The sequence below is a fragment of the Juglans microcarpa x Juglans regia genome, chromosome 2S (assembly GCF_004785595.1).
Source record: "Juglans microcarpa x Juglans regia isolate MS1-56 chromosome 2S, Jm3101_v1.0, whole genome shotgun sequence".
Lineage (NCBI taxonomy): Eukaryota > Viridiplantae > Streptophyta > Magnoliopsida > Fagales > Juglandaceae > Juglans > Juglans microcarpa x Juglans regia.
In genome coordinates, this window is record NC_054597.1 from 30,626,156 (window position 1) to 30,741,561 (window position 115,406).

The 115,406-nt window shown below is 36.9% G+C and overlaps 7 protein-coding genes, 1 non-coding gene and 1 pseudogene across 14 annotated transcripts; 6 read left to right on the forward strand and 3 right to left on the reverse strand.

Moving 5' to 3' along the window:
* Positions 1 to 26,866: 26,866 nt before the first annotated feature.
* On the forward strand, positions 26,867 to 29,988 carry LOC121251994 (chaperone protein dnaJ 49-like). Of its 3 annotated transcripts, none has more exons than XM_041151435.1 (3): positions 26,867 to 27,007; positions 27,227 to 28,374; positions 29,713 to 29,988. In XM_041151435.1, the coding sequence occupies exon 2, from the start codon at positions 27,247 to 27,249 to the stop codon at positions 28,357 to 28,359; it is 1,113 nt and encodes a 370-aa protein (XP_041007369.1). In that variant the 5' UTR covers positions 26,867 to 27,007; positions 27,227 to 27,246; the 3' UTR covers positions 28,360 to 28,374; positions 29,713 to 29,988. The 3 variants fall into 3 exon arrangements, with proteins under 3 accessions (XP_041007369.1, XP_041007367.1, XP_041007368.1); XM_041151433.1 differs by having other exon boundaries at positions 26,869 to 27,007; positions 27,149 to 28,374; XM_041151434.1 differs by having other exon boundaries at positions 26,870 to 27,007; positions 27,190 to 28,374.
* Positions 26,904 to 63,028, forward strand: LOC121251995 (chaperone protein dnaJ 49-like). 3 transcript variants are annotated; one of them, XM_041151437.1, is made up of 2 exons: positions 26,904 to 27,007; positions 61,584 to 63,028. In XM_041151437.1, exon 2 carries the CDS (start codon positions 61,683 to 61,685, stop codon positions 62,793 to 62,795), a length of 1,113 nt encoding a protein of 370 aa, XP_041007371.1. In that variant the 5' UTR covers positions 26,904 to 27,007; positions 61,584 to 61,682; the 3' UTR covers positions 62,796 to 63,028. The 3 variants fall into 3 exon arrangements, with proteins under 3 accessions (XP_041007371.1, XP_041007370.1, XP_041007372.1); XM_041151436.1 differs by lacking the exon at positions 26,904 to 27,007 and adding an exon at positions 61,212 to 61,441; XM_041151438.1 differs by lacking the exon at positions 26,904 to 27,007 and adding an exon at positions 61,281 to 61,441 and having other exon boundaries at positions 61,626 to 63,028.
* On the forward strand, positions 46,774 to 49,300 carry LOC121251996 (uncharacterized protein At2g34160-like). Of its 2 annotated transcripts, XM_041151440.1 has the most exons (6): positions 46,774 to 47,041; positions 47,239 to 47,287; positions 47,911 to 47,973; positions 48,058 to 48,122; positions 48,502 to 48,601; positions 49,111 to 49,300. In XM_041151440.1, exons 1-5 carry the CDS (start codon positions 46,922 to 46,924, stop codon positions 48,595 to 48,597), a joined length of 393 nt encoding a protein of 130 aa, XP_041007374.1. In that variant the 5' UTR covers positions 46,774 to 46,921; the 3' UTR covers positions 48,598 to 48,601; positions 49,111 to 49,300. The 2 variants fall into 2 exon arrangements, with proteins under 2 accessions (XP_041007374.1, XP_041007373.1); XM_041151439.1 differs by having other exon boundaries at positions 46,775 to 47,041; positions 48,502 to 49,300.
* LOC121253562 lies at positions 54,395 to 56,994 on the reverse strand (annotated as a pseudogene).
* A 5,624-nt stretch (positions 63,029 to 68,652) lies between the features above and the next one.
* On the forward strand, positions 68,653 to 90,079 carry LOC121251992 (GPI ethanolamine phosphate transferase 3). Of its 2 annotated transcripts, XM_041151430.1 has the most exons (20): positions 68,653 to 68,986; positions 69,057 to 69,091; positions 69,208 to 69,329; positions 72,953 to 73,042; positions 73,161 to 73,280; positions 73,432 to 73,515; positions 81,537 to 81,614; positions 82,066 to 82,191; positions 82,278 to 82,367; positions 82,683 to 82,718; positions 82,826 to 82,881; positions 84,482 to 84,629; positions 86,564 to 87,005; positions 87,113 to 87,204; positions 87,632 to 88,181; positions 88,428 to 88,548; positions 88,742 to 88,783; positions 89,043 to 89,196; positions 89,443 to 89,526; positions 89,743 to 90,079. In XM_041151430.1, exons 1-20 carry the CDS (start codon positions 68,697 to 68,699, stop codon positions 89,881 to 89,883), a joined length of 2,901 nt encoding a protein of 966 aa, XP_041007364.1. In that variant the 5' UTR covers positions 68,653 to 68,696; the 3' UTR covers positions 89,884 to 90,079. The 2 variants fall into 2 exon arrangements, with proteins under 2 accessions (XP_041007364.1, XP_041007365.1); XM_041151431.1 differs by lacking the exon at positions 82,683 to 82,718.
* Positions 90,080 to 98,724: 8,645 nt separating this feature from the next.
* LOC121251993 lies at positions 98,725 to 100,568 on the reverse strand. Its single transcript, XM_041151432.1, has 2 exons — positions 99,054 to 100,568; positions 98,725 to 98,955 (listed from the first exon to the last, which is right to left on the reverse strand). Exon 1 carries the CDS (start codon positions 100,480 to 100,482, stop codon positions 99,355 to 99,357), a length of 1,128 nt encoding a protein of 375 aa, XP_041007366.1. The 5' UTR covers positions 100,483 to 100,568; the 3' UTR covers positions 98,725 to 98,955; positions 99,054 to 99,354.
* Positions 100,569 to 106,362: 5,794 nt separating this feature from the next.
* On the forward strand, positions 106,363 to 109,284 carry LOC121251694 (NHP2-like protein 1). Its single transcript, XM_041151013.1, has 5 exons — positions 106,363 to 106,539; positions 106,624 to 106,744; positions 106,964 to 107,067; positions 108,667 to 108,798; positions 108,910 to 109,284. The coding sequence occupies exons 1-5, from the start codon at positions 106,537 to 106,539 to the stop codon at positions 108,934 to 108,936; spliced, it is 387 nt and encodes a 128-aa protein (XP_041006947.1). The 5' UTR covers positions 106,363 to 106,536; the 3' UTR covers positions 108,937 to 109,284.
* Positions 109,285 to 110,015: 731 nt separating this feature from the next.
* Positions 110,016 to 110,097, forward strand: TRNAS-AGA. The gene has a single exon. It is a non-coding gene; the product is annotated as a tRNA-Ser (tRNA).
* Positions 110,098 to 113,301: 3,204 nt separating this feature from the next.
* LOC121251693 (probable sugar phosphate/phosphate translocator At4g32390) lies at positions 113,302 to 114,811 on the reverse strand. Its single transcript, XM_041151012.1, has one exon. It carries the CDS (start codon positions 114,580 to 114,582, stop codon positions 113,542 to 113,544), a length of 1,041 nt encoding a protein of 346 aa, XP_041006946.1. The 5' UTR covers positions 114,583 to 114,811; the 3' UTR covers positions 113,302 to 113,541.
* Positions 114,812 to 115,406: the final 595 nt, after the last annotated feature.

A 115,406-nucleotide genomic window follows, 5' to 3' on the forward strand; every position in this document is an offset into this window, starting at 1 on the left:
TCAGAATGCAGGATAAAACATTTTCATTTTCAGAGTATGGAAGCAGAACATGTTATCAAAAAATCAGAGCAGAGATTTAGAAATAATTTCATCCAAAAATATCCTTTGGCATAGCAGAAATGACCATCATCATCATCAAAACATCATATCAGAACAGAGGCCATGTGTAACCCCCGTGGTAGGGCTGTGCATCTGCGGATTGCCAAGTAGAACATAAATCACTTTGTCACCAAGGTGTGCACTCAAAACAGAGACCATTACTATAACCCATTGCAGGGCCATATCTAGTATTATAACTCGTGGTTGGGCCGTATCCACTATTATTATCCGTGGTTGGGCCGTATCCACTATTGTAACCCCGTGGTTGGGCTGTATGCCACTATTATCACCCGTAGTATGGCCGTAACTGAACAGAGCAAAAATATAATCAAATTCAGAATCAGAATCATGCCAAAGATTTTCAGAAATCACATCTTATCCAAACAAAGTACTAAACAAAATCATATCATCTTTGTAATCAAAGCAGATCCAAAGCATATTTACATAATTATGCACAATTTTTCATATTCACTCTTTTTTCATAGGTCAAAAATAGAATGTCAAAAATAAGCTCATGTATACACCAGTCATGACAAAAATGATTTCTCTTTCATCAGAGTTCAATGAGTAATGAAGAATAAATAACTGAGGTTATTTTCACATTTCTTTTCAAAACATATGATGCACATTTTCGTAGATCAACCTCAATTCATTTTTTTATTTTATGCAAAGTCTAGCATAGGAATCCCGCTTACCTGAACTTCCTAACTTTTTCAAAATTTCCTCAAAAAATGTCGAACAAATATTAATTGTCACCTATAACACAATCACGTAATTTTCATAAATTTCCGATCGAACACGTATTTCAATATTTAAGCCTAAAATGCTAAAATAACCTATTTTAATTCCTCAAAAACCTAAATTCACGTAATCCTCAAATATCGTCACATTTCTCAATTCATCAATGTCCGATTAATTAGTCCGACTAAAACACAAAATCTAACTTATTTACTAATGAAATTGAATTATAAAATTTAATACTAGCTAATATATTTATACCAAAATATTTTAAAATTAAACAACTACAACTTAAATTCATTTTGAAAATTAACTTAATCATATTTAAAACTCATATATTTAGTAATTTAATTTCTATTCATAAATATAAATTCTTATACTACAAATAAAATCTCACGCATAGCAGATGATAAAAACATTATCAATATATACTCATTCAAGGGCAATATTGTAATTTCATATCTAAATAATATGTAAAACTAAATTTACATAGCCTCTTAAGAAAGCCTTTTCATGCGTTTTTCGTGGTGCAAAGGTCGGCGAGGCAGGGGCGCGAGATACTCACCGAGAAAGGAGCGTATGATGGCGCAGAGAGCTGGCTGAGGTCGACGACGGTGAGGCCGGTTCCTGGGTCAACGAACGAGACTGGCGGCTTGTGGTGGCGTGGCCGTGTAAGTGGGTTGATGTGGTTTATGGAAGGGGCGTGGGCAATGCTAAGTGGGAGTGTTATGGTGCACACGCTGGACGTGGCTTCCTCTCAGTCCGTAAGTTAAAGTGTAGTGGTTGACGGCTGAATGGGTCAAGGCAACTTATGGAGGTGCAGACCAGGTTCGTTGGGAATGCGACTGCGATGGTTGAGCAGTGGCTAACACGGTGGTGGTGCAAGGATGGCACTGTGAGGGGTTGGACGGCAAACAGGGGTGCAAAAAAAAATTGACTTCGTGTGTGGCTGTGCTGCACACGTGGGAGATGGAAAAAATGAGACAGCAACACTATGTTGGGTTTTCATCATGTACGAAGGATGTGAATATATAGGCCAAAAATAAAACCCTACAAATGAGAGGAAGATGCGTGCATGAAGAGGAAAAAAAAAAGGGACATGAAACCAGATAGTACGTGGAAAAAAATAAGGTAACACGGGCTTGGGCTTCTTCTGTAAATTATAGGCCCTGACTCAAACTCAAAAAAAGAAAAAAGATACTACAACTTTTCTTATAAATATTTTCAACCCATAAAAAAGAAAAAAAAATCGGGCTCGAGGCCCTTATAAAAAAAACACTTGTTAACCCAAAGTGGGTTTTTCTTACCTATAAATTCAAAAATTTTGTAAAGCGGGCTTGGCTAGGCCTGAGTGTTACATCTTTCTCTCCTTAAAAAAATTTCGTCCTTGAAATTTGCTACACCTAAAGCAAAGTCAAAAATATTTAATCATTCTCACTTTTTTGCGCACTTCGTATTGCACTTCGAAAGATCATATCTAAACTATAACCCTCAACAATATAATTAACAACCTAAAACAATTCTGAACTCTCCCCATAATCCATGAACCTTATACAAATAGCGAAAATAGACTCCCAAATTATCACATCACCAAAGCTACGCTTCCGCCATGCACTCTAACAAACTTATAGTCCTAAGAAAAACATTGAATCTCAAACACATACATCAAAAGAGAAAAAAAACTAACCTCCACATTTAACCAGTCCATACATTTTTTTTTTTTTTTTTAGCTAAACCTCACAAATGACTAAAAGTGAACTCCCAAAAAAAAAAAATTCAAAATCTCCAAAATAAAGAACAATCAAAAGTTCCAAACTTAAGTCCTAAGAAACTTCAATTCACAATTTTCTGAATCCTCATAAAATCTACTTTCAACCATAAATTTTCCTAAACTTCTCACTTCCAAACACATACTAACTCATCAAACACCAAAGTAGAGCCTTGTAGATATAAACTATTGGGTTTAATCCCTTTGAAAAACTTCTTCAACTAAAATTCAATATTCTAAACTGTACAACTAGAAAAGTTTCATGCAAGCATGTTTAATCCCAACTCAGCTTAAAAAAAAAAAAAAACTTTCAAGGAGAAAAAGAGTGGGGTACCCATAATCGCATTGTTATCGTCCTCAACATCTTCAGCTGTCAAGGCAAACACTCGAGCCAGTCTCATTCTACGTTGATTGGTTCCCTATGTCGCCTGTCGGGGACCTGGATGTGTGTTGGACTTATTCTTGTCGTCTAGCAGTAATGGACATTCTCTGATGAAATGGCCAGTCTTTCTACATCGAAAACATGCCCCGTTTTCCTTTCTACACTCCCCAGTGTGTACGTGGTTACAAAACTTGCGGGGGTTATACGATTGATATCCCTGCATCTGTCTCTAACCTGAGTTGCTACCTTCATTTCTCTTCTTTCATGGCCCTTGATCCATACTAGAGGATCCATGTGGAGTAGCTCTCTTTCTTTGTTCCTGCAACTCAGTGCTTCTTTTAAGATTCTGCTCCACTAGCATCGCTTTATGTACCAAGTCTGAAAAGTTTTGAATTTGTAGAACCATAATCCGTTTGTAGATCCTGTGATTTAAACCCTCTTCAAACCTCCGAGTCTTCTTCTCTTCATCGGGAATCAAATATAAGGTGAAGCATGACAACTCTACAAATTTTGCAGCATACTGGCGTACCGTCATGAACCCTTGCACCAAGTTAGTAAACTCTCGGGCTCTAGCTTCTCGGTCTGCTTTTGGAAAGAAGCGGTCGAAGAAGTTTTGCTTAAAATGAGGCCAGCTCACTTCTCCAGTTCCACCAGCTTCTTTGATGGCTTTCTTAGAGTTCCACCATCTATTCGCTTCTCCGATCAATTTAAAAGCTGCGAAACGAACCTTTTATTGATCAGTACACTCCAAAACACTGAATATCTCTTCGATGTTCTGAATCCAATCCTCAGCTGCATTGGAATCGCCTCTTCCATCAAATGTGGGAGGATGAGTGCGATTAAATTGCTTGAATGTGCAACCCCTCTCATTGTTGTTTTCGTTCAAATCTTCAAGGCTTCGTACTTGACAACGAGCAACCATCCTGAGATCTTAAACTCGGTTAAACATTCTAAGGAAAGAAACAAAATATGTATAAACAAAATATAAATACCAGTTAAAATATTTAAAACAAGTTAAAGATAAATAAATGAATCAATAAAACTTGAACTTGTTTTACCCATTCTTAGCCATTTCTTTAACCAACTCATATAGTCCTTCCTACTATCTATAATTGTAAACCCGACATCGCTCGAAACTCCCTTACGTCTTTAGAATCTAAACCTCAAAAATATAAACCTTAAATTAATCTTTATAAAGATTATCTCCTATATTCAACAAAGTAAGCTTGTCGGATCTAAAATCCCTAAACCTCAAAATCTCAAAACTCAATCATAAAGTCTGCAAAATCCAAAACCTTAAATATCCACATAATCATCTCTTATTCTTTAAAATTCTACACCTCAAAACTGAAGTCTCTTCCTAAACCCACAGATATCCAAACCTCAAATATTTATAGTCTGCAGAACCTCAAACATGTCTCTGCTACTAACTGTAACGTCTCGATCCCGTAGGGGTCCGAAGAGTTAGCTCTTATAATTCAATATCAACTCAAAAGTCACAAGTATAAATAATCTAGAAACTCCATAAAATATTCATTTACTCAAATCAAATATCTATGTTCCTTTAAAAAAATTCTCAATAAAATAAATTGAAACTCTCCAAAAGACTAGAAATATCCTTAACTCATTAAATAAAAATTAACTGAAAATAACCAATTTACTAACTAAGACTCTCAAATAAATACTTGTACCTTCGGGCACTTATTCCTTTGCGAACATCAAACCTCTCTAATACTGCCTACTCTTGCTCTCCAGCAGAACCATCAAAATTATTTAAAAAATGTTTAGAGATATGGGATGAGTTATCAACAACTCAGTAAGCAGAGAACATATACTAGTGTATAAACATGAGCATTTACAGAGATCAGAATGCATCACAAAATATTTTTATTTTCAGAGTGCGAAAGCAGAACATGTTATCAAAATATCAGAGCGAAGATTCAGAAATAATTTCATTCAAAAATATCCTTTGGCATAGTATAAATGATGATCATCATCATCAGAACATCATATTACAACAGAGGCCATGTATAACCCCCGTGGTAGGGTTGTGTATCTGCGGATTGCCAAGCAGAACATAAATCACTCTGTCACCAAGGTGTGCACTCAAAATAGAGACCACTACTATAACCCGCGGCAGGGTTGTATCTACTATTATAACTCGTGGTTGTGCTATATCCACTATTATTACCCGTGGTTGGGCCGTATCCACTATTATAACCCTTGGTTGGGCCGTATCCACTATTATTACCAGTGGTTGGGTCGTATCCACTATTATAACCTGTGGTTGGGTCGTATGCCACTATTATCACCCGTGGTAGAGCCGTAACTGAACAGGGCAGAAATAGAATCAAATTCAAAATTAGAGAGTCATGCCAAATGTTTTCAAAAATCATAGTTTATCCAAACAAAGTACTGAACAAAATCATATCATCTTCGTAATCAAAGCAAATCCAAAGCATATTTGCATAATTATGCATAATTTTTCATATTCGCTCTTCTTGCATAGGTCAGAAATAGAATGTCAAAAATAAGCTCATATCTACACCAGTCATGACAAAAATGTTTTATCTTTCATCAGAGTTTAATGAGTAATGAAGAATAAATAACTGATGTTATTTTCACATTTCTTTTCAAAACATATGATGCACATTTTCGTAGATCAACCTCAGTTCATTTTTTTATTTTATGCAAAGTCTAGCATAGGAACCCCGCTTATCTGAACTTCTTAACTTTTATGAAATTTTCTCAAAAAATGCCCAACAAATATTAATCGTCACTTATAATACAATCACGTAATTTTCATAAATTTTCAATCGAATACGTATTTCAATATTTAAGCCTAAAATGCTAAAATAACCTATTTTAATTCCTCAAAAACCTAAATTCACGTAATCCTCAAATATCGTCACATTTATCAATTCATCAATGTCCAATTAATTAGTCCGACTAAAACACAAAATCTAACTTATTTACTAATGAAATCGAATTATAAAATTTAACACTAGCTAATATATTTATACCAAAATATTTTAAAATTAAACAACTACAACTTAAATTCATTTTGAAAATTAACTTAATCATATTTAAAACTCATATATTTAGTAATTTAACTTCTATTCGTAAATATAAATTCTTGCACTATAAATAAAATTCCACATAGCAGATGATAAAAACATGATCAATATATACTCATTCAAGGGCAATATTGTAATTTCATATCTAAATAGGGTGCGGCTACTATGCCGCCCCATGTTGACCAGTGGGCGTACCGCTTAGTGTAATTTTTTTTTTTCCTTTTTTCTTTACACATTTTTTTAATACATTTAAATATTTTTAAAAAATAAAAAAAATATCAGTACACTTAAAATCACTTCCTTAATCACTAAGTAAAAAAGTATATATATATTTTTTGCCAAGCGGTCAAATGGAGCGGTCACAATGGGTGAGCAAAGTAGTGTTTCTCATCTAAATAATATGTAAAACTAAATTTACATAGCCTCTTAAGAAAACGTTTTCATGCGTTTTTCGTGGTGCAACGATCAGCGAGGCAGGGGCGATAGATGCTCATCGAGAAAGGAGCGTGTGACGGTGCAGGGAGCTGGCTGAGGTCAACGGCGGTGAGGGCGGCACCTGGGCAGTTGAAAATGATAGAAAGGGAGAGAGAGAGATGAATGAGAGAAGCACACGGTGAGAGAGTGAGGGAGAGGAGAGAAAAGAGAAAAAAATAAAAAGAAACGGTGTGAGCTTACCGAGGCCTGAGGCAGCATTCGGCGGACTGGGGTGACGGGAAGTCTTCGCCAGCAGTTTCTATATACACTTGCCATGGTTGATGGCAGTGAGAAAGAGCTGGGGATGGCTGTAAGTGGTGGCTCTGTTTTGGGAAGCAAAAACAGAGGTCCTTCGACGTTGGTGAGGCTGCGCTTGTGTTGAACGGCTGAGGGATATGGGTCAATGTACGGGACTGGAGGCTTGTGGTGGCATGGCCGTGTAAGTGGGTTGTTGTGGTTTATGGAAGGGGCGTGGGCAATGCTAAGTGGGAGTGTTACGGTGCACACACTGGACATGGCTTCCTCTCGGTCCGTACGTCAAAGTGCAGTGGCTGACGACTGAATGGGTTAAGGTAGCTTATGGAGGTGCAGACCAGGTTCGTTGGGAAGGCGACTGTGATGGCTGAGCAGTGGCTAACACTTTGGTGGTGCAGGGACGGCGCTGTGGGGGGTTGGACAGCAAACGGGGGTGCAAAAAAAAAAAAAAAAAAAAAAGGCTTCGTGTGTGGCTCTGCTGCGCACGAGGGAGATGAGAAAAAGGAGACGGCAACACTATGTTGGGTTTTCATCATGTATGAAGGATGTGAATATATAGGCCAAAAATAAAACCCTAGAGATGAGAGGAAGATGCATGCATGAAGGGGGGGAAAAATGGACGTGAAAATGGATAGTACGTGGAAAAAAAATAAGGTAACACGGGCTTGGGCTTCTTCCGTAAATTATAGGCCCCAACTCAAACTAAAAAAATACTACAACTTTTCTTATAAATTTTCTCAGCCCATAAAAAAAAAAAAAAAAAAAAAAAAAAAAAAAAAAAAAAAAATCCGAGCTCGAGGCCCTTATAAAAAAATACTTGTTAACCCAAAGTGGGCTTTTCTTACCTATAAATTCAAAAATTTTGTAAAGCAGGCTTGGCTAGGCCCGGGTGTTACATCTCACTTCTACAATCTACGAAGAAGAAATGCATTTTAAGAAAGATGCATTCATTTAAAAACGTAAAAACTATGGAAATCGAAAGTTATATTCCCAAAAATGTAAATGGGACATGAATATTGTTAGAAATACTATATCAAAATACACGACGGAAGCGATATTACCTCGTTAGCGATATCTTGAATCTAGTGTGGTTGTTCCACGGATTCTCCATCGTCATTGATTTTCATCCGAAATCTCTCATATCGATGGTGGAGTGTATTACGTGGTAAGACAAGATCAACACTCACAAATTCTACATCATAGATGTCGAGACTAGAGAGAACCATACTTGAGAGAGAGTGTGTCACTTTGGTTGTTACAAGTTCATTATCCAAAGGGGAGAGGGCTATGTAAATAGTCCTTCTAAATGTAACCCTCGACTGGGGATTAAGGGCAATCCACCAAGACTCATGAAATGGCTTGATGGCCACTTCATAACCTTCAAGAAAAGGGGAAGGGGTGCCCACTATGGGTGCCCCTTTATTACATCTCTCACACGCACATAATGGGTAAGACTCAGGTCTGCATCTCTCAATATATTCCCAACCTTGTTCATACTGGCAAAAGGGTTGTGTGACCATCGAGAACAACTGTAAAAGAAAAATAGGAGCAATATATCAAATCTCTCTAAGAGAAGACCAACATAGCAACAACCTTAAAACTTTATCGTTATGCCCGACTCATGTAGTCACATCAGACTAAGCATCCTTAATCCCTCTCGAGTCTGAATGACTCAGAGCAATGCTCAATTTCCATAAAACATTATGTACTCACAGCTATGTCGCAACTCCTAAGAAGCAACATAAGTTGCACAAGTATAATTATCTATGATAAAGCTATCATTGAATTGCACCAAAACTAACCTCTCATCTTAATGAAAAAATGGCTGCGGAGAAGAAATATCAAAGTTCATTAGTAAAAGAAGGAATAACACTAAGGCCCCCTTTGTATACAAGAAGTGTTCCATCTCATCTTTACAACTTTTCCAAATTACCATGCCAAAGACAATAAATATTTCAAAATTTTCAAATCTTAAAATAATAATAATAATATTAAAAAATAATATTCTAACAATATTTTATTCAATTTTTAATTTTAACAAAAAATCATCTCATCTCACTATCCAAACCGTACCTAAGAGAGATAAGAGAAAGCGCAAACATGTGGGCATGGTTTTGGACTAATGTTTTGACTATTGAGATAGTGAGAGAATAAGAAGCGAACGGCTCTTCTAAGCCACTCTCAAATTTAAGGAGAAATTTCCTTTGAAGTTTCATACCTCTCCAAGTTCTGGCCTCTCGGTCTGTCCAAAAACTATCTAATTTTACATATTGGAAGTCTAACAAGTTTAGTCCAAAAACCTAACCCGCCTCTATGAGATTCTTGTTAGTGGCATCACATATTGTCTAGAGTACCTGAAAGCTTTTCAAATTTATCTTCTTTGAGAACTCTAATGCTTCAAGATTAAGGATTGTGCAAGGAGTTCCGAATTCAAATATTCCAGCTACCACAACTATGACATCTTTCGATATCATACAATATAGATTTCATTGGTCACTTGCCCGAATTTCATTCTAGCACTCTCCTTCAAACTTTAAGGCCTCGTAAAAGTCAGGGTAGGAGGAAGGAAGAATTTGAAAAGAGCAGCAGAGGAAGAGATGTTCAATCTCCATGATGGTCAAACCATCACGCAAGTGCTTTCTCTTCGAGGTTTTATTCTAAATTTATAAAAATGTCATCCAAACTAAAATTAAAAAATTTTCAAATTCGGAATTGGCCAAAACAGATCGAAATTAAAATAAAACGATGCCTTAGAACCGCAGTGGGAGTTCAACTTGACCTCCAATTTTAATCAGAATCGAACATCGAAATTGGATATTCGACTCTGTTGGTTAGAGCCCAGCCCCAGATACAACAAGAGATTTTCTTTGAATTTTCACTTAAAAAAAGTCTTTGGCAGCCGGATGCGGATGCATTTTTTTTTTTCTTTTTGACAACCAGACATTCATTCTTTGAAATTAAATGGAGTCCTTACAAATATTGATCTTATCAAGCCAAATAGCTTGACTTACAAAAGAAGGACAAAAATCCCACCACATCTTTATATCATTGACACCCCATATATGTCTTGCCAACTAATGAGCAGCCATATTACCCAGTTGATTCACATGCAAGACGTGAACTTCCTGGAAACCCCTCATCATCCTTCGAATATCTTGAAGTAGAAATTTAAAATCTGTTAGAAACTGAGATAGATTATTCAAAGCATTAACAAGTATCAAAAAATCTATTTCTAACAATAATTTTGGAACTCCCCATTATGAACATAATTGAAGACCCCTTAACAAAGTTGTTGCCTCAATAAATTCTGCAGAAGAAACTTCCTTCTCCACTTTGCTACAAGACACTAAGACATCTCCTTTATGATCTCTAAGAATCACCTCAATCCCAGCTGATTGTTGATCAAAAAAGGTAGCCCCATCCATATTCAACTTCAGAAATCAGTAAGAGGTGGTTTCCAGCATACAACTTTGTTTATATCCTTATGAGAAACATCAAAAATTTGTAAATTTTTATACTCTAACTGTAAAAAAAAAAAAAAAAAAAAAAAAAAAAAAAAAAAAAAAAAAGCTTAATTAACCACTTCTCGGTTTTACAAAAAAACCTGCTCATAAATGAACTTATTCCTTCTATACCAAAGAATCCAATCAATACATATAAATCTGCTCATAAATGGATGCGGATGCTCTTACGCTCTGTAAAAATCATGCACGCCCAGACCCTTTTTCTCTATCGCTTGGCTTTCTCCTTAACGCTCTCTCTCACTGTCTTTGCACCACTGCCAAAGATCAACTTCATCTTTCACACCATCCCTACACCTAAAAGCCAGCTCTTCTCCTCTCTACCTCTCGCTCAGTCCTTCCTGCCGAAAGTCAACTCCCGTTATCTCCCTATCTCGCACGGCCCGAACCAACGATATGACTATTGTGAAGTGTCGAACAAAGGGATCTTTAATCCGTTATTCTCTTTTGACCCTTTGGTTAATGGTGTTCATCTGATGGAACCAATCCCAAGTTTGTTGAAGCAGATTTTGTTAGTTAAGGAGATTCAATAATAGGAGTTGGTTAAAGAGGTTAACGGAGATTCTGGAGTTTCACCTTAGGAGCTTTATGGTGGTTTGCAAGTGGTTAGTTGATGTATCGATGGAAACTAATTTACAGATGGTGTTAATTAAAGGAGATTGTGCTAAGGAAGAGATGGGCAGTCTGACTCCTTTACGTACTCTTCCACCTCAGTCCGCAACCAAATTAGCTTTGGATTGGGTTTGAAAAAAAGTGGAGGAATTAGAGGCTTGCGTGGGGATATCTTGTGAAGGGTATGAAGAGCAATTTAAGGCTCTTCTTGTTTCAATTGAAGCTAGATGGTCTACGGCCTTGAAGTTAGCTGCGAAGAAGGATAGGGAGTTAAAACGATTAAAATGCTCGATTAACTATGATATTAAGGAGGGAAGTGTAGGGAGGGACAGATTGAAAAGGCGTTTTATTCATCACATGAAGCCTAAAATCCTCTCTTAGAATGTAAGGGGGATTAATGATGTAAATAAGTGTTTTCGCATTAGATCTCTCCTTAGTAGTTGGAAAATTGATATCATATGCTTTCAAGAAACAAAACTGACTTTATTGATAGAAGTATTATCTGTAGTTTGTGGGGATGTTCTTTTGTAGGTTGGAATTATTTAATTTCTTTGGTAGCTTCAAGAGGTGTTTTGTTGATGTGGGACAAGAGAGTGGTGAGGTTTGGGGAGGAATGTATTGGAAATTTTTCTGTGGCATGGTCTTTTAAAAATATTGAGGATGGGTGATAGTGAGCTTTTGCAAGAGTTTATGTGCCAAATGTGGATAGGGATAGAAGTTTCTTGTGGGAGGAATTGGCGGGTTTGTATTACTTGTGGGATTTGCCTTGCTTTATGTGTGAGGACTTCAACATAATTCAATTTCTTAGTGAGAGGGCATGAGTATCTACTTTGTCTTCAGCTATAGAGGACTTTTCAGAGCTGATTTTTGACCTGGATCTTTTGGATCTTCCTCTGGTTGGGAGAGGATTTACTTGGTCCAATAGTTGAGCGTGGTCAAGACTGGATATATTTCTAGTCTCTTCATCTTGGGAGACTCATTACCCGGAATTATGTAAGAAGCGATTGTCTTGTGTTTGCTCTGATCACTTTCCCATCTTGCTCGATTGTGGTGGTATAGAAGGGGTATGTATTATTTTAAGTTTGAAAACACGTAGCTTGAAGCTGATTGGTTTGTTGATAAGGTGAGGAATTGGTGGTCTTTTTATCAGTTCATGGGAAATCCTAGCTCTAAACTAGTAGGTAAACAACTTTGAAGGCTGACTCAAAGAAGTGGAATAGTAAAGTTTTTGGGAATATAGATGTGCAAAAAAAAATCTCTTTAGAAGGAGTTGCATGCTTTGGAGGTTGGGGAGGAGAATGAGGCTATGAATGAGGAGTTTTTGTCAAGGAAGAAAGAAGTGGTGTCCGAGCTTGAGAATGTATTATTGATGGAAGAAATATCTTGGAGGCAAAAATCGAGAGTCCTTTAGTTAAAAGAGGGGGACAAGTGCACTAAGTTTTTTTATAAAATGGCTAACTCACATAGGTGTAATAATACTATTGAGTTACTCCATTATGAAAATAGTGTTATTTCATCCCCTAATGAGATACAAGATCACGTTGTGCATTTTTATGGAGCTCTACTAACTGAGACAACGAATTGGAGACCTAAGCTTGATGGCTTGAATTTTGACTATCTAGATCCCTATGCAGCAAGCTAGTTGGAGAGACCGTTTGAGTATATTGAGGTTTATAAGTTGGTATGAGTGATGAGTAAAGATAAAGCCCCTAGTCCTAATGGCTTTTCTATGGCTTTTTCCAACTGTGTTGGGACATTGTGAAAGAAGATGTAATGCAGATTTTTCAAGAATTTTATTCTTTTCACAAGTTTAAGAAGTCTCGTGCCACATTTATTTCCCTCATTCCTAAGATCTTTAGAGCCTCTGAGTGGAAGGATTTCCACCCCATTAGCCTGTTAAGTGGGATCTATAAGATAATCTCTAAGGTGTTAGCAAATCACATGAGTACGATGATGGATAAGATTATTTCTAAGAATCAAAATGCTTTTGTTCGAGGTCTACAAATACTTGATTCAGTGTTGATTGCTAATGAATGCTTACATAGTTGGCTGAAGGAGGGTGCCCTGGGAGTTCTTTGCAAGCTTGATATGGAAAAGACGTATGATCATGTGAGTTGGGATTTCCTTTTCTACATGCTCAGGATATGTGGTTTCGGGGATAGGTGGTGTGGGTGGACTAGACACTGTGTATCAACTGCTTAGTTTTTAGTGTTAGTCAATGGAAAGCCTTGTGGGTTTTTTTAGTGCTTGAGGGGTTTGAGATAAAGGAATCCGTTATCTCCTTTTCTCTTTGTTATTGTTATGGAGGCATTGAGTCGTATGGTAGAAGCTGCTATAGGGGGATTTTCTTTCCGAATTTTCGGTGGAAAATGCTAATGATGGAACTATCTCAATTTTTCGTTTACTCTTTGCAAATGACGCTCCGATTTTGTGATGCTAATTGTGGGCGGATTCAAGCTTTAATGGTTGTGTTATTATATTTTGAAGCTGTCTCGGGCCTTAAGGTGAATTTGGAAAAGTCGGAGATGGTTCTGGTGGAGGATGTGCAGAATATCAACTACTGGCGGAACTTTTGGGCTATAAAGTCGCTTCTCTTCCAAAGAAACATCTAGGTCTTCCATTGGGGGAGACTTTCAAGGCTAAGAATATTTGGGACGGGGTTGTAGAGAAGATTGAGAAAAGTTTGGCAGGTTGGAAGCGGCTATACTTATCAAAAGCGGGTATAATCACTCTTATCAAAAGCACCATTTCCAACCTTTTGACTTATTTTCTTTCTTTATTCCTATTACCTATTGTAACACCCCAACTAAAAAGCTCCTTAGGCCTTGACCTTAGTAACCTTAATCTTAGTTAATTAGGAGTTGAGCTATTCTAGAATAAGAATAATTTTGGATATTTGAGTTGGCAAGAGAACCGTATACTTTGGGTTTAGTAGAATTATTAGAAGATCCTGATGCAATATTGATTTTTGAAGAAAATAAAGATTTTTATCTTGATTGGTTTAGTAGTATTATTTTAGAGAATTTTTAGAACTTAATTAATTTTGAAGAATGGTGCCAAGAGGCCAATGTCAGAATGACAAGTAGCGTATTGGAGATTTTGCCACCTTATTGGGCTAAGTAATTTTTATAAAATTTTTTATGGACTTAGGAAGGCCTAAGAGATTGGTTTATTAAGGGCCCAAACTTTTTGGATATGAAGGCTTAGGAGAGGCAATAAGACTTTAGGGCTCTAATGCATTAAGGATGTGATGGGCTAAGGTTAAGATGTTAAAAAAACTTATGCTCAACTTGGGAAATATAAAGTTTTAAGCCTTTCTTGGAGGACACTAGAAAATAGGCCCAATGAAAAGGACGTAATGCCATTGGACCTAACTTAGTAAGAGTAAAGGCATTAAGCCCAACTTGATGGATATAAGACTTTAGGCCTCTAATTCTCTAAGGATGTGGTGGGCTAAGAATAGATACCATAAGCCCTAGACCAATTAGAGAGTTATAAGGATATATGTCTTTCTTGTAGAACCTTAGAAGTTAAGCCGTAGGTATAGAAGGCTTAAGGCCTTTGGGCCAAACTTGGTGCAGAATGGACCCATGGCCCAATTGGCCAAGTCAAACCTTTTCAAGACCATCTTAGTGGATCTTGAGGTTTCTTTTCAACCCTAAAAATCTGAAAATGAGATCCCTCTCATTCAAGCCCAAGAGCCCATAAGCCATGAACCCATACACTTGGCCCTTTTAAGTCCACGAGGCCCAAATCCATGTTTGGGTTTATTTTACTATTCAACTTGAAAGCCCAATACACCATACTATTGATTTTTTTAAGCCCAAATCATATCCTAAGTACCCAAATTAAATTTTGAAAGTTGGCTAAGACCATTAACTATCATACTTGAGGTTAGTGAACTTTAAGCCATGTTCTGAAACTTAATTTCATTTCATATTTTCTTAACCTTCTAATTCAAATTTTTCTTGATTGATCATTTCATTTCATCACCCTAGATAAACCTCCACACATGTCTTTAGAGGAAATGACCAATTAAACCCCAAAACTACACCAATTGGCACACATGTGTGCCCTTAGTGCATGGACTGTTTTGCCCTTAAGCCCAATCTTTTTGTGCCTTTTTTTCAAGAGAACTATGGTCCTTAAACACCTCATGAGAGCCCTTTGAACCCAGACAAAGCCTCGGACGAGTTTGGTTTCAAGAACCAAACCAAAACACCAAACCGATTGCACCTAGGAAGCTGGGATGGGAACCGAATTGGTTGAGTTTCTATCACCCTTCTACCCATGGCTGAGCCACCCTCCCCATGCCACAACTCATGCCTCTTTACCCACCTGAGAAAGGCACTCAATGATGGTAATTATGCCCACAAACCAGACCAAGAGGATGAGACAAAGGAGGGATCAAAATCTAGACAGCTTTGAAGGAAACCCAAAACCTTTGGCTATGGCTTGCTTGTCTTGTGAATTTTTGTTTCAAAAATCTGAATCAAGCAAACCTGCACCTATGGACATCTTCTATCACTTTTCCATGATGAAATGATGACACTTTAGGTCACTATTCAACTGACCAAGCCATGAAAAATCTAGAAAATGCAATCAACACTCCACCTCCCACCTCCACCACTCACATTCATTTCCTTGGAGCCAAAACCAACGTCCCTCTCCCCTCTTGAAGCCTATAAATACGTCCCTCACTTCCTCATTTCTCCACGCCTCTCCTCCAAGCCCTATCTTGAGTCTTGAGAGCATTTCTCCCCCTTAGTGAGCAATAGAGTGAAATGAGTCAAGTTCTTGAGTGTTCTTGAAGTTCTTGGTGTTCTTGTGTTGGAAGCTTGAGTGGGCTACGAAATTTGTAAGTTTTCTTACACTTGATCTTAGTTTACATGTCATGTTGAGGTTTTAAGTGTTGGAGTAATTTTTTGATGAATTTAGAATAGGTTACCATGCTTCATTCAAAACCGAGTTCATTAAGGATGGTTTAAGTGTTTAAATTTTTTTTAAGTAAAAAATTAGCTATGGCATGTCTTAAGCATGATTTGATATGATTTATTATTGTCTTATAATGATTATGGAAGGTTTTATTTGTGATTAAAAGCATGCCATGATCAGTTTTAAATCTATCTTGTTTTGATCATCAAGTATGAATCGATTTTGAATAAATTGGAGATTAAGGATATCTTAGCCATGATTAAGTATTGGGATGAACTTGATTATCCAATAATTAGCCTTAATTATGTTATTAAAGATGTTAGTGATCATTTGTGATTAAAAAAAATCTCATATGCATGCATTCATAGGGATCAATAGTTGAAAACACACTTACGCATCAACTAGAGAGCATGCCACGGGTTGAGACTATTTGAGCAAGTTCCACTCATTTTTGAAAATTCAAGGGTATAGGTTGTTTTAGAATCCCAAAAATATGAAGTCCATGAATTTTGGTTAAATTTGGAGTCTATTTGCAATTAATGAAAATTTAGGGCCTTAACAACAATTTTTTAAAGTCTAGGGAGTATTTTTGTAAATATCCATTTTTGAAACCTTTTATTTTGAACCTCATCCATAGTAGTATTAATCCTAACTTAGTACTTACTTGATTTCAGCAGCTACGACATTTTTTCAATTACTCAGGAAGTTTGTAAGTTAGCGTCTAACTTACACCTTGATAGATTATTTATGAATTATTAATAAATGTTTCATTCATATTTCAATTAACATTTTGAGCATAAAATATCATGTTATATGATACATTGAGTGCATACTCACATGACATGTGATATTTTTCACCATTTTTGCATAATGCATCTATAAACGTCATTTTTGCATAAAAGCTTGCTACATATGCACATGTCATAAAAACATATTTTAAGCATAGCATGAAAATAATTTTTGTCACGACCCCCAAAGGCTAGGATGGAAAATTATCCTAGTGGAACTCCTCTGTCCACTCTGAAGTGTGTAATAATGGAGTGGTAACCCCTGGGTTAACGAAGAGCAGTCAATAAGTTTTGAATGGGTTCTTTTTAAAGAACGCCGGAGCAAAGTCAACATGTTATGACACCTAATACTGGTGGGTATACACGTTATGAGTTTTATGATGTTATGTTAAATTATCAATGCATTAAGAACGAGTCTATAAACAACGTAGTTTCAACATGAGTTGTACTACCAATGCATTGTGTTACATGTCTTGACGCTCTAAGTCTCCCTTCCATCCTAAGCGGAGATTGGGGGCGTCACACCTGTAAGTGTGGCAAAGCGGGTTGAGAAGTTTTTTCGAGCTTTTCTGTGGGGTGGAGAGGGAGAGAAGAATAAATTTAATCTTGTGAGTAGGAATAAAGTTTGATGTCCTATTGTTAATGGAGGTTTAGGGGTTTGAAATTTGAGTAGTGATAATGCTTTATTGGAAAAGTGGTTGTGGTGCTATCAAATGGAAGGGGAATCGATGTGGAGGGAGGTTATTGATCGAAAATATAGGAGTGATTTGGGGGGGGGGGGGGGGGGGGGGGGGGGGGGGGGGGGGGGGGGGGGGGGGGGGGGGGGGATGTTCTAAGGAGATTGGGACACTTATGGTGTGTGTCTTTGAAAATTTATTAGAAAGGGGTATGAGGATTTTGTTAAACATATTAAGTTTGATGTTGGTGAGGGTTTAAAGATTCATTTCTGGTTTGGTGTTTAGTGTGGTGAGCATACACCTTTTAGATTGTTTCCAGCTATTTTTCAAATGGTTGCTAATCGACAGGCATCGTTTTCAGATTTGTTGATTCGTTCTAGGGCTGTGCAAATACTCTGCTAGCTCTTACTTTTTCCGACCTCCACTCCTATTCTGACTCCAACAGAGTCGGAGTCGGAGTCGGAATTCCTTCGAGAATGCAGTCGGAGTTGGAGTTTGGAGGCTTCAGCACCTCCGAACTCCGACGTCGTTTTCTTTTCCCCCTCACTCTTCTGCGACTGTCCTCTCTGTTTCTCCAGTTTTTTTTGTCACATGTCTAGGCCCACTATAGAATACATCCCGTCAGTATCAATTGGTTTATTACCACCTCCTCTCCTTCTCATTTGATTCGCAATTAGTGTTTGTTTTTTATGATTTTCGAATTTAGGGTTTTCAATTTTAGGGATTTTGTTACCATGGAAAATTCAACAAGCATACATACTATTATGGTTCTTAATTTTGGAGTGTGTAGAAATATGTGTATTCAGGAAATGGTTGTAATCAACTTTAGCTCACAAAAGCATAAATAAGATAGTGAACAAAAGGTGCTTGTGGAAATGTAACTGAGAAAAATTATGTTGTATTACTCAGAGTTAATACTTCATCTTCACTTCTACTCTTCGACAAAACAATTATGTAGTTGATGGTGTGAGTTTAGACTAGTTTAAGTTTTCAATTTGTAGAATCGTATTCCTTTTGACTGCACTTATTTTAGTGTAATCTCATGTATTGACGTGTACTGTTGGGTTAGCTGGTTCACAACCATATAATGTCATAGGTAATAATAAATTGATATTTCTTTCTGATATACAAATCAGTAATTTTCTTTTTCAAATTGGTAATAATTAAGATCTTCTTCGTTTACATTTTGTTTGGCTGAACATGGCATATTTGGTCCAGGTATACATGACATAATTTCACTAGCCCTCTCCCTTATTGTTTTTAATCTCTTTGTATTGTGTGGCTGCAATAGTCTTTGTTGGAACTCTCCATTGGCTCTTATCCTCTTGCTTTTAATTTAATACAATCAAGATTAGGAAACAAAGTCATCTATGGATTAAGTAAAATCGACATTCCCAACATTTTTATTATACATAGGGAATCTGATTCCCAAACAGTAATATAATTAGTAAATATTACAATCAGCTAAATAATTTTTTTTAATTTTCAGATCATAAGTATAATTTACATTTCAATAAAACTATCTATTTATGTATAAGAGTATTATAAGATATTTTTGTTAGACTCTCTCCAACCGAAAGCTCTTACATTGCCTCACCCAGAAGCCTCCTCCGTTCAAAGTGGGGAGAGGGGTTGGAGCTTTAGCTCCACCCACCTCCTCCCCTCGCCAGCTTCTGTTTAGCTTTGTTTCTTCCCTTTTGTCTTTTAGTTTTAACCCATTAGCACTGAAACATGCTGATTTGCTGCTTTTTAGCGATCTAGGACATACACGTGCCCCGCCATCAGTCTCTCTAGATGCCGATCTACCAGAAGACGAAAGAAATCCGTCTAATATTACAGCACATATTGGATAGTGTTTCCGGTTGCCACTCTATGTTCCCGCTTTTCCTAACCAATAATCAAGTAAAATTGGGTGTAAAAGTCTCTTCCAACCAATCCAGACCAACAAGATGCAGCGCATAACCCTTCACTACAGGTTTTACCCGCTGTTTTATAGTCTGTTTATTAGATTATATTAAAACCGCTTCCGGTCTCCCCTGGTGGGAGATGGATGTGAGCCAAACTTTTAACTCTAGATCCCTCTTTTCTTTTCCTTTTTTTTGTGATGTATCTGTTGGCTTTGGGAGGACTATAGGGGACCCCATCCCATTAGAACTTGTATCCTATAATCCACTAGTTTATCTATGAATATTTTACTTACTGAGAGAAGAAAAAGAAGAAGAGTATTATAAGATATTTTGATATTTTATTTATCGATATAATCTCTATTCTTAAAACACAATGACCAATTAAATATATATTTGATCTGAGATATGCTATTATATCTTCATCATAATTGATTTGGCCAAATACAATAATTGTACTCTACATACCAGTAATAAGCTTTTGATCTATCCATAATTAAATATTACATTTAGTAAATATTATATCTACCCATAATTCTAAATACAACTAGTAAATTACAACTAATGTCGAGTTAGAGAAAAAAAAATATATGAACATACGAGATTAAGCATCATGATTTATGGGTATATACAAGAAAGATCGATATACAAGGAGTACTCCTTCACAAATAAACCCATCTCTCTCTCGAACCCGTCTCCCTCTAAACCCTCATTACAGTTCTGTCTCGAGGGGGTGGGAGCTTCGGCTCCTTCCCCCTCCCTCCCTCCTCCACCGTCCCCTCTGTGTAGTGATCCGTGTTTGTTGTGTTTGCAAGCTAAATAAGGGAGAATCGCAAATCTTGGATGTCCAGCGACTATAGATCAGCACACGCCTCACCATGGCGTTGCCCAGTCGCCGATCTTCAAGACTTCAGAAGCCAATCGAAGCGGCGAGTTGCTCGCACGCGCGGCCAAAAGATATCGGAGACGTTCGGCGAGTGGCTCTCTCGTGACGCCAGGAGGCCCTCTGTCATCATCACGCGTGGCGGTTTCTCCCAGGGTGCCACTGCAGCTGCGTGGAGCATTGTACTTTTCTGTTGTTACAGTGGTTTTTCCATTGTATTTTATTTCGTGTCTTGTTTTTCTTTTGTTGAAAAAATAAAAAAATCCAAAAATTTTGTCCTTTCGAACCTTGGTCAGAACGGTGTGATGTCCCCTCTCTGCTTAGGCGGTGTATGGGGTTGGTGCACCCTACTCCGTGTAGTTGGGGTATGGGTTTTGTCACTTTGTTACTATTACTCTATCGGGGACAGAGATGTGCACAACGGATCCTTTAGACTTAAGTCTTTAGAGATCTGTCATCTAGACTAGACCATGTCAGCCACGGAAGTATGCTGGGGAGCTATTAACGTATGTAACTGATTTTTTTAAGTCAAATTTGTATGTTCTCTTTTATGAATGAAATGTGATCCCTTTTACCAAAAAAAGAAATATCGATCAAGGCATCAGGATTTATGAGTACTCGGTATTGACCTTATATTATGATTCGATTTAGTTATTGATCTATTAATTGGATTGCCTCAAAATTTCAAACTGATCATCATTTAGTATTTGGGTGAAGGAAATGAGTTCAATATTTATGTTAATTAAATGATAAATAAATAAGATGATAAATTATACTTTTCATTCATAAATTATCTTCTTCTTTTTTATTATAAAATCGAGTACATGCAGTGTATCATATACATATACATAACATGATGTAATTGTTTTCTAATTTATTTGCTTCTAATTTATTTTTTCAACACAATTGAGATAGATATGGATGCTACACCTAGTGGGGACGATCATCCACCAAATGATGACACAGTTCCTACCCCAACAGTTACTTCCACTCCTAAACCCACATCTAGAGCAGCTACTTCCTATGCAAGTAGTCCAATCCCAATAGATGTAGAAGATGTGGATATGTTTAATGAGAAGAAGGAGATGCATATTGAGTACGATCGACCACCACGGCCTACTAAAAAAAATCGTGGACATGAGAACATTTCGCCAAAATTTATGGTGATCGTATAAACCCGCAGGCGAGATGCCACCACTGTGGGCAATTGTGTGGATGTCATTCAAAGAAGTAAGGCACCTCTATATTAATAGTACATCTTAATGGTTGCAAGCGGTATAAGATAAACAAGAGATTGGTGGCCACTCATCAGACCGAGCTCAGTTACGAAAACCACTGATAGTACGCAGATTAAGAATCTGTCAATTGTATTGAGAAGATGTTGAGGGAATTACTTGCAAAGATGATCATCTGTGATGAGATGCCTTTTACCACAGTTGACAAAAAAGGCTTCCATAAATTTTTCCACACTCCTGAGCCATGATTTCCCATGCCATCACGATATATGGTGATGCGAGATTGTTTGAAGAGGCATGTGAAGAAGAAGGTAGAGATGAAGGAGATGTTTCTTACCACTGGCCATAAAGTGTCATTTACGACTAATATATGGACGTCCATACAGAATGTTAGCTACATTTGTATCTCAACACAATTTATTGACAATCAGTGGACGTTGCAAAAGCAGATTATTGGCTTCAAACAAATTCTTGATCACAAGAGTTCATCCATTAGGGCAGAGATGAATGATTGTATAAAGGATTGGAGAATTAGAAAAGTGATATGTATCACAGTTAACAATGCCAGCACTAATGACACTGCAATTGATTGGTTTAGGCAGAATACGACGATAAAAGATTATCATTCGTCAGCACAAGTTTATCCATGTTCAATGTTGTGCTCATTTCATCAACCTCATAATTACTGAGGTGTTAAAAGAGGTTGATTCCATTACCAAAGTCCGCAACCTTGTGAGATATGTGAAGGCTTCCCCCAAAAAACTTGGCAAGTTTAAATCAATAGTTGAATAGCTCGAAATTGAATGTTTTAATATGTTGTACTTGGACGTTCCGACTCGATGGAACTCTACATACATTATGTTGAATGTGGCACAGAAGTACCAAAAAGCGTTCGAGCGAGTGGAGGTTGAGGCTGGGGCTTGAGGTATGCTTTGCTGGAGTAAGTAGGGGGAGAAGGGGGCTAGGTGCACCGGACACAATGATTGGGCCAATGTGAAGTAGTTTGTTCAATTTTTAAAATTATTTTATGACATAACTCTGCGGATATCTGGATCTAAAGATACGACTACGAACTTGTACTTCGATGAGCTCTCGATGCTTCATGACCACTTACAACAAAGTTGTGCTGACAATGTGGGATTGTTATTTGGTATGGCTACGAGGATAAAATCCAAATATGATAAATATTGTAGAAATGTTGAGAAGATAAATAGATTACCATTTGTAGCTACGATCCTTGACCCATGATATAAGTTGGTCATTATAGAATTTTGGATTAGGGACGTCCTTGGGAAAAGAAGGCCAGAGAGTTTATTAGAGAGCTGAAAAGTGATATTCATGACTTATTTAGCCAGTACAGCAACAATGGTTAGTCTTCAACCGCAGGTGGTAGCTCCTCACACCTGACCAGCTCAACATCTTCCTTAGATGACATACATGCACAGGTTCATCTGCTTTGGTGAGGCTGTATCATCAAAACCGTGCATCAAGGAATATTATGCAATGTAGGTCTTAGGCTGAGCAATACTTTATGGAAAATGTTGAGGCACCTAGTAATGCATTTCATTTATTAACTTGATGGAAGGTTAATTCGACCAAGTTTCCAGTCCTTTCCTGAATAGCTCAATATGTGCTAGTCATTCTTGTCACTACAGTTACTTCTGAGTCAGCGTTTAGCACTAAAGGTTGCATGTTGGATGCTTATCGAAGATCATTGGCACCGTCAATCATGGAGGCCTCATTTGCACACAGAACTGGCCAAGTGAAACACTCATTGGACTAGATACCGTTGATGCCGAGAGTTATAAGTTTGAATTAAGTAACTTTATATGCATTTAAATGATTATTTAAATATTTTTAATATTTTAATATTTAACTTATAATTTTTATGATTTTTAGACCTAATTGTGAACCATAACATAGTTGCGGATGACTGAGATAGACGCACCATGGGATGGAGAACCCTTTTTATCGGTGAGAAATGAATTCTACTACTAATCTTGATTGCCTCCGTCCTACTAATAATCTAACTTTTTATTTTGCAATGAGTAATTTTGAATTTCAAGAGGCTCCTGATTTTTCATTACTAAAACAATGGAATGCATGGAACTGGGTGGTACTGATAAGTTCTTTTAATTTCTTTCACTTAATTTACAATTTTATCAAAACATGCGATAAAGCCTGAGGAGTGTTTAGAGATCATCATTGTTGGATCCACTTATTCACATTTACTGTGTCTTTGTGGTTTTTAATTTAGAATTTTATTTTATGTTTAGTCTATACAATAGCTCTTGATGGGTTATTGTCATAAGGGGGCGGCTACTATGCCGCCCCATTTTGACCGTTGGGCATACCGCCCAGTGTAAAAATTTTTTTTTTTTTTTTTTCTTTTCACATTTTTTTAACATATTTAAATATATTTAAAAAATAAAAAAAAATATATCAATACACTTAAAATCACTTCCTTAACCACTAAGTAAAAAAAAAAAAAAAATTGACTAGCAGTCAAATAGAGGTGTCAAATTGGGGAGGCAAAATAGACTTTCTCATTGTCATAATGTTGTCTATATAGTTGCAAACTTTTATCAAATATCTGGGTTCATTTCTTTGCCTTTTCTGGTACAAGAAACATAGAAAAAAGGACAAAGAGTGGGAAAGAAAAAAAATCGACTCAATAGAAATTATCTTTCGACTTTCAATCTATACACCATATCTATCTTTCATTCAAACTTCGTAATTCTTGGCTAATGAAATTTGTTCACATGTGTCTTCTGTGACTATATTCCTTATTTTTTATAGCCCTGTTTTACATTTGAATTTGATAGCATTCTTATGGTTTACTACAGTGCAGAGTCATTTGCTTTTCTCCGCTCCATGAACACAGGATGAAAAGTGCATAGTTATTAACTGGCCCATGACCACAACAATAGTGATTTTCAGACTAAATGGTTGAATGGGATTTAGACACTTAGAGTTTGAATGGCTGTTAGTGATGAATCATGAAAGATTGGAAATTATTGTCAAATTATAATTACTAATTTGTAATTTGTTGTTTTATTCTGATATATTATTACATTGTACAATGTAAATTGGTTGAAGACTCTGGTTGTTAAGTTAATGTTTGGTTGTGATTGTACTGGTTGTTTGTGGGCTCCTTTACATTTTTTATTTATATTGTGTTTGTCATTATGCATTTACTTCTCTTTAATTTTATAATATATGTAATTTAATCATCGTATACAAGCCCCTGTTTTTGTCATACCAAGTGCATGCACAAATTAAGTTGCGCAAGTTAAAAAAGAGATCATAGGAGTTGGGACCACTAATGGAAGACTCCCACAAATTAGATGCTAAAACACAAAGCCCAACATACAAACATGTCGATTAAAACATTTAACTTGCATGATAGTGATGATAATGGGCTAAGCCAGCAGAGTTTCAATCCAATTTCTAACGTCGTGTGCAAAATCGCAACTTCCTAAATTAATAACTATTTTTTAAATTCATATAATTTGATTTGAAAGATAAATTTTAAATTTTAAATTTTAAAAATTAAATTATATCATGTAGATAGTATTTAGTGTAGAGGTTTTAAAATAACATTTCTCAATTATAAATAATGTAAAAATAATGATATTGTTCTTTTTTAAATAATGAAGGTATTTAAAATCAAAACCATCCATATCATAAATAGATCGTGATTTAAATCATCATGATAAATCACAGACGCAAGCAGAAAGGAAAAACCAAAAAAAAAAAAAAAACAAAAGCATACATTTTTCTCATACTGAACAAAGTACTATGATCTCCTTAAGAGCATTCTCATCCGGAGCCTTATAACCCATTTTTTCCTATAATTTGAGGATCAGTTTACGATTTTGACTAAAATCGTCCCTACATCCGAATTCTTATTTTAGGGAAAAGATTTAGGGGATAAACAGTAGTTTCTCAAATATAGGAAACTACTATGCATCTCCTAAATCACTTTTATCACTACACTTTCTCTCATACTCATATTTGATATAATTTTAAATAATAGTTTTAAAAATAATCTAAATAACTACAAAAATATAAAAAAATTAATTTTAAAAATATTATCATACCTGCAAAAAAATTAAATTTTTGTTTAAAATATTCACTAGAGTAATAGTTCAAAACTTAAGAAAAAATATTGAGTAGTTAAGTTTGTAAATGGAAGTGAGAGAAAAAAGTAATAAAAAAATAATAGAAAAATATTATTTTAATAGAATAGAAAAATGATAGAGAATGAGATGTATGAGATTTTTGAAAGATAAGTAAAATTAAGAAAAAAATTTTATAAAATATAATTTTTAGTTAAATTATAGAAAAATTTTTAAGGAGAAAGTTCTAAATAAAGCAAAACTAAAGGAAATCCCTTAATTATTGGACCGAAATGACAACCAGATGTTGCTGGACTGGAGCGGAGTGGATAAGCTAGCTATTTGAATTCAAAGCCCATATTTAAATTCAAAAGGCCCATATTTGAAATTTGAAACCCATTATCTTGTTAACCATCTAGAATCCCACCGGACCCACCCCACCAAAGTGCCTTCCAGCTCATTCCCCTCTAACTAGCTACATATCACAACTTCATTCATTAAATCTTGGCCGTCCACTTCAACATCACACTCCAGATTGTCTCCACGACATCGAACTCCCTCCGATTTCTTTCCTTCTTTTACCCGAATAAGAGCATGACTGGGTCAAAGTATAATGATAATTAAACTTTAGTCAATATGTATTAAAATATCACTACATTAAATTGGATATTTCTATAAAATTTTAGACTTTTATTATAGAAATTTTTTAAATTGAGTTGAGTTGAGTTGAAGTGAGTTGAGTTGAGTTGAATTGAGTTGAGATGATAAAATATTATTAGAATATTATTTTTTAATATTATTATTATTTTGAAATTTGAAAAAGTTGAATTGTTTATTATATTTTATGTTGAGATTTGAAAAAGTTATAATGATGAATTGAGATGAGTTGAGAGTAGTTCATGATCCAAACGAAGCCTAAATATTTAATTTTTACTCTTCTTACAAAATATGTAGGTATTTTTTATAATTAAAAAATTTGATTCGATTTATTATTATTAAATATAAAATGTGATAAAAATGAATTAATTAGTTAATATTAATTACAATATTAATTATTAAGTTAATTATAATATAATTATTATTAATTTAATATTTAATAAATGTGATAAATATTAATTTAATTTAATTAAAATATAATTATTATTAATATTAAATTGATAGAATTATAAAATGTAATATAAATAAATTAAATTAATAATTAATATAAATAAATTAAATAAAAAAATTATTAAATTAATAATATTTTATTATTATATAAAAAAATAATTAATTAATTTAACGTGGACATTAATTTTAAATAGAATAGACAGATAAGAAAAAATATGATATTCACTAAATTTTGAACATGAATTTGGCAGGACGATCTAAGCTCCCTTTATCCGAATTTCATTCATCGCCCTGGTCGAGGACTGAGCTCGGTTCATTACAGAAAATCTCCCAAACATGAACAACGGCGAGTGTCTCCAATAATATCTCGGGATGAAACCCTAGTCACAAAGCGAAATTCCTCCACGCCTTGCTCAGATCCCCCATCTGTTGTGAGGCTTCATTCATCCCAATTTCCTTTTCTTTTCCATTGTTTCTAATCATTCGAGGTTTTTCTTTTTTAATTTGATTTTGTTTTCAGATGCAAAACCAATTTCTTTCGACTCTAATAATTACCTCTTGATAATTTGCAGAGTCGAAATTTTTTCTTTCCCTTCTGCCCTTAATTTTCTAGGGTTTTCCTCCATTTCCATTTTCTGTTATTCTTGAAGATTTTGGGAGGCAATTCAAAATGGACGGGAACAAAGATGACGCTTTAAAGTGCTTGAGAATCGGGAAAGAAGCGTTGGAGGGTGGGGATCGAACACGAGCCCTCAAATTCGTCACCAAAGCCCGCCGTCTAGATCCCTCGCTACCCGTGGACGATCTCCTGTCGGCGATAGAGAAAGACTCCAATGGAACCGCCGATCGACCGGCCCAAGACTCTGATGGCCCCGTTAATGGCCCATCCGAACCGGCGCCACCTCCATCGAGGTCGTCCGATCAGCCCTCTCTCCGCCATCGGGTTCCATCGGCAGGGCCGTCTTCGTCTTCAGCATCTTCATCAGCCTCGTTCACGGAAGAGCAAATCGCAATGGTGAGACAGATCAAGATGAAGAAGGACTACTACGATATTCTGGGGCTTGAGAGGACTAGTACAGTTGAAGATGTTCGAAAGTCCTACAGGAAACTCTCTTTGAAGGTCCACCCAGATAAGAACAAGGCCCCTGGTGCCGAGGAAGCCTTTAAGGCAGTGTCGAAGGCGTTTCAGTGTCTGAGCAACGAGGAAAGTAGGCGCAAGTATGATATTTCCGGGTCGGACGAGCCGGTTTACGAGCGGCGGGCGGCTCGGCGTGGCGCTTCGCAAGGGTACAATGGGTTTTACGATGCCGATTTTGATGCGGAGGAAATCTTTAGGAACTTCTTCTATGGAGGAATGGCTCCGGCGACAACTCAGTTTCGCGGATTTAGCTTTGGGCCAGGAATGGGGCCTACCGGGGCTGATACCGGGTCTGCTGGTGGGTTCAATGTTAGGATGCTAATTCAGTTGCTGCCGGTGCTGCTTATTCTGCTTCTCAGCTTTTTCCCATCGTCGGAGCCCATCTACGCCCTATCTCGTTCGTATCCATACGAGTACAGGTTTACTACGCAAAAGGGTGTCAATTATTATGTTAAGTCGACAAAGTTTGAGCAGGATTACCCATCGGGTACTGCGGAACGTACGGCCCTTGAAGGGAGGGTTGAGAGGGACTATTTTTCTATACTGTCGCAGAATTGTCGGCTTGAGATGCAGCGTCGCCAGTGGGGATTTATCCGTGAGACACCTCATTGTGACATGCTGCAGCGGTTTGAGTCCGTGGCTTGATTAATTGTAGCAAAGGTTATTAATTGTTCTTCCTATGTTTTGTTTTGGATTTACCGTACAATACAGGTTTTGGATCACTCTAAAGGAATATTATTTTAGCAAATGCCAAATAAGTTGTTCCTCGTCTTGCTAGCCAGAATATAAGCAGGAAAATCTGGAATATATATTTCGCTAGACATGTTTTTGTATGACGAAGTAATAATTCGATATATCTTTTTTTTATATATATATAAGAGCTAATTCTAATGTTCTACCATTAATGTTGCACGCATGTTGAGTTGTTTGATTTTGTTATTGAAAGGGGCTTTACACTTTAGTTATATTTTTACTTATCAAAAAAAGTTATACATGATTTTTTTCTTCATAAGCAAGGACCTGAACTAGGGCATGCCACATTGGCAAATTTATTTGTTGAGATGGATGAACTAGGTGTCCTTGATCTTTGCTCCTTTGATAATCATGTCCTTAATTAGATAGTTTTCAGTAGCTAAACTTGTGGGAAATTCAAAGAGAGATTCAATTGTTAAATTCTTATGAAGGAATATTTAGACTTGGAGAGTTCTGCCATGAGGCTGGTAAAAAGGTTCTGGTGAATTCAAGGGTTGTTCATGAAATTTGCGAGTAGGTTAGTATTGTTTTTTACCTTGCCTTCCCATGACCGTGCTTTGGCAAGTTTAACAGCTGCATGATTTGACAGAGATTCTAAGATGTGCTTTACTTTCAAGGTGAGTTGGGCGATCTAGTCCAACTTTGAAAGGTTAGAGGGGTTTGTTAATAGGCATGATGGTTATAATAATGCAGTTCCTAAACCTGCTATAGTTGGTAGTTAATTTTGGTTGAATTTGAGAACATTGTGGATCCCAAAATCGGGCTTCACTGATTGTAATGGTATGGATATTTCAAGTCCTAGATAAGCTCTTAAAATATATTAGGGGTGGGCAACAGTGCATGCATATACCATAGCTTTATAAGTTCAAGATGGATTCTTCATTTCTGAATTATAATGGCAGCTACTATAATGGCAGATCTATAATCTCTGCCATTAGATGAGACATTAAAATTATATTAGCTATAAGATGAGCATAGGCTTTCTAAAAGATAGGTTACAGACCATCCTTGTGCCCGTCTTCGGGTTTAGTTTCCTGCTACCAATGCATATGAAAGCATATGGTTTATGGAATCAGTCGCTGAAGCTGCCATAGATGTGTGATTGTTACCCTTTGGTTTACCCTTTGGGGTTCTTCTCGTGTATTTTATTTTCTGTTTTGATGAATATCTTTTAAATTTGCTTTATTATGATCAGTTCCTAAAAGAAAGAAATTTTGTTTAGAGTCGTATGTTTTTCTTTTGCAGATCGGTACTGATTTAGCATTGCTTATTTAAGGAATGCATGGAGACTAGATTCTGCAGAAGGGATGAAGGGTTATAGTTGTGGCATTCCACTTGCACGTTTAAGCTCGTATATCTAATACCACAGAATTATGGTTTATTTCGCATGCACAATTTTGTATACTTTGTCTTCAACCATGTCTTTAAATGCTTGCTGCAGTATTCAAGAATGGATGCTAACTTTGAAACATTACCCGCTTTAAAGGTTATATACTATGCTGAATATCGTATTCTTTATAGGACTCTTTCTCTCTCTCTCACACACATTATAATCTCTTAATGAGTTCAAGATGGATTCTTCATGCCATCTACCACAGCTTTATAAGTTCAAGATGGATTCTTCATATCTTAACCATAATGGCAGAACGATATGCTCTACCATTAGCTGAGATATTAAAAATACATTGTAGCTACAAGATGAGCATAGGCTTTCTAAGGCTCCGTTTGGATTCAGAGATGAGATGAGTTGAGATGATTTATAAATAATAGTAAGATTGTTGAGATGAGTTGAGATAAGATGGTTTATAAAAATTTTATGTTTAGATTGAAAGTGAGATTAGATGATTTTAACTTTTTAGAAATGAGATAGATGTGAGTCTCACAAATTATTGCATAGTATTTGTAATGTTTTTGTTTTATTTATAAATATATTTATAAATAAGTAATAAATTACCTACCTAATTTTTATTTTTTATAATATATTTCATAATAATATTATAAGATGACAATATTTTTTTCTAATCAAATTATTTTGTAAAATATCAAATAAAAATTTAATTATTTCCAAAATCGTTAAATAATTATTTTTTATATATATAAAATAATTTTTTATAAATAAATTGTGAGCTTTTGACTGTTTCGATTATTATTAATGATAATAAATTAGATGAAACATCATTAACAAATCACTTTATTTTATAATTTTATTATTATAAAAATTATGTATGGACCAATCATTTATTAAAATAAATTTACATACAAACCTTATAAAATTAGTGACACTAATTTGTAAAGAAATTTGCTACGAACTTTCCTGTATATGTAAATAAGTAATCTATCATGACACCCATGCTAAAATCAAATTTTTAGTGTGATATATCATCAAAATTTTAAAACAAATCTTACATAAATCACAAATAAATTCAAAATTTACTTACAAATTTGTAATAAGTTTGAATAAGCTAACTACACCCTTACAATCCCAATATTTGTCATATACATGTTAATCACCACCCATGTCTTCCCACATGGCAATGGCATTGTCATCCCTAATTGTAGCCATAGCTCGGGTTAATTCCACAATCATGTCAAAATGACGTGCTGAAGATGTGGCATCACCAACCGCACGACCACTTGGACAAAGCTACACGATTCTCCAACACTCGAACAACCAATTGTTCGGCATTGTCATTCTAATAAAATTGTGTAACATACAACATGCAGTGATCAAGAGCCATTGCCTCCCAACTGAATACGCAAGCATGAGTCTTAAAATTCTAAACTGTGATTTCAAGACCCCAAATATACGTTCTATTACGTTACGAATGGTTGAATGACGATGATTAGAATAATCATTATACCCTCTAAATCTCCGCTGACCTTGACGGTCACTTCTATGATATCTTTCTTTGGGATAGGGGGCATAAATCTCCAAGTACATGGGAACGCCAAACTGACTAGATAATAATAATCTGTTACCCATTACCAACAAAAAAAACAGTTACTTACCAACCATTCTCAAAGATGTAACAAAATACATATAGAGACAAATAATTTAATAACAAAAACAATTAAATAATATTAAATGTTTACCATCCAGAGGCCACGGAAATTGGTTGCGGGCCTGACTCAATGCATCGATGAATATGCATGCATCATGCGCAGTTCCCTCTCAACCAGTGTACAGAAATGTGAACTTTATATCTAAGTCATACACACACAAGACGTTTTGGGCAACTCACCCATGCCGGTTGCGAAATGTCTCATGTACCTCTTCAGGTACAATGGCGTCAATCATGGTCCTATCAATCGCACCAATGCATCGCTGCAAACGAAGAACCCATCTTATTATGCTTGTGTATGTTCAAATAATTAATTTAAGCAAAACTACTGCATAATCAGAATTATAATTTATTATGTACGATAAAGTACTTACCTATATCACTCCACCAACATCCTAAAAGCCAGTCATTGATAAACTATCTATTTTATGAGTCAAAATCAACCACTTTCCAATGCCAAAAGATATCTTGTATCCTTTGTCTTATAGCCTCCTAGATGATTTCCTAGACAGCTGAACCTACCAATACATTCTCCTAGATGATTTATGATTGTCTTTATACAGAGAAATGCACATGGTTCTACTGCTTTGATAATATATATCATCATCTTGCTACATGAAAAAAGTCATTATTTCACAATTGATGTTCTGATCGAACTTCTTGTGAGTTGACATATATATGTAAATTTATGTAATGATAGTGTATTATGGATGCTTCAGGTAGCTAAGATGGCACAAGTTGCTCCTACTGATATGCTTTAGAAAAGATGGAGCTTCTTTTGTCAAATAGTTAAATATATTCGTCAATTAGAACCAAGACACTCAACCACACAAGATGAGTTTGAAATAATTTTTTCAGAGAGAACATGGATGTCAACTAGTGCTTGAATTCTAGTAGTAGAAGGGTGCGTGAATGTCCAAACCTACTTCCACTGGTCATGAACAGAGGGGTGCTCAAGATGGATACTTATTTTCTAACTTAAATATGATGAACCTTCAAACATTATATACAATAACTTGGCATGGCAGTCAGATCTAATATCAATTAGCAAGTCATACAAAAAAATAAAGAACTACTCAAACAATGACCACCTAAGGCCACCAGCAGTAAGTAATAAAAACTTTAAACTTGCTAAAAGGGAAAAAATGTAATATCAATTAACAAGTAGGCATGGCAGTCAGATCTATAATATCAATTAGCAAGTCATACAAAATGAAGAAACTACTCAAACAATGACCACCTAAGGCCACCGGCAGTAAGTAAAAAAACTTAAACTTGCTAAAAGGAAAAAAAAATGTAAAACATGGAGTGCAATCTACAACATGATATTTGTTTTCTTCAGCCAGTCTAACCATGATATTTTTAGGGCATCACATGAAAATAGAGTTTCTGCAACCTATGATTTTCGACTATACTTTGTTTCTATTAATTCCATGAAACACAATGATCAGCAAATGCACGCGTGAAAACAAATACACAACATTAATGCAAATAGAAAACATTCACATACAGAGAAGGCGAGCGTCCTTGGAGCCGTCGCGGTCACAGTATGAGACCAACGGCCTCTGTGTTGTGAAATGCTATGCAAAACACACACACCAGTGATGGCAAATAAAGTAAAAGTAACACAATCAAGAACACGACGTACAATATACGTAATTTGGCAAATTGCCTACGTCCACAGAACTGCAAAAATCTTATTAACCAAAAGTGATTACAATCACTCAATCTCAACTCATACTCTCTAGGGCTTTTTGCTCTCTCACACAATATACACTCACAAGACAGTTGTTCTCTCTCAAAATATGCTTGAGTTCGTCCAACACAAGTCTAATATGATATATTTATAGTAAGTGGCGCTGGAAACCTAATTTGGCAAAAAACTGCGTATTTCGCTCGAGCGCTACTCGAGCGAACAACCAAATGAACATTGGCTCGAGCGGAATGTCGAGCGAACAGTAGGGTTTGTGCCTCGCTCGAGCGAAGTGTCGAGCGGTAGTCGAGCGAACTCTCGGACTTGATATTCGCTCGAGCGGTATGTCGAGCTACGTCGAGCGAACTTGGCTTGAGCCAACGGTCGAGCCAATTTTCAACAAACACTTTTTCAACTCCAAAACCAGTCTCCACATATGCTCCAACACTCTATGCTTATATCTGGGGATTGGGCTATAGTAAAGGTGCTAGGGAATTTGAGTGGTGGGTTTGAGGGCTTTCAGCATGATGTATTTGTAGTTGAAAGTGCCATATAAGGTGCCAAATTTGACCACTGTTTATGAGATTTTGAAAATCTCCACTCCCTACACAAGGGTTCCCTACAGACATTAACTTTAGGGCAGGGGCAGGGGAATCTCGGAATCAATTTCTACCCAAACTGAGAAGACAGAGTACTGATGCTTGGAGACAGTAGAGTATACAAAGGGACTTACCATGCACGCGTAAGCAGAGCTGGTTCAGCGATGTGAATACCTTTGCAGGACCCGTGGCCTTCCCAACCACCAAGATGAATGCTGTGTATGGTCAATTTCTAAGCGGCAATCGCAGACATCTTAGATCATGGCTATTCTTCCTTTTGGACAATTTGGACGTACGATCTCTTTGCTTTCCTCCATCCTTGGACTAGACGGGCACTATGAAGCACGTAGGGAGGTAGAGAAATTTGAGGTTTGGGTGCGGAGGGATGCGAGGTGAGGTGCGAATTTGAGGAGATCGTGAGGGGAAGGGGAAAGAAATTACCAGTCATTGGAGGTCGTCACGGTTCTCCCGTTGTCCTTTCCTCTGCAAAAGCTGAGTCTGATAAAAAAAAGTAATAGAAAGCAAAATCTAATATAAAATAAAGTAAAGGCCATTTGTCGTTAGTGAAAACAATTAAAAGAATCTCCTCGAGATTTTTTTTTTTTTTTAAGCAAGCTTGCATATTATAAATAAAAATAAAATTATTACAAACTACTAAGGAGGGTCTTTTTCACTGTTGATATATAAAATAGTAGAAGGAATAATATCTAATGGAATGCTACCAAACAAAGAGTTTGTAGCTGCCCATTGTGCAACCGAGTGCGCAAATTGATTTTGGGATCGATCAATCTTGTGAAAGCTCTAGCTTATGTGGGATTTCAAAGAGTTTGCAATATCTTCTGAAATTTATGCTATTTTCCAGATCTGTTCTTCTTTATAAATAGAAAAAATCACCAACTAAGAGTCTCCAACTAGAGAGATAAAAGGATGGTTGAGATGTTCCACCATTTTAAAAGCTAACTTTGCCGCAAGTGCCTCTGCAATTACCGAGATCGTAGTAAAATTTATCTCAGTCCAGATTTCGATGATTTCTCCTATTGAGTTTCTACTTACAGCTGAAGCCAAAGAGAAAGAATTCCTGATTGCTGCATCAAAGGAAATGCATATTTGATTTGTGAGAGGTTTTTGTCATTCCTTCTCCACTTTGGATTCAAGCTTTTCTTTCCATGCATGAAGATTTTCTTGATAAGAGAGATTTAGTTGTTGTGAAAGATTGTGAAGAGAGAGTTTCTTGTGATTATGGACTTGGTCATTTCGAAGCCTCTAGATAAAGTCTAGAATCAGACTAACAAAAACTTTGAAAGGGTGTTCTTCCTGGTAAGTAAGACCGAGTTTTTTCTGGGGGTATAAAATAAACTAGAACCAATCCTTCATTGAATTTACCGCCAGGGAAGATAGATTTAAAGGCCATCTACTACAACTCCAGAGAATTCTGGTTATGGGGCATTCGATGAATAGGTGCAGGAGAGTCTCTTCTTTTTCATCACAAAGCAGACAGTTTATGGAAGGAATGCTTGGAATGAACCTTTTAAGGCGCTCTCTTGTTTGTAAAATATCCCAAAGTATCTTCCATAAGAGGAACTCGTGTCGGTCATGGATCCTGAGTTTCAAAATTTTTCCCCATGATATATCCAGGATAGCTTCTCTGGAGCAGTTGGCGGTAATTGATGCAAGATGGTGGGCACTTTTAACTGAGAATATACTTTGGGATTTGCTTTGGAAGTAGTTGGCAGTAGTTGGTGGTAGTTGACGGTAGTTGATGCAAGATGTAGATAGAGGATTTGCTTTGATTGATGCGCTGGCCAGACCAAGCTTGATATTTATCTAGAATATTATTGATCGCCTGAATCGATCTTCTTTTTTATTTTGCAAAGATAATTAAATTATCTGCAAAAAGAAGCTGAGATATTGGGGGACTATTTCTACTGATTTTAATACCTTCTAATTTTTTCAATTCTTCTGATCTAGCCAATAGCCTTGAAAGTACCTCCGTACATAGGATGAATAGAAAGGGCGAGATGGGGTCGCCTTGCCGAAGACCCCTTTGTGCCTTGAAGAGACCTTTTGGGGATCCATTGATGAGGATAGAGAATGAAGCAGTACAAATCAGTGTTTTAAATTTCGTACCGTACCGGCCGGTACAAGTACTATACACGTTTCTTACCGGCCAAAATACCGGCCGTACCGGCCTCAATTTTGACCTGTACCGGCCTAGATTTCGGCCTGTGTTTTTTTTTTTTCATTTTTTCAAACTATAAGCATATGTTATAACCCCCAATTCAGACTAGACTATTTATAATTTATATATATATATATATATATATATTTATATATAATTTATTTTTATATAGACTATTATTTTGGAATATAATTTATATATATATAATTTATTTATCTATCAATTATCCCGAAACGTTATCCCGAAACGATATTCCGAAACGATACCGGTACCGAAATATTTCGTTCCAATACCTTGACCGATACGGCGTCCGGTACGGTATTCAAAACATTGGTAGAAATGCATTCTTTAATGAGATTTAGCCAAGTAGAGTTGAAACCCAAAGCTCCCATAATAGCATAAAGAAAATTCCATTCAATAAAGTCGAAAGCCTTTTCCATGTCTAGCTTTAAAGCTATCTAATCTTTCTACTCCTTGCGATGCTTTAGGTGATGAAACATCTCATGGGCTATTTAGAATTTTCCTTGATATTGCGACCAGGAACAAAGGCCGTTTGGAAAGGTGAAATTATGGATGGAAGGAATTTTTTCAACTAATTTGCCAAAATTTTTGTGATGATTTTATAAATGACATTTGTCAGGCTTATTGGCCAGAAATGTTGAGGGGAAACGGTGTTTACTATTTTTGGGTTGAGGGCTATGTGGGTGTGGTATATTTGTTTCAGAAGTTTCCCGCTTCTAAAGAAATTTTGAACCGCCGTGACCACATTTTTTTTTATAATATGCCAGTAATGTTTGTAGAAAAGAGTTGTCATCCCATCTGGTCCTAGTGCTTTATGATTTGGAATTTGTTTGAGACAAAAATTTCCAATTCCGAAGGCATAGCTATTAAGAGTTTATTTTCATCCTCTGAAATTTGTCTTTCGAAAAGGTTTTCTAGATGCTCCGGGAAGATAGGATTTGTAGAGGTATAAATGGATTTAAAATAATCTATGAAAGTAGATTCAATGATATCTTGATCCATTGTCCAAATACCTGGGCTTAGCTTGATTGAGTCGATCTCATTTCTTCTTCGATGGATAGTCGTGTACAGATGATAAAACTTTATGTTTAGGTCAATTGTGGCGAGCCAGTTGATTCTTGATTTTTATCGCCAAAGAGTTTCTTCATTTTTTAGTTATTCTTGAAGCTTGTAGTGGAGAAACTTCTCCCTCTGTAAGCTCCATTGGTTTGGCGGATTACTCTGGAGATTGCTTATCTCTGACTTGAGATGCAGGATGTTGGTCTGGATCTTCCCGAAGTGGATTTTATTTCAATGCTTGAATGCCTTTTTTGTTTCCTTGATTTTATTGCACAGAATAAAAGCTGAGATCCCATAGAATTGATGGTTCCATACCTCTTGAATTATAACATTGCTGAGTGGCTCTCAAGTCCAGAATTCCTCAAATTTAAAAGGAGAAATATTCTTCCTTATCTTCATAGTGTTAAGCAAGAGGGGATTATGATTAGAGGTTGAAGAAACAATGTGTTGGACTGTGGCATCTGAAAAAAATAGGTGCCAATTTGCATTGGCTATACCATGGTCCAATCGTTCTCTAATCATTGCCTTTCCCATTCAATTATTTGTCCATGTGAAAATAGGTCCCAAGAAGCCAATATCGATGAGGCCATGAGAATACATTAAACTTTGTAGGCCGCCTATGGATGAGGACGTTACTGGTCTGCCACCATATTTATCTTGTTGGCCTAATAAGTCGTTGAAGTCACCTATGCAGAGCCATGGACCATTAAAGGAACCGTGAGTTGAATCCAAATGAGTCCAGAATTTTGCTTTTTGTTGCCATTGTGCTGGGGCATAAACAAAAGTTGCTAACCAAGAATTATTGAGAGGATCAGAATAAACCAAAATAGAAATAACATTAGCATTAATATGAACCGGTTCAATATCCATACCCGGTCTCTATAATAACAAAAGGCCTCATTTTTTTCCCCGATGCAGGGACATGTACAAAAAGGTGGAAACCCAATCTATTTACAATAGTAGAGGTACTATCATTAGACACCATGGTTTCCGACAAAAAGATAATATCTGGATTAAACTTATTTATAAAATTAAACTTCTAATTGCTTTTGGGCGGGCTAGACCCCTGCAATTCCAAACCAGAGACTTCATGGAAAAGCTAGAGGCATGGTAGAGCCCGCCTCGTCAGCTTTCTTGGATTTTCTGGGTAGTGATGCCTTGGATGAAGTTCTAATGCATGGCTTTGATCTTGCAGCTTCCTTCATTATTTTAACCTTGCCAGATGATGCTCCTTTTGATTTAATAGAAAGTAACAAACTAGTTGCTTCTTTTTCCTTATCTCCAGCATTTTTGAAAATGCTGTCTGTTTATGGGTTATCAACCTCAAGTATCTTTTGCACTTTTGTTCTTGGTGGATTAGAGCCTTGGTCAGAGAGAGGTGCTGCCCTTTTGATAGGGATTAGTGAAGTTGAGTTGTCCTGAGTGCCTGCTTGAGAACCAACTTGTAGTGAAGACTCAACAAAACGTCTGTTGGGCCTTGAGTCTGCCGAGTGAGCGCTTAGTATAACTGGATGATAAGTAATAGAAGGCACAAAATTTAATTGTTTTGGTTTTGGATCCAACAAGCTTGAGGCATTGAAAGGGGACCAGACTTCCATTTTTTATTTGGGGCCATACCTTCCAGTGGGCTTTTCAAGCTCTCTGTTGTCTCTCATGGGCCCTGTAGAGAAAGATCAGTCAAAATCTGCTGTGAATTAATGCTTCCCACCAATGAGAAACCAGTCAGTTTAGTATGCATAAAGACTTCCACATTTGTCTTCAACCAACTGGAGACCCATTCTTCAGTGTTTATAGAGGGATAAAGGATAAAATTCTTCGAGTCCGTCCCCGTGAGGTTACTGCAGAGGACTGTTGAGAGATTGATTGAGAACCCTGTGTCTCTTGAGTGATTGATGGAGCGAAGTTTGGTGGAGGAGAGTTAACACCTGGAGTGAATGAGAGAGTTTCAGTTGTTGGAGGGCCATTTATTACAGTTAGAGGGCTACTGTAGACTATAGTCGACGGGGCCATCCTCACCATCCAATCCAGAGGGCGTTCACAAGCTGGAACACCGCTGTGAACGTCACTCAAGACGCCGTTGTGATGGCCACCAAGAACGCCGCTGCAAGGGCTGGGAACATCTTTGGAGACATCAGTTTTGGCTCGGATTCCTTCTGCCTTGTCGAAATCTGGGAGGTGAGTTGATTTTTCGTTGGGTTTTCTGCTAGATTGCCTTTAGAAATTCCACTGAATTTGCTGCTTGCATCTGCATGAGATTTGAAATGATACTCATTTAGGTTTTTGTTGGAAATAAGCTCATAGGGAGAATTAACTCTAATCGGAGGTTTGAATGAGTAATCTTTGTGAAAGGTCCGATAATCAGCTTGTTGAAAACCCAGTTTTTTCCCAATTTCCCTTTAACGAACGAATTTCCTCTTACAGAGAGGTCTTCTTCTGTTATAACAGCTTTTCATTTCCCCTTTAAGTCATCTGTTGTTGGTTCGTTTAAAAGAAACATTGGTAGAATAAGGGTTGACGAACCAAAGCCCCTATTTTCCAGCATTTCAATGTCTGGAAGGTTCCCTCTTTCTTGAGTCCTTTCTTCTTCTGGAGAAAAAATCTATGGAGATTCTAAGGACACTTTCTTGACCTCGATGAATAGGATTAACTGACATGAAAATAGAGGATTCTGCACGTAGCCAAGGCCCAAATGGCATTTGTTTTGTGTTAGACTTTAGAGAATTGCAGAAAATTTGAGAGTGCCCGATCCTTCCACAGGCATAACAAAAATCAGAAAGACGTTTGTATTTAAACGAGACCCATGTGTTAAAATTATTTTATCTTGGTTCCCATAGTCCTTGCTTAAGAGGTTTGGTGATGTCTAAATCCACATTTATTCTGATAAATTTCTTACAAGCTAATCCAAAAAGAGGATCAACATCCACACCTAGGAAAGTTCCTAGTGCCTTCCCTATTTTGTAAGGATTTTTCTCTGTCATATAGTTTCTGGTAAGCCTATGGATTTGAATATGGAATGGTGATGTGTTGAGACGAATCTCTTTCCATGTAGTTTCTGCAGGACAGTTTTTGAGGATGAGGAGATGCTCTTGAAGTTCTAAGGGATTTGGTTTATAATTCTCTTTTTGTCAGCATCATTTTGAAAAGTAAAGAGGAAGGTGTTTACATCAAGATCTTCAATGTGGAACTTACTAAGGAAGCTCCATGTGGCTCTGAAGGAAGCATGTAGGGAGATTCTGTTCAGCGAATGAGTTGCAACTATTCTACCTATGAGAGCTAATTCAGGGTCACCATTAGCAGGTTCATTTTCAGGGGATAGATTTAAACCTTCCCAAGAGAGAGCTTCTATTTGGTGAATCAATTGCTCCATATCCATAAAGGGAGAGACAAGAAACTATGAGAATGTGTAAAAAGTTGTCGAGGATCACAACTGAGAGAGGCAGAGAGAACTCTAGGAGAGAGAGCGGGTTTTGAAATACTATATATGTTTAGTTGACTAGCTAGCTCGCCTGTCCTTCCACAATCACTTAGCAAATCCCAAAAATGAAAAATGCATCTCATAGAATTGGATAGGAGTAATAATGTATATATTCGTGTGTAATTGTCGTACAGTTATTTTGAAAAAAAATAAAATTTATTATTAAAAAAATTAATTTTTTTTATGTGGATCTTATATTTATTTATTTTTTTCAAAATGATTATACGGCGTTTGCACACTCACGATTACAATTATTATTTTTCATTGGATAAATGTGTATTTGGATTAGAGCATTCTCATTGAGTTCTCCATAAATTCTCCATAATTTAACTAAAAATCACATTCTATAAAAGTTTTTCCTAAATTTTATTCATATTTTAAAAACCTTTTACATCTCATTCCCTATCTCTATTCTATTAAATAATATTTCTCTATTCTTTTTTTATTACTTTTTTCTCTCACTTCAATTTACAATCTTAACTACTAACTTTTTTGTCTTATTATTTTCTTTTCAAATATCACATTCCACAGATTCCATAACCACAAACTCCACCAAATTCTCCTCAAAATCAATAACCCCACAAATTCCATAACCACAAACTCTACCAAATTCTCCTCAAAACCAAAAACCCACAAAACGGTTGGAAAACAATGAGAGAAATAGATTAAAATAAATAAATCTGCGTGATAGCATCATCAAATTCTCGGCAGCCAAACAGTCAACACAGCCAACCACATTCACATACAGAAACCCACCGTAGAGTATCCTCAAAAAGCCACAATCGCAAACCACGAACAATCGATCAACAAAATTGGTTGGACAGCAACGAGAGAAACATATTCTAAAAAAAAAAAATTCATGTGAAATTGATCATCACTTTTGTAACACCCCGTATTTTAGTGTATTTTTACTGAATGATTATTTTTTATTGTTCAAAAATTTATCCTCTTATTTTAAAATTGGTTGGATTTTTAGTAAGTTTATTTCTATGATTTTAATTTGGTGAAAATTATTTTTATGTGCTTTCCAAATATTTATTTATTGTTATGCATTTAAATTGCTTTTAATATTTAAATTAATTACTGTGGGATTTAATTATTTCAATTTGACTTTACCATTACGTTTAAATTATTTTATTGAACTTATGGTTTTAAAATCATCTCCGTTGGATCATTTTTGTGACCCAAGTTATGAGGATTGGACCTCATTTCTTTTCCCTCCATTTTTCTTTCCTCTCATTTTCTTTTCTTTCTTTTCTTTTTTCTTCATTATTTTCCTTCTCTCCCGCGCACGACCCAACCTCTCCCTCTCTCCCGTGCTTCCGTCGGCTTCAACGCCAGCGCCGCCATGAGCCAGCGGTGGCCTTCACCGCCCACCCCATTGTGTTCACCTGCCGCCGGCGACCTTACCCCACCAACCCCACCTCCATTCGCGCCGCCGTTAACCACCACCAGCTCTTCAAAGCCGCAGGCCACTTTCACGCCAGCGCCGCCGTGAGCCAGCGGTGGCCTTCACCGCCCACCCCATTGTGTTCCCCTGCCGCCGGCGACCTCACCCCACCAACCTCACCTCCATTCGCGCCGCTGTTAACCACCAGTAGCCCTTCAAGCCGCGGCGTCACTTTCGTTCCAGCGCCGCCGTCGCGCCACCTTCGGCCACCATCTTCACACCACTTCATCCCCAACCTCTTGGCAACCCATTGGACCCAACCCCAGCTCCGATCCGCCACCGGTGAAGCTCCACCATCTACATTTTCGATTTGGGTATTTTGGTCTTCTACCGCCCATTCCGCCGCCACCCACGGCAAACCACCACCACCATTGGCTTCACCGACCTCCCTAGGCCCTACCCTATCAATCTTGGGTCTTCGTTTGCCTCTGTTTGAAAGTTGGTATTTGTGACCCACGGCCACAGTGTATTTTACACTGTGGTGTTGCTCAAACGTCGCCTTTTTCAACTTCGTGATCCTTCAGAAATTGTTATATTGCACTGTAAGTATTTTCCTTAAAGAACTTTCGTGATTTAAATATATTTTTGCACTAACACATATTATCTATGAATTGGTTTGTTTTGCCGGACTGAGTCCGAGGAGTTTCGGGGGTCGGATGGATTGTGGAAGGAGTTGTTGTGTGTTTGTTTACATTGTGAATTGTGGTTGTTGGTTGTTGGTTATGGCTTGTTCATGTACATCGCATATTGCACGCATGATCATGTTTGTAAAGAAAACTGGGTTTTCGCATGATTGCATATATGTTCATGTGTTTATTGAAAATTGGATTCTCATGTGAGTAAAAGGAAAAGAGACTGTAGGGATGGTGGTAAGCAGGGACGGTGGTAGAGTCCCGCCTACAGTGCTCTGTTAAGTATTCATTGTGTGTAAAGGAACTGTAGGGATGGTGATAAGCAGGGATGGTAGTAGAGTCCCGCCTGCGATTCCCGCCTACGGTGCACACGATAGGGATGGTGGTAAGCAGGGATGGTGGTTGTGTCCCACCTGTGATTCCCGCCTACGGTGCACGCGGTAGGGATGGTGGTAAGCAGGGACGGTGGTAGAGTCCAGCCTGCGATTCCCGCCTACAGTGTCCGATAAATGGGTTGCTTGTGTGAATCATTTTCTGGGAAAATGACAAACTATATTTTTGGGCCAAAATGGGATTTTTGGCGTGTGTTGGAAATAATCATTTTTCAGGGAAAAATGGTATTTTATGACTAAATGTATTTTGTCATATTGTTGGTAGCATTAATGTATTTTTATCCCGAGAGTTGTTTGGTTTATACTTACTTGTGGTACCATTTTATGGTATCGCAGATTTTGATGCAGATGATGATGACGAGCCTTAGCTTGGCTCCGTTGGTGGAGTGATCTAGGATTGCTCCTGTTTAGTGAGTTATGTTTTTATCAATTTATATATTACCTTTGTAATATATTTGAGATAACTGTATAACTTTTAAACATAAATTATTTTGGATACCTGTATTTAAATTTCTGGTACTTAGTTGACTTATTTATATTATCCGCTGGGACTTTTATTGTGCACATTTGCATGTTACACACACACTTAAGCACATTTCGTTGGGATGCGTGACTGTGTTGTCACCATCCTGACGTCACGATTCCCTTGTTTTTGTAAGTGGGAGTCGGGGCGTCACAACTTTCTCGGCAGCCAAACAGTGAACACAGCCAAAAACCCAACGCAGATCATCCTTAAAAATCCACAATGCCAAGCCTAAATGAATGTTTAGATCAAGAAAAACAGTTGGTTTCGCAATGAAAGAAACAGAGTAATTAAAAAAATAAAGATAATGCATCATCACTTTTTTGGTAGCCAAATACTCAAAACAGCCAAAATAATACAGAGAAATCAATGGCACCGCAAGAATAAAAATGAGAAGCGGTTTCCTCAAACAAAACCCAAAATCATAAATCTAAATGAGAATAAAAAAAATACAAATTGGTGAAAGCATTGCAAGCTTTCTTGGCAGCCAAATAGCGAAGACATTGCCGACGTAAAGAGAGAGTTGAAGACCTTCTTTCGCATACTTACCTTGATCATGGAGTCAGGAGGAAGAAAAAGGGTAAGAGAAACATAGAAGGAGAGAGATATTCCAAGAAAATGAGGAAAGAGAGAAACAGTTTTGATTTTGAAGAAACCGAAATCAAACTTACAAAAATTGCTAATGGTGAGGGTTACAATCGTTGGTGTTGCGGGAGAACGACTACACACACCGTAAACACAAATCGCAAAATGGGGATTGGGATGAAGAGGATTTTTCTCCAAAACCTTAAAAAAAAATTTAAATTATGGGGATGGGGGAGAGATGAGGAACCCAATAAGAATGCTCAATTAGAGGGTGTTTTACCGTACAAGATGAGTTCTCTCTTAATCCAAATGGAGGATAAAAGATTGGTTACCCTTGCACAAGTAGCTGTGCCATAGATGTGTGATTGTGACCCTTTCTCTTACCCATAGGGCCACTTAACATGTATTTTAATTTCTGCTTTTATGAAAATTACTTTAAAATTTGCATTATTATGGTGAATTGGTAAAATACAGAAATTTGCATTGAGTTGGCCTTTCAATTCCTGTTCCATTTTCACCTGGATAATCGTCAATAGCCTTCATCCATGATCATTAGCTCACTTTCCTGAAGCCTCGTATGGTTTCCCACCACCAAGACCTATTTTAAGGTGAAAATATTAAACTAATAATGCAAGATATTGCAACTTAAAGTCTGGATGTGATTTTACTAAAATCCTGAAGGCATCCAGATTATTTGGTAAAATATGACAAAATTTTCTTTTCATTCGATTTCAGTTGTGAAGATTTACCATATTGATGTACAATACAGTAAATTCTCTTCACCAAGTTAATTTGAAAATAGCATATTTAACTGTGCATTATCTAGACTTAATTGCTTTTCCTGCATCTGTTTAACATCAAAGCAGGAAAGTTGAGCTTCTCAAAAGGTTACATCTTGTTATTTAGTTAGCAAGGTCAGGAAAATATGGTAGATAATGGAAGTTCTAGGTTTGTGTCTGAGAAATCAAGGGCTAAATTGACCCATTGATTTTTAAACAAGTCTGCAAATCTCGTATAAGCTCATTGAAAAAAAGAAAAGGTTCAATATTTTTATGATGAACCTTTCTTTTTTCAAAGCATTTGCACGAGACTTTTACCCTCTAAGTTTGCACAATCTAATTTCCTTAAAACATATTTTCTACTGAAAATAATCTAACTAAGATGGGTTCAATCTTAGGGTTTTTTTTTTTTTTTAATCCAAATTCCAAATAGAAGTTTATAGAGCAATCAAGCTAGTGTATTGTGTATGAAAAATACTTGGTCTATACAGACTTACGTAAATAAACTTACAAACTGACATGACTTGATGTGATACATCAAATTATAAAATATTTTTTATTATAAAGTAGATCTTACGTATCACATGAAACCATATTATTTTGTAACTTTATTTTTGTAAAATGTTCATGTAGATCTATCACTTCTCATTATATTATACAGAGGACAAATAAATACAATATGTTATTGTGATTATTTAGTATGCTACTTTAATATTTAATATTAACCAAATAGATACTGAAGATTCACTTTTGTGATTTTTGTTCTAATTTATCACTAGCAGTAGACACCAAATTAAAAGCAAACGAAAAAAGTAACAAAAAATATTCTTTATCCCTAAATTATATAAGTGTTTATATTTTATATCCAAATTATTAAAATCGATCTATTATACTTTAAATTAGCACATACTATAGCACCATCCATTAGAAAATAATATATAAGATAATAAAAGATAAGTGGTCCACATAATATTGACATTTAAATCTTAATAAAAAGATTTGATAATCGATGGTAATTGTACCTATTAAGCTCTCGTTTAAATTCAAAACACATATCAACTCATTTCATCTTATCATTACAATTTTTTCAAATTCTTACACAAAATATTATAAACAATTCAACTTTTTCAAATGTAAAAATAATTTTCTCAAATTCTTATATAAAATATAATAAATTTTAAAACAACTTTCTCAAATTCCTATAGGGACGGAATCACTCGACTGATAAGGCTATCACATATCCTATTGGGGTAGGGAGAGGGCAAGACCTTTATGGTATTAATCCGCGGACAAGGTGGAGAATTTCATTCATATGGAACTCAGGCTCAGAGGTGGTGATGTACGCAAGACCTCCATAGTCCTAGCTACCCTTTTAATTATTTTACTGTTCACAAATTATTTCAACTCATTTTTAAATTCAAACCACTCCTTAATATCGGTTTTATTATTTGAAATATAAATTAGTATATTAAAGAAAATAAAAATTATATTCACCATTATTTTATTTATTATTTTTTTATCCTAACGTAATATTAAATAATTGAATAATAAATAATAAATGGTAAATAATATTGTATTAGAAATAGAGATGACCGTAAAAAAATAATGAATAGTACTTTACAAAGAAAAAAAAATAGAAGCTAAAATAAAATTAGTTTGGGTTCGACTAAAATAGGACAGTTGCTTGGGATTTAGCTTAAAGTTTTTTTTATGAAAAAATAATATTTATAATTGTAAGGTATGTAAATATTAGATAATTTCTTTTAAAAATAATAAGTAAAAATAATTATTTTTTAATATATATATATATATATTTTTAATATTTGCGAGGGTTGCGGATTTTATATATAGAGCATTTTCTTTCTAATGTATTCCACACCTTCATCTTTGAGGTTGTCTTTCATTTGAGGTTGTCTTCTTCTCTTTTCCCACCGATACCATTCTCAGATCTCATTGGACAGGGGCAGTGCGCGTTAGGGTTAGGCTCTTAGCTCACCCCAGTTCAATGGAAGAGATTACAGATGGAGTGAACGCAATAAACCTGGCCGGAGAATCCCACAAGAAGAACCGGATCCAAGTCTCCAACACCAAGAAACCCTTATTCTTCTACGTTAATCTCGCCAAGGTCCTTCTCTCTCTCTCTCTCTGAGTACATGCACTTTTTCTTTTGATCTGGGTTTAGGATATTTGATGTGGTGACAAAATCTGCGTAGCTGAGTGCTTTTTTAATTTTATTTCTAGGGATTATTGTAATGTTGATTATGATTTGCTTTGGTATTTGGTTGGTGATGGGTTAATTTTGTCATCAATTTTTTGTTACAGAGGTATATGCAACAGCATAACGAGGTTGAGCTTTCCGCCCTTGGAATGGGTAATGATTCATAACCATTTTTAGCTATACTTGTCTATTAATTTCAAGATTTTCTTTTCTTTTACCTAATTACATATTTGTACGGGTATGCGTATAGAACCGGGGCTCAATTGCCTAAATGTGAATGCTACCACAATCCCGATTCATCTGTTTACTGTGGGTGTCCTCTCGACCTTTACATTGCTGCATGAAATAGTAATATAATTAAGTGCCATAAATTAGAGAAAATCTTCTGAGATGCCTCAGTGGTTCTCTTAATCTTCTCTGCTTTTGGTTCATGGGAGCTTAGGATTTTCTGCTTTATTCTTGTGATCTTTTATTGCTCCTACTGCATTGGTAAAAGTTACCAGATATATGTCCAAGGGACTGCTTTGTTACTTCTTTGTGCATTTGGTTTGTCTTTTGCATTATACAGTTATCTTGTAATCATAAACAGATTGAATGAGCTGAGGAAATGTGCTTGCCTCAGATTAAGTTCTTGGGATTCTTCCCACGTGGATCATTTGCATTTTCCTTGGCGGACATTTGTTAGGATTGGTTGCTCCCTCTGCTTTGAACTGACTAATTTCAGTGCTTCACGGTGGCATTGCATGTATTAATTGTGTTCCCTGTTATATTTTCAGCTATTGCCACAGTTGTTACCATAGCAGAAATTCTGAAAAATAATGGACTGGCTGTGGAGAAGAGTAAGATTTCTGTCTTCCGTATTCTAATATTAAGTATACCAGTAACTTTTGATTCTCATAGGAAATGAAATTCACTTTCTGCAGAGATCATGACCTCGACTGTCGATATTAAGGATGACTCAAGGGGGAGACCCATCCAAAAAGCAAAGGTAAAGTTACTGGCAATATGTTTTTATGATGATTCCTTTTTGTATTACTGTACCCATCATGCATATCACATGTGACTTTGCAGAACAAGGTCCCTTTTATGCATTCTCCTTAACCACAACGGAATCATATTGGGTATTTTTAGTTATTCTATGGTACTTCTATTACATTTGTTACATTAAACTGGTGATGCAGGAGGTGGGTATTTCATCACACACCCCCTCCCCCCAATCCCCCCCAAAAAAATGTGTTCTCTATATTGATATGGACCATGTTCAATTTTCCATTATCAGTAGTCGTAATAGACTAAAATAGCATTTTCTTGTTTGAATCTGCATTTGAGAGGTTGATAACAGATGGTTAATTTCTTTCTGCCTTCAGATTGAAATATTGCTGGGGAAGACTGAAAACTTTGATGAATTGATGGCAGCTGCTGCAGAGGAAAGGGATGCTGGAGATGTTGAAGAGCAAAGTTAAAAGGGTGTTGTTTTGTAGTGTCTGGTTTGGTTTGTTTTCATATTTTATTTCTGGAAGCTGCACTAAATCAGTTGATTTTATTTACTGGAGAATTTGTAGGAATCTAAGAGTGCTAAGAGTGTGGTCCTAATGATCTTGTAACAATGAAAATTTTGTGTTAAGAGTGTAGAAACTAAATCTAATTGCTACTGAAATTTTTTGCCTATCTGAAATTTCTAATTTCTAATTGGTAATGATCATTTGATTTTCCTATTAGAAATTGTGGCTTCTATTTTGCTAAACATATACAATGTGATGTTGTTTGGAATAGGCATAATAGTTGAATGATATTGTTGTTGATTTTTTGTTTAGAATAGGCGTCGTAGTTGAAGGATTGCTGTTGAATTTTTCTTTACTTTGCGAGCTCTACATAAAGATATGGACGTATGGCATTGTAAATACATGTGTGGAGGTAAATGAGAAAGCACGAAGACTTTGCTTTTTGCTCCTATATTCTGTATGCTTTCATCTCAGGCTTTTACATGCCACTGTAAACCAAATTTCACATTTGGCTGGTAAGGCGAGGAAAGCAGAGAGGATGTCAGATCAACTAGCGTATTCCAGACCGGAGTTTGATTTATTTATTTATTTTCGTCAATTTGCTAGTGCTTGTAATGATAAGATGATCTTGTAGATCAGTATAGAATTTGATTTTTATGGCGTACTTATTTCCATTTACCAAGAGAAAAATTTACATTCCGGCAGCTCTTTAGCACTCACATTGGCATATACAAATGCCAATATTAACTAAAATTTAACTAATCTAAACATAAAAGTCCCCACAACCCCTCGGTGTTAGTTCAAGTGGTAAATGCATTGAGCTTAAGGGTATGCTCTCCAAGATCTAAGATTTAAATCTCCTTAGGTGCAAACAATTCTAGAGGCCATCGGATTGAAATTTTTTCTTTTGAATTATCCAAGGTGCACTTGCAAAAAACTTCTTGCCAAGAGCTTGTGCATCAGAATTAGTCGGGACAGTTTTCCTGGACACTCGATGCAAATTAAAAAAAAAAAAAGTTTCCACATTAAATTAGGCATTGTTGTCTAAGTTTAGTTATGAGTTTCAAACTCCTTACCTGTGCACTCTTGGGATTAGTCAGGGCATTTTTCCTGGGCATTCGGTGCCAATTAAAAAAAAAAAAAAAAACCTCCACATTGAATTAGGCATTATTGTCTAAATTTAGTTGAGCTTCAATCTCCTCACCTCTATATAAAATATATATATATATATATATATATATATATATATTTGTCCCTAAACATGATCTTAGCCATCACTATATTATATTATTTCTCCCCTCAAATCTATCTCTCTTGCTTACGAAACCTGCTCGCAAAAAACCTCTTCCCCTCGCTTCCTACAAGTTTCTCTCCCAAAATCCTTCCCCTAACCCTTGTCCCTATGAAAGCCCCTTTCTCGAAACACTATGACCTCGTGAAAGCCCCTCTCCTTCCCTCTCGTTCACTCCAGCATTCATCAACAAAGTGAATCTTAATAGCTCCTCGTCTTCACAAATAAGGCTCTCCCCCTCGACACTAGCTCCTCATCTTTCCAAAACGGCCTCATTTGATAGCATCTCTTCTGTCGGCATTTGGAATTATTCTAGTTTAAGCTTTGATTTTCGTTTAATCTCAACCATCTTTCATTAAATTTTAAGATAATCTATACACTTACAACTCTTTATTACAATTTTGATATAATCATGTGTTAAATTGAGGACATTTATGTAAAGTGATGTTACCCACTCTTCCAAGGGTTGGAAGAGATTGCTTCCCTTCGAAGAACATTTGGAGGAGCAATGTTCCCCTCAAAGTTGCCTTCTTTGGCTGGTTGACATCCGATTGAAAGGGCTATCATCCACCAATTTTAGGGTTATCATCCCCAAATTAAATCTTAATGTTATGATCGTCACTTTGGTCTAAGCTTGTGTGAGAAGTTTGAATGGTTCTGACATTGCTAATGATCTATTTGGCTATTTATATTTTTGGTGAACTAGAGTATTTCAAATGACAACCTAATGTATATTTTGCATTAAGTTCTATGGTTGTTGTTTTGAAACTTTAAGTTCTATGAAGTTTGAAGTTTGAAACCTTCAATTAAGGGTGTCAAATCGTGTTAACGGATCGTGTTCGTGTTGTGTCAAGGCATATATATTATATACTATATGGGTCAACCCAAATACAACTCATTAAGCTTATCATACTAAAATCTCCAACCCTAACATGACCCATTAATATAATGGATTGACACAACATGACCCATTTTCACCCGTTAGTGAATACTATGAAATAGGTTAACACGATCCGATTCGTTTCAACCAGTTTATGTAAATGGATTGAATAGACTCGAAATTAACCCATTGACTTGATTAAGTTTAGCATAATTTTATATAAATGTTAAAATCACAATATCTATCAAAAAATATGAAAATAACTACAAGTCTAAAATTACAATCCAAACAATAAAAATATCGAAATTAAAATCCAAACAATTTTACTTTTAGGTATAAGGGTATAATTGTAACTTTAACTTTCTTAACGAGTCATAACGGGTCAAAGGGGTTGACCCGAACTCGTTTTGACCTGAACTCATTAAGACTAAACTCAAACCTGCTATTATCGTGTCGTGTTCGTATTGGATTAATAGGTCGTATCACATATTGCCACCCCTACTTTCAATTCTATGATTTTGCTTTAAGTTCTATGGTCGCTATTTTGAGGCCTATGTTTTTTAGTTCTATGAAGTTTAAAGTTTGAAACTTTGAGTTCTATGATTTTGCCTTAAGTTCTATAATTGTTGTTTTGAAACTTTGAGTTCTATGATTTTGAGTTCTACAAAATTTGAAGTTTGAAACTTTGAGTTCTATGATTTTGCCTTAAGTTCTATGATTGTTATTTTGAGTGCTATATTAGAAAATATAAACTTTGAGTGTAATGCTGAGTGATATATCTAAAACTTTGAGTGTAATGTGTAATTGCTATAGCTATGGGAAATCATATCTGAAAATTCAGCAAACATTGAGTGTTATGGGAAAGCATATATGAAACTGCTACTCTATTACTTTTATAGTAGAAGTCTACTTGTTCTTTGATTTGTCATGCATGATTTTTAATAATATTTTGTGGGGGTTTGTGACTTTGTATAATGTTATTTTGTTAAATGATTGACTCACAAATTGATGCAGACATTTATGACCACTCTTGCAAAGTGGGGAGTGTCTTACATGACATTTACTCATATGGCCAGTGTCTTACATGATAATGTTGAGGTCAAGGTTAAGGTCGAAGTGACATAACTCGAAAGGAAAGTAAAGGGTATAAAATAAGAAATTCCAATGGGATGTGTCCTTCACTATAATGGAAGACAACCTCCTCATATCAACTTGGCTTAACATTAACATAGATTCTGTCAAGGAGATTGACCAAAAGTCTATACAATTGTGGACAAAAATCTATGATTACTTCAAGAATTTTAAAAAACCTAACTGACTTGAATGTTCTGTAGTCTCATTGGCTAATCAATGTCAACTATCCAAAAATGTACAAACAAGTTTTGTGCTTACTTGGTGCAGGTTGAATCAATGCATCCAAGCGATACCATTGAATAAATCAATGTATGATTGTAATTATTACAAATTTGCAATGAATTACGTATTTATATTTTTATGATTGCTGACTAGATTGAAAAGACAAATACAATGTACCGATCGACAGAAAAAGATACATTTAATTTGGACCATTGTTGGAACCTATTGAGATACAACCAAAATGATAAGTGCATATTGATCATTTCTCAACAAAGAAAGGGGGAGGTTACTTTGCCATTCCAAAATCTATACAGATAGAGGGTGATAACATTTTTTAGAGCGTATTTGTCAATGCCAAGATACCACTAGCCAAGAAAGTTGAAAAAGCTAAGAAAAAAAAAAAAAAAACGTAAAGAAGCATCACTTATTGATTTTATTGATGTGTTAAGTAACATGAAAAGTGATAGGAAGATATTGATGATTGAGAGACAGGAAGCAATAAGTTGGGCTAAGAGGGACACGCTTGAATTGATATACCTCAAGAAGAAGAAGATGGAGGTGGAAATCATAAGTTTGGATATTAATAACATGAATATGGTGCAGCGATAATACTTCAATACTCTTTAAATGAAAATCATTGAGAAGCAAAAGAATAGATCTCCATATCCATCTCAATATATTTGGTATTTGTTTTTGTACATTGTAGTGGCTAGGGTAACTTCAACTTTAATGTATGGTAACTTGATCTTTTGTTATATATGCTGAGCACAGTGGCTGGACAGATGTGTAGTTTTTTCTTTATATATATGCTGAGCGTAATGGTTGGACAAATGTGTAGTTTATATATATATATATATATATATATATATATGTTGAGCATAGCGATTGGACATATGTATATTGATATTTTGATGCATATTAGTTGGACAAAAGTGTAGTTTCTTTTTTATGTATATTCTGAGCATAATGGTTGCACATATTGGTAAGTTTTTTTTTTCTTTTTATGCATATGTTGAGCATTGTGGCTAGATAGATGTATATACTGATCTTTTAATATTTATGATGAGAATGTTATATTGTTTTTTTGGTTGGTTGATGTATGGTTTATTTTGTAGTATAGTTTGATGCATAGTTTGAAATTAAATGTATTGTTGCAATTATTTGGGGCAACAAATTATTTGGTTGCAATTAAATATTTTTACATATGTTGATTTCTGGGTTGTTGGATATGAAGGTTTCAAGTTGATTGTGTACATATTTTGATACTTAGTGTTTGAAAATGAAATTAATTATGATTGTTGGATATGTTTTATGTATTTTTATGTGTAGATTATTGGAAATTATGAAAATTAAAATAAAAAACTATTTCAAAAAAGATATACATTAAAGAGTAGATAAGAGATTTAAAAAAATGAAAAATGAAAAATATTTTATTATTTTAAAAAGTGATATGGCTAATCCAACGTGGGATTAAATATTGTTATAGGTAGACAAAAGGTAAAACATGGCATTTTATCCAATACTTGCCAAAAACTTTAGCTATACTAATGTTTATGTTCTTACGGCATGAAATCTTTAAACCAATATCATCTTAACAGATCAATCATTTGATCTAAAATTTTAAGAGGAAAATATTTAGCTACATGATATGTGTGAATTATAAACTCACTTGTTCTGCTCTGATGCCACGATAATCTTTTCATTGGCATAATTTGTAAAATTCAATAAACTCTTAGATGTAATGAAAATTGTAATGAGAGATCCTATTATTATTTAAAATATGTCATATTAACAAATTAGATATGATTGTATATGACAAAATCTTTCATAAAAAGTAGCATGTAGAGGACAAAAATCTAAAATGAAGAGTCTATCATAATTAAGCAAAAGTTGGATTGTTAGGAGCCATTTCTCTTGAGTTTCATTTTTCAACCATCTCTCCCTGACCAAAATACAACACCAAAAAAGGAACCAACTCCTATTTTTGTAAATAACAAAGAAACCATTCTAAAGGCATATTTATGGCCAACAATTCAATCTAATTATGATACAAAATAGAGATCCTCATCACTAAATCCTTATCATTAAAAAGACAAGCAAAATGTTGTAGCATGTAAGCAAATTCGCTAACAATAAACCTTGTTTTTCCTTTATCTAGAAGTGTAAGAACCCAAAATTATCTATCACTGCTTCAAGAATGCGACTATAAATTATGCCCCTTACCAAGGTGACTAATCATCTTCTTCTTTCTCGATCAACAACCTTTTGTACTCCTCACAACACATAAAAGATATCCCAGTAGCATAGACGAATCCCATACAACTTGGGGGTCCAACCCTCTATACAAACCCAAGAGACCTTCATTTTCTAGAATCCTCACAAGAGCATGAAGAATGCTTTGGTACTGCCTCCCCTTGTTAGCTCAATTAGCTTGCATATGCTTCCGAGAAACCTCAAGTTGGAAAGTTGCATTAGTGGACATCGCACTGGTGGTTGATTCAATTAAAAGAGTTATAATAATCAAATTTCCTCCTTCTTGAAAGCTTTCTTATAGGCTTTTTCGTAGTATATCATAAGTAAAATAACTAGTAGCAGCGTATGTAATTACTCCAATTATGCTAGAGATGAGGCCTTTATACAATTATGCAGACCCCTCATCCTTAACAATCTTTAGCAATGCATCCAAGAGATTTTTGTATACTCCCCTCTACAATTAATCAAAATAAGAAAAACAATTATGTAATGATTTTAAAAGAAACTCATACTGAAAAAGATGGCATTTTACTACGTTCCCTAATCCTTCTTAAGGCTTGAGTTGAGTTACCTATACAGTTATTCAGATTTTGAGTAACTGAAGAGGGTATGTAGTCAAGGTAGAGGTAACTCTAACTACAACACTCGCAATTAATGAAGCAGAAATTGGAACTTTGGGCTTTATCCTAGGTTTAGGAGTTAAGTGCTTCTTAACTGTATGAAAAGCAAATAACTGTAGATTTTTACATCGTAATATACCAATGTGTGTCAATATGATGAAAAGTTTGTGAAAATTAGCAATAACAAATCATGATATTTTCGAGAATAACTCATGAGATATGCAATTAGAGATTTGTGGCAAAAACAATTCTTCACCAGCAAAGCAATGCTCAAATTTTTTAAGGCAAGAGATATACAAGAACCCAAATTTTTGAAGAAAAAATTATGTTGAAGTTTTCAAATCACAACCAGAATACTAGCTAGCCAGCAAAGTAATGCTATAAATTTAGTAACCAAAATATCATAAGAATATACCATATAACATTTGAAAGTATCATACTATCCTTCATTATCAAAATAATGAAAAATTAGAATTATTAACTGCACATCTCAATAGCCTTGCTTGGAGCAACCCAGATTACGTTAACCATCTTACTCCTAAACAAGCCTTTCCATCCATCAGCTTTCATGTTATTTTGAAACACTTCGATAGTCAAGTGTCCCATGAAACCACAGTCCTTGTTACTGTACATGCGATTGCACCACTAATTAATGTCCTCATCGAAGGATTACTGATCTTTGTTTTCAATTCAAGGCTATCCTTCTTCTTCTTCTCCTTCTTCTCCTCCTTCTCCTCCTTCCTTCTGCTTTTGCTTCTTCTTCTCCTTCTCCTTCTCCTTCTTCTTCTTCTTCTCCTTCTTCTTCACTAGTCATTCCCCTTCAACCTCCATTGCCCCATCAGTCACCGATTTTGGAAGCCCACAAAATTGAAACATTGATTTAGGCATTGATAAATACATCATGTGTGAAGTACCATACAAGAGTTTAGTGCCCTTGTCTTTAGGATTCTGAGGATTTGACTAAATCCCAAACCCCATTCTTGCTTAACCAAGGCTTGCAAATATGCCACCAGAACAAGAACTACCCTCTTGAGGATTTGATGGAATCTTAATTCTAGAATTGACAAAATCAGCATCCATGTTACTACGCACAACATTTTGCAATCGTTTTCTACTCGTGAATACCAAACAAAGTTATTTTACTCAGATTCTCAATATACCTAAAACCAATTTTACTTATAGAATTACAAAATCTTAGATTCAAAGAAGGGAAAAACAAATGAGCCCTAAGAAGCTACAGCTTTTTAGCTTTATGTAGTGGGTGGATGTACATGGTCTTCTCAGAAAATAATATTTGGGAGAAGAGACAAAGCATTGAAACAACGTGAAAAAAAGAGAATGAATAAAGGTGACAATAATATACGAGTTAAAGGGATTGCAAAATGGTTTTGGAGAATAAAAAGCCAAAGAGCAACTCTCTATCTCTTGTTGTTTCTGTAAATAAAACAAAGAATTGGGGTGGTGACTTCTTCTAAAGAAAGGCTTTATATGTATAGTGCTCTATTGTTCAAAAGTTGTCCTTCTAGATATAAAAAGTCAAGTATCCTTAGTTTAGACCTCGAAACCAAATTTGGAGGCGTGCTTGATGACAATTTCACTTAAACCAGCATAATATTTGAAACAGAACAACTTTGGAATGGATGTGCCTTTTTTGAGGTTTAATACTTTCCAACAAACGCCGGACATCTCAGCATTCTATAAGCTAAGTGTATGAGTTTCATCACATGTGATAAAAATTAGTGAGCTACATAAAGAAAAATAACCGAGTCTATGTCCTTCTTTAGAAACACTTTGGGTATTGTGTGAGCTCGTAAACACCCTCCAAACTGCCACACGACACCACAACAGATTGGCCATCAAGTCTCATCACCGCTGCAACCTCTCCATGGTGCACGACACCACACCAGTCGTGCCTTCATTGCCCACACAACGTTGTCCACCATGTCTATCGTCGTCATCCTTTCAACCACTTACATGGTTTGATTTTACATTTACAATTTCATATGGAGATCTTTATAGAGTGCCCTAATTCTTAAGGTTGTACTCATATGCAAGTGTTCTTGAAGAATTTTCAGAATACCTTAAACTTTTATGTACATATTGTGTTTCTTGAAAATGATCTATAAATGATATATTTTGAGTCTGTTAATGCTTCATTCAAAATGTTCAAATGTTAAGTTGTTAATGAATTTGTAGTTTAGTACAAGTGAGTTGCGTTTATAAATTTAGTATATAGTGGTATATGCTTGTTTGGACGTATTGTAATTCTGATTGAAGTTGTGAAAGAACCTTAGTTGACGGGTCGGTATTTCTTGTTTGAAGAACTTGTGGAAGAATCTTATTTGAACCTTAGTTGTTTGGAAATTTAGACCAGGATGTGTTGCCTGCCAGTTGTTGCGTGTGAAAATATGACTCATAATCTATCATACCTTGTAGTTTTTTTTAGAATGATGTTGGTTTTTTGTGGGTCTCTTATTGATATTTCTTGATTGATTTGACATTGTTGAAGGATCTTATTTTGTATTTCTTAATTGATTTGTAAATTGCTTATGTATTATTTTTGTAATGTGATTATTTTGTATCAAATGATCTTAATTTGAGTTTGGCTAGTGATGGAGTTGAGATAAAGATGCGTAGAAACTGTCTAGAAGTTGAAGATGCAAGTCTTAAGGCTAAAATTGTGAAAGAACAATATGATGTGAATGTCGAAGATAGAGTGAATGTGAATTCTTCTTCCCATAGTGGTCTTTTGAAGCCATTCCCTGGTATGATATTTGATGACGTAGAAGACGTTCTGGTATTTTACAAGGCATATGTAAGATTGAAAGGTTTTGCATTTCGGACCAATCATACTTGATTATCAACAGAGGAGAGAAAACTAATTGGAATAGAGTATCTTTACTCAAGGGAAGGATTTTGACGTGAAAGTCGCAAACAAAAAAAATGAACAATTCCTAAACCTGCTAAGAGAAATATTGGATGTAAAGCACTGATGACAATAAAAAAGATGGTGAAAAGTGAATGGTATACAAGTTTATACCTGAACATGACCATGAGTTATTTACAACGAGAAGTACTAATTTACTCCGTGCACATAAATGAGTCACGTGTCTAAAGAATTTTATTCTCATTTTGAATGAATTCGATGTATTGACAAGGAAGATAATATCGGTGTTGAGTAAAGAATTATATGATGACTTTAATATTAGTTGTATTGAAAAAGAATATGAAAAATTACTTGGGAAACAAAAGATGAAAAATGTTTGAAGAGGGAGATGCACAATGTAAAGAACCTGAATTTGTATACTCTTTGCAATTTGATGAAAATGGGTGTATGAGAAGTTGTTTTTAAGCAAATGCAAGATCAATGGTTGAACACTAATATTTTGAAACTATTGTCACATTTGAAGTGACATGCTTGAAAAATATTTATAAGATATCATTTGTGTCGTTTTCTGAAGTTAATCATCATCACCAAACTATAATATTTGGTTGTACTTTAATAGTTAATAAAACAACTGAATCGTATACATGGTTATTAAGAACATGGTAAGAAGCAATGATTGGGCATGCTCCTTCAACTATAATTACCAATGACAAGAAGGCGATGAAGAAGGTAGTTGTAGAGAATACGACTCATAGATTGTGCTTATGACACATTTTTACAAAAAATTTCAGAACATTTGGCCCAAGTATGTAACATATTTCGGACTTCCAAAAAGATTTTCGTTATTGTATTCATGAGACAATAACAACTGATGAGTTCGAGCATGAATGAAGTTCGCTAATGGTTAAGTATGGGCTAGTAGATAATACTTAACTGCAAAATCTTTACATCCAACATGATAAGTGAGTTTCAACTTACTTGCAAATCACGTTTTGTGCCAATATGTCAACAACTCAAATGAGTGAAAGTATGAATAATTTTTTCAAGGATTATGTTGTTTAAACACTATAGTTGGTGACTTTGTGCATCAATATGAGAAATCCTTAGAGGTACATCATTTTAAAGAGAAAGAAAATGATATGCGAACAAAATCTACACGGGCAATAATGAAACACATGTCACAAAGTTGAAGAAGAGGCTGCCTTAGTCTATACAAGAAAGTATTTTATGATTTTTCAAGATGAGCTTTTCAATAGGCAATAATACAAATCAACCAAATATCACAAAGATGGTGAAAACATGATATATAAAGGGACACCTTATGACAAAGAAACCTCTAATTATTATGTGACCTTGAAGAGTGAGAAGTATATTTCCTGACTTAGGTATCAGAGGCACTCCCACGCACTCCAAGCCTTTTCTCTCTTTGGTTGCAGGTGATTGCATGTGTGGCAGTGTGGAACACATCCATAACACTGACATTCCTCTATGTTCAAGCTTGAGGCATTGTAAAAGGGGCTTGCCAGTAGCTTCAAAAGTAAGAGAGTTTCATCCCATCAAGACAGTACAACCCATCCTTGCTGGCAGCTTCCTCTCGAAAACAATACCTTCTATCCAAAAAAATTGAGTTTTCCAACGATTTGCAATTTTGCAAAGAGAGAGAAAGCGCGATCGATAAGAGAAACAAAAGCTAAACTAAGTAAATAGTGCAAAGGATTTTTTCTTTGCAAAGAGAGAGTGTGATCGATAACCAACAAAAGTAACAAAAGCACTATCTGAGGAATCGTTGTCTCAAAAGGCCCCCAACGTCCTCTATCCTAAACTCCGCACCCACTGGTCCAGTGACACTAAATGGTGCAAATGATTTTTTTCTTTAAGAAAACACAATATGGAGGGCATACCCAATAAATAACGAAGTTGAAATTTTTTTAACACTGTAAAGCTCAAAAAATTGTAATATGGAAGCATACCCAATGTCTTCATCAACGAAAATACTATAGAAGTTGGAAATACTATGAGATGATGGTGGATCAAAGCAACAGTGAATCCTAGCTTGGGTCCTCATACAGTGTCTTCCTCCCAAAGTAATGCTAGGAACAAACCCTAAATAAGGAAGTCTCATGCAAGTCATTTGTAAAAAAATGGATCTCAAATTAAGAATAGTTTTTTTAAAACTTTTTTAAAGTATGATCCATTTTTTTACAAGAGCTTGTATGTGGCTTGTTTATTTAGGATTTGTACATATCATTTTTCTTCCTCATATTCCTTATATCTAGCTCCCTCCTATTTTAATTAAGACTTATACACTCTATGATTGCATATAATATTACTTGCGAAACAGAATTTTAACTCCTTATCATATATATAGTATATATATACATATATATATATATATTTATATATGTAAGGCCATGTTTGGGAAGTAAGATGAGTTGAAAACATCTCATTTCATCTCAAAATTTCTTATAATTTTATTCTCAAACACCACTCAAATACAAAACATTTCCAATTTCAAAATTTTAATTTTTGCATTCAATCATTACTTAATTATTACAACTTTTCTAAATTTTTAAACAAAAAATAAAAAAATAATACAATTTTTTCAAATTTGAAAACAAAAATAATATTCAAACTATTTTTTTAATTTTATAATATTTTTATTCAAATATTTATTTTTTAGTTTTCAAAACTCAATAAAATATCTTAACTCAAATAACTTTACTATTATTTACAAATAATTTCACTATTATTTACAGAATTCTCATCTCATCTTATTATTCTTAGGCATTGTTTGGTTATACAAATGAGATGATATGAGAAATTTGTGAATATTAGTGAAATGATTTAAGTTAAGATATATATATTATGAGTTTTGAAAAATGTGAGAGAAAAAATTGAATAAAAATATTATAAAATTAAAATATTGTTAAAATATAATTTTTATTTTTGAATTTGAAAAAATTGAATTATTTTTTGTGTTTTATTTGAAAGTTTGCAAAAATTATAATAATTAGATAAAAAAGTTGAAAACTTGAAATTGAAATTTTTTGTATACGAATGATACTTATTTGTTGAAATAAAATGAGTTGAGACAAACAAATCGTTGTTCTTATATTAAAGAATAAATATAGATAGAAGTCACTGTTGGGTGCAAGCATTTTGTACACATGATGTGACATCATTTAAACCACACATTTCTCAAGTCTAAAATAAAAAAAACAGAGAATTAAAAGCAGCTATATAGTGAGTGTAAAGTGTGCGCTGCTATAGTGGCCTCTATATAGCATTACTCTTATGTTAAAACCTTGTAAAATCTAATCCAAACACGACCTTAAAAGATCACATCACCAACCTAATAACCTCTATTTCCCCCAAATCTCTAGTTTCACCCTTTTCCCCGAGAATCTCCTAACAGCGAGAATCTCCAATAACCTCTCGGCGATGAAACCCTAGTCGGTCGATGTTCTCGGCCCCGACAGCGAAATTCCTCCACGCCTTGTTCAGATCCCCCATCTGTTGTGAGGCTCCATTCATCCCAAGTTCCTCCTTCTTTACTGTTGTTTCTAATCATTCGAGAATGTTTTTATTTTAATTCGATTTTGTTTTCAGATGCAAACCGATTCCTTTCGATTCTAATGATTACCTGTTGATAATTTGCAGAGTCGTAATTTTCTTCTTTCCCTTCTGCTCTTAATTTGCTAGGGTTGTCCTCCATTTCCATTTTCTGTTATTCTTGAATATTTTGGGAGGCAATTTAAAATGGACGGGAACAAAGATGAAGCTTTAAAGTGCTTGAGAATCGGAAAAGAAGCGTTGGTGGGTGGGGATCGAGCCCGAGCCCTCAAATTCGTCAACAAAGCCCGCCGTCTCGATCCCTCGCTACCCGTGGACGATCTCTTATCGACGATAGAGAAAGACTCCAATGGAACGGCCGATCGACCGGGCCAAAACTCTGATCAGCCCGTTAATGGCCCATCCGAGCCAAGGCCACCTCCATCGAGGTCGTCCGATCAGCCCTCTCTCCGCCATCGCGTTCCATCGGCAGGGCCGTCTTCGTCTTCAGCATCTTCATCAGCCTCGTTCACGGAAGAGCAAATCGCAATGGTGAGACAGATCAAGAAGAAGAAGGACTACTACGATATTCTGGGGCTTGAGAGGACTTGTACAGTTGAAGATGTGCGAAAATCCTACAGGAAACTCTCTTTGAAGGTCCACCCAGATAAGAACAAGGCCCCTGGTGCCGAGGAAGCTTTCAAGGCTGTGTCGAAGGCGTTTCAGTGTCTGAGCAATGAGGAAAGTAAGCGAAAGTATGATATTTCCGGGTCGGATGAGCCGGTTTACGAGCGGCGAGCGGCTCGGCGTGGCGCTCCGCAAGGGTTCAATGGGTTTTACGATGCCGATTTTGATGCGGAGGAAATCTTTAGGAACTTCTTCTATGGAGGAATGGCTCCGGCGACAACTCAATTTCGCGGATTTAGCTTTGGAGCGGGAATGGAGCCTACCGGCGCTGATACCGGGTCTGCTGGTGGGTTCAATGTTAGGGTGCTAATTCAATTGCTGCCCGTTTTGCTTATTCTGCTTCTCAGCTTTTTCCCATCGTCGGACCCCATCTACGCCCTATCTCGTTCGTATCCATATGAGTACAGATTTACCACGCAAAAGGGTGTCAATTATTATGTTAAGTCAACAAAGTTTGAGCAGGATTACCCATCGGGTACTGCGGAACTTGCGGCCCTTGAAGGGAGCGTTGAGAGGGAATATTTTAGTATACTGTCGCAGAATTGTCGGCTTGAGATGCAGCGTCGCCAGTGGGGATTTATCCGAGAGACACCTCATTGCGACATGCTGCAGCGGTTTGAGTCCGTGGCTTGATTAATTGTAGCAAGGTTATTAATTGTTCTTCCTTTGTTTTGTTTTGGATTTACTGTATTATACAGGTTTTGGATCACTCTGAAGGAATATTATTTTAGCAAATGCCAATAAGTTGTTCCTCGTCTTGCTAGCTAGACTATTAAGCACGAAAATCTGGAATAGATATTTCGCTAGAGATGCTTTTGTATGACTGAAATATTAAATTTTATACATACAAAGATTATTGTTTCTGATATTTTTTTTATATTGGAGTTATTTCTAATATTCTGCGATGAATGTTGCACGCATATTGAGTTATTTGATTTTATTATTGAAGGTGGGTGGCCTTACACTCAAGTTATACATGTTTTTCCGTCATAAGCTAGGACCTTAACTAGGGTATGCCACATTGGCAAATTTATTGGTCAAGATGGATGCACTACGTAGTACGTGTCCTTGATCTTTCCTCTGTTGATAATCATGACCTTAACTTTATTAGATAGTTTTCTATTGCTAGACTTGTGGGCCTATGAAGGAAGATTTTGAATTGGAGATTTCCACCATGAGGCTGGTAAAAAGGTTCTGGTGATTTCAAGGGTGGTTGATGAAATTTGCGAGTAGGTTAGTATTACTTTTTACCATGTATTATTCCCATATGACCGTGCTTTGGTAAGTTCGCCAGCTGTAGGATTGGACTGATATCCGAAGATGTGCTTTACTTTCAAGACGAGTTGGGCCATCCAGTCGAACTTTGAAAGTTTAGAGGGGTTTGTTAATAGGCATGATGGTATAATAATAACAAATGCATTTCCTAAACCTGCTATAGTTGGTAGTTAATTTTGGATGAAGTTGAGAACATTGTGCTGCCCAAAATGGGGCCTCAATGATTGTAATGGTATGAATATTTACTCGCAGGCAGATTATCCTATAGAAATTGGGGATCCGGGACGTTTTGGGGGATGAGGCAATGCATGCATCTACAATGCTTTATAAGTTCAGGTTAGATTCTTCAGGTCTCTCACCTATCATGGCAAAACTATAAGCTCTGCCATTAGACGAGACGTATTAAAATTATAGTATAGCTATAAGATGAGCATAGGCTTTCTGAAACATAGGTTACAGACCATCCTTGTGCCTTGTGCCTTGGGTTTGAGTTTCCCATTACCCTTCTACATAATGCATATAAAAGTCATATGGTTTACGGGATCAGTCACTGAAGCTGCCATAGATGTGTGATTGTTACCCTTTGGCTTATCCTTAGGGGCACTTGTCATGTACTTTATTTTCTGTTTTGCTGAATTACTTTTAAATTTGCATTATCATGGTAATGCATAAAATACAGAAATTTTGGTTAGAGTCATTTGTTTTTCTTTTGCGGATTGGTACTGGTTTAGCATTGCTTATTCTGAAGAATGCGTGTTAGACTAGATTCTGCAGAACAGATGAAGTTTTTTAGTTGTCGCATTCCACTTGCACGTTTAACCTCGTATATCCAATGGCACAATGCCACAGAATTATGGTCCATTTCACATGCACAATTTTGTAAACTTGCCGTCTTCAACCATGTCTTTGAATGCTTGCTGCAGTCTTCAAGAATGGATGCAACTTTGAAACCTTACCCGCTTTTATGGTTATATATACTATGATGAATAGAGTACTCTTTATAAGATCTCTCTCTCTCTCTCTCTCCCACTCTCGTGAACTGCTGAGCCCTGACCTTAACATATCTGGATCCCTGCCGATGTTGAGAGCATTGACTTGTGAGTTACATATGCATGGTTAATCTCGGTTTGCCAAATACAAAGTTTGCTCTTAAAAAATACACTTTTAAAGGGTGGCTCAGATAGAATTTAAGATGACAATAATTGCAGATATACGAGGCATGAATTGAAGTTTTGTACTCGAATTATAGGTTGACCTGCCATCCTTTTCTTTCTTGGTTTTGAGTTTGGTTGTCAAGGCTGTGGATGAAGCATTTTTTCCTTGACGGTGGAACATCTGGGAAGTTGGAGTCGGGCTCAAAGCTATCCATGTTAAGCTTGGCAGTTTGCGTCTTTTCTTGCGATGATGATCTTTTGATTTCAAATCCAAAATAAAATGGTCCCTAAGATTGTTGTTATATTGGTTTAAGAGAAATGTTAAGATGAATGTGGTTTTTTGGGCACTCTGTTAGATCACTGTTTAGGAGAATATATTACAGCCCTCAGGAGTCTTGACGGCCATGGTAGGAAATGGTATAGATCAGATCTGATTGGATTCAAGTGACCGGTAAAGTTCGCCACTTCCATCTCTTCGGTCGGGAGAACTTCTAATTGATAAATATCTCCACTCTCGTATACTTGAATGAAGAAGTTCTGGCATTTTGTTTGGAGCAACGGTAGGCTACACATGCCGAAGAATGAGAGGTCGATGAGGGAGTGCGCCGATGGGTGTCTGCACAACCACACCAATCGACGGGCGATTAATGACTTCACATTCCTCTTTTGAAAGAAAGAAAAATAAGAAAACAAAAATCTAGAGGAAAATGAGAGGGGCAACTTTTATTCACCACATAAACACAAAAGAAAGCAACTCTCTCAAAACCCACCCCTTCTATCTTTAAAACCACCACCTCCCTATCTACATAAGGTGCCGATTTGAGTCGATCCCTCCTTCTCCCCTTCCCTTCTCCTTCTATTCCTAGGGCTTGAAATTCAAGCTATTCTTGTAGAAGTATTTATGGTTTATCTCATTTAACGGAAAATGTCTGATCTATCACCTATCGGTCACCTTCCAACGATACGCGTTGTAGCACACTAGCTTCTCAGGTAGTCGATCTACCAAGTCCAATGAGCCATGCTTTGAACTAATGGGTGCATTTACCACCCAAAATGGTGCATGGCCCTATGCGCCACTTCATTAGAATCCTCAACCTCAGATAAGATCCGACCACCCACTCCCCTCCATAGCTGAAACATAGGCCCCACTTGTTAGTACAGTTCTTTATGTTTTTCAGACGCTTACAAGATTATAATCAGGTTAACCTTATGTTCCTGTCTGTTTTATAGCTTTTCATCAATGCACTCTCATATATATAGAGATGAGTTAAAAAGTTCGAATCATTGCTGCTGCTGCTTTTTTATTACCATCACCCTCAAGACCAATTGTCGATTCCTACCAGCCATAACCCACTAGCGAAACATTTTTTTATCCAAATTTTACCCTTGGCATAAGAACTACACCAATCTTCTTGTAAGAGTGGGAGAACTTAGCGGTGACGCATTGCACCATGAAGCTTGGCAATTCGACTAGCTTTCCTATCCTAGACTGTTGAGCAAAAGACTTTCCTCAGCTGATGCAAACCTATTTACTGTATATTTCATAAATGTAGAAAGAAATGACAGTTATAAAGTGTACAAACACCGTATACTCATTATTTTTAAAAAAAAATATGAGTAAATATGAGACCTACATAAAAAATTAATTTTTTAATTATAAATATCACTCTTTTTCAAAAAAAATGTGTGTCACTTACATAACTCATAACTATATCTAGTATTACTCATAGTAAAAACTTTGGACAGGTCTTTTTGAGGACTACCAACAAAACCATCTCTATGGTGGGTTGCCAAAATCTTTTGGATCAATTGGCAACATCTTGATTTCTTACTAAGAGAATCAAAGATCGAATCCTCCCTCCCCATATTAAAAAAAAAAAAAAAATCTCTATGGTGGGTTTTCTCTTGGACCATATGGAAGCCTTTTGGCTAAGAAAACATGCATGGGACCCTAGGCTACTTTGTTAGTCCAAACTTCTATTGCTTATGTTTTTTTGTCTACATTTATTTGACAGTTTAGCATCTTATTATATTATATTATATTATTATATTAGGATTGTTGAAAAATAATTTTCATCTCATTTTTTTTCTAAACATCACTTATATACAAATACTTTTAAACTAATAATTACAACTTTTTCAAACTAATTATTACAACTTTATCAAATTTCTAAACAAAACACAAGAAATAATTCTAACTTTTTCAAATTAAAAAAAAAATAATATTAAAAAATAATATTATAATAATATTATAATTTTATAATATTTTTATTCAATTTTTTCTATTTCCTTTCCCTAAACTCAATAAATACTTAACTTAAACTATTTTACTATTATTCACAAGAGTAATTCTACATATAACTGTGAGCTGCGTAAACACTGAGTAATCACATTGAAAAAGAGTGAGATCTACTATTAAAAAATTAATTTTTTTTTCATATGGATCCCATATTTTATTCACTTTTTTCAAATCAATTACGTAGTAATTGCACAATTTACAATTACACAATTCACAATTATAAATATATTTTCTCTATTCACAAACCATCTTATTAACATTCACAAAATTTCCATCACATCTCCTTTCCCAATTATCGCCTAAAATCATTTGCATATAAAGGAAATTCTCATTCACCGAGGAGTTGGGGTGATGCCTCTGAGGGAGATATTTAATTAGTCACATGTATTTAGCAATAGAAATCATAATAATACCTATGGCTTTTTTTTTTAATAAATTAATTCTTATATTTCAATTTTAAAATTTTCAATTCGTGCTTTTATTTCGATCAAAGGAATCATTCGCGAATCTCTCATTAGTGAAGCATTAGAGATATTGATGTGGCGCGTTGTAATTACACGTTAGAAGAAAATAAACAAACTTCAAAAAAAATTATAAAATAAAAATATCATTTTAAAAGTCAAAAACCTTATAAAATAAAAAAGTAAAAAAAAAAACCAAAAATTTAAAACTAAAAATAAATTCTATAATTTTCAAAAATAAAAAATAATTAAAAAAAATTGGGAGAAGGGCAACCCTTACCCATAGTTAAACCACATTAACATGGATAGTTAAAGGATCACCCAATTGAATAATGATAGTCTTATTACTTTTCTACTATTTTTTTACTATTCTTTTTAATTTTTTTTACTTAATAGTTAAAAAAGTGATTAGTAAAATTATATATTTTTTAAATTTTTTTTTAATGATTAATGATATTAAAAATACTTAAAAAAAATACACTAAAAATAATAAAATAATGATAAAAAAATTGTAAGGCCAAAGTTCAAACACACCACAAGGGAATGCAAGGCTACCTCAAGAACGGCCTAGGGATCGCTGCTCTTGGGGTATCCAATAGGTAAATAAATGATTTTATATTTTTACATTGTATTGAAAAATTATAATTGAGGGCGCATAAGAGAGTAGCCATTGGGTTTTATAACAGAAGATTTTCTGTTATTTTTGCTAGAGGAGGCAAGCCAGATCCACCCTTATTTATTTTATATTTATTTTATTTTATTTATTATTTATTATTAGATATAATAATTAAAAAATTAACGTGACTATAAAATATAAAATGCTGCTACACTCACCGCTCCTAACTACCACCGGGAGGTACCGTTAGTTATAAAGTTTTATTTTATTTTTTTTGTCTTTTCATACATGTATTTTTTACACTTTTAAATACTTTTTAAAAAAATAAAAAAAATTATAAGATTATTAAAAGATAATTTCTTAATCATTAAATAAAAAAATTAAAAAAAAAGTTAAAAAACAAAGCGGTAGAGTTGAGCAGTAAAATGGAGAGGAAGAATAGTATTATCCTAAAATATATGATTTACACCTACTAAAGTTATTTTTTTTTTTAACTTTTTTATTGAACACTTGAAATGAATATTGTGAAATAGATAATATCCCTTTAATGTAAAATATAAGTTATTTTAATTATTTTATTTATTAATATAATATGAAAGGACTAAAATATACCATAATCAACTAGTATATTTCAAGTGTACGACACTGCGACATTTCGAGTGTTTGTACTTTGTACGTTTCCCTTAAAAATACTCTTTAATATGTCGTTGATTAAGATTTGAATACCAGATGCTCCAGACAAAGGCAGAGGAGGAGATGGAGGTTTGGTGGCGGAGTCGGAAATGGGAGCAGATACGGGTATTCTTCTTGATATTGCTTCTTCACGGTGTGGCCATTCTTATCTTCACTCGAGGTTTCCTTCTCACCCGGACCGAGCTCCCCTTTTACAGCCATTGCTCCGATCTTTCCCAATCGCCTTGCTTTTCTTCTTCGTCGTCGTCTTCTTCTCCTAACTCTTCCCATTGTTGGACCAAGCCGGTTGTTGATCGCGTCGTCATCATTGTCCTCGACGCCCTCAGGTACTACCAATCCTTTTTTGTTTTTCTTTTCCTTTAGATATATTTTTATTTATATTTTTTTTCCTTTTAGGTTTGACTTTGTTGCTCCCAGTACGTTTTTCGAAGGTCAGATTTTTTTACTGTTTCGGTTTATCTTAATTTCTGCAAGATTTTTTTTTTTTAACTGGCTTAACTTAAAATTGTGAGTGATTGATATTGATTTGAGTGCGTGCAAATGTCAGTGTCGAAACCATGGATGGACAAATTACGAGTGATTCAGAAGCTGGCTTCTGAGCGAGGATCTTCGGCTAGGATTTTCAAAGCTATAGCAGATCCACCAACCACGAGTTTGCAGCGTTTGAAAGTGATTTTTTTTCCGTGTACTTCTTGTTATGGTTTCATGTGCGTTATTCAATTTCGTTTTGTGCATTTCCTTTTTTATTGATAAGTAAGAAAAATTTATTAATCCTCATAATTATGCAATGCCTAAGTACACAAGTAGTATACAAGAGAAATATACCTAATTAGAGCCTTTTTTTTTATAGGTAATAAGAGATTTTATTCCAAGTAAATAGGCATAGCCCAAGTACATAGGGAGTATATATGAGAAATCACCTAAATACAAACTAAAGCAAAATATAATTAAAATAAAGCATTACAAGATATTCATGTCCCTCACTAGATTGTTCATCCAAAAATTTAAAGTGCTAAAGAAAAAATTCCTAAATTCCCCCATTGAACATTCACAATCTTCGAAGCACCTCCCATTTCTCTACAGCCATAAGCACCAGAACAAACACAAAGGAATCATCCTCCATTCAGCTTTATTGCCTCCACATCCCACAGTGCCTTGCCAACTAGCCAAGAAATCCACCACTTGAAAAGGCATCACCCAAGCAACGCCTACCCTTGCAAATAACTCATTCCATAAAGCAGTCACCATTTCGCTATAAAGAAACAGGTGATTAACTGATTCATCATCTTTTTTGCACAAGAAGCACCAATCCGTGACATATAAACCCATTTTCCTCAAATTATCAGTTGTTAAAACTTTCTCCAGTGACACCAACCAGCAGAAAAATGCAACTTTACTGGGCACTCTAGCTTTCCAAATGCATTTCCAGGGGAATGTATTATTATAATGTCTATTTAACACCTTGTAATTGGAATTCACCGAGAATCTGGACTTATTATCATGAACCCACTGCATCCTGTCCTCCCTGATCAGATCAATCTTCTAATCATAAATTTTTACAAAGAAATCAGCAGCTTCACTCACTTCCTAGTCCTGTAAATCTCTAGTAAATTCCACATTCCAATTCAGCATGTTATTAGAGAATAAATATGAATCAGCCACAACAGCCCTTTTGTTTTTAGCAATCCTGAAAAGATTAGGAAATGCTAATTTAAGAGGTAAATGAATAAACCAAACATCGTGCCAAAAGAGAATATTAATCCCGCTCTCCACTTTGAAATTAATATTTTTAACAAAATCCCCCCATCCCAACCAAATGGACTTCCATAAACCCACCCCAAATACCCCTTTTATATCATTAGAACACCAATTCCCCCACATCCTTCCATATTTAGCATCTACAATCTGTCTCCACAATGCATTTCTCTCATTGTTGTATCTCCAAAGCCACTTCCCAATAAGAGCTTTATTAAAAAGCTTTAGATTCCGCACACCTAAACCTCCACAAGACACCGAAGTACAAACCTTATTCCAATTCACCAAATGAAATTTTCGTTCCTCCCCAATGCCATCCCATAAGAAATTTCTAAAAAACCTCTCAATTTTTTTAACCACCCCTGCTGGAATAGGGAAAAGAGAGGGGTAATAAGTGGATAAATTAGACAAGGTGCTTTTAATTAATGTAACTCTTCCCCTTTTGGACAAATATAGCTTTTCCAACCAGCTTGTCTCCTTTCAATTTTCTCAATCACCCCATCCAAAACAGCCATAGATTTATGAGGAGCCCCCAAAGGTAACCCAAGATATTTCATGGGAAGAGAAGATACTTTACAATCCAGAATATTAGCAAAATCATAAATATTGCTGACTGAACCCACTGGAACAATTTCAGACTTATTTAAATTGATTCTAAGTCCAGAGACAGCTTCAAAGCATAACAATAAAGCTCTTAAAGCACGAAGATGATCCTTGTTAGCATCACTGAAAATTAGAGTATCATTCGCAAAGAGAAGGTGAGAAACTGTGATGCATCCCCTAGAGACGTCTCCCACCTTGAAGCCCGACATAAAACCTCCTACAACTGCCATATCAATCATACGACTCAAGGCATCCATGATTAAGATAAAAAGGAAAGGAGATAATGGGTCTCTTTGCCTTAATCCACTGGAGCTATTGAAAAAACCAGCCGGAGAGCCATTCACCAAAATAGAGAACTTTGCCGTCGAAATGCAATGTCTTATCCACGAGCACCATTTCTCTCCAAATCCAAATCTCCCAAGCAAGTAGAGAAGGAAATCCCAATTGACATGATCCAAAACCTTTTCCATATCCAAGTTGACTAAAATTCCAGATTGTCCCATCCTTTTCCTACTTTCCAAACACTCATCAGCAATTAATACCGAGTCAAGGATTTGTCTTCCCTTCACGAATGCATTTTGAGGCTTTGTTATAATCTTGTCTAAAACCACGCAAAGGTGGTTAGCTAGCAACTTAGAGATGATCGTGTAAACCTCATTAACCAATCTAATAGGGCGAAAATCCCTCATATCAACAGCACCCACCTTTTTAGGAATAAGAGTTATGAAAGTTGTTTAAAGCTTTTTTCAAATTTTCTGAAGGAATGAAATTCATCAAAAACTTTCATAATATCATCCTTCACAATATCCTAGCAAGCTTGAAAAAATGCCATAGAAAAGCCATTGGGACCCGGAGTCTTATCCTTGGACATGCCCAGAACTTCATCTTCCTCAAAAGGCCTCTCTAACCAAACTGCAGTAGGAGGATCAATGGAGTCAAAATCCAGCCCATCTAACTTAGGCTTCCATGAAAATTCTTCCCGAAAAAGTTTCTCATAGAAATTCACAATATGATCTTCAATCTCTTCCTTGTCACCAATTCAATATGAGCTGACTGATACTTTAGAGCTTTGGCATGTTGGGAAATGCTGGGGTGATGAAAATTGGCCATATAATCTGTGTACTTGGGCTATACCTATTCTTATTAATATAATATGTTACTTATAAAAAAAATATATAATATGTTACTTGTAAAAAAAAATCGGCCATATAATGCAGCTACCTCAGAGACATTTTTCCCCTTAAAATTTAGGGATAATTCAATTTCCCCCTCCCACGACTACTACCTTATTGGCACTTACCTCCTGAACTGAGTCAGTACAACTCAGATCCATGAATTATGATGCTACCAACCCCATTGTCATTTACCCCTTACTTGTGCTATTTTAGAGCAAATGTGAAAATGAGGTGGTAGTTTGTGGATTCGTGTTTTATTGAGTCAAAAGTTTAGGGATAAGTGACGCTAGGCGGTAGTTTGTGGGTCTGAGTTGTTGTGTGACAAAGCTTAGGAGAGTAAGTGTTGATAGAGTGATGGTTCGTACGGAAGAAGGAACTAATAGTATCTGTTGGTCCCACTGGATTGGTTTAGTGGAACTTTCATTCTTTGCAAATATATGATTTTGTTGCAGCAGGCAGATTTTCTGATACAAAAATTCTATATGCAGTCACTTTTGCGTACTCTTTGCGCATTCTGCTAATGTGATTGGCTGTCATTTTTTTAATATCAAATAATTGTTTTGGCCAATCACATCATTGGGGTGCGCAAGGAGTACACAAAAGTGACTGTATCTAGCAGAACTCTGACTGATATGTTAGTTTCTTTCCTTCTCTACTATGAGATTAAACAAAACTTGGATGTTTTATATTTCAAATCAGTTCATCTGAAGCATGAGCTTACTCTCTAATGTTGCCTTGTTCCACTTGCATTTTTTTCAGGGACTGACAACTGGTGGACTACCAACATTTATTGATGTTGGGAATAGTTTTGGTGCTCCTGCAATTGTTGAAGATAACTTTATACATCAGGTTGACATTGCGATTTACTTTGCTCACATATATATATGGTGATTTGGTTTGCTTAGTATTAGATTCTTTTTCTTGTTTGTTACTGTGATGTAAATCCAATACAAGGGCTCTCTTGCAGTTAGTTCAAAATGGAAAGCGAGTGGTGATGATGGGGGATGATACATGGACACAACTGTTCCCTAATCATTTCAAAAAGTCTTATCCGTACCCCTCTTTTAATGTTAAAGATCTTCATACGGTATGCATCACGTTTCCATGTAGGTTTGAGCTTCAATTACTCTTCCCCTATAATATTTGATGGAGTCTGCTTGTTAGAAAAAACAAATGGAGTTATAAGTTGTTCATCAATTATTACACTGACTAAAAAGTAACTGAAGTTTATTCTCCAGGTGGACAATGGATGCATCGAACACCTGCTCCCAACCTTGTATCAAGATGATTGGGACGTTCTTATAGCACATTTTCTTGGTGTGGTATGATCAGCATGCTTTATTAGTGAAGCAAAACTTGGTTGGATATCTTCGGTTTGTGTTTGTGTAAAACTGCTGTTTTAAGTAGTGTATATTGCTATAATCTGTGTGTAATTTTCCTTCTGAATGTTACTTATCAAAAAAAAAAAAAAAATTCCTTCTGAATAGTTTGGGCACAAGCAGTTGTGAACCAAAATTTGCAAGCATATACAGGATATTAATGATCAAACTGTACTTGGGACTAATATTTATGGCTATCTAACTAGATGATCATATTTGAACTGGAAAACCAAAATTCTCCTGAATGAAGTTTTTCACTTATCCTATATACTTGGGCTCTTGCCTATTCTTATGATGAATAAAATCTTGTTTACTGATTAAAAAAAAAAGCTTCACTTATTATCTAACATATATGCCAAAGATGCCCCAATATAAAAATGGGTTGAACCATTTAATTATTTAACGTAAGAAAACTCCCTCATGGCGGGAGTAATGTGGGACACATCCAATCTTTCACTTGGTTAGCGATTTTGTTAATTAGTCAATTGTTTGTACTCCAATTTCTGGGGGTGGATTAGGGATTTGTAACTTGATGAAATTCAACCAAGCCTTGTTGGGTAAATGGTTGTGGAGGTACCAACATGAGAGGGGCGGCCTTATGGAAGTCCTTGATAGATTCACGATGGGAGGCTTGGGAAGGATAGTGCTCGAATGAGGTACACGGCCGATGTAGGGTGGGTTTGTGAAAATGCATTAGGAGATATTTGGAGATTTTTCGAAGACATGAACATTTTGTGATGGGTGACGACTCGTGTTAGATTTGGTATGAAAAATGGTATGGTGAACAAAGCCTCCAAGACACATTTCCTGCCATTTTTGAGCTTGCACGAGATATGGATGCAGCGATAGCTGACCTCTTGGTCTTTTCTAGTGGCTCCCTCAATGGAATGTAGATTTCATTAGGGCAGCCCAAGATTGAGAGTTGGAGACTATCACAGAGTTCTATGCGGCATTGTATTCCATAAGCATGACAGAGGGTACCATAGATAAGATGAATTGGAGCCCTTCCAAGAAAGGTAAATTCACTGTCAAATAGTTTTGCCAAGTTTTAATGAGCCTTGAAATGACCATGTTCCCATGAAAGAGTATATGGGAAACGAAAGCTCATTCAAAAACAGCTATTTTTCGTATGGACAACATCATTGTGAGGTGACCAGGACCACGTGGGATATTTGTTCGCGAGAATTGGATTTCATGGGTCATGCCTCTTAGATTGGTGGATTTCCTTGCAAGCTAGAGAGGCCTCCAAGGTAATTTACAAGTGGTGGCAATTTGGAGAATGGTTCCTATATGTATGTGGTGGCATATTTGGCAGGAGAGAAATGATAGAAGTTTCGAAGATCGTGAGAGAATAGTGGATGAGCTTAAAGTTTTCTTTTTTAAATCATTGTTCTTACGAGGAGGGGCAATTGTTTGTAATGGGCTTAAATGTCCATGATTTTCTCCTTTCAATTGTAAACTCTAATTAGGTTATTCTCATATATATTCCTTGTGTACTTGGGCTTTGCCTACTTAATGGTGAAAATAATACGATATAGTGCTTGCTTGTACAATGAGAAAATGCGAGGGAGCTCCTTAGGATTATCACTCTTAAAGAAGGTTTCATTGGTCATGCTCCCAGCTTCATTTTGTGAAATTTATTATAGGACATGAACAGTTGTCTTTTGTCATATGGACATCGTGTCAAAGCCAATGTGCTGTGGTGCAATAAAGTCATAGTGTTGCTCATATCTTTGGAGATGCATGGTGAAAAAGGAAAAACTGCTTTGGAGTTTACAGAAGTTTCAATTAGATCTATATCATAGTTGATAACTTGTGTGGACAATATATTTACAAGTTAAGTTTTAAGTGAAAGTCTTGGAGAGAGAAAATCCTCTCCGTACACTTTCGTTCTCAAACACTTTTTGTATGAAAGTTGATGGTTTCGTGATAGTTTGAGTTGGTTGTTTGGCTGAAAAGGATCATGTCTCATGTGAAAGCTGTAGCTATTGAACAAAAATCCTTTGAGGTAGTTAGGGAGGGTCAATGGTTGATTCTTACAGAAAAAGGGAGGAAGTTTATGATAAGAATGAGAATGGAGCTAGCCACAGCAAGGTGGTTTAGCAAAGCCTTGGAGGATGGTAGGACTGCTAGGAGAAAAAGGATATTATGCAAGCCATCGGGAAGGGGACAGAGGCTTCATTGTGCAGAGATGCACAAATATTCAAGGTGAGTTCATGGTGATGGAAGAGTATCGAGGGGGTGGATGTCGAAGATGCATTCTAGTTCCAGATGGGAGAGATGGAAGAGGATGGTGGAAGCTGGTGGAGTTGTTAAGGGAAGCTTCTCGTATCGGTGGGCAGGCACCACCAGCGGCAATGACGTTACTGAAACCTTCTTCATACAAGGAGGCTCTTCAACAACTGAGGCCTGTGAACCTATCCTATCAATTGGACAGGAGGGCTGTTAGTGGGGCTGTCAGTGGTGCCGTGTCCGTAGGTGAGGAAGATGGCAGGAGAGTTGTTGGTCTTCAAAAGGAAATGGTTTTGCGTGTATTGTCTGACATGCAAAATCAGATGGGGGAGCTGCAAGAAAAGATTTACTTTATGAAACGCTGCGTTGAGGATCAAGGGGGTCAAATGGGGGTTGGGTTTAATAAGGGAGCAGGATATGGACTACCAGCTAAGGGCCCAGGAGACGGCCCAAGGGGCAAACCAAGGGCAAGGAACCCATGGTCTTCCATGGGGATAAGCCCGGTCCTTCAAACGGGCCAAGGCCCAGTAGGCCGGAAAACAGACCCAATGGGTCTGTTTGGAGGAGACAAGGGGCCTCCCTCCCACATGTTGCAGTGGGATCAGTTGTGGGCAGCGGGACTCATCCTCTGGTGACGGTGATGGGGTTGCGGCCACCGGCGAAGGTGGTAGTAACAGCAACAGTAGCAGAACCGGCAGCGGTAGTTGTATCGGAGGATGTATCGGGTTTGAAGGCACAACCCGAAATGCATGAATCAGAAAAGGGCAGTGGGCCGAATCTTACCCAGATCGGGCGATTGACACTTCCAAGGCAAGTGGAGGTCCGGCGGGGAGGGTCTGCAGCACGACCGATACGGAGGGGCTGCAGCATGTATCGGGCGTGAAGGATAAGCCCGAAATGCACGACTCGATGCAGGCTTTTGGGTCGTATATGGGATAGAACCGGGCAATGGTCACTAGCGATGCAAGTGGTGGTCCGGAAGAGGGGAATCTCGAAGGCCTGGAAGAGAGTTCAACAAGGGTGGGAGCTACACAGGCAGGGGCGATACCCTGTGGGCTGACACAGGAGAGTTCTGGGTTGTCGCAGAAATCTCTGTCAACTATGGGTCAGGACCAAAATTGCAGTATGATGGTAGAAAGGTCTCACGAAGAACAAAAGGAGGGAGAGGGGGGGAAGGAGCTTGCTGTGTTGGAGTATGAGGGTGGGTCAGAGGAGAAGGAGAGAGAAGAGGAAGTCACTTTGATCCTGTTTGAGCCAGATAAACAAATAGCAGAAGGGGTGGAATATCCAGAAGAAGACCCAACACCAATAAGTATGATTTCTCCTACTCTTTCGTCTGATTGGGTTTTGAAAAAGGTAGAGGAACTTAAGAGTTGTATGGGGATTTCGTGTGAGGGATATGAGGACCAGTTTAAGGCACTGATAATAGCAATGGAGGCAGGCCATCATGGAGTAGAGTAAAAAAGAGAGAGGGAGTTGAAGAGGCTGACCTGGTCCATTAATTATGAGGGGAAGGAGGGGAGTGCAAGCCGAGGAAGAAATAAGGGGAGGGCTGGTTCAGTTGTAAAATGAAGCACAAAATATTGATTTGGAATGTTAGGGGGCTGAACGAGATCAACAAACGCCTCCGTATAAGATCTCTTTTAAGACAATGGAAGATGGATATAGTTTGTCTACAAGAAACCAAACTGAAGCTAATCACTAGAAGAACTATAAGGAGCATATGGAGTTGTCAATATGTAGGATGGTCTTATTTACCTTCGAAAGGAGCCTCGGGAGGAATTTTGGTCATGTGGGACAAAAGGGTAGTGGAAAACATAGAGGAATTTGTGGGAGAATTTTCGGTGGGGTGTTGTTTCAAAAACACAGAGGATGACTTTAAATGGGCCTTTGGAGGGGTGTTGGTCCCAATTTAGATTGTGAGAGGCGGCTAGTTTGGGATGAACTTGCTGGCCTATGTTCTTGGTGGGATGTACCTTGGTGTATTGGGGGAGATTTTAACGTGACTAGGTTCCCTAGTGAAAGATTAGGGGAGGGGCACAACCTTGCTATGGTGGATTTTTCGGATCTGATTTTTGAATTGGGTCTTATGGATTTACCTTTGATGGGAGGTGATTATACTTGGGCTATAACCAAAGCTGGTCAAGATTGGACAGATTTCTCATATCTCCTTCTTGGGAGATACATTTTCCAGATTTGTGTCAAAAAAGGCTTCCAAGGATATGCTCGGATCACTTCCCGGTTAAGTTGGATTGTGGCGGTATTCAAGGGGGTAGAAGGCCTTTTAAGTTTGAGAATATGTGGCTAAAAACAGAGGGGTTTGTGGACTTGGTTTGGCAATGGTGGATTTCATTTCAACTCCAAGGCACTCCTAGCAATGTGTTGGCTGGAAAATTAAAGGCTTTGAAGAAGGAATTGAAGACAAGGAATGAGCAAGTGTTCGGGGATGTAACTTTACAAAAGAAGAGTTTATTTCAAGAGTTACAAAGTTTGGAGGGTGTAGGAGATGAGCTAAACCGAAAAGGGCAAGTGGTTTCTGAATTAGAAATGCTGCTACTAATGGAGGAAATTTCATGGAGACAAAAGTCAAGGGCATTGTGGCTTAGGGAAGGGGACAAGTGCACAAAGTTTTTTCACCGAGTTGCGAACTCACATAGGAGGTTTAATACTATAGAATCCATGAATATTGATGGAGTCACTTCTAAAGATCAAGCCGAGATAAAGGATCATGTGGCTGGATATTTTGAGCATTTGTTGTCGGAACCTTATGAGTGGAGGCCTACTTTAGATGGACTAGCTTTTGAGTCCATTGACCAAAGTAGTATGGATTGGCTGGAGAGACCATTTGAAGAGGAAGAGGTTCAGCTGGTAATCAGAAAAATGAACAAGGATAAAGCTCCGGGACCGGATGGATTTACTATGGCCTTTTTTCAGACTTGTTGGGAGGTGGTAAGGGAGGATGTCATGCAGGTTTTGCAGGAATTTTACAGTTTAGGCAAATTTGAAAAGAGCTTGAACGCTACTTTTATTGCACTAGTCCCTAAAAAGGCGGGTGCACTAGAGGGACATGATTTTAGGCCTATCAGTTTAGTGGGCAGCATATACAAAATACTTTCCAAAGTCCTTGCTAATAGGATGAGCACGGTTATGGATAAGATTATCTCCACGACTCAAAATGCCTTCGTCAGAGGGAGACAAATCTTGGACTCGGTTCTTATAGCAAATGAGTGTTTGGATAGCAGAATCAAGTCGGGAGAACCAGGCATCTTATGCAAATTAGATATGGAGAAGGCCTATGATCATGTTAACTGGGACTTCTTGCTCTATATGTTGTATAGATGTGGGTTCGGGAAAAGATGGAGGATGTGGATGAAGCATTGTGTGTCAACGGCCTGTTTCTCGGTATTGGTAAATGGTGATCTTGTGGGCTTCTTCAATAGCTCGAGGGGCCTCAGACAAGGGGATCCATTATCACCCCTTTTATTTGTTCTCGTCATGGAGGCCCTAAGTAGAATGGTGTCGGCTACGGTAGATGGGGGATTTTTTTCAGGATTTTCAGTGGGAGATAATAATCATGGGTCCATCATTATTTCCCACCTTTTGTTTGCGGATGACACATTGCTGTTTTGTGAGGCAAATATAGGACATGTTCAAGCTTTGAAGGCTATCTTACTTTGCTTCGAAGCGGTATCCGGGTTGAAGATTAACCTTGCTAAGACGAAGATGGGTGCGGTGGGGGAGGTAAGCAACATTAGGGGGTTGGCGAACATTCTGGGATGTGTGGTTTCTTCGTTGCCATTAAGGTATCTCGGTCTTCCATTGGGGGCTTCTTTTAAGGCTAAAACAATTTGGGAGGAGGTGGTGGAGAAAATAGAGCGTAGGTTGGCTGGGTGGAAAAGATTGTATTTAACTAAAGGAGGGCGTATCACTCTTATCAAGAGTACTCTTTCTAATCTCCCCACATACTTTTTGTCTCTATTTCCTCTCCCCATCAGCATTGCAAATAGAATAGAGAAACTTCATCGTGACTTCTTGTGGGGTGGAATAGGAGATGAGTTTAAATTTTACTTAGTAGGGTGGGATAAGGTGTGTACCCCTTTGAGAGATGGAGGATTGGGTGTTCGTAATATGAGGGCTTTTAATAAGGCTCTATTGGGTAAATGGTTGTGGCGTTATAATAATGAGAGGGAAGCTTTGTGGAAAGGGGTGATAGATATGAAGTATGGAAGTACCCGGGGGGGGGGGGGGTGTTCTAGAGAGGGGAGGGGGCATATGGTGTGGGGTTATGGAAGTTCATACGGAAAGGTTGGTGGTCCTTCGTTCATCATATTCGGCTATGTTTGGGGAATGGCAATCGGATTAGCTTTTGGCATGATGTGTGGGTGGGAGACATGGCGTTGAAGGAGGCTTATCCCACTATATTCAGAATTACACGGGACAAAGAAGCTGTGGTGGCTGACTTGAGGGTTATTACTAATGGCATACTAGAATGGAACATTAGCCTTACTCGTTATACACATGATTGGGAAGTGACGGAGCTGGTGGAGTTTCTTAACCTGCTGTATACTGCTGATATTGCTGTCACAAATGAAGATGAGATGGAATGGAGACCTTCTAGGAAAGGGATTTTTTCTGTACACTCCTACTTTGAATCATCTACCATACAATAGAGGCAGAATTTTCCTTGGAAGAACATTTGGAGGAGTAAGGGCAGGTTTGGGGCACAAGACAAAACACAAAATTCTCATCTCATCTCATCTCATCTCATCATTACACATTTTTCAAATCCTCATACAAAATATAATAAACAATTCAACTTTTTCAAATCCCAATACACTTTTTTCAAATCCCAAAACAATAATAATATTAAAACATAATATTTTAAACACAAAACAAAACACAAAATTCTCATCTCACCCCCCAAACCTGCCCTAAGCCACCTACAAAGGTGGCTTTCTTTGTCTAGACAGCAGCTTTAGGGAAGATTCTGACTATTGATAATCTTAGAAGACGTGGTTTAATTATCACAGATTGGTGTTGTATGTGTAAAAATAGTAGCGAATCGGTGGACCATCTACTCTTACATTGTGAGTTTGCAAGAGAAATTTAGAATTATTTCTTCAGTAGAATGGGAATTGCATGGGTAATGCAGGGAATAGTGGTGGAACTACTAGCAAGTTGGAGAGGGATTACTGGGACACCACAAATAGCAGCTGTGTGGAAGATGGCTCCTTTATGTATTCTTTGGTGCATTTGGAGTGAAAGAAATAATAGACTTTTTGAGGATCATGAACGCTCATTGGAAGAGTTTAGGAATTTTATGTGGAAGACTTTATTTATGTGGGCCATTGCTTTAGATATGAATGGTCTCAGCTTCCATGATTTCCTTGTAATTGTTTTTAGTTCCTAAATAGGTGTATTCACATGTATACTTCCAATGTACCTGGCCTATGCCTACTCTTTGATAAATAAAATATCTTATTACTTATATAAAAAAAAGAAGTTTCAATTAGTATCATCTTTGCTTTGGCCTGGGCGTTCTTATTAAAATTCTTGTTTTATGATGCTGATTCCATTGATGTAACACTTACTCTTTTATGATCCTAAAGAGGTGCACCAAGTCATTTAGAGCTTTATATTAGTAACAAACTAATGAACTATCATCTCCTCTCAATGTATATTGTTTCAGGCTGCAAGAGAAACTTATATTCATGATCTTTTGTATGACTCAGGATCATGCAGGCCACATATTTGGCGTTGATTCCGGTCCAATGATAGAAAAATTGGAGCAATACAATCTCGTTCTAGAGGTATGTTTGTTGAACTTATAGACACAAATGCCAGTTTGGACAACATACAAATTGGATTCTGCTTCCATGAATTCCTGGTCCATGTTTACTTGAGTTGGCACACATCAAGTTGCTGTGACAAATTTCTAGGTGTTTTAAACTAATAGTCTATCCCACATCTGTCAGAGTAAGTCATCCTGGTTCTTATACTGGTAGATGTTACTTCTGAAATTTAACTATTGGAGATAGTGGGTCTTGGCTTCTTTTTTCTTTCCTTTCAAAAATATTTGCATGCTTACTTTATTCAGGGGTTACTTTGTAGGGAATGTTTTGTTTTAGGTGCTGAAGAAGTTAAATTATATGGTTCTACTTTGCTGCTATCCTTCCTGAATTCGTCAAATCCTTAATTTTTAATCTTGTCCTCTCTCTGGCTTTACTAACATCAACAGATTGATCACTTATTTTGTTCCAGAAAGTAATTGAAGTTTTGGAGAGCCAATCTGGACCAGGTGGCTTACATGAAAATACATTTCTTCTTGTGATGGGTGACCATGGACAAACCCTTCATGGAGATCATGGTGGAGGGAGTCCTGAAGAGGTGTTACATATATCATGTTCTTGTAGAACCTATAGTTTGCGGTTATCAAATCCTTTGCTCATGCTGACCCCAGTCATGTAATGCAGGTTGAAACGTCAATATTTGCCATGAATTTTAAGAAGTCTCCATTTTCAATACCACCTGAGTTTGATACTTCATCTGGTGGACACAATTTGGTATTACCCATCTCTTAAATGCTGTTGGCTTCAAGATTTCTCCCATCAATTGGTTGCTTTCCCTTGGCTTTTCTTCTTCTTCCTCTACTTTAGCTGGATTTGGAATATCTACATGCTCATATTGCTTCTCCCAAAAATGAGAGAGAGAAAATAAGAAAAGAAAAAAAGTGGAGAAAGTTGTAAGGATGGATAAAACATAATAAGACGTGGCTTATTTAGACTTTTAGACAATACATACATCTGAGATTTTATTGCGAAGGTGCTCATTGTTTTATCTTCCTGAATATATATTTTTTTTCATCTTTGAAATCTTAGGATGGGAAGAAGATGCACATCAGCTCTATCCAACAGGTTGAAATGGTTTATCTTTCAGATGTCACATTTTTGGGACATTGTTTCTCTTGATACAGTTGTATATTTATTTTATGACCTGTATTTAGTTGAGTCACTCTTTGCAGCTTGACTTTGCAGTAACACTGTCATCGCTGCTTGGTGTCCCCTTTCCTTTTGGAAGGTGCAGTGTAAGCATCCTGTCAATATGAACTTTCTTATATGTTCATTTTACTTATAAAAAAAAATATTTACTTTTTTTTTTTTTTTTATGTTTTAAATTTATATACTTTGAGGTGCACTTGTGGGAAACTCCTTGCCAAGTGTCTGTTCACTCCCGGGATTAGTCAGTACTTTGTTCTCAAACACCCGGTGCCAATAAAAAAAAAAAGTATACACTTTTATGATGGCTTTAGTAATGGATTGCTTAGCTCAAATGTATTTTTCCTCAACTCCTTCTAATATATGCCTTGGGCAAGTGATGCAGGATTCTTTTGGATTAAAACCCGTAAATTGGATACATAATATTTAGGTTTGGTGTGGAAGGGCTGGGTTGTTATAGTTTGGTGGGGTTAGAGTCTCGACAAAGAATGCCGCTGGCAAACCACTGAAGACCTCTGAGAGAGGAGTAAATGCTGATGCTTTAGTTTGGGATAGATAATAATGACATAAGGCCAACCAGGGAACTGCAGATTATTCTTCATCATGTCAGGGTTTATAATTTCCACATTTACTAGAAAGCTCCAGTGATGGCCCATAAGTTTTTCATTAGTGTGTGTAGTCCTGCTTCTGCACTTTATATCCAGCCTATAGTGATTTAGTTTTAATTTTCAAACTTTCTGAAATCTTTTAGTTTTAAAATTGGGACACCTATTCCAATAGGATTAGGAATACCAAATTTCAGGTCCTTTGAGGCTTTTCTAGAAGTTTTAATTGCATCTTTTCCTTTTTTTGATTGCTTTGGAAACCTGTGACTGATTGATTACCTAATAAGGCTTCTATCATTTTTTTTTTTTAAACTCTGTTGGGATAGCTGATTCAGCAAATGTGAACCCAACCAATTAGACTTCCTCATGAAAATCCATGCTCCATCTGCTACTCAACAATGTTGGTGGGATAACTACGGTTAATGCTATACTATAAATGGTCTTGAAAGAAAAAATTAGCCCCTTTGTACTTTTTTTTTAAATCTTTTGTTTTGTTCTAAACCTTCATTCTCATACTTGTAAGTTGTAAGAGCATTCACTCTTGTTTCAAACTGCCAAGTACTTTTCTGTAATCAAATGAGACAAATCTGTGGATGTGTCAAAATCGTTTGATGTCATGCCCATGTAGAAGCATAATTGCATTCTACTGGGGTTCTGTTAAGCCTAGGTGTTTTTTTGGAAAATTCAATGAGCCAACCATGAGAGTTTGTCCATCTTTGCTTACTTTTCTTGTCATATGCTTTTAACATGATAATAAGAACATTAAATGGATTAGTGATATACCATAAAAAAAAAAACATGATATGTTGTTTTTGTCCCTATGCAGACAATTCTTTAAGCTGACCGACTCAAACAAGTTATTTATAGAAATAACCATGTGAATACACCTGCTTACAAGCATATCTTGTTTTCTCGTATTCTTCAATATACTTGTTCAAACATATGACAATTATTTATCAGTGTATTATTGGCCATTAGCTCACCAGTGTTTTATTGTATTAGTACTTTCTGTTTTATTGTTATTTTGTACATTTTCTATATTAAGAATAATACTCATGACATTCTCTTTTTGTTCAGCATTGGGCGTGTTAATGCTGATTTATATGCTTTAGGTTCTGGTACATTGAACTCAGAGGGCACTAATCTAGAAAAATGTCAGAATCAGTCAGAATTGGAACAATGGAAGCAAAATTATGTCAATGTACTCTGTATCAATTCTTGGCAGGTATTTATCTTGTTGGCTTTAGAGTTGATATTCAAGCAAGGGGCCGCAGAGATTTTATGAATATCTAAGGATTTTTCTCCTTTTGATTTAATTCAATGAGTTACAACGTGTAAATAAGGTGGGGAACATTTAACTTGGAAAAACGTTTTGACAAATAATTTGTGCTTGCCATTTGTTAATTGTTATTCACAGCACAACTCTCAAGTAAAGGATTGTGAAGAAAGGTAGCACGCTTTATAGCTCTTGGTCTGGAAATCTATATTGGAAAAAGATCCCAACTAAACTTACCACCCTCCCCAAACTCCTTTGTTGTTTATCACCCAAGCTTCTTTATCCACAAAGATTCCAGAAGAGTTGATTTTCTTTTTTATAAGTAAAAGATTGTATTAATGAAATAGGCATAGCCCAAGTACTCAAGTTGGTATACAAGAGTCAACACCTATCTAGGAAGATGAAATGGAAATAAGAAATCATGAAAAATCAAGGCCATTGAAATCAATAGCTTTGGCCCAAAGAAATAAGGTTCTAATAAGAAACAATCTAAGCTCTACTGAAGAGCGCTTCTTGTCTTCGAATGTCTGGACATTATGCTCCTGTCATAGGCACCACAGAATCAAATAGGAACCATCTTCCACACAGCTGTGATTTGTGGAATTCCACCTAGATTTGTCCAACTGGCCAGAAGTTCAACCATAGTGGCAAGCATAACCCAGGCTAGCTCTAACTGTCTGAATACATCTTCACATAACGCTTTAGTGACCTCACAATGTAGTAGAAGATGATCCAAAATCTCACCACTTTTTCTGCACATACAACACCAATCGACTATAATTACCCTGCATTTCTGTAGGTTATCCGTTGTAAAAATCTTTCCCCAAGATGTTGTCCAAGCAATGAACGCTGCTTTGGGAAGTGCGTTATTTCTCCAAATCCTTCTCCATGGAAAGTGATTGTTCTGTGATTGTGTGAGAGATTTATAGAAAGAGAGAACCGATAATGTATCTTTTCCTACAAGTACCCACCACAACGTGTCAGAGCCTTGAGGGCTCGGATGAATGGAGTACAAGAGTCTAAAGAAGTCCTCAAAGTTGTCAACTTCCCAATCTTGGGCCGCCTTGGTAAAGCTCACATTCCCTAGAAGATTTGATTACTTCTCTGTTTTCAGCTCTCCAAGGGTTCTCTTTTCTTCTAGTAACCTCATCTGCCCTTCATCTCCCATTTCAAAACCCAGCATTTTTACACAATCATTACAACCATCCATAACAAATTTACAAATCCTGCAAATATTCCAGCACCTTAATTGACCAGCATCCCCCGGTCTCATTATCATGCTTCTGAGACACATTGAATCTCAGCCACCTCTCCTCTGCAAGATCTGTACACTTTTAAGCGACCTTTGATCCAATATCAAATCTCTCTCTCTCTCTCTCTCTCTCCGCGCCCCCCCCCCCTCCCCCCCGTAGGGGTCCGCTGCTCCAATTAACATATGGTGATCAGACCATCATTAACACACTGCATGCTGGTGCTTAAACTCATTTTTAACAAGCCAATTGAACAATTGTGGTTGATCCTAAGCACTCTTAAGCCGTTTTTGTTCTTCAATTAAAAAAGACCTCTTATGCTAATATCAACATCATTCATAGAGCATGCAATTTAGCAAAAATGTGCACATTATATCTTCAACATGTGGAGAGACCTATATATATTTTTAAGATCAGCGTTGGGATTTAGCTTCAAAACTTTATGTACTAAGAAGGGGACTGATATTTGGAATTTTTTGGAATTTCTGTTTAATAATTTTATTTAATGTTTTTCAATGATTAGTGGCTGCAAGATCTTCATTTAGAAGTTAACCCAGAAAAAAAAAATATCACTGAGGTAGTTTTATGGGGTTCATCATCTCTATTAGTGACAAAATGATTCTTATTGTTTAGGTGAAAAGGTACATTGATGTTTATTCAGCTTCATCTCTCATCGGATTTTCCCATGAAGACTTGTTGCAAATTGCGGATGTATATGCTCAAGCAGAGAAGAGTTGGTCCAATACTACAAAGAAATTATTCTTAGATCAAAATGAATGCTCTGATTCATTATTACCTGCTCTTAAGATGCAAGTTGACTTGTATGTTAATTTCCTAACAAGTGTCGCTGAGCTAGCACGCTCAAAATGGACTGAGTTTAATTTGAAGATGATGGGTACTGGTTTCGGCATAATGTTAGTGTCTCTGCTTATCCATTTACTATCTATCAAGTGGGTGGCCAAGCAGTATGGTGCTTCATTTACTTGTGGAGATTCTGGGATTTCGTTAGGCTTAATTGTTGCATGTTTTGTGGTGGTTATACGTGCAAGCAGCTTCCTCTCAAATAGTTATATTTGTGAGCTCTCCGTCACTGAATATTTATTGTTGTATGGTTGTACATTCCATTTTATATGCTGACATTTCACATCTTTTTTTTCTTTTCTGTGATAATGTTGGGATCAGTGGAAGAAGGAAAAGTAGCAAATTTTCTTTTGGCTACAACTGGCATTTTTAAGTTACGTTACGCAATCCTGAGGAAGAAGATGCTATTAGAAGTAGGTATTTTCTCCTGAGATTCTTGCAATTTCATTTTGAGCAATCTTCAACCTCATGTATATTATAGGGTACTATAACACTTATTTTTGTTGTTTATGGGATGCTTGTGTTTGGGATTTAGTTCAATTTGTTCAGACCCAATCCTGTAAAAGCCCACTCAACTATAAACTCATGTGATTTATATTAAGTTTGTTAAAATTAGATCGTAAGTCATTAGGTGCTTGACAAACTAAGTATTTAGTTTTGTATGGACTTCAAGTTTTCAACACTTAGAACCTGTTTCTTGATTTTAATAAGTTCACGAAGCAATAACAAAACAAAAAGAGCTACTGTAACTATGGTTTGGTCACTTGTATGGTTCACAAAACACTCTTCTTTAATCAAGATTGTTTCCTTTGAAGCTAATGTTTCAGGTATGTATTGCAGGCAGTTGTCTTCCTTCTCTTGATCACCTTTTGCAGATTTACCATTGAAATTGGGCTATCAAAGCAGGCCGTGACCTCTCAATTTCTGAACGCATATCCTTCGTGGATGATGAGTATGGTCTCACAGTTTCCTGCTTGGATGTATATAGCTGAAGTTGTGCCAATGCTAGTGGTGATTTTGTTGTCATACTTGCTATACAAGACCATTTCTAACAGCTGTTTTGTGGGGATTTGGAAGTATGTGATCATGGGAACCATTTTAAGTTATATGCTCATAGCAGTGCACTGGGCCTCAGAAAGTGGTACATGGAGTCTGGCTCTGGTTTCTTATGGCATTGGCAGAAATTGCATTCCCCGAATGATTTATGGTATTGGGCTTGGACAATTATCACTACTGGCATTTAGTCAGCTGTTCAACAAAGATAAAGGTTTAGATCGCAGCAAAAGCTTAGTTGTTAAAACGGTGGGAATGCTATCTGCTTTGAGTTCAGTCGTCATTCTGCTGTCAGGAAAACAAGGTCCCTTGGTTGCTTTAGCATCCATAATTGGAGGTGATGGTTGCTTTTGTACCGCATGCTTAGTTTTATTATACTCAGTTTAGGAAGATATTTTTTGCAATCTTATACTTGCATTAATGTAAGGCAGTATCCACTCATTTAAGTTCGGAAAATATGCATCCATTTAGTCATAGATTTTTTTTCATTAAATAAGACTTCTGTGGATGTTGTATCTTTAGCTGTTAAAGTGTAGTACACATTTATGAAGGATCTGCTATATGTAAGTTTGTGTCTTTCCAGGCTGTTGCATAATGAGGCTGGGCAACATGGAAAACGAAGCCAAGGACAGCATGAGTGATCCTCTTCCCGTAATACAATGGAACCTTCTAGCGGCATGTATGTTCTTCTGCACTGGTCACTGGTATGTTGCTTGTTCCCTACTACGAGGTTTGCAGGTTTTTTGCCATTTGTACTGCTGCTAAGCTTTATGTTTTGTCGGAAACTCATTCGCTGTGCAACACTAGACAACTTTTATGTTTGTAATGGATGTGTGTGGGCCTGTGGCTGGTAATTTTGGATTTATCTTCCATACCCTCTAATAAATTTTTCTTCAGGTGTGCTTTTGATGGCCTTCGATATGGTGCTGCATTTATCGGGTGAGTCTTAGGCTTGTACACACAAACCTAGTTATTAGAATTGTCAATTATCAATGGGGAGCTTGCTAGCCAAATTAACTCAATTGAACAAGTGGCAACTCAGCAGTCTTTTTAATTAACTTTCTTGAGCATGAGATTTCATTAGTGGTTAACTCCCTTTTGGTGATGCAGTCATTTTGCCACTATTATAGTGATTGATATGGCTGGTTTAATTGCCAGTACCCTGTTGATGAATGATTGACCCTATACCCATTTTCAGGTTTGATGAATTTATCCTTATTCGCCAAGCAATCTTCCTTACAATTGACACATTTGGTTTTTCTCACATCCTTCCTATATTTGCACTGCCATTTCTTGTTGCTCGCCAAAATATGTTGAGTCAGAAACAATTCATTTTAATGCGGTTATCTCAAGTAAGTTTATTACCTGGATGTTTTTGTATATTAGGTACAAGTCCCAAATGCATTAGCCTCATACAAGCCCTTTATAAAAAGGTGGACCCTACTATGAAAAAATGTGAAAAACTCAATTTTTCTTGATGGGGTCCACATTTTTACAAAAGGCTTGTACGTTTGGGGCTTGTACCTAGCATTACTCTGCTACGGTCGGCTTGTCTAACCTGTGATAAATGGTGTGATTGATAGCTGTTTATGTTGTAGGTATATCTGACGTATGGGCTCATTACGGCCACCACAGTTACAGTCACGATGTTATGTGTCACAATTCACAGGCGGCATTTAATGGTAAATTCTACAAGGACTGTTTCATTCATGTCAATCTGTGCAACGTAGAGTTATGTTACGTACCACTCACATCACACTCCCATCACATTTTACCGATATTGCATTGCGCACATCAATCATTTAGATCAACGATAAGGGGGCAGTAGTATTATAGCATTTTCAAACATGTGATGATGATGCCATACTGATAAGTGTACTGTTGAATATCCTTTTCAGGTATGGGGGTTATTCGCCCCAAAGTTTGTTTTCGATATCGTGGGTCTTATCCTTACAGATGTCTTCATTTGCTTGGCCTCACTTTTCTATTTCGGTCGAGTGGAGAAGGAAGTGCTACAAAATCCAAGTACTGAAAAATGATTGCTAATACTACGAGCAACATATTTTCAAGTTATGTAATTAGTATTTATTTCAAGCACTGGTTTTGATTTTTTCTTAAGAGGATATGCGTTGAGAAACGCATCAAGTCGGTTACATATGCATGGTTAATCTCGGTTTGCCAAATACGAAGTTTGTTCTTGAAAAGCTATCCATGTTAAGCTTTGTAGTTTGCGTCTTTCTTGCGATGATGATCTTTTGATTTCAAATCCAAAACAAAATGGTCCCTAAGATTGTTGTTATGAAGAAGGTGGTTTTTTGGGCACTCTGTTAGATAACTGTTTAGGAGAATATATTACAGCCATCAGAAGTCTGACAGCCTTGGTAGGAAGTGGTATAGATCAGATCTGATTGGATTCAAAGTGATCACTCCTACTCTCCGCTTCCCCTAAACTATTCTCATAGAAATTGAAGTATTCCGTGTTTAATCTCATGAGATAGAAATAGAAGTATTTCGTGTTTAATCTCATCCACTTATTACGGGTTAATTAGTACCTATCTACCTATTTACATTCTCAACACTTCTATAAATAACACCTAAAGGTAATAGAGATAGGACTTTTGGGTATATATACTCATGTTGAGATCACGCTTCTCTAATCTAGGCATCTAGTGCCGTTCTCTCATCTAGTGCAGTTGGTAGTGTGAACGTCCTATAATTGACACCACCAACTGACCAACTCCAAGCGGCACGCGTTGGAGCACTAACTTCTTATTCTTAAGCCATTAATCTACAAAGTCCAAGGAGCCATGCCTCTAAATGATGGTGCCTGGCCCCACTTGTTGGCATAGTGCTCTTCGTTTCCCACGCACTCGCGAGAATATGATCAAGTTGTCTAGAGTAAACTCACTTCCTCTTCCTTTCCGCATTGCTTACAGCTTTTGTTTTGTTTTTTTTATTTTATTATTTGTTAAGTGGAGGGTTTCTTTAAGTGGGACATAGCATTAGATAAAACATAACTAAAGAAAAAAAAGGGGACATAATATTAAAAACAAAAATTACAAAATAAAGAGAAAATAATACAATAAGTTAAATTGTTATTAACAAATAACTTGAGACTGATTAGAGCTGAACACAAGTTTTGTTTTCTTTTGTTTTTGCCTTTTTTTTTTTTTTTTTAACTATTGAATAGCAAATATAATTGTATGAGAAATATAGAAAAAGAAACAAAATGTTGAAGTTAACATAAATTATCGAGGAATTTATAGAATTAAAAATAGATAGAGTTTCGACCAACTATTTTATTTTTCATTAAATTTCCATAACTTAAAAGAAACTAAGAGTTTAAATTACATATGTTTATGTCCTTATATATATTCAGGTCCATTGGTTATAAGCCCATGACTAGAGGACTGATTCAGCTTATGGGCCAAAGACTGGAGAACTCATTGTCCAAGAGCCCACGTGACCCATGGGCCTAATTGTGTGGTATGATAACGTCGACATATCAGGATTCTTATCTCGTCCACTTATTACAGAATAACTAGTATCTATTTACGTCCTCAACATCTTTATAAATAACACTTAAAGGTAACAAAGATAGGACTTTTGGGCATATATACTCATGTTGAGATCATGCTTCTTTAACTTAGGCATCGGAGCTCCCTGGGCATCCAATGCCGCCCTCTCATCTATTGCAAGTCATCCGAGCAGTTGGTGGTGTGAAACACATCCTCCATGGTGGCGTTGTCTATGGATCTTGATAGACTTCAGTGTGATTTTCACATGTCAACTACTACGCGATCTCAAGCAACCTATGGTCAAGAGATGAATGTGGCGGAGATAGAAGTAAGGCTGGCTTGAGCAGAAGTTGAGAGAGGCTATGACGATAGTGGAGCAGTTACAAAAGGAGAATGAAGAGTTGAAGCGATAGAACGCCGTTACACCACCTGTCCAGAATGGGCAAGTGGAAGGAGATGCACACAGTGCATGAGGCATGAACAATGAAGAGCTAGAAAAGAAGAGGTTACTTGACGAAATGTGTAGCCTTGTTGACAAGTATGAAGAGATGGCAAGAAGGATGTGAGGGTCCTCTTCTGTGGAACAGCTACTTAACCAGACTGACCTTCCCTACACTATGAAGTAATTACAGTACCCCTCCCACCCAAGTTTAAAGTTCCTTAAATCGACATGTATGACGGGTCGTGGGACCCGATAGATCACCTGGAGAACTTCAAAGTGCACATGACCCTCCATGGCTTTCTTGGGGAAGTGGTTTGCGAGGCTTACTCATTAACATTAAAGGGAATAACATGAGCTTGGTTTGGGACTTTGTGTCTGGGATCCATTAACAATTTCGAGGAGTTAGCCAAACAGTTTCTAAAGTAATTCATGGTGAGTAGGAGGTGTTGAAGGCCAACTGCCTATCTACTCACCATCAAACAAAGAGAATGAGTGAGCCTGAAAGCATATCTAACCCACTTCAACAAGGAGAAGTTGATCACAGATGATTAAGATGAAAAGATCACACTAACTGCCCTTCTAAGGGGTATATGGCCTTGGAGCCTGTTCATGGTTGAGCTGGCCAGGAGGACTCCCTCCACCTTAAGGGAGTTCATGGATAGAGCAGACGGCTTCGTTAAAGCTAAGGACATGTTGTAGGCTCTTTTGGATCCCAGAAAGCAGGAAGCGAAGTCAGAGGCTACGAACTCAAATGGCAACAAGGACAAGAAGACCGGGCAGAGTCATCAAGATGGGAGGTGTGAAAGATATTCCAATCAACAAGAGCAGGGACACCGCCTCATCCACAATAATCTAAGCGTACAAGAAAACAACCAGGCTACAAGGAAGGAAGCACACCTATCAGCAAGAGGGCAGCATTATTGCAAGTATCACTAGTCGAACACTCACTGGACAAAAGATTGTGCAACATTGAAAAAGAGGGTTGCCAACCTAGCAAGAAGTAGGGAGCTCGAATGAATGTTGGCCAAGTATTTCAAGCCTATGAGAGAGAAAGGTCACGACCGTGAACCCAGACGAAATAGAAGTCCCAAACGACAAAAACAGGAGAGATAACAAAGACACAACACCCCGCAACAGCCACATGATCGGGACCTAGCTCTTTTTGGAGAAATTCACACGATAGTGGGTGGGTTCGCTGGGCAGACCAATTCTAAACGACTTAAAGATAATCACCTCTACTTACCACTTGAAAATGAAATTCTCAATGGAAATAGGCATTGGTGAGGTTCGCGGAGAACAAATCTTTGCTTGAGAATGTTATGTTCAGGAGCTAAAGGCGGGGGTGCCTAGCGTATGTGTCGTAGATGGTCTGGACAAAAGACTGCAATCCCCACCCTTGGTAGAAGTTGGCCAGGACATAGAATTGAGAGATGAGAACAACTTGATGCAGGCCGAAGCAAATGAACCGCTAGAAATAAAAACCTTACGTCCGAAATGCTAAAACACCATGACAAGGGTTGGGACGAGGCTCCCGCCAGAACATAGAGAGGTGTTGAAACAGTTGCTGATCGAACACCGAGATTTAGTTGCCTGGAGTCACGATTATATACCGGGGATTGAAAACGCCGTCATAGAGCACAAGTTGTGTGTCAACCCTGAGGCCAAAAAGGTACTCCAAAAAAGAAGGTCGTTCAGTACAGAGAATTGCACAACCATAGTTGATAAGATAGACCGTCTTTTGGTGGCGGGGTTTATAAGAGAAACGTATTACCCATAATGGCTCTCCAATGTAGTACTAGTTAAGAAAGTTAACGAAAAGTGGAGAATGTGTGTAGTCTTCACTGACCTCAATAAAGGCTGCCTCAAAGACAGTTTTCCATTGCCACAAATCGATATTATCGCAAACGCCACGGCAGGACACAAAGTTTTGAACTTAATGGATGCGTATTCAGGGTACAATCAGATCCGAATGAATAAGGTGGATGAAGAGAAAACGACATTCATCACCGACAGAAGCCTTTATTGTTACCGAGTGATGCCATTCGGCTTAAAGAACGCTGGGGTGAACTATGAAAGAGTGGTTAATCGGATGTTCAAGCATCAACTTGGGAAGACTATGGAGGTGTATGTCGACGACTTACTAGTGAAGAGCAAGGAACCCGCCCAGCACCTAGCAGACCTCAGAGAATCCTTCACGGTGCTACACAAATACAAGATAAAGTTGAACCCAACTAAGTGTGCCTTCGAGATCAACTAGAGAAAGTTTTTGGGCTTTATTGTCTTGGAGAGGGGTATTGAGGCAAATACCGAAAAAATTGACGCCATCTTAAATATGGCGCCGCCAAAAAGCATTAACGACGCCCAACAACTAGCAGGTAGAGTAGCCATCTTCAATAGATTCGTACCACAGTCTACGAACAAGTGTCTTCCTTTCTTTAGGGTCTTGCAAAAAGCACATCCATGAAATGAGGAATGCGATAGAGCCTTCCAGGAGCTAAAGCAATATCTGGCCAACCCGCCTTTACTAAAACAACCCAATCAATGAGACATTTTATATGTGTACCTGGTGATTTCATCCCATGCCGTCTCAGCGGTCTTAGTCAAAGAAAAGGAAGCAACACAGGTGCTGATAGATTACACGAGTCGTGTGTTAAGTAGCACCGAGATCAAGTACCCATGAATGGAAATGTTGGAATTTGCACTAGTGATAGCTGCCAGGAGGTTATGACTCTATTTTCAGGCCCATCCAATAAAAGTATTGACATAGCACCCACTCAGCATAATACTACAGAAGCCAGACAGTTTAGGAAGATTGGTCGCATGGTTGATTGAGCTTAGGGAGTTTGATATCAACTATGTGCCCAGAAGTGCAGTAAAGGGGCAAGCCTTAACAGACTTCATCGTCGAATTCACCAATTTTTCGACAGATATTGAAATGAAGTGTCCCAGCCGACCTCGGGTAGTGTTTGTTGACAGATCCACCTGCCAGAAGGAGGAGGTATAGTGATCTCCATTGTTGGCGAGGTAGGTTAGGAGTACTACTACATGGCTACGCTTACTTTCAAGACCACCAATATTAAAGCTGAGTTTGAGGTCCTAATAGTAGGACTAGGGGTGCTACCCGCATGGTGCGAGGTGGGGGCACACCCTCCTCGCCCCCCGCCCTGCACCATGAGGGGGTGTGGTTTCAACCCCGTGCCCAGCCTTCGGGAGGTGGGGGCGGGCCCCCCTCCCCCCCCCCCGGTCAATCCAATGATTCACTGGATCTATAATTTTTTTTGAATTTAATTTTTTTTAGATCCAAATTATAATATAATATAATTATAAATTTTATTTAAAAAAATATAAACTTATCAGAGTTGTAGTTTAGATTGTCTTGACCTCCTAGGCTAACCTTTATATAGGAGGCCAAGATAATACAATAGTCATTCTTATGCGATGTGAGACTTACTGGCTAGCGCTTCGCTCAAGCGAAATACTTGGGCTCTAGTAGATGCCTGTTCCGATTTTGTCAACTGTAGAGCAAAACGGTCACAAGCTTGGAGGGACTGGGCGTGAAGCAATTCGCCCCGTAGCTCACACGAATCTTTATGGAGAGACTCGAGGTCATCTTCTAAGGCACGAATGTGCCCATCAGCTTGTTCTAAATAGCACTCAACCTTAGTCTTCTTGGCCAAAAGACGGTCTATCTCCTTCTTGGCGAAAAACCCTTGAATTTACCTCTCTGGCACCTTCTCTTCCAAGTGGGCGTGGTCACTCACAATCCAAGCCACCGAGTCGTCCACCCCCTGCACAATATAAAGACCAAATAAGATAGTCGTTACAGGCAAGAACAACCAACAATCAAATAAGAAGAACAGGTACAAAGCAAGACGATACCGGGGACAAGAGATCCTTCAAGAGTTGAGGCATCTCCGCCACGGGCCCAGAGGGAGGAGAGGGACACTTGGGTGCTGCCCCCTCGACCCCACTTGGTTTGGCCACTGCCTGCGTTTCCTCTAAGAAGGAATGCACAAAAGGCACGATAGGGGCTGCTAGAACTTTTGGCTTAGGCATAAACGCATCTTGGCATTCGCCTTGGACCCTTTCTCTTTGGTCGCTAGGGCTCCCGCTGCCAATTCTATTCGGATAAACCCCATCTCTTCCTTCCCTCCACTCTTCCAAAGATGACCCCCTTCTCGGGGAGTTGAGGAGTCCCCCCCCCCCCCCCCGAGATGGTCGTTGGTAGGGAACTTCACATTGAATCTTGCCCACCACAGGTTTCAACGCTGTCGTCACCTTCAACGTTGGTCTGGGCGCCCCCAACTTGAGGGGCAACAGCTTTAGGCATGGCCATCCTAGACACACCCATAGAAAATGTGTTGTAAATGTCTATAGAAATCTCACCGACACTGGAGATCGAAGCCAGGGAGAGAAGGGAAGGCAACTCAAAAGGGGGAGTACCCACTGAACTAGACTCTTTAAAGGGAAAGTCAAAGTCGAAGGCTATAGCTAGGTCAGCAAGGGCTTGCCCCATCCCATTAAGGTCTTCAAGACTTGGTGATGACACCCTCATAGGATAGGCTTCGGGCGCCTTACTCCCAACAACAAAGTTAGAACCATAAGCCACGATCCTCCTAATTCCATTTCCACCTCTGCAATGGGGTCTATAGTTTCACCCTTGTAGCCCTCATTACGACAAGGGTGTTTTTGGAGATGCTCTGCAGACGGAGAAGCATGCCTCTTCGTCGAAGGTGTCACGACCTTAAGTTTATATCCTCTAACGTGGGCACGATCAAGCACCATGAGGAACCTGTTGATTTTGGCGACGGACAAGAGTTGCTCGGTCCCCAGGCCACCATCATTTTCTTTAGCCTAGTTGAGGACTACATAAATGTGAGAACGTTCTTTATCAGTTAACTCTAGTAAGAGAATTTTGTCGTCCAGGACTTTGCCCCGATTCGCATGAACGGGAGAATCTTGAATGTGCCTTTCGGAGGCGGGAAATTCCCAACCTCCACCAAAAAGAAAGAAAAACTTTATTTGCCATTGTTTGCCATTAGAGTGGCGGGGCTCAAATGCCGCAAAGTGTTGTGAACAAACACGAAAGCTAGAAATGTTACCTGACAATCCCTTTACAGGATCGAAAGATAGGAACTCTTTAGCAGTCAAATCTGGGTACGTCTCCCCCAAGGGCTCCAAGGTCATGGTGAAGGCCACCCATGAGCACAGCAGAACACGCCACACGTGTGAATGAAGTTGAGTGGGAGCCAGCCCTAGAAAGTCCAAGACGTCGCGGACTGGTTGAATGAAGGGAAATCACAAGAAGTGCACTAGGGCACAAATCGGGAGGGCAACTGATCCCGCGTACCCTTCCTTATCGACGCATCCTCTCCTGGAATGGAGAGCTCCACAAAAATTGGGATGCGTAAGGTGGACCATAACTTCATTAGATCCTGCTCAGTAAGAGTGGATCACCAAGTGAATCCTTTAAAGAATGGAAGGTCTCAACCATCGGAAGACTCCTCGATGGCATGGGAGGAGGCCCTCACTGGAGTCTGGATTGAAGGTTGTTTAGGGGTGCGTGAGGAGCCGCGGTAGCCATGAAAGAGGATGTGAGAAATGAAAAAGAAGAGACGCAACATGAAGGTGAGAAAACATGTGAAAAAGCAAGAAGAGATGCGATACAGATCAATGAGAGAAGATGAATCAAGAAAATGAAAGAGGGGAAGGGGTAATGATGAGGAGCTTCTTGGGAAGTCAAACAGGTGACAACGCTGACGGTTACCATTCTTTTGAATGTGAGAGAATAAAAGCGAGCGAACAGTTACATGGGCAACATTTTTGGGGTACGACAATATGTTTGGACTCACACCTTAATTAACATGGATCCTCAGCAGAGTAGAAGGAAAGGAAGTCTGAGTGGCCGTATACCTACCCCAAGCCAGCAGGGTAAGGTGCTTTCATGCGAATTAAAAGGATATAAAAAAAATTAAATTATTTTGTGCCATCACATAGGAAATTAGAGAGGTAACTGGAAGTGATATTTAGGTCCCTTGGTTATAAGCCCATGACTAGAGGACTGGTTCAGCCTATGGGCCCAAGATTGGAGAACTCACTGTCCAAGAGCCCATGTGACCCATGGGCCTAATCGTGTGATATGGTAACACTGACAGATCATGATGGTTATCTCGTCCACTTATTACAGGATAACTAGTGCCTATTTACATCTTTAGCACCTCTATAAATAATACTTAAAGGTAATAAATATAGGACTTTTGGACATATATACTCATATTGAGATCACGCTTCTCTAACTTATGCATTGAAGCTTCCCTGAGCATCTAGTGCCGCCCTCTCATCTGTTGCAGGTCATCCGAGTCGTTGGTGATGTCAAACACGTCCTCTTCAAGATAGGAAATGACACCTCCTATTGATCAACTCCAAGCGGCACGCGTTGTAGCACTAATTTCTTATTTTTAAGCCATTAATCTACAAAGTCCAAGGAGTCATGCCTTTAAATGATGGTGCCTGGCCCCACTTGTTGGCATAGTTCTCAGCGTTTCCCATGCACTCGTGAGAATATGATCAAGTTGTCTAGAGTAAACTCACTTCCTCTTCCTTTCCGCATTGCGTAGAGCTTTTGTTTTTTGTTTTTTTTTCCTTTGTTAAGTGGATGGTTTGTTTTAAGTGGGACATAGCATTAAATAAAACATAACTAAAGAATATTAAAAAAAATAAAATAAAGAGAAAATAATACAATAAATTAAATTATTATTAACAAATAATTTTGAGACTGATTAGAGATGAACACAAGTTTTTTTATTTTTTATTTATTTTTAACTATGGATAAGATCAAAACGGTTAAAAGCTCAACTAGCATGCGAAGGAAAGAGAAGAGTTTTGCTTTTACAAAGCTTGCAAGAAGCACACTCAAGAGAGGAAGAATAACGTTCTTTATTACCAAGTAAACCAAAGTTCAATACATGAGATAAGATCTGAGTATTGAGATGGCCTAAACGACGATGCTACACCATACTAAGATCTGAAACATTAGTACAAGCAAAGGAAAAACTAGGAAAAATTGAAGAAAATGTTGGAATAGGCAAAAATAATGGAAACAAGCGCCCCACTTTAGGTTCCTTCGCAATTGGCTTCCCTGTTACTTGGTCCTGTACAACACAACTATCACTATAAAAATTAACAGCACAATTTTTATCAATTGACCAATAGAAATAAGATTTGTGGAAAGATGAGGAGCAAAAAACACATCAGTAAACTTAGAAGAGACATCTCCAATAGCGGTGATCGGCAAGGAACTGCCATTGGTAATTTGAATAGCAAAATTTTCCAGCGTAGGGCCGGACATGACATAAAGCTGTAAGATCGTTTGTCATGTGATTAGAGGCCCCCGAGTCCACATACCAAAGTTTAGTAGAAGTATTACCTCGAAACCCCATTGCTGATAATGCCGAAATTAACAATTGTTGCACCATTTCGGGTGTGCAGTAATTCGTTGCAGGTGGTGTAGGAGTCACTACTGGAGGTGCAATAACAGAAGTCTATAATGCTTAGGACTGACGATTCTGGGGATGGATATGACATTCTTTGAAAATGTGACATTTCTTCTTGCAATAAGAACAATATTTCTTGGGACAATTGGCATCAATATACCCATATTCCTTGCAGCAAAAACAGCTCAAGTGTTTAGAATGCATAGGTAGTCTGCATCCTTGGGTAGCATAAGCCACAGTTCCTAAATTGTCATGAGATTGATCCAGAGTAGCTTGAGTTCTAAAATGTTGTTCTTCACGAAGTAACTCATCAAAACAAATATTAAGAGAAGGAATAGGAGATTTATTCAGCAGAGAGGAGCGAACATATTCATATTCAGGGAGTAGTTTCATAAGAAAGTGATCACGCCGACTAGTCTCGTGAAGTTTCTGAATAGTTGAAAGAGCGGCATCAGGAACATCCAATGTAACTAGATCACTATATTTATTCCAAAGAGTCAGAAATGCCGAGTAATAGTCTTGGATGGAAAGATTGCCATGTTCAAAAATGGCAATCGTATGCTCTAATTGAAAGCGACGAAACTTACACACATGCGAAGTCGAAGAAGGGAACAATCCCGGAGGTGGTTTTATATAAATACACTCTTTAAGATCTCCATGAGCATCATTATCTTGATGATAAACCTTCTTCAGGTAAGTCCACATGGATTGAGCAGAGCGATGATGACGCAAGTTGGTGAAAATATGTGATTCCATTGAACCAAGAAGCCAATACATGATCCGAGCATCAAGCACATCCCAAGAAGGAGAAGACTCGACATCTTTGGACTTGTCAGCGTTGGATGTTTGTGCGACATCTGTGCCATCAATATGACCCCAAAGGTCTTTTCCCATGAGGAAAAATTCAAATTGAAATGCCCAGATAGAATAATTTTTGCCTGTAAACTTGACACGTGTGGTGGAATCCATTGAAAAAAAAAAACTGAGACAGAAACAAAATAACAAAAAAAAAAAATGTGCCAAAAGACAAACAATACCAGAATATCGAGAAGCCCAAAAAAAAATCAACATAGGTGCAAAAATAAACGAAATCGACCTGCAGTGAAAAACAGATACCACCAATACCCCTGCTAAAACCGAAAACACAATCGACCAAGAAAACTGCAGAGGGACGTAGCACAACATCTCCAACGAAACGAAATCTACTATTCCGAGAATCACAAGGACAATGAGTCGCTGGAAACAACAACAGAAGGCTGTTCCGACAGCCACTCAGTTTTAATGTGTATGCCTATGTTTCTCGTGTTTGGCTCTCATGTATTGTGAAGATTTGATTATTCAATTTGGTTGTTTCTCGAGTTCTCTCTCGCTCTGTTTCTTAGTGTTTGCCTCTCATATTTTGTGAAGATTTCATTCTTTAATTTTAATGTGTGTGAATATGTCCTGACCATGTCGAATTTAACATGTATAAATTTTAATGCTAAGAAGAAGCACTTACCGGAGGCGTAGCAGCGGTGGATTGATCTTCCAGAAATCGAAGAAGAAGGTGAAAAAGAAAGAAGATGAAAATCACTATTATACTAAGCGGGAAGCGGTGGAAACATTAAAAATAAATAAATAAATCAGAATTTGAACAGAGCAAAACAATAGAAAATAAAGAAGATGAAAAGGTAAGCAGTGGAAGCGGTGGAAAAAGGAAATAAGAAAATTCAGATTCTTATAAGATGAAAACACAGGAATTCGACACTTGACAAAAGCAATGCAAAAGCGTAAATAGATCAAGAATGGCAATAGGGGGAGAGAGGGGAAAAGAAATAGAAAGTAGGGGCAAAAAAGGAAAAAAAGATGGATGAAGAAATCGAGGAAACAACGACCCAGGCGTACGAACGGAAAAGAAATAAAAAAGTAAGGGCAAAAATGGAAACTATTAGTGGATTGCTGAAGCCAGGGATCGAAGAGGAAAACAAACAGAAATGGAAGGACAAAAATGGAAAAAAAAAAAAAACCAACACAGGACATCAGACATGGGAAAATGAACTGAAATATAGGGGCAAAATAGGAAAAAAAGGTGGACGACAGCTGCTTATAGACGCTTATTACATATAAGATATATATATATATATATATATATATATATATATAAATCATGTGCTTATAAATTTTCTTTTACAAGTAAGAAAAATTTTATTTAATGAAACGAAGCGAAGCTCATGTACACAAGAAATATACAAAAGAAGCACTTAATTATATTCTAGAAACTATGTACTTATAAATATATATATATATATATATATATATATATATATATCTATATATATCATGTTCTTGTAAAAACTATAGTTTGCCGTTATCAAATCCTTTGCTCATGCTGACCCCAGTCATGTAATGCAGGTTGAAACGTCAATGTTTGCCACGAATTTTAAGAAGTCTCCATTTTCAATACCAACTGAATTTGATACTTCATCTGGTGGACACAATTTGGTATTACCTATCTCCTATATGCGCGGTTGGCTTAAAGATTTCTCCCATTAATTGGTTGCTTTCCCTTGGCTTTTCTTCTTCCTCTACCTCTAGCTGGATTTGGAATATCTTCATGCTCATGTTACTTCTGCCAAAAATGAGAGGAAGAAAATAAGAAAAGAAAAAAAAATGGAGAAAGTTGTAAGCTGGATGGATGAAACATAATAAGATATGGCATGTTCAGACTTTTAGACAATACATACATCTGAATTTTTATTATGAAGGTCAATGCTCATCGTTTTTATATTCCTGAATATATTTTTCTTCATCTTTATAATCTTAGGATGGGAAGAAGATGTACATCAGCTCTATCCAACAGGTAGAAATGTTTTATCTTTGCCTACTTTTATAATAGTGTCATATGCTTTTAACGTACATGATATGTTGTCTTTGTCCGTATGCAGACGATTCTTTAAGCTGGCCGACCCAAACAACTTATTTATAGAAATAACCATGTGAATACACCTGCTAATTGCAAGCATATCTTGTTTTATCATATTCCTCAATATACTTGTTCATACATATGACAATTATTTATCAATTATCAGTGTATTTATTATTGGCCATTAGCTCACCACTGTTGTAATGTGTTAGTACTGTCTGTTTTATTGTTACTTTGTACATTTTCTTTCTTAAGAATAATACTCATGACATTCTTTTTTTGTCCAGCATTGGGCGTGTTAATGCTGATTTTATATATGCTTTAGGTTCTCGTACATTGAATTCAGAAGGCACTAATCTTGAAAAATGTCAGAATCGGTAAGAATTGGAACAACTGAAGAAAAACTATGTCAATTTACTCTATATCAATTTGTGGGAAGTATTTATCTTATTGGCTTTAGATAAAGGCTGTGTTTGGTTATCAAATTCAGCTAAATTTTAAGTTAGAGTCTAATATCTAAACACCAAATTCTTAAATTACTAAACCCATCCTAATTCAAAACATTCTTACACGTGGGATCCACAACTTTTTTCAATTTTTTATAAAAAGTACTAAACTAATCTTAACATCCAAACATACTTTGACTCAGTTTAGATGGGACCCCACATAACTCTCTCCACTACTCAACTCATTACTATTAATAAATAATTCAACTTAGCTCAATATCCAAACACAGTCTTAATATTCGAGCAAAGGATTGTAAAGGTTTTATGAATATCTAAGGATTTGTCTTTTTTTTTTTATTTATTTAATTCAATGGGTTATAAATAAGGGGGAACATTTAACTTGGAAAAGCATTTTGACAAATAATTTGTGCTTGCCATTTGTTAATTGTTATTCACAGCACAACTCTCAAGTAAAGGATTGTGAGAAAGGTAGCTTTATAGCTCTTGATGTGGAAATCTATATTGGAAAATGATCCCAACTAAACTTACCACCCTCCCCAAACTCCTTTGTTGTTTATCCCCCAAACTTCTTTATACACAAAGATTTCAGAAGAGTTTATTACTTCTCTTCTTTTGGCTCTCCAAGGGTTCTCTTTTCTTCTAGAAACCTCATTTGTTCTTCATCTCCCATTTCAAAACCCAGCATTTTTACACAATCTTATTACAACCATTAATAACAAATTTACAAATCCTGCAAATATTTCGACAACTTAATCATTCAGCATCCCCGGGTCTCATTGTCATGCTTCTGAGACACAGATTGATTCTCAACCACCTCTCCCCTACAAGACCCATAAACACTTTTAGGCAACCTTTGATTCAATATCAAATCTCTCTCTCTCTCCCCAAGTGGGATTCCGCAACTCCAATTAATACATATTGATCAGACCATCATTGACACACTGCATGCTAGTGCTTAAACTCAGTTTTGACAAGCCAATTGAACAATTGTGGTTGCTCCTAAGCACTCTTAAGCCCTTTTTGTTCTTCAATTCAAAAGACTTCTTATGCTAATATCATCATCATTCATAGAGCATGCAATTTAGCAAAATGTGCACATTATATCTTCAAAATGCGGAGAGACCTAGATATAGATTAGGGCTATGCATAAAGGGCTTTTGCTCGCACCGTTCGTAACACCCGATCCTTCCAATCCGAATAAATACGGGTTTATCGGGTCAAAGTTTAATAACGGGTTTAGAAATGTTGAAATTGTTGAAACCAAAAACCTCTATGAATCTCCTCCCCACTGTGAAACCCTACCCACTATCGCCCTCTTCAGCTTCTCTCCATTTCATTTCAGTCCATTAGTCTTCACGCCGAGCACCACCAATGCCTTGCCACTGATAATCCTCTCTCTCGCTCTCTCTAGACTAAGTTCGTTAGTCCGTCAGTCCATCAGTCACTATGAATTGATTGCAATATTTCTTGATGATATTTGCCATTTGGGAGAGTTGCTATTTTTCTTTTGGGCCGATTGCATGCACAAAAATGGGAGAAAATCATCTACCTTTACAAAATAAAAAATTAAGGAAAAAAAAAAAAGAAATGGGTCCAGAAGAATTACCTCTTCCTTATGCTCTGGGTTGCTGGGATTTGACGAACAACACAACTTCAGGGTAGGCCAGGATTTGGGCTCTTCAGGCAGAGGCATGTATCTTTGCCTATCATCTGCTTTGGTGCATCTCTGTTGGGAAAAAAATAGCAATAGATGAAAGTGATCCTTGTTTCACCAAGGTCAAAGTCGGGCCAATCCTTCAAATAAATCATTTTGGAAGATGAAGAGAACGAAGTAGTAGTAGAGGAAACGATCCCATTAAGTTGAAGTAGTAGTAGAGAAAACAATCCAATTAAGTTAACGCAGAGGAGCTTTCAGGGATATTGTAGAAGCATCATTTCTATTTGAACTCGTTGAGGCCCTTTTCTGTGCATGACCTTTGGGTTGCTAAAGAGTGAACCTGAGCACTTCACTTTCTCGCATTTCTTGGCAGTACTCTCCTCCAGGGTTTGCTCTTGTCAGTTGGATCTAAAGATCTATGTGAGATTTGAGATATTTATCTCTTCGTCTTCATGTTTCTTGGTGTCTGGTCCCACTCTTCATGTTTCTGTGCACAACTTGGGCCTCTAATTAAGTCTGATGTAGTGGGCAAACAAGATTAAAAAAAATATTTTTTTTAAATAAAAAGGATCCGACCCTACCAGTTCAGTGCGGGTCGGATTGAATCGGTTTAGCGCACAAATAGTTTTGGGTCGGGTCGGACTGGGTCCAAACCCGGTTACTATCCATCGGGTTGCAGCCTAATATAGATCATCGGCATTGGGATTTAGCTTCAAACCTTTATGTATTAAGAAGGGGACAGATTTTTGGATTTTTTTTTTTTAAATTCTGTTTTATAATTTTATTTAACGTTTTTCAATGATTAGTCGCTACAAGATCTTCATTTAGAAGCTTACCCAAAAACAAAATTGTCATGGAGGTAGTTTTCTCATCCCTTTTAGTGACAGATGGATTCTTATTGTTTAGGTGAAAAGGTACATTGATGTTTATTCAGCTTCATCTCCCTCCGGATTTTCCCTTGAAGACTTGTTGTGATGCATTATTATTTATTTTATTTAGACTTGTTGTGATGCATTATTATTTATTTTATTTTTTATAAATTGATGTCTTGCATTATGATGTAAATAACAATGTAATATGTAGTATGCATGTATTGTGTGTTGATGTAGTATTATTTATTTTGTATAAAACAATAATAAACATAATGCCTATAAAAAAAAAAAGCCTTTTGAATTGTTAAGAATATTATCTAAAAAAAAAAAAAATACCTTTTAAAAAGTGATTGAATATTTTTGTAAAAAAAAAAAAAATTGGATATTAAACATGATATGCAAATTTAAAAAAAAAGTACTATAAAAATATCTTTAAAAGCTTTAAAATGTCTTTAAAAAAAAAAAGTAATAAACCGGTTACAACCCAGATATTCGGGTTTACATTTGGTTACCATATGGGTTTTTTCCGGATTTATCCGGGCAGATAACCGTCCGGTTTTTAAAATCCGAATACGGATTCATTTATGGCCGGTTATTCGGATCAGGATATGTATCTGGTTGCACACCCCTAGATGACATGCAATAACTTTGATTTGATTTAAAGATCTACAAAAGTAAATTCATAAATTAACATGACTATATCTGATACATTAGATCTAATTTATAAGAGCAATGTTACATATAGTCCTCATTTAGGGATTGCAATGTAAGTCTAGATAATTTTATCTTTAAAATTTTTTAAAATATAAAAATATTCTTCTTAAAATGATATTTTTTCTCATTTAATAAAAGGCTTGTACATACAGTTCTCACTTGGAGACTGTAAATATAATTTCTCAATTTATAATAAAAATAATTTTAAAATTTAATGTATCACATTAAATTACGTCAATTTATAAATTTATTTTTATAAAATCTCTTTATAGCTAAAATTAGCTATAAATATTTTTCTTTGATTTATTGTTGTCGTTTGTTTTTATTGGTTCGTGCATTTAAACTTCGGGTCAATTACGTCTCATGAGGCGGGCCGGGTCCGGATTGTTCCGAGAGGCCACAGGCTTCTACAGTTCTTTCCATCTATGCCCTATCCTTCCGTGATGTAGGGCCGAAAAATGACGTCGTCGTCCTCTCTCTCTCTCTCTCTCTCTCTCTCTCTCTCTATATATATATATATATTCTACGTTGCTTCCAGCAGCTGCTATTGCTGACCCTTAAACCCTAATCTCCGCGTCTAACCAAAAACCCTAATCCCCTTTCTCTTGCCAATCATCCACACCAAAAATGGTACTCTCCTCTGTCTCTCTCGATTTATTTGATTTGGGTTCAGTTTGTTGATCATGCATTTTGCTGTTATATATGAATTTTCAGACAGGAGAGGCGGTAAATCCTAAAGCGTACCCTTTGGCCGATGCGCAGCTCACAATCACAATAATGGATCTTGTTCAACAAGCCGCCAACTACAAGCAGCTCAAGAAGGGTGCTAATGAAGGTCTCTGCTTTCTTCTCCCCAATTACATATTGATGTCTTTGCTTTGCTCCTTAGAGAAAGTGGTTTTCTTGAGTTTTGTCCCCCGAAAAACTAAAATTTGAAAACTTGTTTATGATTTCAATGTTATGAGTGGAAATTGGAATTAGAAGGTGCTTGGTTGTTAGGGAATTTTTTTATTTTATTTTATTGATTTGTATGGTTTTCTTAATGCGGTTTCAGCTACGAAAACACTTAACAGGGGTATTTCTGAGTTCATAGTGATGGCCGCGGACACAGAGCCGCTTGAGATTCTTCTCCATCTTCCATTGCTTGCCGAAGATAAGGTATTTTTTCCTTTCCTTAATCACTGCGCGTGATGACGTACTCGTTTGTCGTTTAAGTGTTTAATTTAAGATGTGCCATCGGTTTTAGGTCTTGTTAGCTTCTGTATAATTAGTTTAGCATGCGTTTCGAAAACAGTGTCTATTTATATGCTTGCTGTTTTGCCTGTTTGCATATTTATGGATGATGGTCAAATTTACCTTACATATTGATCATTGTTTTCAACAAAATTGGATTGCTTGGTTGATTAATTTTTAACATGTATATATAATGTGATGCAATTGTAATTTAATTAAATGTGCTGTCACGATTTTGGTTTGTTTGTGTAATTGTGTAGGAAAGTTTTAAAGATATGAATGTTTTGTTTTTCTGAAAATAACTTGTGGTTTGAATTAGGGCTGCCTTTACCTGCTCCCCCCATTACAGATATTCTTAGATCGTAAGGGGCAGACTTTTTTTATAGATGCCAGAAAAAAATTATACCCTTCTCATTGCTCAGTACAACAATAGATCACTGATTACCCCATGACTCTCATCCATATGACAGGTTGAACACTATAGCTCTATTCTTGTTGAATTGGTTCACCTCATTTCTTAATTTAGCCTTCGGTATTTTTTGGGTAGACTGAGGCAGTTGATGAGTATATATCTGCTAAGATAGTATAGTTTTTGTGGGTATATTATTTTTTCAAGGTAAATGGTAGGGGCTTTTGCAAAAGAGCTGGATGAAGTATATTTTGGCACTACGTTGGCATATGGTTTTAAGATATTTCTCATTAGAATGAAACAAAGAAGAGATTTTTATTTTCCTCATATGGATGCATTATGTCCATCTTAAGAACAAAATATATCTTATACTTTGTGCTTGGAATTTTTCATCAATTTCAAGTTTGTTAAACTAATCATGCTTGGATTAGTTCCAGACTAGCCTCTTGACCATCTATTAGATTTTTTGTCTCTTGAATGTTTGAGTTGTCTGATTTGCATCTGTAGTCTTTGTTTTGCATTATTGTGGCCCAAAATTGTTTTATATTTTGGTGCTTCCCTTTACTGCATAAATAACAAAATTGAATACCCCCAGAAGAGAATACTAATGGATTGGTGTTTGGTTGGTGTATAAATGGAAGCTTTTTGTGACTTCTATCTCGTTTAGGTTATGAACACTGAAATTTTTATGTTATTAAGATTCACTGCAGATAGATGTATGCTGTTGATTCTAGAAAGGTTGACATTGGAATCAACTTATAAAATAAAATAATTCACGAGTTACCTGGGACATATCTTACATGAACTGTAGCAGTCTTGATTAATAGTATCTCTTTCATACTGGGGAAGAATTTTGGATACATTTTTTGTTTAACTTGAGCTGGGGATCTTATCTCTGTTTGAGCTATGAAACACATGCTCCTACTTATCCCATGCAGTTCTTTCATGTTAAGGCCATGGGGCTTAATGTTCAACTACTTTGTTTTATCTCCCTAAATAAGAGCTAAAAAAAAGAATTGAATTTTAGGATATGTATCTGCTATATAGTCAGATTTTTCCCTTGGTTCCACCCAATGTGTTACGATCCATGATACAATTCATTTTGAATTTTGCAGAATGTACCCTATGTTTTTGTTAGTTCAAAGCAAGCGCTTGGCCGAGCTTGCGGAGTTACCAGGCCTGTTATTGCCTGTTCTGTAACAACAAATGAGGGAAGCCAATTGAAATCCCAAATACAACAACTCAAGGTACACATTGTACCGATTGCCTTCTGACCATGTTGTATTCAATCTATTTCGCGCTTCCTTTTCTTTGTTGAATTTGGCCGTGGATTCTGAGATTTTGAGTGTAAAATGCAGGATGCCATTGAGAAGCTTTTGATCTGAAGTGTAATGGAGTGCATGTTCGGTATGATGGGCTTCTTGGATCATATTGGTCGCACGATCAGAGGCTTTGACTGAAGTTTTGCTATGAGTGTCGTATATTAAGATTTTTATTTCTATGCGATGTGAGCAAATATTCTTGAAATTATATTTGCTACCAGTAGTATGCAGGAATGATGCTTTTTTTAATCCCAAATGTTTATGTAATTTGTTTGCTTGTTGGCTGCGGTTCAAATTGCCAACATACTTCCTCTTTTCTTTTCTTTTTTTTAATCTCCTCTCCTCGTTTTGTTACTCTTTTGAAGTGTAATGGCGTTGACTTATTGATCATGAATTAAGCTTTTTGGTCTATATGCTGTCTGCCTATAAGTTCGTGTTTCTTGAGTTTGATTCCTTACTCGAAGTTTCCCGGCGACTTTGTGGTCTACCTTGGATGTAAAATCAGGTGTAATTAAATCTAATCTAATATCCTCTGGTATTGAGGGAATTGCATGTATAGAGATTAAAAAAGGAATTGATCTGATTCAGGTCATAATCCATATGGGATTTCCAAAATTACTAATAGAAGGTCGGCCTCAACGAATCGTAGAATTACAAATAAATGTACAAAAATAATTTAATTGTGTGAACAGAAAACTTAACATTGTTGTTACAAGAATTACAAACCGACATCCTAATATTCTTGTAGAATTTATAGCCGGACAACTAAAGAATAGAGTTTCATTTCAAAAAGCAATGAAAAAGGTTATTGAATTAATTGAATAAGCAGGTACAAAAGGAATTCAAGTAAAAATTACAGGACGTATCGATGGATCAGAGAAGGTAGGTTCCTCTACAAACAATTTGAGCTAAAATTGATAGAGGTTATTTAGCCTTGAGTCAAGGTTTGACTCAATTGGTATTGGTTACAGGTGTTTGATTAATTAAAGGGGATTAGGCTATCAACAACTGTGACCAATACCAATTATTACCAATTCTAAACAAAAACTATTGGCTATTAACTAACAACATTATAATGTAATATGTTAAAACAAGGCATATTCGGATACTAAATTCATATTAAACAAGTCGTTATCAATTAAGTGGGCGTGCCGGAGTGGTTATCGGGCATGACTAGAAATCATGTGGGCTTTGCCCGCGCAGGTTCGAATCCTGCCGCCCACGACTTTTTTAACTCTCAAACTAAGGTATGAATATTCTAATGAAAAATAAATAAATAGAAAGAATCACAATAACAGTAGCTAATGCCTAATACATAATTTAATACTTAGTCATGATTTTCATATCAATGGGATATATTCAAAATATTGCATATAAACCCAATCTCCGACACCATTTTATTAAGTTAAAACTTCAGTTAAGATGAGTTTAACTTTTTTTTTTATAGGAAGTTGAAAAAGTAACAAGTCTCATAAATAATTAGTTTGAGATAAATTGAGATAAAGTTTGGATCAACAATCAAACATAATCTAAAATGTCTACTTCAACAATCTCTTGTTGTCGTTGTCCGTTGTCCTTGATCTTCTTGCCTGCCATTCTCAACCAAACTTCTTTTTTTTTTTTTTATTATTTTTTTTTTCTGCCGAAGATAAGCTATGAACTGTTAATATCAAATGCCGATCTTCTACCATGGAGAGAGATGGGAGTTTTGATATCCCACCAGCATCCTCACTGCTTTCTTCATTGGCTCCGTAATGATCTCTCAGTCTCTCCCCATATATGACCGCCTGATCATTCCTTTCTTGAGGAAATCATCCAATGGGGTCGAACGTACGTACAAGCAAATCTAATCGTATACCATACCATACCCTATTATTTCCATTGTTGCATTGAAATGCTATCATTTCTCAGGTTTTACCAGTTTGCAGAAAATGAGGATTGGCCTGTTTTTCGCCATGTTAGGAATGACTGCTGCATCAATGGTTGAGACGGAAAGGTTGTTGGTGGCTAGAGATTATAGAGGCAACATGGAAACTCTCCCAATAACTGCTTTCTACCTTCGTCCACAGCTCATCTCGGTTGGGATTGGGGAGTCATTCATGTCCACTGGCCATCTTAATTTCTTTACTACAGTCACCAAAAGGGATGAAAGCATTTGGAAGCAGCATTTTGGTGAAGATAGTAGATAGTCACAGAAAAGCATGGTTGGCTGTGAAATCACTTGTTCTAAAAGTTTAAATTGATAGGAAGAAGTAGCTTTTATTATTTATTTTATATCTTAACACTCTCTTTCATGTGTAGGCCAAACTCTCTCTCAATGGGTGATCCAACACGCAAAATATTTAATTAAATGAGATTGGGTGTAGAGTTGGAGTTTGCACTCAGAATTTCTGCTCCGATACCATATGAAATTAGCACCTATCCCAAAAGTTTAAATAGATGAGAAGAGATATATTTTATTATTTATTTTATATCTTTACATTGGCTAGCCCCTAAGAAAAATGATAGCAGATTGGACTGTTTCTATGCTCTGCTAGCTGTGTTACTGTGTTATGATTCATCGATTTGGCATTTTATCTGGTTTGCGCAGCATGGTATAAGCCACGTCTTGAGGAAAATGCTCAGAAGACGGAAGAAAAATGTGTGATGGGTCAGGTGAAAACCTTGTTTTTTCCCTTTGTTGTTGAACTTCCTTCTGTACCAATGTTTTTCAGTTATCAGTTAGCACTCTTGCAATAGCAAAAAGTATTTCTCGTCCCTGCTGGACTTGTAACGCATCTATGTTTATGTTGTTGGAGTACGTACGCTGCTTGTTCAATAAAAGGAACTCGTCTTTTTTCCTGTACCTTTAACGGACTCTATTTCCATTCTAAAGAGTAATGCTATATATAGTTGTGAAATGCATAAACATCGTGCACTCATTTTTAAAAATAGTAAAATTTACTATTAAAAAATTAACTTTTTTTTTTCATGTGGATTATGTATTTATTCATTTTTTTCAAAGTGATTGTACAACACTTGCATACTCACGACTGCAAGTATTATTTCTCTTCTTTAAAAGCTCACATTGGGTTTGGCCCAAGAGAAATGAGAAAGTAGAAGGGAAGTGAGGGGGAAGAAGGGATAAGGTTTTTTTTTTTTTTTTTTTTTTTTTTTTTTTTTTTTATGTCGTAACCTCTACAAGGCAGAGCCCTTCAGATCCACTTCTGCAGAGTAAATTCCGATCCCGTGCACCACACTCTCGGAAGTTTTCCTACACGAAACTGGTTAAATCGATAACTTTTCACCAAGGGTATGACCCTGATGAATTATTTGCACCTATGAAGTGTTGAACATTGGAGGAAGTGATAGCCAATACCAGGGAAGAAGGGATAAGTGAAGTAAACCTCTCACCAATGATTCTCTATCCAAAACAAGAGGAGCAGTAACCAAGAGACCAAAAACAAAACCTAAGGCCATATATCCAAAACGAATCTTGCCACATCTGTTTAAGCAACTTTAATGACATGGTAGGTTTTTTAAAAGTTCTTTTCCTCCATGACCAAATCTACCTAGCAAGGATGAAGAGGAGGATGACAAATCCTAGCCTCCTAATTCAGGTTTCTCACATGAAGATAGCGGTAGGCAAACCAAGAGTAGTAAAATCAAATAAAAACTCTATTAGCTTCATCTCAAGTGCTGCATTAGAAAATCTCAAAGGTCAGGCTTTTGTCATTTTAAGACCTTACTGCTCAAGAGTGTACAATTAAATGAATCAATGCCAATGGATTGACAGAACTTAGGATGAGAAGAGCTTCCTTCAATAGAGAAGCAGCATTTCCCTCTATGGTTTTACACGAGAATTAATTCTGGATCCTTTACCATAGCATATATATAAGCAACAAACTCCTCCAATATGGAAATTGACCATAGGCTATAATTGCATTTTGAGTAATGTTACATATAGTCGTGGAGTGCACAAGTGATGCGCAATCGTTTTGAAAAAGAGTGAGGTCCATTTTTTATATGAATCTCATATTTACTCATTTTTTTCAAAGAGATTGTGCAGCACTTGCGCACTCCATAACTGCAAATATCATTTCTCTTGCATTTTTAGCAACTGCCCATAATACTTTTTCAAGTCAAATTAAGAAAGATGACATCAAGCCTCAATTCTATATCAAATAGTTTGACATCTATTAATCCGTGAGACAGTGTTATAAAGCATATATAATGAAATAAGAGTTGGAAGTGAGACCAACAGCAACAAGGCATCAATATAAACATGCAGATATATAGTAGGAACAAAGAAACAAGCTACCAGCACATAAGAACACATACATGATGTCAATAAGAAACATATAAACATACTCATAAATAGGTCACTAATCATCCATAAAAGTTTCAAAGCATCCATAAAAGTTCATTCTTCAATCACAAAAACGAATAAGGCAGTATAGGTGACATAAATTCATTAACTTTGAAATTCCATTAACACACAGTCGACACTACTTTAAATAAGAACAAAAAGGAACAAACCTAATACCACATACCCAAAATAAAAACCCCATCAAGACGAGCAAGCAACTCGATTTAGATCTCCGGTTTCATTCACTCGTCTTTCCAAATCTCTCTGTTCTAAATTTCTAATCCTCATTTCCCTTGAAAATAAAGGAATTAGCAAACGAATCAATCTTGCGTTTCGCTCTTCTTGCCTGTCCCTTCACCTTCTTTCTCCTCCAACAACCTCCCTGCCTCCTCGTCGGCCTGCTGCGCCTTCTTCTGCGCTTCTGCGGCCTTGAGCGCCTGCAACTTGGAGTGATTGTAATACGCAACACCCAGGAACGCTATAAAGTAGCCAAACAAATTGATGGGAGTCACTGTGTCCTTGATTACCGACCAAGAGAATGCAATCAAAAGCCAATCCTTCACCACACCGGCGACATTCATGGTCAGTGCGGAGGTTTTCCCCACCAGCAAGAACACGGCCAAATTCAACGCAAAGGCGCAGAGGGAATTGGTCCCGAAGATCACGAAATCCAGATGGAAACTGGAAGTGTCCCTCAACAAAGGGTATTCCATTATCATCCACGGCAAGGACAAGAACACCAAACAACACGGCGCGACATAGAAAAGCGACGTGATGGGGTTCAAGCTAATACCTTTGGAATTCAACAAAATCTGGATCAAGACCAGCCGGGTGGCCTCGAATGCGACAGCCAGGAGCTGCAGCATCACGCCCCAAGAGTCGAACTTGGCCTCGCCGTAGGCGGCGATGGCGACGCCGAGGGAGATGGAGACCATGTTGAGCATGGTGTCGGACTTGAAAGTGTCCTTTTTGAAGACAAGGCCGATGGAGTAGACGGAGACGGGCATGAGGGCCTTGAGCATCTGGATGAAGGAGACAGAGAGGTAGATATAAGCGGAATTGGAGAACCAGAGGGAGAGGGAGTAGAGGGCGCCGATGGGGACGACGGACCTAATGTAGAGGTCTCGGGTCATGGAGGCGGGCTCCTCCACGACCTTGAAGACGCGGACGAGGAGGTAGGCGATGGAGGAGCAGAAGGCCATGTGAATCATGGTAAGCGAGATCGGGAAGGGCCAATTGTAGAGCTTGCGATCCAAGATGTACTTGTTGTAGACGATGACCGAGAAGCTGAGGGCGATCCAGATCGTCACGTATAGGTAGGAGAGAATAGCTTTTCTCATGACGCCATCGGAGAGAGCCATTTTTTTGGGGAGGAGGAAATGGGAAATCTGGAAACCCAAAACCTTAACCTCTGTGAGAGAATATGTAGACGAGTTGGGCGAATGGGGACAGGGGAATTGCGATTGAAGTGTTACTGAGGTTAAGGTGTGGAGGACTATGAGATTAGGTCTGGTTCATGTCCTGTGTTACGGAAGATAAAAACCATAGTACAACAAAATTACTAGGAATTCTCCTAAGGATGCATCTCGTGATACTCTCTCTCATCACTCGCGCTTATATCTCATGCTTAATTGTATTTATAAATCAATTGAAGTTTTAAAAAAATTACTAGTTGATTTGTAGTAATACCGATAAATGATATTTACAGTTATAATATGTATAAATTTTATATAATATTTTTTAAAAAAGTAGTTAAATCTAGAATTTATATGAAAAAAATTATCTTTTCAGATCTTATTTTTTAAAAAAGAATATGCATGACTTACACACTTCAAGACTGTATTTAACATTACTATTTTTAATATAGACTTACTTGAGCTAATTAAGTGTATTAAGCCTGGCCCTCCCCCAATACAACTATCAACTATTGTTCATTTTTCAGATCCAAAATGTCACGACATTAAATACCATCGCGTGGACAGTGCAGAAGACAGTCTCCAATGTTAATTATAGAAAATTCATATGTTATATTTATATATCTCTAAATTGTAAAAGATATTTGAGTAGAAGAAGAGTACAAAACGATCAAAACATTGAATTTGAAGGAGATAAAAATGAGAGACGAGTGAGACGTCCTCAATCTGGTGCGTGTTTGACGCAGTCAGTCATGGCATAGAGAGGCTAC

Coding starts and splice junctions, on each gene's coding strand:
- LOC121251995 (XM_041151437.1), top strand. CDS start 61,683: ATGGACGGGAACAAAGATGAAGCTTTAAAGTGCTTGAGAATCGGAAAA.
- LOC121251694 (XM_041151013.1), top strand. Junction 106,745..106,963: donor CAAGAAGGGTGCTAATGAAG/GTCTCTGCTTTC, acceptor ATGCGGTTTCAG/CTACGAAAACACTTAACAGG. Junction 108,799..108,909: donor CCCAAATACAACAACTCAAG/GTACACATTGTA, acceptor TGTAAAATGCAG/GATGCCATTGAGAAGCTTTT.
- LOC121251996 (XM_041151440.1), top strand. CDS start 46,922: ATGGAAGAGATTACAGATGGAGTGAACGCAATAAACCTGGCCGGAGAA. Junction 47,974..48,057: donor TGGACTGGCTGTGGAGAAGA/GTAAGATTTCTG, acceptor CACTTTCTGCAG/AGATCATGACCTCGACTGTC. Junction 48,123..48,501: donor GACCCATCCAAAAAGCAAAG/GTAAAGTTACTG, acceptor TTCTGCCTTCAG/ATTGAAATATTGCTGGGGAA.
- LOC121251993 (XM_041151432.1), bottom strand. CDS start 100,482: ATGTTGTGCTACGTCCCTCTGCAGTTTTCTTGGTCGATTGTGTTTTCG.
- LOC121251994 (XM_041151435.1), top strand. CDS start 27,247: ATGGACGGGAACAAAGATGACGCTTTAAAGTGCTTGAGAATCGGGAAA.
- LOC121251992 (XM_041151430.1), top strand. CDS start 68,697: ATGCTCCAGACAAAGGCAGAGGAGGAGATGGAGGTTTGGTGGCGGAGT. Junction 82,192..82,277: donor GTGGAGGGAGTCCTGAAGAG/GTGTTACATATA, acceptor CATGTAATGCAG/GTTGAAACGTCAATATTTGC. Junction 88,549..88,741: donor TTCTTCTGCACTGGTCACTG/GTATGTTGCTTG, acceptor ATTTTTCTTCAG/GTGTGCTTTTGATGGCCTTC.
- LOC121251693 (XM_041151012.1), bottom strand. CDS start 114,582: ATGGCTCTCTCCGATGGCGTCATGAGAAAAGCTATTCTCTCCTACCTA.